Source organism: Rousettus aegyptiacus, unplaced genomic scaffold (assembly GCF_014176215.1).
Source record: "Rousettus aegyptiacus isolate mRouAeg1 unplaced genomic scaffold, mRouAeg1.p scaffold_m13_p_10, whole genome shotgun sequence".
Lineage (NCBI taxonomy): Eukaryota > Metazoa > Chordata > Mammalia > Chiroptera > Pteropodidae > Rousettus > Rousettus aegyptiacus.
In genome coordinates, this window is record NW_023416285.1 from 48,171,177 (window position 1) to 48,283,298 (window position 112,122).

General features: G+C 34.9%; 2 protein-coding genes across 2 annotated transcripts; one reads left to right on the forward strand and one right to left on the reverse strand.

Moving 5' to 3' along the window:
- Positions 1–36,394: 36,394 nt before the first annotated feature.
- Positions 36,395–93,460, reverse strand: MRPL1 (mitochondrial ribosomal protein L1). Its single transcript, XM_016154418.2, is given in 10 exon segments — positions 36,395–36,703; positions 38,543–38,624; positions 57,509–57,615; positions 68,620–68,731; positions 75,000–75,071; positions 76,403–76,486; positions 81,489–81,705; positions 81,707–81,745; positions 92,013–92,121; positions 93,330–93,460. Coding segments are annotated over 10 exon segments (972 nt in total). The 5' UTR covers positions 93,361–93,460; the 3' UTR covers positions 36,395–36,584.
- On the forward strand, positions 57,722–58,246 carry LOC118608569 (eukaryotic translation elongation factor 1 epsilon-1-like). Its single transcript, XM_036227343.1, has one exon. The coding sequence runs from the start codon at positions 57,722–57,724 to the stop codon at positions 58,244–58,246; it is 525 nt and encodes a 174-aa protein (XP_036083236.1).
- Positions 93,461–112,122: the final 18,662 nt, after the last annotated feature.

The following is a 112,122-nucleotide window of genomic DNA, read 5'->3' on the forward strand; positions in this document are numbered from 1 at the left end:
AACACAACCCCTTTTCTGACACCCTCCTTAAGAGCAGAAAGATCATCCACATCTACCTCTCCTGACCTTATGGAGCCCAATGCCCTTCACATCTGTTGAGTCTCTCCTCAAATACCCAACCTTCCTCATGAGGAAATCTTTGCTTCCTCCTTCGAAATTAACCCGAATGTCCTGATTCTGATCATTCTGCTGTGCTTATTCTTACAGCACAGGGAACCACACTTCACAAAGCACTCCGGTCTCTCCTTGCCTCCTCAGCACGGCTGACTCCATGACCCTGAGCCCTCCCAGCACAGGCTTTTGGAATTACTTTGAGGCTTCTGGCGATTGTAGCTTCATGAGGTGATTTTCTACCTCAAATCGTGAATGCGCCATAATGCTTTTTTTGTTTGTTTTGCTTTTTAAAAAATTTTTACTGCCTTTTTATCTTCAAAGCTACAGTTTAAGTCTCAGAAGTCTAAATCCAAAATCAGAATTTATCTAAATTTACAAATACACAGCCGACTTGAAACTACAAAATGATAGATGTCTCTTAAAAGCCTGTTTATAAACTATGTGTATCTATAGGTCAGCCCCTCCTTAGGGTCCTCCTTTGGCTCTGAATTCAGTTCTAAACACCTTTAGAAAGGGAACAGCCAACCCACACCTGTACACACAATTTAAAGCTCACTCACACACTAGTTCTTAGCTCACACATGGAATTTATTGGTCTGCTAACCTCTTTGAAAATTCAGATTGCAAAAGCAGCAGAAAGGATCCCCAGCCAAGATGTCCTTCTTTTTATAAGAACCTTGCATCAGCTGCACTTGTTGCTTAGGCCTTGATGACCCACTGTCCACAGAAACACTGTGAAGCTTTGTAAATATGAGTGTAGTTCAAAAGAAAACTTCAGGAATCCAAATTCTAAACCAGCCCCTGCTAGGTGCTATGACTGACCACCAGTAAGTAGCTTAATACTAGCCTCTGTTAACAGCATCGGTGGCCATAAATTACAGTGATTCATCAAAATCTAATTGCCTGAGATGGAAAGTGTTTGCCAGGGGTCGTGAGAGGCTAGAAATTTAAAAAAAAATTGTCTACTATCATGTGGAATGAAATAAGCCATTGCAGACTTCTAAGGACATAAACTCTCATGGTCTGGCCCAATGATTGACTCAGTCTTTGAATATTATTTTGCTACTGATACATGAACCAAAAACAAGTATAATATCTTAACAGTAACCAAAGATTGTGGGGGAACAGGGCAGGATGGGGAATAGGTTATGTTCAAAGGAGGAGCAGCTGGAGAAACAATTTTCAATAGCAATTATGGAAGCTCAAACCCAGCCAAAACGATGTCTTCCATGTCATCAAAAACAGTAACTAGCAACACAGAATTCTGTAGGCAGCAAAAATACGTGCCAGGAGTAAGAAAACGTAAAAACATTTTTAAACAGAGATTCACACCAGGCAGTTCTCACTGATGAGAATTCTAAAGGATGTACACTACAAACAGAAGAAAGATGACCCCAGATGCATGTTCTGAGATGTAAGAAAATAATGGAGAAAAGTAATAGTTCAATATGTAGGTACGTAAAAATGGTCACTGACAGTACCATGTAAAAATTATAAACATGTCCAGTGTTTTTAAAGGATACAAGACAGAATGTGAATGCAAAGAAATAATACGCATAAGTTTGGAGAAGTGAAAATGGACCTAAAGTATTAAAAATGCCTTGTATTGATCATTATCCATGAAGAGAGGGGAAAACAATAGTCCTTCCCAATATGCCAGGAATAGCTATGTCAAAAATAAACCAACAAGAAATGATCATAATCAAGTTCAGTTGACCTGAGAAATGCAAGCTTGATTTAATAAGAGCGAACGACGTATTCACAAATTTTTAAAAAATTATCATCTCAATACGTGGAAAATAAGCAGTAAGTAAAATTCAACACTCATTCTTGACAAAACTCAGATAACTGGTATTTTGAGGAAAATTCCTTAACATAACTGTGGCAGACAGACCCAAGGATGACCTGATAATGTCTGCCTATGGGTGTTCTCCCCTTTAACAATCTCTTTCCCTTGAGAGTGAGCAGGATTTGTCACTTGTCTGTAGCCATTAGAATATGACAGATGGAAAGGAATTTTGCAGATGTAATTAATTTAGTTCATTTTGAATTAAGCAAAATAATTATTCTAGGTGAGCCTGATGGAATTAGGTGAAAACCCTTAAAAGTAGCCCGAGCATTCCCTGGAGTGACAGATGCTCTTAGCTGACTTCATGAAGCAAGCAGCGGTATTGGGTGGGCCCACATGGCCAAGAGCTGGGAATGGCCTTGGCATAGACTCAGTGCTTGTGCCCTCCTCACCCAAAGCCATGTTAAATGCTGATGCCCAGTGTGATGGTAGTTAGAATTGGGCCTTTGGACCTCATCATAGGTCATGAGGATGAAGCCCTCAGAAATGGGAATAGTGCCCTTACAAAAGAGGATTGAGAGTGATCTCTTGCCTCTCTGCCATGTGGCATAGGAAGAAGACCAGATTTCATAAATTGGGAAGTGGGCCGTCACCATACACTTAGTCTACCACTGGCTTGATCTGAGGCCTCCTCAATGACAGAACTGTGAGAACTAGATTTTTGCTGTATATGAGTCTATACAATTTTGTTATAGCAGCTTGATAGGACTAAGATGAACCTCGTAGGAACTGCAGGCCACCTCTAGGACCTGAGGGCAGCCTTCAACGGAGAGCCGACTAATTACTAGAAAAGTAAATACATGGTCATGCAGTCATGAGGACATCGATTCTGCAAACAAACTAAATGATCTTCGAAGTAGATTCTTCCCCATTTGAGCCTCCAAATGACAATGCAGCCCAACCGACACCTTGACAGCAGCCTTGTGAGACCCTGAGCAAAGGACCCAGCTGAGCCATGTCCAAACTCCTGACCCACGAAGTTGTGACATAATGGGTGTGGTTTTAAGATGCTGATTTGGTGGGATTCTGTTACACAGCAATAGAAAACTAATACACTAATAAAGGACATCTGCTTTAACAAACAAACCCACTATTTACATAAGTAGAAAAATATACTGCTTCCCCTTTGCAATTTCAACAAGACATGGATACCCTCCATCCCTGCTAATATTCAATAACATTCTTGCAAAAAGAAAGAAAAACGAAATTAAAACTCTAGGAATTGGAAAGTGGGAAACAAAATCGTATAAATTATATGTATATACTGGTAAAATTCCAAAAGAAGCTGCAGATAAAACAATAGAGTCAGAAAGAATATTAGAGTTTAGCAAGATAGCTGAAATCAAGCTCAAAATGCAAAAGACCAATGTTATTTCTATAAGGTAGCAACACAGAGGAAATGAAATTCATTTTAAAATTAACATTTATAATAGGATAAAAAGTATCAAATAACAGGGACTAAACCTAAAAAAAATGGATACACTACCTGTATGGGAAATATTTTCAACATTGAGAGTTATTCAAATGGACTATTAAAATATTCATAGTTTGGAAAGCTCAATATTATAAATGACACTTGTCCGGTTTCTTTATAAATTCAATGCAATGCTGGTCAAAATCCTTGCTGTATATTTGTAGAGGTTGACAAGTTGATTTATAGGGCTCTTTCCTCTTTTGATCTTTCTCTTCCCAAACATGTCAGTTCAAAAGCATGGGGACAAAAACAGGGAGTTGTGGCGGCCCAGAGCGAGGTGTTGGAGCCTGGATGGAAAGAGGAGAAAGTGTGGGAGGGCCATGCTGCACAGTGTCTGAACTCAAGTCAGAGCATCCCTGAAAGGTGAATTACAGGGGATGACATATGAGAGACCATACAAGGCCGGGAGACATCCATACGCAGCGGCAGGGCAGCCCAGTGTGGGTTTTCAGAGCCCAGTATGGGTAAATCATCTGCAGAAGGGGTCCCCTGGCACTGGGTATCTGAGGATACAGTGGAGGGCACACACTGGGAGGGACAGCAGTGGTGGCAACCCAGGGGGAGGTGTGGGAATCAAAGTGGCAGTGAGGAACACACGTGCAAAGGGGCAGGGACAACAGAGCCTGGTTACATAAGAAGATTGAGCAAACAAGATACGGATGATGGAGGTAACTTACTATCAGAAAAGGGTGTTAATACTGAAATGGACAAACTAGAATGAGCCATGTGGGGGTTCAATTGCATTATTTGGTAAGAATTCATGGTTATCAATAGATTCCGACACAGAACTACAGATGAATGTGTGCATGTCTGTACGTGTGTGTTTGATGCACATTCAGCTCCCTGCTGTTCCCTGAGGGTGCCCCAGAGCAATGACAACCCCAATAGCAATATGCACGCCCACCAAACTTAGTGCTCCGGATCTTGGCTTCTGAATATCATTGCCCCCAAAAAGGTATTAGGGCATCCATGAAAAATGGGATTCTAGGGATGAGACAGAAAACTGCAAATAGAGCTTGGAACATCTTGTCCAGAGAGGAAGAAAGTGCACAGAGAATAATGGGGACACATCAAAAAGACATGAAGTTATCTAGAAATGGCTACCACTGGCCAAATCTGGGGCAATTTAAGCAGGAAAATAATCAGCTTTCCCTTCTGCCTTATTCGTTTGTTAGGCCTATTTGCTTTTATTTATTTATCGATGTAGAAGGAATGATAATATAAGATTATCGTCATTTGGTCACCATTATAATAATTAATTCAAGCAAGAATCATCAATGGATACTCATTCTATTGGGTTCAGTTTTTAAGGAGTAACCGAAAATGAAGAGCCTCAAGGCATATCCGTACAAGATATCTGTGAAATACAAAGGGTGATCTTAGTGTGCGTAAACCTGGCAGACACTCCTTAACCACATGATCGAGGTCAGCAATGCCAGTGATGGAACCAGGCACGGGCCTCCACATCTGCTGCACTGGGAAGAACTCAGCATCACTGTTGTGACACTTCAGCCCCAATGGCATAAGCTGAAGCTACTTGTGAGGAAATACCACGTAAATCTCAAATGAGAGAAAGTCTACAAAGCAACTGGCCTATACCCTTCCAAATATAAAGAAGACTCAAGAAATGTCCCAGACAAAAGAGACTAAAGAAACAGAACCTTGGACACAGCACATCACCTTGGATTTTCCTTGCCTATGAAGGGTGTTCTTGAGACAACCGGAAAAATCTGAAGAAGGTTCATGGATGAAATGGGAATACCGAACCAATGTTCACTTCCTAATTTTGACAATAATACTATAGTAATGTAAGATTTTCTTTTTTACTTAGGAAATATATACAAACCTAAAGCATCTATGAGTAAAGAGGTATCACGCCTATAACTTATAAAGGGTTCATATATAATATGTATATATTATATACCTATATTTATGTTTACCTAAAAAGAGAGAAGGGCAAAAGCATAAAGCAATTCTAGTAAAATGCTAACTTTTGAGGAATGGGATCCAGGAATTCTTTGTACTATTCTTGCAACTTTTCTATAAGTCTGAAATTGCTGATATATTCTATTTCTAAAAGAAAAATACATTTTTAAAAAATGATATTAACCAATTACGAACCATTGGATAAAATAAACCATGAATCCATACTTATAAATGAGTAAATAAATCAAAAGTTTGATGAGGAACAGAGATATTTAAATGTTCTCAAAGCACTTCCACATAAACACTAATTAAGCAATGAAAAGGGCCCATTACAGAGAGAAACCCAGCAGAAGCTCCCTTCAGTGGTCAAGGTTAACATCACCACTACTGGGTACGCCTGAAACTGATATAATGTTGTACGCCACTGGTCATTTAAACAATTTTTAAATATTAAACAAAGAAAAAGAAGACATTATTAATATTTGGACCTATCGAAAGGATAAGTCACAACACAGGGCCACTTCTGCGATATTCTTGCTAAAAATACATAATCTGTATGTTAAGGAAATGTCAGAAAAACCCACATTGAAGGACATTCTACATGACTGGAATTTACTCTTCAAAAACTTCAAGGTCAGGAAAGACTGAGGAACTGTCCCAGACTGCAGGAGACGAAGGGACACGACAACGACATGCAATCCATGGACTCGAGCAGGGTCTTTTGCTGTGAAAGATACTGTAGCCAAGGGGAAAGTCTTGAAAAAATGTGAAGAATAAATGATAAAATGTGTTAGTGTTAATTTTCTGACCGTGAAGGTGGTGTGGTAGCTAAGTGGAATGGGCTGACTTGAGGAAATGAACACTAAAGAAATCAAAGATGATGCCATCATGTCAGCAATTTACTCTTAAATGGTTCTATGGAAATATGTTCTGTACTAAAACTTGGAACATTTTTCTAATTTTAATACTGTTAACAAAAATAAATAATTGATCAATAAATAGAAAAGGTTAAAAGCCTCAGACTTCTTCCATGAGAATGAATCTATGAATCAGTGTTTAAAATTACAGATAATACATTTTATGGCACTATAACAATGATAAGACGTCCAAACATTGATGGCAACTACTGCCGCAGATATCAAAATGCTGTCTATGTAAATCTTGAGTTTCACAGACAATGATGAAAATACAAAAAAGCTGTCAATGTACACTCACTCCTAAAGTATTCATGACAACTTGGTTTTTGGGATTTTGTTTATTTTATTTTATTTTATTTTATTTATTTTATTATTCATGCCTACAGCACCTGGTCTCCCTAGGTGGTGTCCCATCCAACTACTAAACAAGCCTGGCCCTGCCTAGCTTCTGAGATCAGACATTGGGCTTGTTCAGGGTGGCATGGCTGCAGACCATGGACCATGGCCCCACTGGGGCACGAACCCAAGACCTTCTTCTGCGTGTAAAGTAGATATACTAACCGTTACACTATGAAACCATGTCCTGGTGTTGTTTAAACAGCTGGTATTTGAGTAGTCTGAGTATGTAAAACTGAATAGTGCTCGTTTTCATTCAAAAAATCTGCTGGAGTTGGTTAGATGCTAAAAAACATGGTTTAAAAATAGTATATAAATTTATATCTTCCACATTCGCTACAAAATTATTTTTTTACTAAAGGTTTTCACATATCATATGGTTAATGAGAAACAATCAAAGTGTTATATAAGCAGCCCAGTAATAAACTTTGACTATTTATCTTTTAGATCATATAATTTTTCTTCAAAATCTGTACATATTCTTGTGATGTTTTCAAAACTAGATCTTGATATAGACTTGACTCATCAGTAAAACGTAGAGGAGAAGGTCTATAAGATTCAGATTCAAATTCAGCAGCAGCTGGAATGAAAAAGAAAGAATTATATTCTTTATCTAAAATACAACTAAGTATGAATGTTAAGAATGAAACACATCTGTATATGACTACAGAACGCAATAAGAGGTTACTAGTATATATAATTTGCTCATGGTTGCACACTGAATTAATTGCTCTTGTGGCTAAGTGTCAGAGCTGGTGTTCTCATTCTTCATTCATTTCTTCAACAACCACGTGCTAAGGTGGTATGACAAGCACTAGAGATACAAGATGAAGACGAGACAGTCCACCACTCAGCAACCATATACCACCATAAACTGAAACAAACAGATAAACAGGCAATTTCCTTTCAGAGTCACATATACTATGACAAACCTAGAACTGGACACTATTGGAACACACAGAAGGAACATCCCAGTTTTGGGTCTATGTTATTGGCTTTTTGGTGGAGGTGATACCTAAGTTGATACCTGAAGGACAAGGAATAAGTATGCCAGATGAAGGGAAGGAAAGATGCAGACACAAGAGATGAGGAAAAACACCTGTGGAATTATAATTAGTCCAGTTTGTCGAGACGCTAGAGCAAAGGGGCAGAACAGAATAAGGAGCAAGAGAGAAGGCTGGCTTATTAGGCAAGAACTAAATTGATCTGGGTGTTTTTATTCCCGGCAAGGAAATTCGGAGTTTCTCTTCTTAGGGTAAAAGGTAAACCAAGGACAAAGTCAATGACTGGAGATGGAAATGTCACCCAACAGGGGACAGCTATAAGAAGTGTAATGGCTTGGCTAAGCATTACTAGATAGGCTTGATTAATGGGCCTTCTATCTCTAGCAAGAACATGAGGAGTTGAGGAAGCCTAGTGTCTGACAGTAGTTTCAGGGTGCAGGCTGACATTTCCACAGGGATGGCGGAGGAATGGAACGGGCGAGCCGGAAATAGAGATATATGGACCTCTGAGATTTTAATGATGAATAAATGAGGACCAAGTGTATTCTTCATCATGAATGTTTTTGCTTTTCCATGTTCATTCGCTACACATCAGTAAATATTTAATGTAGTATCTTTGATGCAAACATGGAAAAGGATGTCAGTTACTATTTACAGTTTATTACAAAAATCAATAATATCTACATTTAATCAATAGATTTTGGCAACATACCTTCTTTTAGTTCTCTAGTTATATTCTTTTCCAACTCATGCTGCACCTGAAATAAGTCAAATATTATTTTTAGTATTTAAGTTAAACAAGAGACATAATTGTAAGAATGACATACAGTGTATGAAATGTGGTCTTTAGATAATACTTTTAGAGACTAGTCCTAACTTGGGGACTTCATAGATACATACAAAAATAATCACATACATAAAATAAAATAAATTCCTACTATTTTAATTTTGATATAGAGAAACCATATATGTAATGCTATTTAGATTAATTTGATAAAAAAGTACAATTGCTACTGGTCTATTAAATAAATAATGTTAGAACTGTGATTTTTGATCTGATTAGTAAAAAGAAGTTTAAACAAGTCAAATCATATTTCACATCAAATGCATTAATTTGCAATTCTTAGAAAACTTGCCCTTTATGAAGGTTAAACAGTTTTGTTTTGTTTTGTTTTTTATTTTCATGGATTTTTCCTTAGAATGAGCTTTCAATTTCTGCACTCTTAAAAGGTAATATCTTAAGGTATGTTCTGGGCTACTAACCTTCAATACATAAAATGATGAAAGTGGTACTGCCACGCTATATGAAAATTCTTCTGGCGAAACCAAAAGCAAAACTATTTTGCTCTCTGTATTCTGGATTGTTTGAGGTCATAGAACCAATTAGCTGGCCAGGAAGGGGCACTAAGTCTTCCTACTGAGCCTAGAGTTCTATGCCAGCTACTTACTCATATTCAGAAAAAATACAATAATTTTTTAGTATAACTCTTATAAAACGCATATGAAAAACTTTGTCATGCAGCTCACTAATGTTTAGGCATGAGACACAAAATAATTGCTTTCTAACTACATTGTAAGCTTTAAATTCATGAATAAAAATTAACAGAAATTAATATGAAAACTCCTTGTAGCACCAGTCAATACGCTTAGTGGATAAAGCACACATTGTTTCAGCCACAAGACAGGAAACTTGAAGGAGAAAATGTTAAGTTCAACCAAACAAGCTGATCTTGAAGAAATTCTTCCTTAAAATGCCTTTTATTTTCCTCCAAGTAAAACTTGATTTACCAAATTCAATCAACAAATGAACCATCTATGTTGTGGGGTATCTACAGTAAACTTTAAAACACAAAACGGATTCCTCTTTACCATCTACCATATTTCTGTCCAAGCTCACGCCATCACCGCCCTGTAAGAGGACATTCCAGGCACTCTGTAGTGATGCTGGAGACCTGTCTCTGCATCCGGACAGAGCGCTGCTCTTTTCTCTCTGATTCAGCCTGGCACGACTCGGCAACCAATGCCTCACAAGGGAACTAGGCATCCCCTGGAACTACCACGTGAAGTGCAAATAAACTATTTTTCAGTTCATCTAGAAAGACTGAATCATAAACACCTCTTCCCTACCAAACAAATTAACTGAAGGAAAAATGTCCACGAAGCCTTCTCTCGCATGGCTTCCGCATGTACATACTCTTTCATCTTCACCTTCGTTATACGGCTTTCCTGGTAAGAGCTCATAAGAACATTCTAAGTATGCATCATGCTTAACCATTTACAGAAGTATTTGACATGTATTTTTGTTTTGTACCTAGTAGTCCGGTATCACTGCTTTGAAACACTTAGACCCTATTTGGCCGAAAGGCTGTTAAAAAATCCTTAGGTAGCTCTCCTGTGATTATGATGATGAAACCAAAAAATAAAAATACAAAACAAAACAAAAATAATAAATTGCAGCCTCTTTTAATACAGGTCTATGCTATTTTTCTCTGTATGAAGAAGACCACAGGGACACCATCTAACCATAAATCGATGTGCATTAATTGAAATGGATATTTTAGAAAGTGAAGTCAGGACTAAGGCAAGTGAGACAACCCCTTCGCACCTCGCATTAGATCTGCAACTAGTCAGACATCTATAACCCAACAAAGGTTCCCGCACTCCGTGCTCAGCACACCAGGACACCTGAAAGATCCACACATCAGTACGTGGGAAGGCGTGCACACTGGAATGTGCAGGAGAGTGGGGCGGGGAACTGCTGCTGCAGCTCCAGACACACAACGCTGAGCCTGCAGCCTGAGCAAAGGCAGCATTGGTGGAGGGGTCGGGGTGCTGCCCAAAACACAGCTTAGCAGAGGGTCAAAGGGACAGCAGTGGCATCCCCCGCCTCCCCAAGAACTGGGGTCACTCCCCAGCTGCAGCAGCCCTCCCATTACCAGGGAGACCAGCAGCAGCAGCAGCAGCACCAGCAGCAGAAACAAGTCTCCAGGCTCCAGGACAGAGCCCAGCTCTGCCAGTGGCCACAGAGAACCAGGGAGCAGCTCACAAGGCTCAGGAACCAGCTCCCCTCAGCCAGCCACGTCTCCCACCATCATGTGCTGTGGTTGCGCCCCGAGACCCTGGGGACCTGGAGGAAATTAAAAAAGCATTCCCTTCACCGTGCATCTCTCTCTCTATTTTTCTTCCTCTTAACCGATGAATACTGGGTAAGCCTCTCCCTGAGCAGGCTTACCCAGTATTCATCTTCTCCTGACTAAGCTTTCAGTTTGGGATCCATCCTATTTCTGAGCGTCATGCTTGTGTGAAGTTTACCCTATCCGCAAATGTGGACTTGACTCCTTGCTAAAGCAATTGGTTCCAATAAGCAAGTTTAGGCACACCAAAATGCTCCTGGCCATAGAAGTTAGGTCAAGAACAGGCCGAGATGACTTTTGACTTTCTCTCTAAGAAAGGGTCCAAAGGCCACCTACACACTTCCTCTCTTTCTGGATCTCATGTTATTCTGAGATGAGGCCTGAAAATGCTACAGTCATTTATCACCAGGAGGGAAATCAAAATTGAAATAATCTGAAACTATGAAAGGCAGAATTGCAAGATGAAAACAAACTTTTTAGATGAGACTGTTGAGCCTAACACCTGCCCTCCTCTAAATTTTCCAGGTACATGACTCAACGAACTCCTTTATTTGAATTCAGTTTTCTGTTACTGGACACTAAAAAAAAATTTAAAAGAAAAAGTTGGCATCATAAAGTTTTGTCTAGTATCTCTTAAGTACGTTCTTTATCTGCCTCCTCTCCCCTTTTCCAATTGTCATTGCCTATGTTCAAGCCTTATCATTTTTCTCCTTAATTTTACCATGTAGTACTTAGTAAGTTTCTTTGACTTTAATTTCTCTTCCATTCAATCTCTTGATTACACAGTCAACGGATGCTCATTTCAATATGGAAATCTGATCATTGTTCAGGACTCTTCATGAATTCCCATTGTACATAAGATGAAATTTAAATCCTCATATGCAGTGCCTTTCACAATCTGGGTCCTGCTTGTCTGTCCAGTCTTACCACTAACCATTCTTTCTGCCTCATCTCCTCCAACACATGTATATGAGGACACATTACATTCCTGAAATTCTGAATTACATGTAGTTTTTAAACATATATATCTCTCTTCTGTTTTGGTAACTGCTCATCTGCCATTTGTTGGAAATCTAGAATTTTTTTCTCACTTCATGTCTAATGGGTAAATTAGGACCTCAATGTTTGAATAAATAAATAAATAAATAAATAAATAAATAGCACAAATTAATGAATCAGATACAAAGATTGAAATCTTACTTGGATTATTGGATCTTCTACATGATAAACAGCAAATTAAAATAATAATCATTAGGAAGTTGACTAAGCCCTTCAGATGCCTTCTCTATGAGCCTTAGTTCCCAAGAGATATTTTTATAACTGTAACAAATATCGTTTTGTCTTTCTGTAGTACTTTCCTACTATCCCAGGATTATTTCTGCCAGGATTATTGCCTGATCTTGACCAAAGAAGCAGATATGTAATCCTGGACCAGTTTTTGTTCTCCTTTCTTTCTTTCTTTTCCTTCTAATAGGCCAGTATTTTTCTCACAAATATCTGATTCAAGCAGACATGCCCAGGACCTACCTGAGTAATCTGACAGAAACATACTTGATAACCATATCAATAACTATTTCATTACTACCGATTTGTACTTCTTAATCCTTTCACCTTTTTCATGCATTCTCACAACCCCCTCCTATCCAACAACCATCAGTTTGTTCTCTGCATCTATGAATCCATTTGTTTTGTTTGTTTGTTTTTTTAATTTGATCCTTCAATTCCACATATAAGTGAGATCATATGGAAGTTGTCTTTGTTTGACTTATTTCACTTAGCATAATACCTTCCAGGTCCATTCATATTGCTGCAAATGGTAAGATTTCATGCTTTTTTATGGCTGAGTAACATTGCACTGTATATTACCACCTCTTCTTTATCCAATTGCCTATTAATGGGCACTCAGGTTACTTCCGTATCTCGCCTATTGTAAATAATGTTGTAATAACATAGGGGTGGCATGTATCTTTTTGACTTACTGTTTTTGATTTCTTCAGATAAATACCTAGAAGTGGAATTGCTGGATCATAAAATAGTTTTATTTTTTATTTTTTTATGAACTTCCATATTGTTTTCCATAGTGCCTGCACCAATTTGCATTCCCAACAGTGCATTAGGGTTCCCTTTTCTCCACATCCTTGCCAGCACTTGTTTGTTGATTTATTGAGGATGGCCATTCTGATAGGTGTGAAGTGATATATTACTGTGGTTTTAATTTGGATTTCTCTGATGATTACTGACAATGAGCATCTTTTAACATCTACTGGCTATCTTATATCCTCTTTGGAGAAATATCTATTCAGGCCCTCTGCCTATATTTTAATTGGATTGTTAGCTTTTTTGGTTTTGAGTTACATGAGCTCTTTATAAATTTGGGTATTAACCCCTTATCAGAAGTATCATTGTTGATTATCTTCTCCCATTTAGTAGGTTGTCTTTTCATATTTTAATGTGGCTATTAAAAATTTTAATATTACATACATGACTTGAGTTTCTGGTTTGCATTACATTTCTATTGAATGGTGCTGAGTCAAAGGATTACTTTAAGCAAGCTTTACAAGATGATGAAGGCTTAAAACTTAGATGCAATTTCAGTGAAATAGACTTACGTAAGAAATATAAATAATTGGGATATTTAGGTCACACTGATGGTTTTATGAGAAAGGAAAAATGAGTGGCAAGAGTTAAGGATGGCTACTAGGTACCCAGCTTGGACAACTGAGTGGATACTAGTGATCTTCAGTGAAACAGGAAAGGACTGGAAGAAGCAGATTTAAGAGGAAGAAATAAAGTTCAATTTTAGATAATTGAATTTTATTCAAAATTCAATATTGAGTTGGAAAATTTGGGTAGACAGATACATATGTAGATGTGGAGTTCAGGAGACAGAGCTAGTGGATTTACATACTTGGGTGTCAATAGACTAAAAGTAGTATTTAAAGTCTTGGGTACAATAGAGAGTGTCCAGAGAGAGAAGAGGACTAAGGAACAACCTGTAGCAAATACGGACTTCATAGGGTATTATGCAAATACTAACATATAATGTTTTGAAGAATATTAATCCCACCAGATACAGCTAAGGGGGAAAAAAAAATCTTGTGGCCAAATGTTAGGAAAAATACTGCTCACTAGAGATTATAATATACACTAACATACTAATATATTAAAGGTTCTGAGAAGTCTGAAAGTGAAGAAATATCTTTAGTATTTTTATCATATTTGACTACAGAAACCTTCCTTCTCCCCCAATAATACTTGTTAATATCTTAAGAAACACACTCAAGGAACACACTTAGAGAAGAGTTTTTCAATAGTAATCCAATCCTTTAATAGGATAAAAGGTCAAAAAGAACATATCAAATGTATGACCTTTAAGTTATATTTATAAATAAATTACTTTTAATTTCTGTCAAATAGGTATATCTTCCATATCTAGGTTCCTTTATGCAAGTCTAAGCATATTTGGGGGAATTTTAATGCTTTTTACAATTTGAAGTGCTCAAATTAAAATAAATGCCAGATTGTCTATGAATAACTTACTCTCAATGCTTAAAAACTGTTTTAAGTTCATAACAAAGAAAAATTCTTGTTTAAGTTTGAATATGGGCTCTCTAATGATCTAATAAAAGATTATCTCATGAAAACATGGTTCGAAGGACAAAAATAATTTTTCAAGGCATCCATTAAAATTGAGAAGAGGCACAAGTTGGGTTTTTTTTTCTTATAAACTGCTTATTTAGTTGAAAAATGTGCAAGCTCCTAAAATTTACATTACTTATGGTGCTTTCAGTATGTTGATTCAGAAAATGAGTTGGATAATAACATGCCTTATAAGAAGCAGTAAATGGCATAATAATATTTCCCTTGGTTAGCAACTAATATGTTATTCACTATAAACACAATCTAAATTTCCATACTAACACACAGTATTAGAACATTTAACAATAGGAACTCCCAATTCCTGTAGTTAAGGGTCTAGGTATAAGAGCTAGGTGTTACATAAATAATAGCAGGCCATATCTAAACAAGAGATTAGACTGAAATTTTAAATTTTCTTTGGATTTAAGGTATCTTGAAATGTTATAGTTTTTAAAACCTGAATTATGGTTAGACGTTAACTCGGCTTATTGTGATCATTTCACAATATATACAAATACAGAATAATTATATCATACAGCTGAAACTAATATAATGTTGAATGTCAATTATACTTCAATTTTAAAAAACCCGAATCATGTCATCATTTTGTATTTATGTAGTATATTTTACATAAGCTGTTGAGTAAATTGGATCTTACTTTTCCTCAAGAAATTTCTACATGATAGATGACATACGGAAGGAAGGAAAAGCAATGGATATAAAATATGTGGTTCTTGGATTCATTAGCTGATTGATCTTAAGTAAATGCTTAACTTCACCAAGTCTCTATTAGTAAATTATTAATATCAGTCCTATCCACCTTAGAGAGTTGTTACAAGGACCAAAATAAAAAAAGATTTCACTCGAATATAAACTTCACAAAGTCATAAATTTTTGTCTTTTTGGTGTGTTTTTTGGCTTAATACCTAGAAGTGTACCTGGCTCATAGTAATCGCTCAGTGAGTGTCATGTAATGTTTTGAATATTATAGAGATGTATTGTGTTATACATAATGTATTGTTATTATTCACTAAGCTAGGAAAGGCAGAAATAAAAGCAGAGTGTAAGTGACCTGCTTAAGTTATTTCTTAAGTCGGAATGGAGTTAAGACTGGATTTTGAGGCCCAGACATTTTACTTATTTGGTCATTCAACAATTTTTTTGGAGTACATAGCATACTAAACATGGGGCTAGGTACTAGATATATAGTGGTAATGTACATATACACATATATGCATGAGAGTCAGACATAGGACATAGTTGTGCATTAACAGATGAACACAAAAATAAATTTCAATAAGTGCTGTAAAGGAAGAAGAGCATCTGATGAGAGGACAGCAATAAGTGAGGGTTCCCTAATTTACACTGAGGTTAAACATTTAAGTAAAATTTATCAATAAAAATCATTCATTCTTTTGACAAGACATATATATTTTTAGATAATGTTTATTCATTTTTATACATATCACTATTTATAGCTCTCACTAAATCAGAAGAAATTTATCAATATCATCTAGAATTAACCATCCAAGACAGATTAAAATAAAAATTTGGAAAAACAGTATTATTCACTCACCCCTGCATTTTAATTCTCACAACTAGAAGCTCAATGTTTGTTGACTTTGATATTAAAACTTGGCTGTGTCTCAAAATATGCCTTCAAAATTACATACTATCATTAAAGTAAACTTAGGCCATGCTTTACTTTTAGTAGGTACTCATAGGGTTTTGTTGTGTTGAATTTTATTTTTTTAGAATGTTGAGAGTTATCACTGATATACTCAAACATTATTTTCTCATGGGAACATTTATTTGTTAAAGATTAGTTTTCTCACTGAAAAAGAACTTTTTCCAAACTAAAGATATATAATGAAGACTCTAATTTATTATTCCTTTGAATCTACAATGAAGCTATTGAGATGATAAGTCTACCTGCTTTTAATGGTTAGTTTAGGCCTTTAATCTATGCAAAATTGCTTCCTAACTTGCAGGGAATAATGAAAGAAGAGCAAGAGTTGAAATCAAGCCTTTCTTTTTAAATTAACATAGAGAAAGGGAACATTGTGTTTGAGATTAAAGAGCAACTTTAATGATAAATATGGTATCTTAGCCTGACATGGTTGACAGCTAGAATTTTAAGGTCAGATATTGTCAGTTCTGAGTAACTTTTTGAAGATTTACAAACAATAATAAAGGCAAAAGCATTTCACCAAATACTTTAAGAAGAAAAACTAATCAAGCCTTTGTTGGGAAAAAATTAGATTTATATGACAAGACTAATGAAGTAGAAAAATAAATTTAAATACCAATTAGAAAAGGTGTGGCAGATTTTTTTTTAAATCTCTTTTAAGGGATAAGTTTTCAAAAACTTTCTGTTCAATGCAATAATTTGTTATTCTAAGAAGTTATAATTTACAGTCTTAAATTTTCCCCAGAATTTTAAATTTCTTTTAAAATCAACTTTATTGAGGTATACTTTATATAAAATAAAATGCACTCATTTTAAGCATATGGTCATTTATTCTATAACTCAGCATAAATATTCCTAAAAATCATAGTGCTATACAAATTGCCATAATAATAATAATAATAATAATAATAATAATAATAATAATAAAAGGGCCTAGGGAAAAACAGTCAAAGACTATGTCATTAACACAGAGAGAGACAAAAAATAATATTAACTAATAAAAAGGTAACACGCTTTAACGACCAACTAGTTTAACCAACTAGAACTAACAGACATTTATTAAACACTCTACCCAAAAGTATCGGAATACACATTCTTCTCAAGTGCACATAGAACATTCTCTAAGATAGATTAGATGCTAGGCTATAAAACAAACCTCAAAATTTAAAATGACTGAAATTATACAAAGTGTGTTCTCCAATTTGGTAAATTAAAAAAGATGTAGAAATTAAATAACACACTACTAAATAACCAATAGGTCAAAGAAGAAATTACATAGGAAATTGGAAAATTCTTTGAATGAAAATGAAAATACAACATACCAAAATTTATGGGACACAACTAAAACCATACTTAAAGAAAAAATTATAGTTTTAAATGCCTATCTTATAAAAGAAAAAAGATATCAAATCGATGACCTAAACTTCTACTCTAAGACACTAGCAAAAGAGGAGTAAATTAAATCTAAAGTGAGCAGAAGGGAAGATATAATAGATTAGAGTGATAATAAATCAAATAGAGAAAGAATGGAAAAACAATAGAGAAAATTAATAAAATAAAAACATGGTTCCTTGAAAAGATCAATAAAGTTGACTAGACTGTGCTTGAAAAGAAAAAAGAAGATTCAAATTACTAAAATCTGGAAGGAAAGAGGAAACATTACTACCAACCACAGAGAAAAGGATAATAAGAACAGATGAGTGGTTGCCAGAGGTGGTGGGTGGAATGGGCAAAATGAATGATGGTGGTCAAAAGGTATAAACTTCCAGTTATAAAATGAATAAGTCTTGGGACTGTAATGTACATCAATCACAGTGACTATAATTAACAGTACTATACTGTGTGTTTGAAAGTTGCTAAGAGAGTAGATCTTAAAAGTCATTATAAAAAAAATTATATCCATATGGTGATGGATGATAACCAAATTTATTGTAGTAATCATATCAGAATATAGACTATATCAAATTATTATGTTATATACCCAAAACTAATATAATGTTATATGTCAATTATATCTCATTTTTAAGAAGTCCCACAAAACAAAAAATCTCCAGTTTGCTCTTTGCAGAAATTGACAAGTTGATTCTATAATTTGTATAAAAATTTAAACAACCCCCAAATAGCCAAAGCAATCTTAAGAAAAAAGAACAAAGTTGGAGGAGTCACTTCCTGGTTGCAAAACTTACTACATAGTTACAGTAATCAGGACAGAGTGGTACTGGCAAAAGGATGCACATATAAGTCAATGGAATAGAATTAAGTTCAGAAATAAATGTTCACACTTACAGCCACTCAGTTTTCAGTAATGATGCCATAATAATTCAAAGGGAGAAAGAATAGTCTTTTCAATGAATAATGCTGAACCAACCAAATATCCATATGCAAAAGAATAAGTTGGACCCTTACCTCATACTATATAAATATTAAACTAAAAAATGGATCAAAGATTTAAATATAAGAGATACAACTATCAATGATCTTAGAAGAAAACATAGGCAAAATTTTCATGACTTTGGAATAAGCAAGGGTTTCTTAGATAAGATACCAAAAACACAAGCAACAAAAGGAAAAAAAATAAGTCAGACATCTCAAAAGTAAAACCTTTTGCGCTTCAAAAAATATTATCAATAAAGTAAAAAAACAACCTATGAAATGAGGAAAAAATTTTTCAAATCATACAAGGAACTCTTACCTACAATATATAAAAACCTCTTACAAGCCAATAAAAATACAAACAACCCAATTAAAAAACAGGCAAAGAATTTGAATGCACGTATCCAAAGAAGAAATATAAACATCCAGTAAGCACATTTTTAGCCATCGAAGAAATGCAAATCAAAATCACAATGAGATACCAATACACACCTACTAGGACAACTATTGTCAAAAAGACAGATAATAACAAGTGCTCATAAGGATGTGGAAAAATTAGAACCCTCACACACTGGTGGTAAGAACAGAATATGATGCAGCCACTTTGGAAAACAGCTTGGTATATCCTCCAAAGATTAAACATAGAGTTACCACTTGGCCCACCAATTCCACTGCCAGGTATATACTCAGGAGAAATAAAAACATTTGTTTACTCAAAAACTTGCACGTAAGTGTTTATAATAGCCAAATAATGGAAACAATCCAAATGTCCATCAACCGATAAATAAACAAAATGTGATTTAGTCATACAATAAAATATTACTCAGCAATAAAAATAAATGAAGTGCTGATACATCCTACATCATGGATGAACGTTAAAAATATTATGCTAAGTAAAAGAATCTAGTAACAAAAGACCACATATATCCAGAATAGGCCAATTTATAGAGATAGAAAGTAGTTCAGTGGTTTCCTAGAGCTGGGGCAGAGTACGCTGAGAAAATGAAGAATGACTAGGTAGTCTTCTTTTGGGAGTTATGAAAATGTTCTCAAATTTATTACAGTGATGGTTGCACAACTCTGAATTTAGTAAAAAAGTGTGTACACTTTAAATATGTGAGTCATATGGTATGTGAATTATATCTTAATAAAGCTGTTATAAATTTTTCAATTAAAAATACAATGCATAAACAGAGAAAAATCGATAAATCCAAAGCTGCTTTTTAAAAAAGATCAATAAAATGATAAACTTCAGCTTAGATAAAAAAAAAAAAACAGAGAAAACACAAGTTACTAGTGTAGAAATGAAAGAGGGGCGTCACCATAGATACTACAGACATTAAAAAGATAAAAAGAAATATTTTAAACATATTTATTGTAATAAATTTGACAACTTAGAAGAGATAGACCCATTCTTTGATAGCCAAATTTTATAAAACCAAAACTGTCACAGAAGGAAATATTTTTTTTTTAAATACCTGAATAGCACTATATCATTTGAATAAATGAATTAGTGATTTAAAATATTCCCACCAAAAGTACCATAGTTCCAGATGAATTTCCTGGTGAATTTCACCCAACATCTAAAGAAGATATAATACTTATCTTACAGAAAGTCTCAGAAAATAGCGAGAATACTTTGCAACTCATTTTGTGTCCAGGATTACCCTGATGCCAAAAGTAAAAGCCATTACAAGAAAAGAAAAATAAAGACCAGTGTCTCTCCTAAACCTTGCGGAAAGGTTCCTAATAAAATATTATCAAACCTAAAAAAGATAATGCATTATGACCAAGTGAGATTTGCCTCAGGAACAGAAGGATGGTTTAAAATTTGAAAAACAATCAATGTTAATTCACCATGTTAATAAACTAAAAAAGAAAATCTCTGTGGTTCTCTAAAAACATATGGAAAAAGTACTTGACAAAATTTAACACCTGTTACCAGAGATTGAGGATCCTCTCCCTGCATGTTGTCCAGGTTCTTGACATCTCAAACAAAGAACTGAGCAAGACACCGAAATACAGCAGAAAAAAAAAGCTTTATTAGAAGGGAAAGTACACTTCCAGACCTGAAAGCAAGCCTGAGCAAAAGAAGTGTGACTCAAAGGCCTAGTAACAAAGCCTTTGGGGTTTTTAGTGCTAGTTGATGTGAGTGGTTACTTTTCTTAAAGGAGTAGGCTTCCTTGATTGACAACTAAGATGGACAGGATTCAGTGATTCATCATTTGCTTTCTGTGCATGTTCGTTCCCAGAATTCAGTCTGTTATAATGATATTTATGAACTTCTGGGCATACGCATTATATTATAATGATGATATAATGAGGCTTAGGTAAATCGAAGATTGTTGAGGTTTTTATTGCACAGGTACGAGTGGCTAAAACTGGGACCCAATTTCTTTCTACATGTTACTTTAGCCCAAAAATGCCTTCTAGCTTGCTTAATTGTGCACAGATTAGGGCGAACCCCTTCTAGGATAGGAAGACATCAGTGTCTTTGCAGGCAGAACTGAAATCCCCTAACTCTTCTGCCTAATTCTTTTCTAAGAGCTATGAACCTCTTATTATTAGTATAAATGTTGAGGGACGGGAAGTCTCTCCTGTATCTGCTTCCTGCTGAGGAGGGCGTAGTCCCTGCCTATTGGGGTTTCATGGGGCTCTTTCCCTCTCTGCCTTAGGGCGGGGTCTTGAGTTTCCTGCCAAAGTGCCGCCTCAGTCCCTCAATGAGGGAAAAGAAGGTACAAACTTATTATTTAAATCATACATCTATTAATTTCTATTATCGATTTGCCTATTAAGCAAATAAAGGGAAACAGGCTTCATTAATACATTTCTTAAAGAGTAAAAAGACCTTGGCCTAAAGTTCCCTCCCCCCTCAAACTTAAAGGGCCCTGCCTGGCCATTTCTGCTAACAATGGGCCGATGGCCCTTATCAATAGCTAGAGGATCCGAGTCACCAGTTTCAGGACAATTATTGAGATTTGAGGGAGAGGGCCTTTTTCCCAAAGAAAGGAAGAAATCAAATTTAACTAGGTTTACTAGAAAATTAAGAACTCTGCAGATGTCCTGTTAAATTTCCTGCTAAAAGATTACGAATTTTACAAGCGATGTCCCGTATCACACCTATTCATGACAACTACAACAAACTTTCAGCAAATTAAGAAAAGAAAGGAATTCCTCAACCTAGAAGATTTGATATTGTTAATGTGCCAGTTCTCTCTAAATTAAAATATAGATTCAACAAAATGTCAATCAAAACCCTAGATCCCTATTTGTAGACATTGACTAGATGATTCAAAAATGTATATAGTAATAAATGACCTAAAAGAGCCAGAACACATTTTTTTTTAAGAATAAAGTTAAAAGGCTTACATTATCTGATTTCAAGACATCATAAATTACAGTTATCAGGACATTTTGGTATTATTATAAAGATAACAAATAGATCAATGGAACATATTAGAGTTTAAAAATAGACCCACACATATACATTAAGTAATTTTTGACCAAGGTGCCAAAGATGAGAGAATAGGTGGTCTTTTCAACAAATGGTACTGGATACCCACATGAAAAAGAATATATTTCGATCACTACACTGTGCAGAAAGCTTTATTTGAAATTAATCAGAAAGCTAAAAGTAAATACTAAAATTTATAAACTTATAGAAAAAATGTAATAATAGAAAACATAGAAAAAATTTGCAACTTTGGGAAAGGAAAAGATAGCTTAGGACAGAGAAAGCACTAACTATACAAGAAATAATATAAAACTGACTTTATAAAAATTATAAAAATCTGCTCTTTGAAAGACACAACTAAGAAAATGAAAAGTTGGTCCATAAATGGAATATTTGCCACACATATATTTGACAAAGGGCTTTACCAGATTATATAAAGTATTCTTACAAGTCAATAAGACAAACTCAATTTTTTTAAAGGGCAAAAGAGTTGAATAAACACTTTGTACTAATTACCAAATGACATATAAGAATGGCTAATTAGCATATGAAAAGCTCAACATTATTATTCACTATAGAGATGCAAATTAAAATCACAATGAGATACCACAACACACCCACTAGAATAACTAAAATTAAATCCAACTGTCTGAGGCTATGAAGCAATTTCAACTTTCAGACATTGCTGTGAGAATGTAAAATGGCACGACCATATTAGAGACCTATTTGGTTGTTTCTTAAGAAAGTTGTCACCATATTACCTAGAAGTTCCATTCTTTATCCAAGAGAAATAACAGGAAAAAACAAAAAACAAAAAACTTGTACATGAATAGAAGTTTTATTCATAAGAGCCCCAAACTAGAAACAACACAAATAACCATCGACAGGTAAATAGATATACATTTGTTATATTTGTACAATGAAATATATTTCGGCAATTAAAAAAAATAATCTATTGGTACGTGCAGCAACATGGCTGAATTTCACAGACATTATTCTAACTAAAGGAGGCCAAACATAAAACACACGCATCATAGCATATGAACCATTCATATGAAATTCTACATCAAGCAAAACTAGTGACAGAATGCAAATCTATTGTTGTTTGGTGCTAATGGCAGGAATTAGAACCAAGTGCACAAGTAAACTTTTGGGGATGATAGAAATGTTCTGTATTTTGATTTTCATCATGGTCACATGGGTATAAATTTTGTTCTGACTCAGTTCTACTACAATGCTTGTTTTCAAAAATATAAAATTTTTCTAAGACAATAGCAAAAACCTTTAATATAACTTTTTGGTTTTATGTGTGATTTCATCCACTAAAAAACACTAGATGAACACAGAGAACTACACCTAGCTGAAGTGAGCTATGTATATATACCTTACTAACCTTTGTGCTATTATTTTCATATATTTTACCTCAAACTGTTATAAACCCAAACACAGAGTATTATTACATTTGCTTTTAAAAGAGAATTTTTTTTTAAACAGAAATTATAAAATGAGAAAAGTATCTTTTGTATTTCTCACATATTTACCCTTTCTGGCATTCTTCATTCTACAGAACGGGGTTTGTATCTGGTCTAATTTTTTATTTAGTAGAAGAACTTCAACATTTCTTGTAATTCAGATATGGTGGAAATAAATTCTCTGTGCTTTTGTTAAAAAAAAAAGTCTTTATGTTGCTCTCATTTTTGGAAGGATATTTTCACTTGACATAGACTCCTAAATTAACCTTTAAAAAACATGTTAAAGTTATCACTCCATTCCTTTGGCATGCATGATTTCTGACAAGAAATTAGTAATTCTTAACTTGGTACCCTTGTATTTAATGTTTCTTTTTTCTCTCTGGGAGCTTTTAAGAATTTCATATTATCACTGGTTCTCAATAATTTGAATATATGCCTTAGAAAGGTTTTCCTTTTGATTACCCTGCTTGGAGTTTGTTGAGTTTCTTAAACAGAAATTACAGTTTTCATCTTGTCTGGAAAAAAACTTCTGGCTCCTCTCCTCTGTCCTTTTCAGGAACTCCAACTACGTATATGTTCGGTCACTTGGAATATCCCTCAGGTCACTGAGACTCTCTTCTTTTTATTATTGTTATGTTCTTTCTGTATCTCAATTTGGATAGCTTCTATTGCAGTATCTTCAAATTCATGCTTCTTGTCTTCTGCTGTGACTAATTAACTCTGAATTTTTCATTCAGATATTACATTTCTTACCTCTAAAGTTCCCTTTGCTTCTTTTAAATATCTTACATTTCTCTCCTCACTATGCCCATGTTTTCCATTATATACTCGAGCATATTTATAACAGTTGTTTTAAAGTGCTTGTCTGTGATTTCATTCATCTCTGTAATGTCTGAGTTGGTTTCTATTGATTGAGTTTCTTCCTTGCATTTTTCTTATTATTTGCACATCATAATTTTTATTGGGTGCCAGACATCATAAATAACATGTTCTTAAGATTTTGGAGTTTGTTTTCTTCATTTAAAGAATGTTGAATTTGGCAGGCAGTTACTGACCCTTTTGAGGTTTTTACACTTTGATAGTAGTGGTCTAGAACTGACTTTGCTCAAGAGCTCTTCTGCCTTATTCTAAGAGACAGCTCTGGGAAATCTACAGAATATCCAGTGTTTTCAATAAGGACTTGCCATCCTTGTAGTTGAAACTCAAATGTCTCTCAGCCATGTCTAAGTTCCAGGAATTGTTCAACTTAGAAGTTCCCCAGTAATGACTTTTCGTCTGGCCTGTGGTATTTCATTCTATGCCTGTGCACCCTTAGCACACGGCAAAAGACTCGGTGAAAACCTCCTGAAATTTCCTAGAGCTTCTCCGCATAGCTCCTACATTTTTGATGCCATGCTCCACAAACTGAAGGTGCCACAGCCTTCCCAAAGTCTGATCTGTGTCTTCTATACAGACTGCCATGCTTTACTGGATTTCCCCTCTCCTGTGTGTGACCTAGAAAGTGACTTCAAGCAGAATGCAGAGGCTTTTGTGGGACTCACCCCATTCACCTTCATCCACTCGGAGAACACACTCTTGTACTACATGTTTTCCAGTGTCATAAAACAGCTGCCTCAAATATTTTGCCCAGTTTTCTAGTTGTTTACAGGTAGAGGACAAGTCTGAAATAAGTTATTTCATTATGGACAGAAAATAAAAGCTAGAATTCTTTTAAATCTAGTTTAAGCTATTTATATGTTGAGGCTCACATATTGTCCTAATAGTTATAATAAAAGTTGATCACCACCTTAATTTATAAAGTTATTTCATTTATGTTACCAGGTCGATCTTCACAATACTATAATAAAGATGAACTTTTTAAAGATTATGTTATAGCCAAAAAGATTAAGGGTTATAAGGCAAGTGAATGCTCAAAGTAATTCACTTAGTAAAAATTGGAGTTGAGAATCTGGATTAGCAGAAATTACTAATGCTAAAGCTTATCTCCTGGCTTACTTTTCTTTAGATCTAGGGTTTCATCTATATCACCACTCTTTAATTTCCATCCTTCCCTCCTTCCTTCTTTATTCCCTAAGGTTTTAATAATCTTTTATCTTAGGTTTTAATCAGTTTTATCATATGAGCATGGCCAAAAATTTTAAAAGAAGTAACTTATTTTTTACCTTTCCACTTTGAAAATACTATTTGAAATTCACTCCCATAAGTTATTTTTAATCTGAATTTCAAGTTACAAGCTATTATCAATATTTATCATACCATAACGAATATACTCCAGAAGCACATAGACCTCTATAGGTCCTTCCCAATCCTTGAATCTGTCAGGATTTTTGCGTAGCCCTTATCTGTATCATTCTTCCTCCTCTTTCAAGTCATTTTCACTAATTCACTTTGACCTATAAAGCTGAAGCAACATTCTTAGAATTTTCCCTAGTCCAAATGAGAAAAAAATTGATTAAATATTAAAATAGGAAAACAGAAATTATAAAAGACTAAAGTTAAAGCCAGCTCCCCAGTTTTTGTGACTAAGTAATAGATTTAAATGATAGCTTTCTAAGAATGAGTCACATTTCTGTCAGTCTACTATAGAACCAACTAACAACAGCAATAGTTGAGAAATTTTTAAGACTTGTACCTTGAAGTATAGGATGAAAACTGTTTTAATCTTCCATCACTCTTATCAACAGTGTGACCATGTAGAACTCTATATTGAGGAGGCGGAAATTCTGAGATTACATAGAAATGAGTGAAAAAAGATTCTTCGATTCACACCATCTGTCATAATCTGTCTGGTGGGAGATAGGAATGATAGAAATAGAAGCCATGAATCTGCAGTCCCCATTCTAGGCCAAGGGTAGTACTTTTTGAAACTGCATAATATACTGGAAACAATCATTTAAAAATCTTATAGACTTAATTTTACCAAATACTGGGATTTAGATGTAAAGAGGGGGTAATGTTCAAAACAAATTTCTAGAGTCTGACAGTGTGCTCTTACATAGGCTAATCCAGACAAAATTAATCCCTCCCTCAGGAAGACTATAACTTGTTTGAGTCTCCTCCATCTCTTTTAGCTTTTTAAGAAAAAGTTTTTTATAAATCCCATAAAACTAGATCACCGTATGATTTTTTTTTTTTAACAGGTGTAAAACAGAGGCTTTAATTCAAACATCAAGAAACGTGCAAGGAGCTAGAAGGGTCCAAGGGAGTATGGGCAGGAGGAGCCAGAAAGGCTGTGGTCTGGACACCGAGAGGAAAGCAGGCACCAGCTCTCTCCTCGGAGAACTCTGATTCTTATGGCACCTATCAGTCTCTACCCAGACCACTGGCCCAGATTGAGGGAAAAGCCGCTATATTGCGTTTCTCGGGTGCTCCTCCTTCCTATAGGGTAGGAAGATATGAGGAGGAAGTAGTAGAAAAGGACAGGCCTGGGCTTGAGCAGGGAAGAGCCTACAAGAACCAGACTTGCAATGGTCTGAGAAGAAAACTAGGTAACTGACATGCCAGCACCTCATCACTCCTAGGTTTGGACAACCCAGCCTGGCCCTTGAGCATCCATCCTCAGAGCCAACTTTAATTAATGGGGAGTGATATCCTAAATTCTGTCTCCCCGATTAATGAAATTTTTTACATTTTTCAAAATTATTGGACAATGTCACATTCAGCAAAATGGTTAAAATGAAAAAGATAAACCAATTACTGACAAAAATATGGAGCATTTGGAACTCTTATACCCTGTTGGAAGTGTATATAGGTACAACTACTTTGGAAAACTGTTGAGCATCATGTACTATAAACAAACATATATCTAATTTATAATCCAGCAATTCCACTCTTAGGTATACATTGAACAGAAATGCATATGCATGTTCACCAAAAAAAAAAAGTAGACAAGAATGTTAATAAGTAACATTATTTGTAATAGCTCTGAAACTCCACTAGAAGAAATGTGTAAGAATGTTCACATCGACATTACTTGTAATACCCCATACCATAAAGCCCACATGTCCATCAATGGAATGGATAAATTGTGATACATTCGTACAATAAAATATTATACAGCAATGGGAATGAATATAAATATACACAATATTAATGAATTTCATCAACAAAATGTTGAATGAATGAACTCAGACTTCCCCCCAAAAATACATATGGTAATTGTTCCATTTACATTTATTTCAAAAAAGGCAAAATAAACATATGGCCTTAAAAATCATGATATGGTTACCCTAAATGGGAGTAGTTTTCAAGAGGCAAACGAAGGGACTTCCTGGGGTGCTGATGTTATCTATTTCTTGGTTTATGTGCTATGTACATATTTACTTCGAAAAACTCATCAAGCTGTTTACATTTCTGAATTTATGTTGTAAGTCAATGAAAATTTTCTTTAAAACTACTGTACGGTATAGAGTAGTGCTGGAACTCAAATCCTTATAGTATGACTCCAGGGTCTGTGATCTTAATCACAGTATGATTTTAGCAATCAACCTTAAAGTACTTGCTCTTACTTATGAGACATAACAATTACATTCATCAAAATAATGTATTAGAAGAAACCTACATGTCTGTCAATAGGGCACATCTGGTAACTACATCAGGGTATGTACATATTTTGGAGTACTATAAAGCATTCTTTAAAATGCAGTAGTCATAGAATAATGCTCCAGATATTGAGTAAAAAAATTAAATTGCAAATAATATATAATACTATTTTTCAAGATGAAAAAATTCCATATGCAGGTAGGAACATAATTTGTACGAGTATAAAAGATCTGCATGGAGCCACAATGGAGGCTAGGTGGGGGAACCACAGAAGTTTTGCTCTGTCTAATCAATCTTTTTACCATGGGAATCCGTTCATGTGTTTAATAGAATGAAATTGATATTTCTCCCTCTAAAAATAAACAAGCAACATTTTTTTTTGCACTTGAAGAATACTTACTATGTAAAAATACTTTTTAAACTAACAAAGTAAATATTTTGAGTTTAAAGAAATATCATTATTGATTTCACAGAAATCACAGGAGACATCGAATACATATTCAAGGAATGAATAGGTCTTAGAGACTTGTCAAGCCTCCTATCATTGCTACTATTTCTCCCTAAATATTCATCAGAAGTAGTGACCTGGCATAGTGAGCATCTATTGGTTTTGCCTGCCCAGCATCCAGAAGCCCCTTCTTTTGGTAAAGGCACTTCATTACCTTGGGAAATTTCTTCTACTCTGCTACATGTACTTTTGGTGAGATTATCAATTCTGCCTTCTCCTGAAGAAGGAGTGGGCGTGTAAATTAAACAAAGCCAAGCAGACTCTCTCCTCTTAGAAACTTGAGTGCGGTGACACCAGGTCGGAAAACGGAGCTGATTCACCTTGACAATAGATCTCTGGGGATACTTCCATTGATTCCTGCTACTTAGAACCCTTGAGCTGAGCTGCTTCCTACCCTTTTAAAGTACCATCTATTTGGCTTTTCCTTAGATTCCGTGAATCACCCTATATCCTTATAATACACCTCTTCTCTTGTTAAGTCAGTCAGCCAATTTCGGTTGACTGTATTTGAAGAACTAACTGATACAGCTGCATCTAAATGCATGCAATAAAAAGGCCATTACTACTTTGCAAGAGTCCATGGCACTTAAGTTTTGCTTAACTTTTAACCAAAATTTGCTTCTCTATAAAGTCCGCATTAGTCCTAGCTCATAGTATAAATATATTCTGACTTCTAAATGACACATTTAAAAATTACTATCATTTATCCCCAAATACTTTCTCAGCAAAAACACTCATTTTCTCATTTAAAGCATGTATGACTACTACAAACTCACTAGAATGGCTACAATAAAAAGGACAGAAAATTCTAAGTGTTGGCAAGGATGAGGAGAAACTGGAACCATCATGCATTGCTGGAGAGAATGTAAAATGGTACAGCCACTTTGGAAAGATGTTTATAAAATTTACATATTGATATAGTTTAGTCAATATTTTAAAATGGAATTTACAAAGTCACCTACTTTAATGTCATCCTAGACAATAATACCCATGAAATCATGGTCTTTATGTGCTACTTAACGTTTTCCTATAACACACTAAAGACCTATTAACTATTAATTTAAATGTGGCTTGTCATCAAAATTCATTTCCTGTGCCACTAATGATATATGTATTTCCTTTTGGGAAACACTAGGCTCCCCAAACGCTAGGTTTGGGAAACACTGTTTAACTTAAAAATGTATAAATTAATTCCATTAAAGCAATTACCAACTTAGAAAACAATAATATAAAGTCTTATGTAGGACATAATGAGATACAGAAATTATTAGACCTTTCATTTAGCAAACACTTAGAAATTGATTTTGGTTGACTTTTTTCAATTGAAAGTGACTAAATAGCAGGAGATATGGGAAACTTCAGAGACAAGATGTCTTCCTTCCTACACTATATCCAACATGATCATAACCATGTTATTTTGGTTAAAAAAAAAAAAGACATCTCCACATAGAGAGAGAAAAAAGGGAAGTATAACAAAATGTTAAGTGATTGTTAAGGAATTATAGGTCATTATTCTCTTTAAATTCTTCATTGTATTCTTTCTCTACTTGCCAAATTTATGTAACAGGCTTCTACTTTTTAAAATAAAACAATGCAGTAAAATTTTAATTCCTCTGGATACCTTCAAATCAAAATTGAATGTTATTTTAATCTATTATGAGTTAAATTTCTAATTTTATTTTTTTAAGTGAAAATACTAATTTCCTTTTATTTTTAAAAGTACTGTTATTTTATACAATCTTATGTGGCTAATTATGTTCCTATGTTCTAAAAGTTCTTAAAGCACTACAAATATTTTGTTTTGTTCATAATTATATGAAAAAATTAATCCAAAAAAAACCTTAAATGCTCTCAATGGTCAGAGTAGAATACAAAAAATCAAAGTTTCGAAAACTGGACCTACAATCTTCTTGTAATAATAGTCTAATTATTCTTAAAACTCTATAGGTTAAGTGATATGATATACAGGATTTGCTTTTAATTACTCTAGCAGAGATGAGGACTGGATAGAAGTAACTAGAATAACAGCATGATGTTGATAATTACTGAAACTTGGTGAGTAAATAGGTGTTATTTTATTTTTAAAATTTTTTGTATGTTTGAAAAATTCTATAAAAATTAAAACATAAAAAAAATTGCAGTATGCATTATTTTAGTGACACCTAAAGCAACTTCTGTAACATGCCCGAAATAGAAAAAAAAAAATTCACTTTAAAACAAAGCTCCACGTGGTCTATAAAGTATTTTTACTATTTTATTTGTATAGTCAAGTGAAGAAAATAATTATTTATCAATAAGTTGACTATTTTAAAATTGTATGAAAGGTTATTATTGCCACCTACTGGACACTGTGATTAACAACTTACTATATGAAGAAATCCACTACTGAATAGGTTCCCGTGTTCTACCCCAAGCATTTGTTCTTTAACAGAGATAATGCTAACACCATTAAATATATGTTTATATGTGTGTTTATATTATTAATGTTAATAACGTTGCCTTACATCACTTCTAACAGTGTGAAATGCCATCTGCAAAAGGTGTATCATAAAATTTGTTAGAAAGAACACTGGTGATCATCTTAAGTCCTTGTTTTACAGAAGATCCCAGATTTTGAATTGTTTTCCCATAGTTAGAACCCAGAATCTACATTATTTACACATAGGGATAAACCAGAAAGCTAGAAACTAGTCCTGGCTCTTAAATAGTTTTATCTATCATCTCAGTTGTTTAAAATCTTGACTTTTATTGCAAATTTTACATCTTTTATAAGTTGGGTAATTGAATATACCAATGATTCTCAACCCTAGTATATCAGAATTACCTGTTAAACTTTTAAATAAAGTGACACTGGTACCAAAGCCAGAGATGTTTTTATCCATCCATGTTTAAAAAAGCCATTAGCAGATACCAGCGGTTCTCAAAGTGTGGTCCCTGGACCAGTATCATCATCACTTGCAAACTTGTTAGAAATGTAAATTTTCAAGGTCCACCTCAGACTGCTGAGTGGAATCCAGCAGTTTGTGCTTGCAAGCCCTCCAGGTGATATGGATGCATACTAAATTCTGACAATCACTAGTATTTACTAAAAAATTTGTAAGTTTTTACTCTTTTAAATATAAGATTTAATTTACTGCTAAGAGGAAGAAAATAGTAATACAAAGGAGATTTACAGTAAGACTAATCTATACAATTCTACTACTTTTCCAGAAACAAATCATTATAAACACTTAGTTCTAGTTAGTCAATAGGAAGAATGCTCAAATGGAGGCAAGGAATGCTCTAAGAGCAAGAAATAAGTTCTTCATAGGCCAGTTATTGAGACCCTGGAATGTTCTTGCCCAGAGCAAGTTTTCCAATCATATTTCTTTGTTCTGGTTTATTCTGATCAAAAAGGCACCTTGAGCCATATCACACCTTTCAACCTAGAATGTCACTTCTAGAAATAGAAAGGAAAATAAATTATATCCAAAGATTTTTCTCTTAGGTGTTGTAAATAATGGAGGGGGAGGAGGACTTAAGCAAATTAAATGTTCCCAAATTGGGAAATGATTCCATTGAGCATCAACAGATGCAATATTGTTCAACCATTAAAATGATGCTTTTCATATGAAATTTTAATTACCATGGGGAAATGCCTTATAAGATCACGTGTATACATGTTCTTTCTCCCTGTCAACTGAAAAAAGACACTGGAAAGCATCAAAATATTAATGCTGGTTATCTATGAGTAGAATTAACAGCAATTTATAAAATATTAGCATTTCTAAAATTATCAATAATGAGTATACCTACTCTATTAATGAAAAGAAAATCTACAAATATAATAGAGCTTCTACTGTATGAGTTAGGATCTTCAAATATGATTAATTAGTAAGCTTTCAAAAGATGGCAGTTGGGAGAGATTCAAGATGGCATAGAAGATAAAGGCTGTTCATGCCTCCTCTAGCAACCACACTAAAATTATATAACAAAACTACAGAGCAACCAGTATAAAGGAGTCACCAGAGGTCTAGATGAACAGAAACCCTACAACTAGGTCACCTCATATAACAGGTCACCTCAAAACGGTAGGCAGGGCAGAGATGCCAAATGGCTAGTCCCACAACAGAGAGTAATGGTCAAGAATCAGCAGGGTTATCTTGGCTGCAGAGCTCCGTCCTCCACCTGAGGAGCGAAGGGTCCAGTCACACACTGGGCTCCCCAGCTCAGGGTTCCAGTGCTGGGAAGAGAAGGGCCTACAATCTTTGGCTGTGAAAACCAGCGGTGTGGCTGTGTGAGTCAGGGTACTGAGGGAACCATAGGCTTTCCTCTTAAAGGGCCCACACCCAGCCTTAGTCGTTGACAGACTACTCAAGGGGAACCAGGGACATATGGGAGACACTGAGCTGTTGGGCTTCAGGGAAAGGGATAGAGGGGTGGCTTGCTCCCGGACAGAGGTGCAAGCACAAGCCATTGTTCCTCTGTTGAGCCCTCCCCACTCCCAGTCTGCAGACACAGGCACCATCAACCTATATAACACAGGTTGCTCCACCCATGGGATTCCCTGAGACTCCACCTCTCCCAACTTGTGGGTCCATCTAAGCTGCTTCCAGTGATTTTATTCCATACAAATGGGCTGTCCTGGCTCCATCTGTGAACTTTCAGAAAATCTCTCAAAGGATTACAAACAAAAGCAGCAGCATTTGGCCTTGGCATGCCCTGTACTTCTTGCTGAGCAGCCCCAAACCCTGCACTAGTGGCAGCCTTGGTTTCGGACTTGTTCCCTTGAGCCACCTAAAAGACCAGCATAGGTGGCAACCACATGTAAATTGCTTGGTGTCTCTTACCAGGTGACCCTGTAGGTACACTGGCTGCAGCTGAACTTGGCCTGCAGCTAGGCCCCTCTCAGTTCTGTGCCAAGGAGCCCCATGGCACATCTACTACATAAAGTCACACTATGAAGATTGGGAGACTTAGGAGCCCTATCTAACACATAGAAACAGATAGAGGGAGGCAGTCAAAATGGGGAGACAAAGAAACATGTCCTACTTGAAAGAACAGAACAAAGCTTCAGAAAAAGAATTCACCAAAATAGAGACAAGCAATATGCCAAATGAAGAGTTTAAAACACTGGTTATAAAGATGCTCAACAAACTTAGGAGAGGAGTAGATGAACTCAGTAAGAACTTTAACAACAAGATAAAAAATATAAAAATGGAAATGGAAATTACAAAAGGGAACCAGTCAGAAATGAAGAATATCTGAGATGAAGAGTATATTAAAGAGAATCAACAGAGAGGAGGAAGCAGAGGATCAAATCACCAATATAGAGGATGGGGTAGCAGAGGATACCCAATCAGAACAGCAACAAGAGAAAAAGATCCAAAATAATGAAGATACAAAGCCCATGGGATAACATCAAATGTAACAAGATTCACATCATAGGGGTAACAGAAGGAGAAAAAAAAAAGCAGTTAAGTTGAAAATCTATTTGAAGATAATGATGGCAAACTTCCCTAACTTGGTGAAGGAAATAGACATATAACCCCAGGAAGCTCAGAGAATCCCAAAAAAGATGAACCCAAAGAGGCCCACACCAAGACATATCATTATTAAAATTCCAAAGGTTAAATACAAAAAGAGAATCTTAAAAACAGCAAGAGAAAAGCAATTAGTTACCTACATGGGAGCTCTCCTAAGAGTGGCAGCTGATTTCTCAAAAGAAACTGCAGGACAGAAAGGCTTGGCACAAAATATTCAACGTGATGAAAACCCAGGATCTATAAGCAAGATTGCTTTATCCAGCAAAGCTATCATTTAGAGTCAAAGGACAGATAAACAGCTTCCCAGACAAGACAAAGCTAAAGGAGTTCATCATCACCAAGCCAGCATTACAGGAAATGTCGGAGACTTCAAGAAGAAAAAATATGTTGCAAAAATATGAATAAAGAATGGCAATTACTACTTATCTATTAATAAGTACTTCAAGTGAAAAAGAATTAAGTGCTCAAATCAACAGAGAAAGTGGCTGAATGGATAAGAAAACAAGACCCTTACATATGCTGCCTACAAGAGACTCACTTCAGATTAAAAGTCACTCACAGACTAAAAGCAGGTGGGAAAAGATATTGCATAATGGACCTAACGGGTAGTGTGTTGAGTGGAGTAAGTCATGTAGAGGGAGAAAAATGCCATATGATTGCATGTTTATATAGAATCTAAAGAACAAAATGAACAAACAAACTAACTCAGATACAGAGAACCTTCTGAGGGTTACACAATTGGGGGGAGGTTGAAGGGGTCAGTGAAAAAGGGAGAGGGGATTAAGGTATACAAATTGGTAGCTACTGAGAGTCATGGAGATAGAAGTATAGCATAAGGAAAATAGCCAATAAATTGTAATAACTATGTATAGTGTTAGAGGGCACTAAATTTTGGGGGGCGATCACTTTGTGAGTTATGTAGATGTCTAATAACTATGTTGTACACCTGAAGCTAATATAGTATTGTATGCCAACTATAACTGAAAAATAAAAAATATATATTGTTATAAAAAAAAGACAGTAATTGTGGGAAACAAGTAGGTATCTTTTTCTCTCCATCTTGCTCTACTCTTTTCTCATCCCACTTCTTTCAACCCTTTTACTTCTACTTCATATCGGCTATGCCATAACCTCAAAATTAGATATTAAGAAAATGAAGTTTAATTATTCAATTTTTTAACATTTTAAAGTGTTCAGTTTAACAGTTTACCTCAGAATATATAAAAAGGAGGTAAAACAGTCTAATAGTTAAGAGAACAGACTTCAAAAACAAATCTAGCTTTGAATCTCAGTTTGCCATTTATGGGACCTCATACTGGTTTCAACTTCCTTTTCTGAAAGATGGGAATGACATCTTCCTCAACGCACTGCTGTGAGGATGAAAAGAAAGGATGCACATAAAGCATAAGATAGTAGTAGGCCTATAATGGAAGTTAACTGCTGTTACTGTTTTGTAGTTAATGTTACATTGTTTTTGGTAAATAGCCTTTCAATTTTAATTTTTCTATGTGAAAAAAGCATAGTGGGGTACAGTGGTCGTTCAGTCATTTGGACTTCCCAGATTACTAAAATTTCAAAAATAATTTGGAAGGCCTTTATGGAGCTATCAAAATATTCTTTACAAAGTGAGTGTTATTAAAACTCACCAACAAATTTATCAGCACTATTATTTCATGTAAGAAAAGGCAATTAAACATCCTCTAAAGAAGTGGGAGACAGTCTCAGAGTAAGGAAATCATTCCCAAGAAAGGACAGTTGGCAGTTGTTGTTATTATTATTATTATTATTATTATTATTATTATTATTATTATTACTTTGTCACATACCAGTAAAAACTAAAGGACCAATACTAATTTGGTAGCTAGCACTTGATGAAAGACACTAAACTTCTTAGCCTGATTCTTCATCCACAAATGAAGCTGTTCTATTCACCTCATGGCATGTTCATTCAATAAACACTAACCAAACCAATTATGTGCTATTAGCAGAGGAATTCAGAATCAAATGAGGTTAAGTATATGAAAACACTACACATAGTGCCTTGTATGTTGCAAAGCACTATAAAACTAAAAAATACAAATATTATAGATTGATTCCTAAGAGAAAAACAAAGATTTCCCACCCACTCATATTCTATATTTGTTATCACAAGTTACATACAGAATTTTTTAGAATGAACATTTTCCATAATTTTTCTTTTAAAAAGTCATATTTGTGATTTAGTTCATGACTCTGCCATTCTGTCTTATTAGGATTGAAGATGTGACTTTTTCCTCAGATGGTATGGCTCTCAATGGAAAGTTATTAAGCTAGAAATTGCTGCTATAATTACCAGCATGTTGAATCTGAACTATAAGGAAGAAGATTTAACAGGATATAAAATGTAGGCTCAGATAAAATTTTATTTTCTTATTTTTAAAAGTGTTGTAATATTTTTCAGTGTTAAAATTCACTTTTGAGTATGATGATCAAGAAATAACAAGATACCAAACATAGAAATTATACAGTTTTATAATTTTCTCTGTTGCTTCTTAATCCACTAAAAATAACTTCACAATACAACAATTTTAGGTAGCTTCTTTGTTGCTTTCTTTGGTTTCCACTTCTTTAGGCAACAATGGCTCGACCTTTAATAGCAAACCTTCACTAGTCGAACTTCGAAGAAAAGCTCGTACCACAAAAGGTCCTGGAAACAAAGACAAGAATCAACTTTCCACCTAATGCTGTGGATTCTGTGGCAGAAAACATGGTCAAGCTTTAAATCCTTTTTCTGAAATATGATGCAACCCTGGCAGAAATAAATCCAATGGTAGAAGATTTAGATTGAACTGTGCTATGTATAGATGCAAAGACCAATTCTGATTCAAATTCAGCTTATCGCCAGAAGAAAATCTTTGACCCACAGGACTAGACCTAAGAACATGAAAGGGACAAAGATGTAGCTAAGGCAGATGTCAACTACATTGGTCTAGATGGAGTATATAGGATGTCTAGTAAATGACACTGGTTTGGCTCTAGCCATAATGGATATAATAAAACTTCATGGGGAGACTCCAGCCAAATTTCTTGATGTTAGTGGTGGCACCACAGCCCATCAGTAACAGAAGCATTTAAGATTATCACTTTAGATAAAAAGGTACTGGCAATTCTGGTAAACATTTTTTTAGAGAAATCATGTGGTGTGTGCGGTGTAATGTTATTGCACAGGGTATAGTCATGGCAGTAAAGGATCTGGAAATTAAAATACCCATTATGGTATGGTTACAAGGTACACAAGTTGATGATGCTAAGGCACTGCTAACAGATAGTGGACTTGAAATTCTTGCTTGTGATGATTTGGTTGAAGCTGCTAAAATGGTTATAAAGGTCTGTGAAATAGTACCTTAGCCACGCAAGCCCAGGTGGATGTGAAATTTCAGTTGCCAAACGGATCTGAGAACCCAGTAGATGGCTGAAAGTGTTAAATGTGCTTTAAGTGTTAAAAATACAGTGTTCTGAATTATTATTGTTATTTTTCTCTTTAAGTGCGTGAAGACTGTAATTGCCACCTAATCACAAAAACTTTTCAAATCATTTGATCTGCATTTAATTCTATTGCTGAAAACAGACTATTTGTATAAAGAATGTGTAATGCAGTTATCTACTTTCTTTTATTGCAGCCTCTTCTTTTTCACTTCTACAGAATGTCACTTACAATATGCCAGTTTGTTATTGTTGGATATAACATTTTTCATTGATATGAGTCCTATGAATAAAGTATATATGAAGATAAAGCTTCACTCTTTCATGTTGAATATATATCTAATAACTAGCCTCATTAGAACAATGTATTAAAAATTTTATATAAGAAGTGTTTTCTTCAACACCAAATAACTAACGAAATATATCACTACCTATAAACAGAGCTTTCGACCACTCCCCAGAATATTCAAGTATTGCAGTGAAATAACTTGTTAATTATTTGAACATTGTTTTAATCATTACAAAATGATAACTGCAAGTCTTCAAGATCCTGTGGTATTAAGAAGAACCTATAGGTTTGTATCAAATAAAGGTATATTTACTAAGGACGTGGCAGACAAAATTAACAATTTCAATTTAAGTTAGTAACACCTCTCCATGTGGGAAAAAAAATAAGATTAAGAAAGCTAGTGCCAGTGACAAAGTGAATGGTCTGGCTTCACAATATCATTTCATAAATATAGTTTCTATTTAATGCCATTGTAAGTTTAGGCACCATAGTTACAATTCTCTTTAAAACTTTAGTTAATGGTAAAAATAATGTGGGAATTTACAAAGGTTTCAGGAAGTAAAATATTTCCTTAACGTTAAAAGAGGTCTCTCTAAACGACTATACTTGTAAATAAGGTAATTAGGAACCCTTCAGAGAATTCACTTTTATTTATTTAATCCCTGGAAATACTGTTGCTATTGTAGTTGCATATTAACTTGATTGTTTTCTTAATATTTTATATTTTAAAAGTATCACAGGGCTATAGGGAAGTCTACCCAGCAACTCACTTACCCAAATTCAGTGGTCTGTGCCTACAAACTTCATTGATGACTGCTTGCAAATTGGCAGTTATCTGGTCACTTGACATATCTAGCTGAAAAGAAAGGGTATATAACATTAATGATGTGAAAGTGAGAAGACAGTAAAAATTTTGGTAACTGTATCAGTATTTACTCTAGGCAGCATTCTCACATATTTAATTAATGTAAATTACCTATTAAGAGACCCTACTGTGAAAGAAAAACTTTCTATAACTCTTCTTTTAGAATGCTACATTTACATCTTTACATGGCAAGAGTTAATTACCTTACAGAACATATTACGGCAAAATATTTTGAAGTTGTTCCACTTGAGATTCCTTGATTTCCAAGTAATTTCCCCAAAGCATATCCTGGGTCAGAATATACTACACCTCACTTAATCCCTACCCTGAAGGAAGTAGCGATATTTTCTCTTGAAGTTATTTGTTGATTTACTTTTAAAGGAAACTTAGAAAATGTTTAGAAATTAATGCTTTCTAAATCTAAAATAAAACTACTTGACTACACACATTCAGACAACACATATCTAACACAGAGACATTTTTAGGATGTTATATTAACACACTAAATATGGAATAACAATTATCCTGCTAGTTAGCAAAAACTACAGTAAGTAAATATATATAGTGAATGAGACCTATTCATAAAACTCCTAAACCAAGCTCACAGCTTTGGAAAGTCCTTACGTTTATAATTCAAATTCAAACATGTTGCTATTCTTAAACATGCCAGTTAAAACCAGATATCACATTCCAATGTTTAGAGAATTTTGCACTTTGCCAAATGAATCAATTTCTTAAAATCCATATAAAATTTAAAACAGCACAACAGGCAAAATTCACACAGTGAGAGTTCAAGTTTAAACAAGATTCCTACTTTCAAATGACTCTGAGACCATTGTAAGAAATGTGCCCTGTTAACATAAAGAGAATTCCTCCTGAAAAAATTATTCTCATCATCGTCATTTATTCAACGCACTCTTGCGTGTAATGCAAAACCAAACCCTAAATGAGAAGGTTCGGCCATGATTGAAGGAATTTTTATTTTATGCCAATCTATAAGGAGTTCTGGGAGGGAAAAAATCAAGCAATGCTTAGTTCACCTCACTAAGTCCTCAGACTTTACAGACTTTAATTTGCATTGAAGTAAGAAGTACACTGCAGACAAGGCATCTTATATTTATTATGTTAAAAACAAAACAAAAAGCCAAGATATCAACATGTGTTCCTGTCTCCTTTCATCTCCTTCTTAATTCTTCAGTTTACCTCAAAGTGTCCTTTTTACTATTAACGGTAGTAACCATTACACATCTAATAAATTCCTCTACCTTCTGTTAAAGACCTATACTTACCTTAACTTTAGGATAGTAAAAGATACAAGAAAAAGATGTCCAACATATCTTTTTAACACATTAATCTATACTATTATACTATATACACTAAACTTACCAGGTTGTTGTAACTATTTTATACTTTGTGAAAACTTATATTGCCATTCCTACAGTAAGCTAAAATAACAACACAGCTTTAGAAATGGAAAACAATTACTTCCCCTGCAACTTTCATTGTTAGAATGACTTTAATCATTTAAGTTTTAAAATACATAATTTTAAAAATTATATTATCCAAATTATATTACCTCTACTCTTTACTATGAGTACTATGTCTTCGACTAAAGTTTAAAATGTGTATAGCCATAATATTTCATTTTACTTTTTCTTTAAGATATTGTGCAAAATTATGAAAAAAGTTATATATTTTATGGGCATAATTGACTACTTAATTGGCTGTGGATGACAAGCTAGCTATGCACACAAACAAAATGTATAGATGCATAAGAATTTGGGGGGGCAGATATTGATCTAAAGATAATTCATGAAAGCAGCATTTGCAAGTTGCTCTACCTATAACCTATATCTCAGTTACTCTGCATTTCCAATAGTGTTTTCCCATGCAAGAACTCTTTGTGGACTTATGAAGGCAAGGATGACCATTTTGAGGAGACAATGTTACCTGTTAGGTTCTCAACAGCAGAGCCTAAGACTTGGTACAGCAGGGGCAAAAACAAAAAAACAAAAAACAGGGATGGGCTGACCTTGAAGGGGATTTTGAATTATGTTAAACACCATATTTATGTGTGTGCACATGTATATTTGAATATATACTAGTCACAATACTATGTTTAGCTAAAGGGATTATCCACTACAGAAATAGTTATTCCTCATTCTGTAGCAGAGATATTTTCAGGAAGACTGCTTTAATAAATCCTACCTTCTGCTTAACATCCTTTATTATGTCAGATATAATACCTTATGCCGACTACATGGAAGACTTACCAAAGATATCAGAGTGGTGGTCACTGAATACAGGTGAACTCTATGTCTATTTCTTTGTTTGAATCATCACATTTTCCTCTTTCCATGTAATTCCTAACTTTTGTCTTCAATCACTTTCTACCATTATAGAAAACTAAAAACCAGGGGTTCTTAACCATTTTTGTCCCTTTGAGATTCAGATATATGCAGGGCAAATTGTAGTCATGAACATGTCTAAGGCAGTGATTCTTAAATGTTTTTCAGGTTATCAAACCTTATTCCAGAAAAATGCACACAGGCACACAAAAAAAATTTAGCCTACATCTTCGTGGATTCTCTGGTTAAAAGAAAGGGGAAGAGGGAACAAAGTTTCCTAAGCAAAGTGTGTCAGTTAAAAGAGATCCCTGGGGTACACTTTGAGAATTGCCAGTACAGAGGTAAGTCTGTTCAAATATTTTGGGGGACTAAGAGCTACAATGTAGAAAAAGGATTCAACTTAATATTTTTAGAAAGGACAGAACTAAACAAAAATAGCAAAGTATATATACATGATTATTAAACAACCGTATCTTCCTAACGTGGCTAGCTTGTCACTGTAAATGTACTGAAAGTCTCTAGATGACTGATCATCTCTAAATAAAAACTACAGATAGGACTACTATACTTTGGAAAAGCATTTGTTAGAACATCTGACCTCCAAAATCTCTTCTAAGTGCAATGTTCTAAGATGAAGTAAAGCCAAGCATATGGTTTCTGCAAATAGGCCAATACTCTTAATCCCCACGACTCCTAACAGTCTAAACCAAGAAAAGAAAGATAATCTGTGTGTCTCCTACATAACATTAGGAAAGTTAATAATTGATTAAGCAACTGTTTATTGGGTTTAACTCTTAGTCAAGCTCCATTCTAAGCATTACAGATACACTACCATTTATGTCTCCCAAGACGTAAACCATTTTATAGGTTCCTTTCCCAAGTTTCCCTCTCTCCCTGTTCTCCCCAGTATTTTCTGGTTCCCGGAGGCTTTTTGGCACTCTGCCCAAAAGATGGGGTTTTATTTACCTCATTTTGCCACTTACTTTGTGCAACTGTTCCTGTAGTAGGGTCCAACTGCCAGGAGGTCAGACACAGGGGAAAAAACAAAGGCAGCATGCACCACCTTCTTATGACCACAGATTCCTCAATCAGAAAGGAAGGCTCCCCTTACTCGAAGTTTTAGATATCTACATTCTCTGCACTCACTGCCACTGCTAGAAGCCATGGTCTCTACTTCTCAAGCCTAAAGTAGAGGGATTTCCTGGAGCTCCCCGCTGACTGCACTGATGTCTACTTCCTGGTTTCAGGCTATGCTGAGACCAGGACATCGGACAACATGGGAAAAACAGCAAACTCCCTGCCAGTTTAGTGGTACTTCAAATTCTGGTCTTTCTTATTTCACCTGCCACTATTTACTTTTCAAAGTCTTCAAATAGCTGCTTCATGTATTCTGTCTCGTCTTATAATAGCTGTATTTGTGGGAGAAATGTGGTGTCATGTGATTATACCATCTCATCTGGAACTGGAACTTCCCAAGCTTAGGTATTATGAATTTATATTTCAGAGCTGATAAACTTTTTCTGTAAAGGACCAGATAGTAAATGGTTTAGGCTTTGAGGGCCACATATAATTCCTGCAGCATATTCTTTTCTCTTTAAAAGACCATTCTAAGTTCACAGGTATAAAATAGACCATAGAGCTATTGTTTGTCAATTCCTATATTAGAATACATTATTTGTCTCCAAACATATAAAAATGCATGCAAAGACAAGCTGTAGAATGAGTTATGCTTTATATCACTTTAACAAATTAATATCTACCAAAACCTAAATGGAGGAAGGAGGGTGCTTTTAGACACAAGCAGCTTTCATCCTTGCTTATGATAAAGTTGTTTGGAAAATACTTAATTTTCTGTTTATATTTATTTAATAATTCATAATAGGGTCTAAAAGCTGTCTTATTTACTGTAAATACTATATTGGTGAGTATTATTTGTTTAGAAGTAACATTAATGAAAGTCATAAGGAATTATCTTTCATATCCATTCAATTTCTTCTCCAAGCATTTGGATAAAGACATAATTCTACAAAGCTATCATACTTATTACTGGTTTTTGAAGTAAAGCTAACAAAAGCAAGCTGTGTGTGCATAATACTGACAACTACTTATTAACAAATGGACTGGCAAACAAGAAAAAGCATATCAGCTTACTCTCCTTTTATATAATATGCCATTTTTATTTTTCATCTTTGTTATTCTGTTGATCAATGATCACTATGTCATTGCATAGGTAATGCAATTAACTGAAGAGAAAAATTAGCTGTTTCTGTCAAATGATGTGGTTCTTCTTATGCTCTTATTTATATCTAATAGAAGGGGAACTCACACTTTCAATTCCCCCAAATTCTGAGAAATGATCATCTGATTTCATGACAGTATAGGTAAGAACACTGGAAATAATAAATTATTTTTGGTTCTAATATTCCTACTGGTAAGAACATTTATAAAAATCTATCCAAAGGATATAACCTAAAATACAACAAGGATTATTCATCCTAATTAAATATATATTTTTCACAATAAAGCATCAAGTAAAATGCTGGTTCATATTAGATTCTGGATAAATGTTAGTTTCTCCTCTTTCTTAGTAGCATATTATTGGAGGGTTACAATCTACTGCCAAAATACTTCCTTTAATTTTAATGAGAACAAGTATAGAATTTGACTTTTACATTCTGCAGTTTACTTTCCTCTCTTCATAATTTCCTTGTCTATGTCACGGCATGCTGTAGTATACCAAAAATAATGTAGCCCCCAAAAAGTTAATCATCAACTAGAAGGGAGGAAAAGGAGAAGTGGCAGTGAACCATGAGCCAATGGGATGCTGTCTTTTAACCAACTATTGTTTGTACCTAATTGATTTAAGCAATATTCTTTGCTTGCTATTTTTTCAATTTATGGACCTAGTTCCTTCAAAATAATTCTTCAATTTCCATGTACTATATTATACACATCTTGTATGAACTCCAACATGTTCACTTTTCCTGTTCGAGCACGTTAATTAAAACTAAAGACTCTGATTTCAACATAAGATTTTATTATGTTTATTCCCTTGCCCTGAACTTGTTTATTTTTGTTATAATATACTTCATCTTTTATCAGCTGCCAGGTTGACAATATTCTTGCTACAAAACAATTCACTATTACACAAGCAAAGCACAGTGACACATGCCTATGAATGGACCATGAAGAAGAAAAAAAAGCACATCAAAGACTTTGACATTAAGTATGTCAAAGATCCAAATATATCTGAAACCCAGACAAGGAGCACTCGTTAAACCAGGTCTTGGCATGATCTGGCACAAACATAAATCTGAGCTGTCCTATCTTCTTTTTTCTTTGTAGAAAATGAGCTTAGGTTTGATTTCTCATTACTATTATTTGCAAGTCTTCAAAATCTGGATATTTTCATGATTTTAAAAGGGCTATCATTGTTTTTCATAATGAACTTACTGGTGGCACTAATTTGCAAATAATAATAATTCTATCAAATATGTTTTAAAAGTTTTAATGTAATAAATGAGTAATATGAATAAAATTATAGGAAAACATTTAAATATCTTTAGAGAACAAATTTATGTTAAAAACATTTTTATTATAAACAACTGATTTGTCATTAACTCAAGCAGCATTTACTTAGCAAAAATTTTTGATTAGATACTCTGTGTAATCAAAATTAAGTTGCATGTCACTGAAAAAAAAATTCTATGGTATTTACTTCCCACTAATTCATACTAATTTTCCCATAAATTTAATTATATTTTTCATGTCTTTCCAAATTGTAGGCAGGCATACAGGAAGGAAGGAATTGTAGAAAAGAGTGGGTGGCGGAAGGGGAGAAAAGAAAAAAGAGAAAAAGAAAAACTTCGAAGACCTATTAAAAGAAAAAAAAAGAAAGAGAAAAAGGGAGGGAGGGAAGAAGAAAAAGGAAAAGAGGAACCTGAAATCAAACATCAAAGACAAACTATAAATTGTAATAATTATTTTTAAATCATATCGAATAATTCTCATTAAAGTATCAGAAATGAACAAGAGATTAAAAGAGAGAGTAAAACCACCTTGAATGTTCAAATAGGAAAGAAAATATTGTCAGGCTGATCAAAAGCCTCATCAGTCGTCATCGTCGTCGTCGTCATCGTCGTCATCATCATCATCATCATCATGACGTATCATCATCATCATTTATCATCATCATCATCATCATCATGTATCATCACCATCATTTATCATCATCAACATTTATCATCATCATCATCATGTATCATCATCACCATTTATCATCATCATCATTTATCATCATCATCATCATCATCATCATGTATCATTTATCATCATCATCATGTATCATCATCATCATTTATCATCAGCATCATCATCATCATTTATCCTTGACTTAAGCGTCATCTAAAATACTCCAGACTAGAGGGTAAGGCCTGGCTGCCAGAGTTCTGGTAAGCAAGTTAGGGAAGAGGGATGGTGTGGGGGTTAGGGTGAGGGTGAAGAAAAAAAAGGATTTCTCAGCATACACAGTATTCACTTAATCTCCTCTCTGTTTTGAATTTTCTCAACTCCTGATCTCCTCCATTTTAGAAACCCTCTGTTTTAATCTTTCTGGCCTACTGCTGGCATGGTAAAGGACAGTTACCCATGAAGTATGTAGGAATCTTAAATAGTCTTCAACTAATCCTACCTATTTCAGAGGGCTCTTGCCCCATTCCCATATATACCACAGTCAAGAGGTATCTAGAGTCAGAACCTAACTAAGCCTTTTTAAAGATCCTGAAATTTAGATTGTAATTTTTTGGCTTTCTCTATTGCTGACTCAGGATTTGGTATTTTCTAATCAGTTACTACTGTATTCAATCTACTATCTTTACCTGGAAGTCTCAGAACACAGATTATTTTCAAGTGTCCATGAAACACTTGGAAAAAAAGAATATTATTCTTACACTATAGGCCAAAATGAAAGTGTCAATAAGTTTTTAAAAAGTAGAAATTACAAAGGATGCATTCATTCTTCAACCATAAGACAAAATAGAATATAATAAAAATTTAAACAAGCCAAAAAGGTTTCAAATTTTAAAATTCTTTCAAATGTGAATAAAAACCATGACCAAGTATTTATAAAATAATGACAAGAATATTAAATATCAAAACAAGAAATTCAAGGCAAATTCAGAAGTTAAACTCATTATCAAAAAAATAATGAAAACTCACAAATCTCATACAAAACTTAGAAAACCAGAAAATCAACAACCAAACCTCAGGGCACCAGGATAAAGAAAAAGAGAAAAATCAATAAATTGTAAAGAAAAAAGTAGCAATAAATAAATTATAAAACTTCTACTAAAAATGGTACTTTCAAAAGCATATACAGGAGAATGACCTATTCTTACTCTACGCATGTAAAAATATTTAGGGGTGAAGTGTTATGATGTCTGCAACTTAACTTTAAGTGGTTCAGAAAATAAAGAGTATCTAATATTTTCTCTAAGCAAAGTACTCTTATTAGTTTTTCTAAGCAAATGTAACAAAATTGGTAAATTTAGATGATAAATATAGAAGTGGTCACTGTACTATTTTTCAACTTTTCCATTCATTTAAGACTTTTCAAAATAAAAAACTGGGGAAAAGATATGCCATCAATGAGGAAATTTACAAACAGCAGCTTAACTAGAGGTAAGGCTTCATGAAGCAATAAATTCCAAGAAAATGTGTGATATTTCATTACTTTCTTACCTGAAATGTTATGAGTATAATTTAATTTCTTGTTAGATTTTCTTTTCAAAAGTGCTATGAACCCAAGAAGTCCCCAATGTTCTAAAATAAAATGAAGATAAAACATCAAGATTTCTGATTTTATGATTTTTCAAAAAATTTTTTCACTGGTCTTTTTAAAAAAATCCTCACTTGTGTGTACATGTATACTTGAAAAGAATTACTTTGAAGTGAAAAATTAAAAAAGAAACAGTTGATTGGAATATGGCAGGTCCTCACTAAATAGTCTTTTGAAAACCATACACTTGTTATATAAGGTATGGAAAATTCTACCAAGTTGCCGCACTAACAAAAAAAGCACTTATAAAGGGGCCAAAACTATAAAAAATAAAAGATCTGAAACTAAGACGATTTCATGGTACATTACAACCTTTTAAAGGTCCCATGTGTATTATAACACAAATCTTTCTTTTTATTCTGAAACTTTAACTTTATTAATCCCCAAAGATGTTTCAGTTAGAATTGATTTGAAAATCAAAGTCATTTCCCATGAAAACTATAAGACTTCTTACATATGTGAGAATCTATTGAACTAGGTTCGCACATAAAAGGTAGCTAGTTGCTACTTGAAATATACAAAACCATGGGTCTGATTTTATAGGCTCTTTTAGGAGTATATATAATAGGCCATAAGAGTCATATAATTTATTCTGGTATTACATACCATGATAGGTTAAACACACCAAATAAGCACTTTCCAAATTTTCCTTTAAACAACAGTTCATGTCTTCTTTTCTAGACAAATGCTTCCTATTATAAATTTTAATGTGCCATATTTTATACTTGCAGTAACTCTTTTCTTAGTGAAAAGTTTTATCCTTTAATCTCCACCACTTTCGGCAAATGAAACCTAACTGCAATGTATATTTGTTTTTTTAAAATATGTGAGGCAGTTAACATTAACAAAAATGAAATGACAGAACATTTTAGTTTTTGACAAATAGAAAAGAATTATGCGTGCCTCTGTAAAATGGTAAAGTCAATACTAATAGAAAATTAGAAATAACTTTTACCTTTCAATAAAGGATAAGTTAAAACCAATCAACAATGCAACTGGCTTAAAATTACACCTACAAGTGTTGTGGAAAAGCAGGCCGGAGGCTGAATATCTTAAATCACACAAGGAATATATCAGTGAGAAAAACAAAGCAGGTTCTGAGAGCCTCACAGATAACATAAACAGATTTGTGGTATGTTATAAAATACTAACAGGCACTCTTTGAAAATTACTTCAAAGTCTTTATTCTGCCAGGTTTATGCTATAATAACCTAGACATTGTTTAATTTTCTTGTGTAATGTTAAAATATGTACCTGACTAAGCATTCCTATAATAAACAGAGGACAAGATAATTCTGACTCTCATTTTGTAAAATTCCAGTAATTAAAATTTTCACTTTCAATATTGCTCCACAAGGATTGCTACAAAAGTTTAGTATAAATCAAAATTTGAAAAAATAAAACATTGAATTATTTTATATTACATATGTCTTTTAATAATTTCTAACTGATCTTCAATTGGCAGTAGCTTTTGTTGATTCATACATTTGTACATTTATTCATTTGACAATTATTTAGTGATCAACTACTATCTGCCAGGCACTATTCTACGAACTGGCAATAGAGCAATAAACAAAAGAAACAAAAATTTCCTTTTCTTTTCTTATTTTTGTGGTTTCTTGGTTCTTCCTCAGCTATGGCAAAACTTTGTCTCTCAAATCCATGCCCTCTTTTAAATAATTAAAGTTCTAGCTGAGCACATGGCCACATAGCTAGCACTACTTAGCACACAGCTAAGTTACGTGACTAACTCTGGACCATGGGATTGGGGCAGGACTGATGACGGCAATGGTTCACATTCTTGAAAGAAAGCTGCTTGCTCTCCAGTTCCTGTTGTCTCCTTCACACTGACTACAAGTCAGACATGGTATCAGCAAGATTCAACCACAAAAAATTAAAGACTCCAGAAGAGGCAAAAAAAAACAAAAGGAAAGGAACTTTGATCCCTGGTTAACTCTATGAAGCAGAATAGCCCTGAGCTGCCTACCAGTTCAAATTTGGGAGAAAAATAACCCTCTATCATGGGTAAGTCACTGTTATTTTGTCCCTTTAAAACACCTGAACTAATACAGATGTAAAGTAATCCATTCATCATCTTACATATTATTTTAAAATATAAATGACCCTTAATTTACCTGATTTATATTTTCAAACTCCTCCTAGAAGCCATCCTTGACCTACTCCGTGCTATGATGACATCTACCATTGCTTCTTTTCAGCAACTTCCTTATATCTTACATATGTATATTTCTATTATCACACTGATCATACTTCTCTACTATTTATTTCCATATGTGGCTCCTGTACTAGATATATCTTTATTTTTTTAAAAAAATTCTTATCCTTTTTTGTATTACATTGTACCTAGCACAGAGTCAGTACTTAATAAATATTTGTCATACAGAATTTACACACTAAGTTGGTTGTTCTCATTTTTTTTTTTTTTGTCAATTAAGTGAGGATAATTTTTAAAATATAAAGGATACAGGGAAAATCTTTAATACATCACGGGTAAGAACAAAATCAGTCCCAAACATTGGGTAGAAAAGGCTTTATTTTTCATAGTTAGCAGAAGCCAGACAACCTCACTGTTTGTGAACATTTCAATTTTACAAGCAGTCAACCTTCTATGACCATGGCTCTTGTCAATTCCATTTAGTAGACACTAGTAAACAGAGCATGTCATGGTAGAATTGAGTCAGACAGGGTCCATTGTAAAGGGAGTCATAGTAAAGGACCCCACAGATAAAAAAAAAAAAAAAAAAAAAAAAAAGGGGAGTGGTGATTAATCAGGTCAGGTCTAGTAATATGAGAAGAAAGGGATCAAGAATGGGGGGATAGATGAAGAAACTCAGAATCTTAAGAAGTGGAACAGAAGACTATACCCAAAGCAGAAAACATTGGTAATATTCATTGAAATTTTTAAGCTGCTAAAAGTGCACATGCACACAAACACACACACAACCAGTAATTTACCACCTAACAAATGGACAAAATGATTATATTTGACAATACCTAAAGCTGGTGAGTGTGTGAGGCATTGTAACCCACTATCGGATGAATTATAAATCAGTGCAAATAGAGAGTAATTCGGTAATAGTTATGTTAAAATTTTCAACATATATTCTATTTCTAGAAATGTACGTTATAGGTATACTTGGAAAATTGGCAATATATATTCATAAGAATGTCATTAAAGTATCATTTGTAATTGCATCAAACTAGACACAAACAAAATGCCCATCAAAAGGGAACTGATTTGTACATAATCTTTGTAACCATGAAAAAGAATGCGGCAGATCTCTTTGTATTTTTGAAGACATCGAGGCTATATTAAATAGAAAAGGTACAGAATATTGTATGTGGCATAATATTGTGTAATTAAATGAACTTCTAAAGGGTGTTTATGTTTATGCCTTAACATTTCTGGAAGAACAAAATAAAACTACTAATAGAAGTCTCATAAGAAAATAATTGCAGAGAGAAGGGCTTTAGTGTTTCCTTACATATTTTTGTAAACTGAACTTAACCTACTGCATATATTAATTTGCAAATTTTAAAATGTCAACAGAGTATCTAGGCAGCAGAGTTATGACTATTATATTGTTTTCTATATTATAAGCTCAGATAAATCATTTTAAAATCATTTAATAACTATTTGAAATTAAACTGCTATTTAGAATATATAAACTGGACAAGGTACATGTTATGGCTCCACTTCATATTTTGAGAATCTGTCTTATTTTCATTTGTATTTCATGGAAAGAGCCGTATTTTTTCTAAAAAGTTAGGGTCCAGTTGTAGAAATGTATTTCTTCTTCCTCATAAACTTTTATTCAGTTTTATGCTTTAAGATCTTTTCCTTAAATATGATCATTTAGCAACTTACTTTTATCCCAACCAACTTATTTTTTATGCCAAGAGAAAATAAATGATGACTATGTGATAGCAATATAAACTGAAAAATAAAATATTCCAATAACAAACTGCTCTGTCTGCGCAATGTTCAACATATCATCTGAATGACATTTTCACTGATATGAGCATTTGATCTGATAGTGTGTAGACATAACCAATTTCATGAATACATAAATTATAGGTACAAATGGTAGAAAAGATGAAAAAGGAAACTAATTTATCTGTAAGTACTGCTGACAAATGTTAGATACTGGCTTGCTATAAGAGCATTAGTACAGTTCTGATATACAGAGGCAATAGTACTAGTGGTTGAGTTCTCATACCCAAAATGCAAATTCTCAAGCCAGATAACTAAGAGAGATCAACTGATTGTATTTATCACTTTGATACAGAAGGAAAACGAGCTTAAACAACTCAAGATCAATTTCCTATCACATCAAAAGTAGAACTGGATCATGAAGCCGTCTGCAGTACAGATTCTTTGCAGATTCATAACAAGGGACATGAGGATGATTTAACTAAATAAGATAGTCTCTCCTATACAGGCAAATTAAAATGCAAAATTAATAAATTTTGTTCTACAAGACACCATCTTTCTAGGGGTCAGCAAACCTTATTAAATACTTTAGGCTGCATAGGCCACATATGATCTCTGTAGCAAATTCTTTTTTTACTTTTTACAACCATTTATTGTTGTAAAGACCATCCTTAGCTTATAGACTGCACAAAAATAGGCCACTATAGCCTATGAGCTGTAGTTTGTTGACCCTGCTCTACATAAGCTGCTCTACATACCCTGTTTGCATCCAAAATGAGGACGGTTGATGCTGTCGGTGAGTGCCCTTTCATCTGCACATTCATTCTAAATCCGATTCTTATACAGGTGGTAACAACAACAAACATCCTCAGTATTTCCAACTATATAAGAATAACATCACTCATAGTACTCTTGAATTTTTAAAGAAGCAATATTACTTTTCCTTGAAATCCTTTTTTAAAATCAGTTATCTGATAATTGTAACAAATATTTCTATAGAATAATTATACTGTGTTCGATACAACTGTAAAAAGTTTTTTATTACCTTTTAAACAACTTTATTGAGGTATTCTTGACATACTACACATTTTAAATAACTGTATAGGCATTTTTGAATATCATATTAATTACCATTTTCTAACTTAAAATTCAATGACTTTTAAGTTGCAACCATCACCAAAATCAGTTTTAAAACATCAACACCACAATATTATCCCTAATGTACACTGTTAATGCCTGTTTCCTCCTGCTCCTGACATAGGCAACTACTAATCTACTTTTTGTCTTTATGGTTTTGTCTTTTCTGGATATTTCATATAAACGGTATCATATAATATGTGATTTCTGCACCTGGTTTCTTTCACTAAGCACAATGTTTCTGAGGTTCATCCACATCATAGAATGTATCCACAGTTTGTTCCTTTTTGTTGCTAAATCGTGTCCCACAGGATATGCTGCACATTCTTAGAGTCAATTTATTAAGTTGACATATGTATATACTCATGAAACTATCACCAGTCAGAATAACACATCAGTCATCCCTAAAACTCCTTGTGCTCCTTTGTAATCCTTCCTTCCAACCTATGTCCCTAAGGCAAGTATTGGTCTGTCTTCTGTCACTATACATTACTTTGCATTTGCCAGAATTTTATTTAAATAGAATCATATAGTATGCACTCTTTTTTGTCTGGCTTCTTTCACTCAGCATAATTATTTTAAAATTCATCCATGTTAAAGCATGTATCAGTAGTTTCTTTTTATTACTAAAGCATATTCTATTGTGCAGATATAACAAAGTTTGTTTATACATTCACCTGTCACTGGACATGTGGAATGTTTCCAGTTTTTGGCTATTAATAATAAAACTAATATAAGCATTTGTTTACAAGTCTTTGTATGAAGACTTGTTTTCATTTCTCCTGGACGAATATCTAAAAGTGAAATGACAGGATTATATAAATAGATTTTAAACTTCTTAAACTGACAAACTGTTTGCCAAAGAGGTTGTATCATTTTATATTCCCATAGTAACGTATAAGCATTCTGGTCCCTCCACATCCTCACCGACAGTATGGTAGTCTTTTTAATTTTAGCCATTCCAATGGATATGTATGTAGTAATATCTCATTGTAATTTTAATTTGTATTTACTTAACAACTAATAATGCTGAGCATATTTCAATGTGTTTGTCATCTGTTTGCCATGTGTTTGTCACACCTTGGTGAGGTGTAATCAAATCTTTTGCTGATTTTTAAAACTGGGTTGTTGTATTATTGAGTTTTTAGAGTTCTTTATATATTGTGGATTTATTAGATATATGATTTGCAAATATTTTATCCCAGTCTGTGATTTATCTTTTCATTCTCTTCACATGTATCTTTTAAAAAACAAAGCTTTTTAATTTTATAAAGTGCAATTTATCTATTTGTGGATCATGTTTTTGGTGCCATATTTAAGAAATCATTCCCTAACACACGTTTTTCTTCCAGAAGTATTATAATTTTAGCCTTTATATTTAGTCTTCAATATATTTTGAGTTAATTATATATGGTGAGAAGTATAGGTCAAGGTTCATTTTATTACATGTAGATATCTAATTGTTCCAATACTATCTGTTGAAAAAAACTATCACTTCTCCATCTTCTCCATTAAAAATGCTTTTCCACATTGTTTTAAATCAGTTATTATATGTTTTGTCTTTTGTTACTTTTGGACTTGCTATTCCATCCTATTGATCATTTTCTCTCTTTTGACATCAATACTATGCTGTCTTAATTACTGAAATCAGTTATACCTCCAACTTTGTTCTCTGTTAAAGTTGTTTTGGCTATTCTAGATCCTTTGTATTTCCATATGATTTTAAATCAACTTGTCAATTACTACAAAAAAGCTAATAGGATTTTGACTGAAACTATAATAAGTTTATACATCACGTTGGGGACAACTGACATCTTAACAATATCGGGCTTACTGATCCATTAATATGTTACATTTCATCAATTATTGAGATCTTTGTTTCTCCCAACTATGTTTTGAAGTTTTCAGTGTATGGATCCTTCACATCTTTTGTTAGAATTATTTCTAAGTATTTCATATTTTCCAATATTACTACGAATAGCACTTACTTTTAAATTTTACTTTCTACAAAAGAAACCATCAATACGACAAAGAGGCAATGAACCAAATGGGAGAAAGTATTTGCAAACAACACCTCTGATAAGGGGCTAATATCTAAAATATACGAAGAACTCATGCAATCCCACAATAAAAAATAATAAACAATCCAATTAAAAAATGGGCAGAGGACCTGAACAGATACTTCTCCCAAGAAGACATACAAACAGCCAACAGACATATGAAAAGATGCTCAATTGCACTAGCTGCTGGGGAAATGCAAATCAAAACTACAATGAGATACCATCCCACACCTGTTAGAATGATTATCATCAATAGGGCAAGTGTTGGAGAGTTATGAGGAAACAGGAACCCTCATATACTGCTGGTGGGAATGTAAACTGCTACAGCCACTATGGAAAACAGTATGGAGGTTCTTCAAAAAACTAAGAATAGAATTATCATATAATCCAGCAACCTCTCTTTTTGATATCCACCCCAAAATTTTAAAACGTTTATTTATAAAGATATATGCGCCCCAATGCTCATTGCAACAATATTCACGAAGGCCAAGACATGAAAACAACCAAAGTCCTTCAATAGATGACTGGATGAAGATGTCATACATATGTACAATGGAATATTAGCCGTACTGCCATCTGCGGCAACATGGACAGATCTTGAGATAATTATGCTAAGTGAAATAAGAGTCAGAAAAAGTTAAGAGCCATATGATTTCACTCGTACATGGGATATAAAACTGAAAGCAACAAGTGAACATCACAAACAGACTCATGGACATGGACAACAGTTTAGTGGCTACCAAAGGGAAGTGGGGAGGTAGATAAAGGTAAAGGGGGTCAAATACATGGTGGGAAGGAAATTTAACTTTGGATGGTGAATATACAATGCAATACACATATGATGTATTATTAAATTGTACACTTGAAACCTATGTCACCCCAATAAATTTAATTAAAATGTTTAAATTTCTAATTGTGGATGTTATATAGAGCAAAATTGATTTTTATATATTGATCTTGTATCCTGCAATCTTACTTAACTCTTTCTTTTCTAGTAGCTAGATCACGTCACCAGTGAATAGTGATAGTTTTATTTCTTCCTTTTTAATCAGGATGGCTTTTTTTTTTTTTTTTGTCTTATTATACTACATAGAATCCCTAGATCAATGCTGAACAGAAGTGGTGAGAGTAGATATTTTTATCTTGTTCTTGATCTTAAAAGGAAAGCATTCAGTCTTTCGTCACTAAGTATAATGTCAGCTGTTGGTATTTCTTAGATGCCTGTTATCAGCTTGAGGACATCAACTTCTATCCCTAGTGTGCTGAAACTTTTTAATTAGAAATGAATGTTGATTTCTGTCAAATGTATTCTCTGTATCTACTGATATGATCACATGGCTTTTGATTTAGTTTGTTAATATGGTAAATTACAACGATTGGCTGTTACATGTGAAAGTAACCTTGCATTCCTAGGATAAACCCTACTTGGTCATGATGCTATCCTTTTTATATATTACTGTATTCTATTTGCTAAAATTCAGTTTATAATTTTAACATCTATGTTTATGAATGATATTGGATGGTCATTTTCTTTGTCTGGTTTTGATATCAAGGTAATGCTGATTGCTTTAGGTGGGAGGGTAAATCAGGTTCCTGTTACTCCATTTCAACCAAAAGTAGATGTCTATTTAATACTTATTATGTCATCTTATATACCACTTCCTGGCTTTAGGAAAGTACATATCATTATTAACTTCATTTTACATATAGGGAACATGGGGGAAAACTGAAGCTCAGAGAGAAAAGTGGTGCCATTGTAATCTGGAACCAGAATTTGAACCAGACATTATTAACCTAAAACCCATTATTATACTATAATATTTAAGCAGTATTCCAAAAGATTAATTTGTTTTTCATTAAGAAAAAGCATGTATCTAATAAAATTCCAAGTAGTCTGATCTGGAGCCCATGTCTTAATCACTATAGCATTTGTTGAAAAGAATGAATAAGATGACATGATTTTGTATACTCTGTGTCAGGATCTATATAAACTACTAACTGAATATACTGAAAACATTACTAAAGAAAAATAAAGATCCATCTAGAAAGAAAGAGTCATAAAGATATTTAACAAACCCAAAAACTCCAACCAAAACAGTAACAACAATAGCTGCTAACATTTAAAATATTTTTTAATCTTTAAAACCACATTGTGAAACAGATATTACTATATAAATTTTATAGATGAGGAAATTTGAGAGACAACAGCATTAAAAAACTTGTGTAAAGTTTGCCATTCAATAAGTAGCAGAACTGGTATTCAAATCCATGTCTCTACAGCTCCAGAATATTCTCTTAAAATCTGTATTTGCTTTTTTCTTGTTTGTTTGCTTTTTATATTACAATGCTGTCATCCCTAAGAAACAGGAAGCACTGCCAAGGGCCTTTTAGAAACGAGGACATTCCAACATTAGATTGCAGTAGAGCTCAGTGCCAAATGAACTGGAGCTGAGCTTTGACAGTAATGATGAAAATGAGAGGCTTCCCACTCTCTGACTGATTTAACCTGTTTTGACCCCTTTCTAAAGGAAGTTTTCCTTCCATAAATCTAGCTAAGCACCTTTTCTATATTTCTGATTATCTACAATGGACATAGCTCAATTAGTTTGGACTACTAATTCCTCTTAAAAGTAGGATGGAAGGAGGAATAAGAGCTATTCAAATAATTCCAGCCATGAAGCTGGATGATCTAAGGGTAAAGAGCCTGGATTCTTGAGGAGACTGCCAAGGTTCAAATATCCATTCTGCCTCCTACTAGCTATGAGACCTTGAGAAAAGTGTTTGACCTCTCTGGGCTTCCATGCCCTCATCTATAAAATGGGGATGATAATCTACCCCTCATTGGGTTAAGATTAAAAACAGAATATATGAAAATTGTTTAGAATAGGGCCTGGTATTTGGTAGGCAGTTTAAATTTTGGTATTAATATTGCCATTATTCCTATAGTTATTGCACAGGAAAAAGATTACATACATTAAATAGATATTTTAGAGATTCTTTAGTATAAAGAAAATATTAGCAAATAACTATATATTTAAAAACGCAGTACTATAAAAATCTGATATATTTATCTATATAGTTTGGAAATTGATTTCCAGCATATTCTGTACATAGGCAGTTTTTAAAACCAGGGATAACGAAAAATAATTCATAAAAATAAAGCAAATTCCTCAATCCATTAAAGTAGGATTAAATACCTACTATGGGGTCAGCACTGTACAGTGTTCTGTAAGTGATATGTAAGATCTAGACCTTACTTTCTATAAGCCTAAAATATTAGAGTAAAAATATCATACATAGATAATCAAATAAGGCAAAGTACAAATAAATGTCAGTGGGTGACACATAACTCAGAAGCAATTCTATATTACCATTAAAATTTATGAGGTCAACCAATAAAAAATTATCTATGTGTATAGTTAGTGTCACTTCTAATGCTAGTGATAAGAACAAATTCAAAGGACTGGTATATTATAAATTATTAATGAATCAGTTAAGCAAAAAAAGAGGGTTATTGAATAATTTCCACTGTAACTTACTGTTGCTATTTTTGTCTCGAGAAAATTCTCCCTTTCTTCATCTACCTTAATTTCATGTCCAGTTTTAAATAATTCAAGCATTTTGGGGATGTCATGGCCAATGGAATCTGGTAAGAAAAATAAAAAATCCAAAGTTATCACTCCATCTTAAAAAGTAGTAAAAATTACTGAACAAGAAAAGCATTCCTCTCGGCCGGGTGCTCACGCCAGAAGATGGTGGTGGCAGTGGCCACGGTGGAGCTGACACTGCTGGAGAAGTCCCTGGGGCTGAGTAAAGGAAACAAATACAGCATTCGGGGTGAGTATCAGGTTCCAGTTCTCCAAACAAAGAATGGTCCAAGTCTAACAGGACTGACTACCTCAGCAGTCAAGCAAGCATATACAGAATATTTGCTTGGGAGCACTACAGAAGAAAAAGTAATAGTTCAACAATGGTTAGAATACAGAGTAACTCAAGTAGATGGACACTCTAATAAAGATGATATCCGCATTCTGTTGAAGAATCTTAATTCACATCCTGAAGATAAAGTCAGCTTTACAGAATATAAATTTACCTCAGCAGATATCCTATTATACTATGAACTTCACTGCTTTATAGCCGACCTGAAAGTTCAAGAAAAGGAGAAATATCTTACTGTATCTCACTGGTTTTGTCACGTTCGGCATTATCCAGGCATCAGGCAACATCTGTCTAGTGTTGTCTTCATGGAGAACAGACTATATACTAGTTCCCACTAGGAGCCATCCATGTTCTACAGAAGAGTGATTTAAAATATTTTAAATGGAAAATGTATTCTGGACCAGAGGACTAATGTAAATTGATATGTGGTCTTTCTTTATTTGCTGAAATTGATAGAATTTTTAAAGTATAAGCTGTGTCTGAATATTTTATTTGTTCTTTAGTTGAAATTTGCAAATTTTAATGTAAAAATTCGACTGCTATCAAAACTTAAGATCAAGCTACAAATTACTTTGTTTTTATAGATGAAAGTTATTTTCATAAAAGTTACAAATCAGTGGCATAACTTAAAAAAGAAAAGCATTCATCCAATGTTAAGATACAGCAAATAAGTTGTGACAGAGAGACCTTATGGTGGCCACATTTCCTGATGTTCATACCCTCGTGTGATCCCCTCCCTTTGAATGTGGATAGGACCTGCAACATGCTCTATACAGAAACAGGAGGATTATGTGTACATGATTACATTACAAAAAAATTGCAATGGCCATCTAGGAGGAAACTCTTCCAACTGGCTCTAAAGAAGCAAACTGCAACATTTATGAAATACATATGAAGAGGGCCACAAGGCAAGAAACTACAGCCCTCAGTAGTTTAGTTAATTCTGCCAAAAAGCCACATGAATCTGGAAGCAAATCATTTCTTCCCCAATTAAGTCTCAGATGAGATCACAACCCTACCCGACACCTTGATTAGAGCTTTATAAGACCGTGAAGCAGAAAACCCAGCGCAGCCGTATACACATTCCTGACATACAGAAGCTGAGACAGTAAATGTGTATTGTTTTAAACCACTAAATTAGTGATAATGTTGTTGTGCAATAACAAATAACTAAGTATAAGCAATGATGCTGCTTATACTTTAGAAACTTGACAACAAATTAAAATAAAATTTATAAAATAATAGCTAACAGGGAGTCTTGAAATCTTTTAAGATCATTTTTCCTACCTTTGTGTGAAATTCATCTGACCTGACTTACCATAAAGAGAAGGAACCAGAAAAGTAGCAATATTTAGCAGTAGAAATAATATCACAGTGAATTATATAGCTCGTTACTGCACAAATAGTTACATGAAGCAAGCATGAAAAAAAGAGTTAAGAATTAATACTTAATTTTTTGGATACTAATGTCACTTTGTCCTCAATTAGGGTAGAAAAAAAGGATGCACTGAATACAGAAAAGAGAAAAATGTAATCAGGGTAAAAACTAAGAATTTTCAAAGGATAACGCAGGAGACTCCATACATAGCTACACTTTCCTAATGTTCATTCATTAACATTTCAACTCAAATTTAATACATAAAAATACATACTTTAATATTTCATACTACTATAACTTAACTTGAAACATTTTCAAATTTTACATAGATAATGTAAATTATTTGAAGGGTAAGAAACACAATAAGGAATGTACCAGTAAAGACACACCACTCCCAGTGTGTCTCCAACAATTCTTTCCATGATAAGTCAACGTGAAAATCTCATTATAAAGAAAGCACAGTATACTCTCAGCATTTATTACTTCTAAGGATCATCAAACCTGTTCAGTATGGCTCAGGAGCACTTTGGCGGTAAATGAAAGTAATTATCTATAAGGAGTTTACAATCTAATTGGGAGAAAAGGGACATGCAGAGGAAGAAACTACTGAAAAATACTAGTTTTTTAGAATCACATTTTGATGTAATTGAGTACTAAACAGTATGAGAGACAGTAACACAATAAATAGTAAGATGCTAATACAGTATTTCCCCCTTAACTGTTTAGCTTGCCATGGTTTCAGTTACCTTTGTTAGATATATGTATGCCAAGTATTCTTCCACAATCTATGGCTTATTTTCTATTTTTTTAAGGGTGTCTTCTCGTGAGAAAATTTTTGATAAAATCTAATTTAGCAACTTTTTCACGCTTTTTGTGTCCTAAGAAATATTTACCTATCACAAGGTCATAAAGACTTTCTCTTTAGCCCTTACGATTAGGTCTATGACCCATTTTGAATTAATTTTTGTGTTTCATGTGAGAAAAGGATACCTAGTTATTTCAGCAGCATTCATTAAAAAACCATTCTTTCTCCATATAACCTTGGTATCTTTATCGAAATCCAGTTGACCATGAGGTTTGGGTCCATTTATGAACTCTCAGTGTTTGATCTATATACATTTATTCTTGTGCCCTACCACACTGTCTTGATTACCACAGCTCTACAGTAAAGTCATCAATCAGACAATGAAATTTTGTTGGAAGAACTTTGTTCTTCCTTTTTAAAATCATTTCTCTATCCCAGGTGCTTTGTCTTCCCATTTAAATATTAGAATGAGCTTGTCAATTTCTTTAAAAAAATTTTTTAACCCTTCTGGGAGTTTTATTAGGATTGCATTAAATCTATAGAAAGATGTTGGAATAATTCCATCTTAACAATATTATACTTCAAATCCATAGCCATAATATATCCCTTTATTTATTTAGGTATTTCTTAAAACTTTCAGCAACATTTAGTACTTTTCTCTGAACAGGTCTTGTACAACTTTTGTTAAATGTATTCCCAACTATTTTTATTTGTTTTATTTTGTTCTTGTGAATGGAGCTGTTTTACAAATTTTATTTTGGTTGTCTATTGCTAATATATAAAAATTCACAGTTGTTTTATGTGTTGATCTTGTATCATGTAACCCTACTAAATTTACTTTTTAGAATTCATTTAGACTATCTTAGAATCATATCCTCTAGGAATAAAGGCTGTTTTTACTTCTTCCTTTCTAATATGTATGCCCTTTATTTCCCTGACTTGGTATAATGTTGAACATAAGGGATGAGACCAGAGATCTTTGTCTTGTTTCTGATCTTAGTTAGAAAGCAATCAGTCTTAATGGTCTCACCATTAAGAATATTAGCTCTTGATTTTTCATAGTCGTGCTTTGTCAACTTGAGAAAGTTCACTTCTATTACTGGTATTCTGAGAGTTCTTATCATGAATGGGCATTAGATTTTATCAAATGCTTTCCCTATATTTACTATGATGATATTAAGGTTTTGTTGATTATTCTGCTGACATGGCATATTACATTGATGTTCAGATCGACTTTGTATTCCTGGAATAAATTTCATTGGTTAAGGTTTACTAATCTTTATACACATACATACATACTGCTGGATTCAATTTGCTAATACTCTGTTAAGGATTTTTGCTTCAGTGCTCATGAGAGATATTGATCCGTAGTTTTCTTGTGATGTCCTTGTTGAGCTTTGATAGCAGAGTAATGCTGAGCTCATAAATGAGTTGGTAAGTGTTTCTTCCCCCACTAGTTTCTAAAAGAGGCTATAAAAAATTCATATTATTTCTGTCTTAAATGTGGGATAGAATTCACCGGGGAGAAGTCGTACGGCCTGGAACTTTTCATTGTCAGAAGTTGTAAATTACTAATACAATTTCTTTACTTGATACAGATCTATTTATATTTTCTATTTCTTCTGGACACTTTTGGTAATTTGTATCTTTCAAAGAATTTGCCCATTTCATATAAGTTGTCAACGTTCATTGGCATAAAGTTGTTCATAATACAGCCTTTATTATCTTTTGGTGTCTATGGGGTATGTACTGATGTCCCTGTCATTCCTAATCTTGATAAATTTTGTTCTCTCCTTTTTTTAAAATCAGGCTAGCTGAAGTTTTATCAATTTTATTGGTCTTTTCAGAGAATCAGTTTTCCTTTCATTGCTTTTTTGTGTTATTCGTCCTTTTACTAGTTCATTGATTTCTGCTCTGATATTTATTGTCTTCCTTCTACTTACTTTGGGTTTAATTTGCTTTTTTTCTGAGTTCTTAAGGTAAAAGCTTAGAACAATAATTATAAAACTTTCTTTTTTAATTTAGCCTCTAAAACTATAAATTTCCCTCTGCAGATTACAATGTGCAAATTATTGCTTTAACACCATCCTACATGTGTTGTGTTTTCATTGTCACTTAGTACAAAACATTTTCTAATTTTTCTTGTGATTTCTTCTTTAATCTATCAGAAATGAGTTGTTTAATCTTAATGTATTTGGAGATTTTTCATATGTCTTTTGGTTACTGATTTCTGATTTAACTGTGATTAGAGTATGAAATCATACTCTGTATGATTTCAATCCTTTTCAATTTATTAAGACTTGCCTTATAACCCAGCAAATGGTCTAATCTAGTAAATGTTCCATGTATACTTAAATAGTGCATATCGGACAACACTTCTTGTTAGGTGAAGTGTTCTGTAGATATCGATTAAGCCGAGTAGGTTGATAGTACTACTGTTCAAGTCTTTTACATCTTTACTGATATTCTACGGGCATGTTCTATCAGTTAGTGGTAGAAGAATATTAAAATTTCTAACTATACTTGATGATTAGTCTATTTCTCCTTTCGATTCTATCAGTTTTTGCTTCACATATTTTGTGGCTCTCTTTTTGGGTGAGCATGTCTTTTTATTATTATAGGATATTCACCTTTTTCTCTAGTAAATTCCTTATCTTAAAAGTCTATTTTGTCTGGTATAAATACAGCCAATCCAACTTTCTAATGCTTACTGTACTCATGGTGTATCTTAATTCTTCATTTTACTTTCAGCTTATTTGTGTTAGAATATAAAATGTGTCTCCTGCAGATAGTATTTAATTGGATTGCTTTTTCACTGTCTTATGATCTCTATCTTTTGGTTTAAGTATTTATTCAATTTCCAACTAACCTAACTATTGATACAGCTGAATTTAGGTCTTTATTTTAATATGTATTTTCTATTTGTCGCATCTCATTTGTTCCTCTGTTCTTCCTTTACTTCCTTCTTTTGTTTTAAACAAAAAGTTTTTAGTATATCATTTTTATTCCTCTATTTAGTTTGAAACTATATTTGTTTTTGTGTTTTTTACTTGCCCTAGAGATTACAATGTGCACATTTATTTATCAAAACTTACTTCATCTTAATACTGACTTGCTTCCAGGGAAACAATAAGTTTGTGCCAGCCTACCTCTATTTTCCCTACCTTACCTCATGATATTGTTATCATGCCCAAACCTTCTTCATCTCCTTTATCTCTATCTTTAAAACAGTATTCACTGGACCACTCAAGACAAAAATTAGGGAAACATTCTAGATTGCTCCCTTTCCCTTACCTCAACAGCTAATCAATAACTCCTTTTAATTCTACCCTATCCCACAACAGCCTTTCTCTCCTCGGTCATCAGTGCCACTCCTCAGATTCTGTCCTTATTCATCTTTTACCTAGCCCACTACATTAGTCTCTTCACTGGTCTCTGTTCTGAACATTTCATCATTCTCAACTCGCCACTCTATCACTTATACAAGCTCCTGCATATAATCCTTCTAATAAGCAAATCTTATATCATTCTTCTGAGCAATAATTTTCAATCCCTTCTCATCTGCATAGAGGATAATACCTAACCTCCATGGCATGGCACACAAAGCCCTCCATGATATGGCCCACTGCCTATCACTGTCTAGCCCCACTGCCCACCACTATCTGATAAAACTATGTACCAAATGATAGAAAGCTGTTTATAAATTCCTGAACACAACTAGCTCTCTCATACTTTTGTGCATTAGCACAGGCCATTTCCTCTACCTGGAATGTTCTCCCCTTGCACGTCAGGGGGGGAGAAAAAAAAAAAAAAGCCTATTCATGTTTAAATGCTCAACTGCTACTTTCTTCATATAATCTAATTCTACAAAGTAATTCCTCATTCCTCTAAGTACTTTGTACCTCTCCCACTGGTATACTTTCTGCATTTTAATACAGCAGTTTGTTCTCATTTCTCTCACCTCTCAATTTTTATTTCCTTAAAGATGGGAACTATTTTTTCTTCTTTCAATCCTCAGTATTAACTGTAGGCATAGTAGGCATGCAATAATTGTCTGCTTATTTAATAAATGAATTATGAAGGTAAAAAGGAAATATGAAGACATAAAAAAGAATGAGGTCTCCTACAGTAATTACAGAGCATGAACAGTTACTTTAAGAATTGTAGGAAATCAATAATAATAGAGGCTCATATATATTATAAACTTGTTATGTACCCAGTCTATGCTAAGCTCTTGCATACGTTATTACAAAAACACTATTGGAAGCATGAAGCTCATTTTGTAGATGAATAAACAGAGGCACGAAAATGTTAAAAAATTTGTTCAAGGCCACAGTGTGACAAAGCTAAGACTAAGAGAGGTATGTATCTATATTAACCACTATTCTATTGTTTTTCTCTATAACCCAATATTAATTTTCACTGCTATTTCTAGGGCTTTGCTATCCCTACTGCTATGTAATTACTCTCCTCTTTGCTCTATGCTATTTCGTTATACTTTTCTTTTTCTTCCTTCTGTTCCCTTTCTCTTCCTCTAAGTCCCTCCATTCAATTACCATAATGAACATAACCTGTATTAAACTATACTGTTGGGTACTTCACCCTGCTATATCTTCTCTTTTCTTCTTTGCTAGGGAATAATACAGGGAAGAAGTAGAATAATAGAAGCCAGGTAAGACAAAGAAGGAATAGTGAGAACGGAGGTAAGTTAAGATTATACGGTGTAAAAGAACGTTTCAAGAAATGAAGAAAACTAAGGACAGATCTTTAAATGCAGCAAACAAAAGGTCAGTGATATTACTAAGAAGCAACATTTTAGCTGAATATGAGAGAGAATGATGTAAGGAAGAAAAACACTTGGTAAGGAAATGAAGACAGCCAATCACTAAAGACCACTTGTTGAAAAACTTGGTATGAAACAACAAAAAAGACTAAGATTGTAGCTAAAAAGGATAGCTGAATTGAAAGGACATTTTGGGGGTATGTGTTTTGTTTCCAGTTTATTTGTTCAACTAGAGAAATCTGAGCACGATTAAATGCTCAGTTGAACCAGTTTGTCTACTGCAGAAAATGAAACTGTTAGCTGTTAGCTCTGAGACAGTAAAGATCTTGCCTGCCTTGCTCACAGCCATCACAATTCAGGCTTAGTACAAAACAGATACTCAATACATACAATTATTCTAATATATATAAAAAAAAATCTATAAATTGAAGATAGTCAACTCTTTAGCTGCAGCAATTTCTATCTTCTACCAACTGAATGCTACACTAAATGTGCATTCACTGTACGAATATTTGTATAGCACCTACTATGTGCAGGTACTAGTCCAGGCACAGAAGAATACAGTAGTGGACAAAATCAAAAAAAAAAAAAAATGTCCTTACTCTAATAGAAGAACTGAATACACACCCACGAATAAAAAATGTAAGATCCCAAAAGTGGTAAGCCCTAAAAAGAATGTAAAAATACAATAATGAGATAATGTGATAATTGGAAGTGGCAGGTAATATTTTATATAAGATGGTCATGGAAGGCCTTTCTGTTAGGTGATATTTGAATGGAAAAGTAGCCAGAAAAATAAGCAAAGAGCATTACAAATAGGACAATGCGTCCAAAGACCTGAGAAGGAAAATGTGTATGAAGAAGGGCAAGGAGGCCACTATGGCTGAAATAAAAGAAATGAAGGAAAGAGTAACGAAACCAGCTGTATAATTATCTATAATAATTATATCCACACCTAATCATCATTAGAATATTTCACACAACAATAGTTTTTAAACTAATACACAAGGGGTAAAAATTAAGAAAAATTTCAAATTGATTACCTTGTAAAAATTCCATTTCAGCATTTTTCTTTATATAACTAGAGTTCTAACAATTTCAATAATGCAAGCAATGCGCTGAAGTACAGCATATCAGTCTATGAGTTAAAATTATTTCCTATTAGAGTTCAATAAAGTTATATCCACTACTCTCAAATATGACACAACACCAAGTTCCTCACAAAAAGCAGTGTCCTACTCAGCAGATGTGAATGCTCTTTGGACAGGTCTGCCAGAGTATTCTTTTAACAAGACTCCAACTGGAGCACTGATGCTCAATTCTAAGAGACGTGTATTAAGAAAATAAATACACATTAGTGGATCCAATTTCCTAATCATGTCTCTTTCCCATCTGCCAATAATTTAGCATGGTTTAAAAGACTTCAACTGTTTACATCTATGCTAACAGAAACCTGATTCCATTAAGTCAAGATATTTTTCACAGTAGTAATTTTTAAGTAAATGCATAATAATATATAAGATTAAGAATAAATAAAATATCAACAAAATCTATCTATATTAGAGATGAAAGAATTTCAGAGGACACATATTTTGGGGGGGGGAAGCTAGTTTACAAGCAAAATGAAACCAAATTTCTTCTAAGAATTTTATAAAGCAAGTTTTAAATGTCTTTTTTTCTTGAAATAAAAAATACTAAGAAAACAAGCCAAATATGCATTTGAAAAAAGAGAATTTGCCTACAGTTACATAAGCAATTAAAATAAAAAAATCAAACAAATGAAGCTGCAGCATTAAACATGCTGCAAAAAACGTGAACATTCAATCCAGCCAGGATGGTTTCACCCACTCCCATTAGTAAAACAAAATATAAGACAAAATGGGAAACTAATGTGCTCAGCTGCAGGGGCTTGTTTGTTGGTTTTTAAATTTCATCCATTTGCTCAAAATGTAATTTCTATTTTACCCTAAAGTCTCTTGTTGGATATAAAGGGAATCAAATGTTCCTAAACAAGAACCTGAATAAGCTCTGAAAATGCATAATACAAGCTTCATTTGTTCTAATGCACATCTGGTGTATCCTGTTTTAACGTTTTTGACAGGTTAATCATTTGTCTTCATGTTTAAAGAACACAAATGTTTTGCTAGTGCTGTTAAACAGATCATGTAGAGGTGAAAAGAAAAAGGTAGAACAGAGAGGTCTGCCTGTTTTTTTCAAGATGCTTTGTTAAGCAAAAGGTGGGGACATACCTAGGTAACTTGACCCCAGTGTTTGGAAGGTATAATTCATTATAAAAGTAAAACTAGAGAAAGCCATTAATACAAATAAACATTTTAAAGGGAAATTTTTCTTATTGGAAACAAAGAAGTTATTTGAAAACCTTTCAGACTAAAAACAACAATGCCAAATTTTGAGATGAAAATGGTAAAACGAACAAACAAACAAACAAACAACAACAACAAAACCCTCAATGCTACAGAAAATAGAGGCCAAAAGGGTTACTCAGAGAATGGATAAAGAAGCAAAGGTGACAAAATTAACTTCTGTGAGAAACTAGTTCAGCATGCAAAGCAAAGAGGTAGCTGAATACAGATATATTCAGTATTTGGTTTCATTTTAATTGACTATTTTTAGTATAGTTCGGTTGTGTTAAACTTGATTTTAATTAGAAAAAAATTATGAGAAATATTTTCATCAAATTGAACTGTAACTTGTGCTTAATTTTTAAAATAAATTTCAATTTCAGGTCTTACTTAGAAAAGACTATAAAGTCTGATTCCATGATAGCAAATACTATATTGTAATGGAAATCCCTAGTAAAAAGTTTTAAATAGTCTGAGATCTAATAAGGATGTGTTGTTCAATGCAGGCTACCAAAAATAAACAAATAAAACTCTAGAACAACAAAAGAATTGGAGAGTACATATGAAATTGCTTTAACTACAGAACATGATCTATGATTCAGATAAGTGTTAGTAACTACCATTTATGAAGAATATTAGCAGGATTTTTCAGCTCAGCTAGAGTTGAAATGTGAAGCCCAATCTACTAAAACATTTTAAATAAATCTGTTCTGTTTACACCCTAAAATTTTATTTGCAATAACACCTATCAATAGCAAATATCCAGAATCACCTACAAGAAACCATTATGACTTCATATATATGTTGAATGCTGACATAAATGAGCATAAACATTATCGATAAAGACATATAAAACAGTATAATGGCAATGTACCTAGTAGGTAATACATTCCATTAATTTCAAGCTAGAATAGAGCCTGAATATAAAGTATTATACAGTAACTAGGTTTTCAAATTATATTAGATTACCAATATCAGTTTCAAAGGAAAAAAAATCAAATATATATGTTCTTACATAACACAAAACTCAAGGAGCAGGACATATTTTTTCTACATGTATATTAACAATTTCGTTTTCTAACTAAACATATATATTATAAAGTTTTTGATACCATATTGAAATATAGAAAGAATTCTCCCCTTTAAGATAAGCTAGCAGGTACAAAATGGTCATGGGGAGGTAAAGTACAACATAAGGAATAAAGTCAGTAACACTGTAATAACTAGGTATGGTGCCAAGTGGGCACTAGACTTATTAGGGGGATCATTTCATAAATTATATAAAAGTCTAACCATTATGCTGTACACATGAAACTAATAAAATACTCAATGCAAACTGTAATTTTAAAAACAACAAATTAAAGATAAGAATTCTCTCTTACTTCGAGTAAATTTTGGAAATTTTTTTTTCAGCTTCTTCTTTAATGGATTAAGCTCGGGCATTATTTCTGGAACAGCTACATAATAGTCTGATTGAATTTCGTCATCCAAAATCTGAAAATCAGGGAAAAGATACAAAAAGCTTTATCCTTCTGAAAGAAAATACAGTATAATGCAATCATTTCCCTTATAATTTAGAAAACAGACATTAGGCATAAATCTTTAATTCAAATACAAGGATCATATGAATACATTTACCAATTATGAAAACCTCTGGCAGCAAAACATTTTCTGATCTTTTTCTTTCTAAAAAAACCACATCCACTTAAAAATATATATTTAATAGTTTTACTTCTTCCATGGGGTTATGTTAGGCAAAAGTATTATAAGCTAGAACATAAAATTGATGTGTATGTGGCTCAAAATCCCACAAAGCTGTATTCCTATGTCCATTAAAAATAAACATGCTGAAAATTTTGCAAGAGATATGTAAAATTAATAACCACTAGCTGCCAAATTAGTAGCAAATGCAATGCCTTCCTAAATTTAGAACACTGAAAGAACTGAATCTATAATTATTTTCACAAAGAACTGAAACTAAAATTCTCAAAATAATGAACTGTAAAAGTTCACTTATAGTTAGTTTACTTTACAGACTTTAATTCCATTCTGAGAACAAAGAGAATACCAATTTTTAAAGACATTTTAAATTAATTCAGGCAAGCACCCAAAATAATTACACTACTACAATATACTCCATTTAAAAATTTAGTTGATTATAAAATAAAAGAGCTTTGTAGAACAATATTGCCTGGGCAAAACATATTTTACAATGATTCTTTTTGCTTACCACAATATATATCATTCAAAGCCTTGTTTCGGGAAACCTAAAAACTTTAACTCTGGCCAAATTAGGCTGTGATTCTGGAATTTTATCTTCCTGTTACTATTCTTTCATACAAATTCTTTACTCTTTAGATAACAAAATGTTCCACTTAACAATAACAACTTGCATTATATGAGCACTTACCGCATGCCAAGCATTTAGCTAAATATTTTACATGGTTTAGGTTTATTCAGTTTTTATAATAATTTTGTAAAAACAAAATTATTTTAAAATCCCTCAGAAGCAAGCATACTTGTAACAGTTTGAAATAAAGGAAAATGAATTTAGTAAATAAATATCTCACCTAAGAAATGACTAAAAGTTCAGTAAATTTATCCTATCTCCACCTATTACACACACTAAGTAAAACAGTATTTAATTAAAAAAATACAAGAATGTGTTGAAAAAAATTGCAGCCAAGATACTATTTATAAAACTGTATTGAATTTACCTCATAATCTGAATACCTTCTAAAAATAACATGGATGAGTATTAAAAGATACCAGGGAGTAACTTGCAATAATATACTGGTTATGATGCTTTATATAGGCAACATTTCCCCCTCTATTAATAGATCATTCCTGGGGAACCTAAAGAGAAATTCTGTACCTGTAGTATTCTATTTACCAAACAATTTCAAAATGTACTTGGTTTCTTTATTTGGGTAACTTTTAAAATTTGTCTTATTTAATGAATTTAGCACTGCAGAACACTTTCTGCTTCTTTACCATTACTTTCTTGAGAAGTAACTCCTGAACATTTAAAGAGTGAAGGTATCTATTTAAACTCCATTGTTGCCATGACAGCTCTACAACTCTTACATCTACAGGAAGAAAACAGATGAAATGCAGTACACAAGTTTAATAAGAATAGTATTCTGATTGCAGAGACCAAGTGTAGGTCCCAGGCCTAGCTGGTCCCAGGTCTGGCTAGGAAAAGGACCCTAGATTTAGAATGTTACATTAGTGTGGTAGGGTGCCTAAGCCTAAAATATGTAAACATAATTCAGCTTATGGTATCACACATATGTGGCTGAAAGTCACTATTGTACTGATATGTGTAGAGCCATGTGGTCCCCTGGGGAGCAGAAGAGGAGTAGAAGGGGAGCAGAAGTGCATGCAATATTACACTCCCCACAATAGAACTGCACTCCCTGCAACAGAACTGCGCTCCCCACAATAAAGTTGGTGCCTGCCATTTCATTCTCATGTCAGCCTCTTGTGCATTCTTCCAACTGAGTGTCTCACCATCAAGACCTTCCCTTCTCAATCAGCTGTCTGCTGACACTTGGTGTAGTTCGCTGGATAACAAGGTGAGTACAGCCCTCAGTACTCCAGATGGTCCCAGGTGAAAGAGACCTGGGTGGCGGACATGTAGCCCCCTGCCTCCCAGTGGTATTCCGTGGCCGCACATCTGGCTATGTGGACACCCCCGGAGGACTGGGATGAAGTGAAGCCTCGTCCAGAGGATATCTGGAAAGCCCTGGATATGCTGAAGCCAAATGTCCCGACTGGAGGCAGGGTGTTGGGTGGCCTGGTGTTGGGCGGTGGTACGGCAGGCCAGCCTGGAGGTTCAGGATCAGGCTCAGAAGGTACAGCAGCTACAACGCCAAGACAAAGCTCTGGCAAAGCAGCTGGCGGCAGCAGAACATATGCTGCAGGGTCCTGACGGGTCACTGCCATCATCTGGGTCTGGGAGCCTACTGGTGGTACCGCAGCAAGTGCAGCTGGTGATACGGCAGCAGGCTGAAGTGGAACAGCCATTGGCCCCTGGCGGGAAGCTGAGGGTGCAAGCTGATGGCGTCACCCCCCGAAGAATAAAAAGCAAACCACCTTGATTCAGTACATCCCCGCCAAACTCCGGGACCTTACAAAATGGGTACAGCAGAGAGCTAGTGAGATGGTTCTAGGGTGGCTGCTGTGGCTGTGGGATGACGGGGCCAAAGGGACTGAATTATCTCTGGAAGAGATGACTCAGCTGGCCTCTGTAACAGTGATACTGTCTCTCAGGCAGCGCCTCCAGAATGTGGCGCATAAGGCATGAGGAGCAGGCAATCACTCCCTGGTTAACTGGCTCATGTCTTCTGCCCAGACATGTGGGCCGACCCAGGGGAACAGCCAGAGACAGTGAGCAGATGGACCATGTACTTAGATCTGGCCCAGATAATTCAAGAAATGGGCACGCGACGGATGGTGTTTTGCGCCCAGTATATAAGCTCTGATGAAGAGGTATTTACAACCCATATAAAGGACTTGATTTTAACTTTTGGCCCCATGGCGGCACTGCTGGCCCCTTATGTGAATAGGCGGATCCACGAGGTGACTTCCACTATGGCTAGGTTGGGGGATGTGGAAGTGAAACACAAGGAGCATTCCACCCAAGTGCACGCCCTACTGCCTGCAGCACTCCCAGATCAGCCAGGGCATGGACAGAGGTGTGGCCAAAAAGCAAGTGCAGAGCAGCGCCCAGGCCGTAGAGCGAGCTGCAGGCAAATGTAGTTTGATCTTCTCGCAGCAGGGGTCGCTGCATAAAAGATTGAGCAGCAACCTAATGAAGTGCTGCTGGCGCAGTGGAATCAGCTGCGCCCTGACTAGCAATTCACTCCTATTCCCGGGAAAGCCAAACCTATGAGGTACGGCTGGCTGATTAGGCTGGCTGATTATCTCTCTGATTAGGGACTCAGCCAGGGCACCCGGTTGACGGGGGAGCCGGCTGACCTGAGGCTGCGGGAGCTAAATAAGGTTACACTGCCCCTGTGTGTTGCCGTGCCGAACATCACGTACATCATGGACTGGTTGTCACAAGAACTTAGACGATACCATTACGTAGTGGACTTGGCAAGTGCCTTTTTCTCTAGCCCTACCTTGTACCATGGTCTCGTGGCTCAAGATTTAGCCAAGTGGAAACAACCGCCCGAAGTGCACTTGTATCATTACATTGATGATATAATGGTAATCCCTGATTCTCTTACAGAGCTAGAAGGAGCTGTAACCAGGCTGCAAGAAGTTTTCACCAACTGTGGTTGGGCAGTCAACAAGGACAAGGTCCAGTTACCTAGGTTCTCTGTCAAATTCTTGGGAGTTTTCTGGTTGGATAAGACAAAAGTAATGCCAGAGGCAGTGATTGATAAGATACAGGCATATTCCCGACCTGAGACTATGAAATAGCTCTAAACCTATTTGGGACTGCTGGAGTTTTAGAGAGTGTTTATCTTCCATTTGGCCTTCTTGATGCAACCCCTGCACTGTCTAGCACGATGGGGTGCCCAATGGGATTGGACTCCCAATATGAAGGAGGCCTTTAAGGCTACAAAGCAAGCTGTAGTACAAGCCCAAACTCTATGCGTAGTAGATCCAGCCGTCACATTACTGCTTACAGTGCAGGCGGATGATAAAGGTTTGGGATGGGGCTTGTGGCAAAAGCACAGTTCCTGCTGGTCCCAAATGTGGAAAAGCGCAGAAGCACGGTATTTTCTGACAGAGAAGCAACTGGCTGCCACGTATGCAGCCCTTCTGGCCAATGAGGCCATCACTGTCCCTAATCTCATAACCATACCATCCACATACCTTGAGGAGGGGTGGCTGTGGTCTTAAGGAAGACTCCCTGTACAGGAATTGCACAGACCCTACACTGTCCAAGTGGAGGGATGTACCTGGAGCGGCAGGCACAGTTCTCTGCGAGCCTCTGGTAAGGTCAACTGTACCTCCTATTGGGACCAGTGCAGTTCCAATCAGAGCTCTTGGCGGAAGTTGCTGAGATGGGAGACATATGGAGTCCCTATGTAAAGAATTGGACTCCCATCCCTGAGGATGCCTGGTACACAGATGGCTTGTAGCATGAAATGATGGGAGCTATCGTTGACATGGGCACAAGCACAAGTTGCCATGTCACAATGCCCCTGGTGTGCTGAGCAGCACCCAGAGAGATGGAGGGTAAAGAGAACCCTGGGGGATGATCCCTGTGGTGCTAAGCCACTTCAGGAATGTCAAGTAGATTGTGGACTCAAGGTGGCACCCTCCAGGCCAGATCCTGTGTGTGACCCTGTAGGGATGGAGTGTAGGTTCCAGGCCTGGCAGGTCCCAGGTCTGGCTGTGATCCAGGCTTGCGGCTAGGAATAGCAGCCCTGATTTAAAATGTTACATTAGTGTAGCAGGGCACTTGTGCTTAAACTATGTAAACTTAGGGTATCACGCATGTGTGGCTAAATGCCACTATTGTGCTCTGATATATGTAGAGCCATGTGGTCTCCTGAGGAATAAAAGGGGAGCACAAGAAGTGCATACAATACGGCGCTCCCCGCAATAGAACTGCGCTCCCCACAATAAAGTTGGTGCCCGCTGTTTCATTCTGTCGGCCTCTTATGTATTCTTCCAAATGGGCGTCTCTCCATTGAAACCTTCCCTTCTCAATCAGCTCGGTGCCGACACCAAGCTGTACTCTCAAATTCCAAAGAATTTGTAGTACTGTTTATTTTTATAATTAAAATAATTTTATCAAGATTCATGATACATCAGAAAGAACTGGATACCATTCTCTAATTCTGACCTAGAATCTGTATGAAAGCATACTCTCTTAATAGTCTCCATTAGTTCTGCTCCCAAAATTCATTCTGGAGATACTACTTAAAAATCCAGAATCCACAACAAATTTAGAGTACCACTATGGTAGGAAAAAATATAACTTCCCCCAAATGAAAATCTTGATATGGGACAAAAGATAAGTTTTCAAATCACTTTTTCCTGTTCTAAAAAAAAAAAAAAGTACTTCATAGTCTAAATGATTAAATTTGGAAAAGATTTTAGAGAATGTTAAGAAAAATGTTTTGTATTTTCAGAAATAATTCCCAAAATTCAACAGACATGCCTCTTCTTCCACCTATTAAAAAAAAAAAAAAAATGTCGTCCTGTTTCAAATGAGCTCCACAAATTCTTTGTTATTTTTTCAAAGCAGGCTACATAATAATTTGTTGCCTCCATGCTGAACCTATGCCACTCTGAACTGAGGGGAGGGAGGTAAAAAGGTGGGGTATGAAAAGAATAACCAAAAGTACTGTATTACAGAGGTCAGATACTATCGTTTGTGATCTATTAATCACACTTTTTACTCCAAAAAGACAAAACAAATATTTGATCTTTAAAACATGAATAGAGATACCTATGTGTGCTACTTTTTGGATTTTATTTTAAATCTCACATTCAAAACCATTAGGACTCATGTTGCCCCTTCCAGTCAACCCACAAAACTCTCATAAACATTTAGAAACGAATTTAAAAAACACTATAAGTCAAGTATAATTAACATCAGACAGTTTGGATAGTTTTTTTAGTTTCATTTTGATACGCGAAAGAATAAGAAATTTTTCCCGTGTTCTACTATAAAACTCTACTAACCAACTCTCAAAAGATATGAGCATATTGGTTATGGTCCACATAATAAATCAATAGATGTCAAACAGAGCAATTTCTATAACTAATGAATATGTAAACAACTTTTTACCTTCTGAATCAGATTAGTTCCTCCTGCAAATGCAGCTCCATTTTCTTCTGCTATTTTAATTTCTGAGGCATTCTACCAAAATATAATAGTTTGAACATCAATCTTTAAATAAATTCAGTCTACTTTCAAGTATTTTGGCAGAAATAATATTACAGTTCAAAATAAAAAGTGTGGTTTTTACTTTTAACTGAAAATGCATCGTCTACGGCCATGCCAACCTGAACAAGCCTGATCCCATCTGATTTTGAAAGCTAAGCAGGGTTGGGCCTGATTAGTACCTGGATGGGAGACCACCTAAGAAAATCAGGTCCTCTAGGAGTAAAAAATAAAAAATAAGGGATTGTAAGCTGACGAGATTCTTGCAATCTGTGAGGTAAAATAAGGGTTGCCTCGCCTAAATAAGTAAATTAAACAAATAAACAAACAAATAAATAAATAAATAAGAAAATGTATCAATTTTCAATTAGAAGTATCAGAAAAATTGCATTCAGAACAAGTTTAGCTGGTAGGTGATTGAGGTGTTTATTGTAACATGAGGAAATGGCATTGTTACATCAAAATGGCATTCAGAACATACCAAATGGTTCAACCTAATTTTCAATGTCATTAAAACAACATCTTCCAAAACTAAAAGTTTAAGATATATTTAGTTTTGCTAACTTAAATGGAAACATTTTATCAAACCAATCTGGAAAAGAATTTTTAATTTAAGAAAGAATAGAACCAAAATTAATTCTGTTGTCTGACAACTCAGAAGAATAATACATAGTATTAGTTATTTTCTTTATGTTCCATTTATACCATTTGGTTTTACTGTGAAATATATCACTCTCATAGTTATTCAAGTTTTGTGGCATTCCAACAGCTATATTCTCTACTTTTCTAGAAAAAAAAGTAAAAATTTCTTCCTTGAAAGTGAAGTACATGGAGAAGAATCAAAATACTTTACAAAACAAATTCGTAAACACATTATAAACAAATGTTATTGTTACCATATTTGTTATAGCCTTGACTTTGACTTTCCAGACTAAATATTTTTAAAACTGTGCTTCAAACCATTAAGTAGATGCTTTGTTTTAAAATAATTTTACTATTGTTGTGTGAGGGAGAGGAGTATAAGCAGGAAGCAGGAGCTCGTAGGATAAATTCTATGCTTCAGTTTCTTGTGAGAAATAATGTGGTAGATTACTAATGATGGAGTTAATGTTCTAGTTTAGCTCTTTCTCACACTAATGACATAACCTCAAATGAGTCATCTTACTGCTTTGAGCTACCAATGGGAAAAATAAGACTAGGTGAATGCTAGAATTTTCTCTAACTCTACTCATTCAGTTATTCTAATCATTGATTAATGTGACATGTAAAAAATTAAATGATAGAAAAAGTTGATAAAGTTTACTCACCCCTGTAAATACAGCAACTTTATTGATTTCTGAAGTAAATGGGTATGGAAAACTAAGAACACTGGCAAATGGCTCCACTTTTTTCTAAATACACAATAGAAAAATAATTATGAAAAGTTCATTCATCTTGTCTGTATCTCTCCCATCTATAAGTAACAGAAATGACATGTTGTTTTTAATATTTTATTTCTACTACATGTCTTCTCATTAATCCAGAACTATTCACTGATTACAATTTAAGGCATAAGAAACTATATTTCTTTTGTAAGAAACCATAATGAAAATCTAAATCTCTTTCTAGCTTCATACTCCCATGGCACCTGGCTTCTATCTTTCCATCATTCGTCACAGTCTCAAATATATTAAAAGATGTGTTTGCATATTTCTATCCTCCCCAGCACCTAGTACAATGCTTTCCATATAACAGATGCCAATAAATGTTTGTTTGCCATACTGAATTAAATTCAAAAGAAATTAAAATAACATATTTTTTTAACGCCATCAAGGAGGACATGAATGCAACTGTGCACACTGAACAATAGACAATATCCAACTGATCTGCTCAGTAGGTTCCCCTTAATCTCCATCTTTGCCTCTAAACAACAGAATGCCAAGCCCAAAGGGCTCTTCTTCTGAGTAAGTCTATTTTGAAACAACCTAAACCACTTTCAGATGTATCTGGGAAGTCAACTGAAAAATCCAAAATAAACAGTGGTATGCATTTGAGGCACCCTAATTAGGTTGGAGATTCTCCAGGGCCTCAGAACTATTTTGTTCAGTCATTTGGTCAAGGCCCTGTATAGGTCTGTGACTAGGAGGTTTAGAAAGAATTCACATGGAAACAAGTTCTAGGTCTAATTTTGGTGTAGTCTTAAGATGTGGAAGTAAAAGAAAAGGGGTTGTTCCCTAACTAAAATTTTATTTTTAGAAAAACTTTAAGTAAAGATAACCTCCTGAGGACTTTTTTTTAGGCAAGAAGGCACAAACTCTTAAGTACACTTTATATCAGACATGCAACTCAGCTTTATTTACTGGCATTCCTTCGCCCTAACATGTCACAACTACTTTCAGTAAATTTCTCAATGGCAAGCAATCATAATAATAGCATCCCCTGGGGAATACTGGCTTGTTGTGCAAGCCCTCTATAAAAAAAAAAAAAAAAAAAAAAAAATCTTAGGAAGACAACAGTACCCTTTAATGTTATTAGTTTATCAGTGGCTTCCATTTATGAAATGAAACTTATGGTCCTACAGACTTCTTTATGAACTACTTTAATGGTTGACTAGAAAATAATCATCTTAGATACATTTTTTAAAATAAATGAACTTATAGTAACACTGATATAAAATAAAATTACAACAGGACTAAGAAATGAGACGTATCTGGTTCTAATTCTAACGCTATTCCTACTCTGAACTTGAGCAAGTTACTTCATATTTGGTGTCTTAGGTTCTTCTGACATTATTATAGGATTAAATAAGAAAATGCATGCAAAGCATTTAGTGTTTTGGCTGGTACATGAAAAAGTTTCCAGTAGATGTTTATTATTATTAAACACCTACCAAGTCCTTTACATGTATTATCTCATTTAATCTTTGCTATTACCATATGAACTAAACATTTTATCTCCCTTATAAAGAGATGAAAAAATAGATCTGAAGAGGTTAAACTAGAAGTCCAAGGTCATAAAGCAAATTAGTGGTGACATCAGGATTCTGGCCTGTACTTGTAATCTGACTCCAGGGCCCATGCTCTTTAGCAGTGCTGTACCGCCTCCTCCTACATGCTCAATTTTATTGTTATTGTTGAGGTCATTTCATTATATTCAAAAACTTTGCCTTCTATTCTAACCAAAAAGACATCTTCAGAATAAAATTAAAATATTTCCAGGAAAATGAGATTTTTTAAGTGAGAAACTTATAAAATTTAGAGCTACATTGACCTGGATTCTAATCTAGTGTTGTTCCTACTTTTAGAACTGTATAAACAAACATCTTCCACGGAACTGCAATATATAAAAAGATAAAGCAAAGAGGTTCCGGTTGAAGAGAGGGGCTTGCCCTCGCCTGTGCAAACTTAGTCTCAAGTCAGGACTTTAAGGAAACATCTGAAGGCCACTGAGCTAATCCAAAACCCTCACTTAGAGAGAAGAAACATAACACCCAAGCAGTTTAAAAACTTTTTCAAAGTTACAGTAATGCCTCAATTAACTTTAATACTATTTTTGTTGCAAATTGATTGGGAGTTGCCTGAAGTCTAGCTAAACAGAAGTCCTACAACTGGGCACAACCAAAGAGGCCACCTTAAGACCGCTAGGAGGTACAGAGATGTGAAACTGGGCTGGTTGCACACCGCGTGTGGCAGTTAAAAATTAGAAGGAATATCTTAACTTCAGAGATCGCTCTAGAGAAGCAAGGAGCCCTACCCCTACACCAGGCTCCCCAGCGCAGGGTTCCAGTTCCAGGAAGAGAAATCCCCACAATTTCTGACTACGAAAACCGGTGGAGAGTGTGGCTAAGTGAGAGGGAGGGAGGCTGGAGTCCCGGGAGTTCCTCATAAAGGGTCCATGCATGAACCTACTTGCTGGTGGACTCCTGTGCTCTGAGCTCTAGTGATGGGGCAGCAGCTTGAAAGATGGCAGGGACACCCAAAGAGGAACCAAAATGTCTGGCTTCAGGGCAAGGGCTGGAGGGGCAGCTTTCTCTCAGACAAAAGTGCTGGCAGAATCCATTGTTTCTTGGTTGACTCCCAGAGTGAAGAGTCAGGCAGCCCCCATATCTGAGTCCTGTCTAACTCCAGTTGCATGGCCCTGGTGATTTTCTGAGATATCACCCCAACCCACCCAACTCGCAGCCCATCCGAGCCACTGACGTTGGCTTTTTTTATACACATGGCCCGTCTTGGCTCATACTGTGTATTTTCCTAAAACTTTTCAAAGGTTCACAAAACCTAAACTAGCAGTATCTGGCCTCAGTATACCCATTGCTTTTCTCATACCTCTGGCTGAGTGGCCTCAAGCCAGCACTAGCAGAAACCTGCCTCGGTTCAGGGATCAGCCTCTCAAAGCACCTCCAAGTCTAGCACAGATGGCAGCCATCTGCAGATTGCTTGAGGACTCTTGCTAGGTGGCCCCAGGCAGAGAACAGGCTGTAGCTGGAACCTGTCCCAGGAGGTCCCAGGCCAACACACCTAGTAGTTGCCTTCAGACTGAACTGGAGCACCAACGAGGACTACATCCAAGGACGACAAACCCAAAGGGTTCTAGAGCCCTGCTAAAGTGAATCCAGCTCCATTGGGTCAGCCCCTCACAGCCAATCAGCCCAACGACAACATGAGGGCACACACAACCCATACAAGAGATGCACCTAAAGCACACAGCCCAGGTGACCAGGAAAGACTGTGCCACTGGGCCCCAAAGAACCTACTACATAAGGCCACTTACTAAGACAGGAATTGAAAACCTGTTTGAAGAAAGGAGGACTGAAAACTTCCCTAATCTGGCAATGGAAATAGACATACGAGCCCAGGAAGCACAGAGAGTCCCAAATAAGATGAACCAAAGAGCCCAGCACCAAGACACATCATCATTAAAATGTTAAAGACAAAGAGAAATCTTAAAGGCAGCATGAGAAAAGCAATTAGCTATCTCTAAGGGAGATCTCATAAGACTGTCAGCTTATTTCTCAACAAAAACCTTGCAGACCAGAGGAACTGGCAGGAAATATAAGAAGTGCTGAAAAGCAATAACCTACAACCAAGATTGCTCTACACAGCAAAGCTATTATTTAGAATCAAAGAAGAGATAAAGACCTTCTCAGAAAGAAAAAGCAAAAGTTCATCACCACCAAACCAATATTACGGGAAAAGTTACAGAGACTTATTTTAAAAGAAGAAAACAGATCAAAAATATAAATAATAAAATGGCAATAACTATAAATCTAACATCAATTACTTTAAATGTAAGTGGATCAAATGCTTCAATCAAAAGATAGGGTGGTGAATGGATAAGAAAACAAGACCCTTATATATGTTGCCTACAACAGACTCACTTCAAATCAAAAGACACACACAGACTGAAAGTAAAGGGATAGAAAAAAAGTATTTCATGAAAATGGAACTAAACAACAACAAAAAAGCTGGGGTAGCAATACTTACACCAGGCATAACAGACTTTAAAACAAAGATCATAGCAAGAGACAAAGAAGAACCCAGTGTTCCCACTTCTGGGTATTTATCAGAACAAACTCAAAGTACTACTTTGAAAAGACATGTGAATCCATATGTTCATTGCAGCATTATTTACAATAGCCAAGATATGGGGGCAACCTGGGTGTCTAGCAATGGATGAACAGATAAGGAACAGATGGTATATATACACAATGGAATATGACTCAGTCATAAAAAAGAATGAAATCTTGCTATCTGCAACAACACAGATAGACCCAGATGGCATTATACTGAGTAGATAAGTCAAAGAAAGACAAATGCCCTATGATTTCACTTACATGTGGAATCTAAAGAAAATAAACAAATAAAACAAATTCATAGATACAGAAAACATTTTTATGCCAGATGGGAGGAGGGCTGGGTGTGAATGAAAAAGGAGAAGGCATTAATAAATAGAAAATGGCTGTTATAAAATAGTCATGAGGATATAAAGTAAGCATAAGGAATATAGTAAATAATATTTTAATAACTATGTACAGTATCACATGGGTACTAGATTTACCAGGGTAATCACTTCAAAATTTATATAAATGTTGTATAAATCACCACACTGGACACTAATATAATATTGTATGCCAACTATAATTTAAAAAAATTTATAATTATTTTAAAAAAAGAAAAAATGTATAACAGTGATTTTTCTGGTAATAAGAGATACATGTTCATCAACTATGCAGAGTATGTTTAACATTATATTTTATATTTGGAAAAGTTAAAAAACAAACATTTTTATGCTAAAGTCCAGAAAGAGCACCAGATTTTCTCAATATTATTATAGGAGGTAAGAATTTAAAAAAATTAACAAATAGCAATTCAAACTGCCAGTGTTCACAAATTTATTTTAATTGAGTCTACATACCTTCTTTCCCAGTGCTATATCCAATGTCAAATCAAGATAAACACCTTGCTTTGGATTTGTAAAGTCCAGAATCTGAAATTTCTTAAGTAAGTGAATAGCCTTCTTCACCTCATATATCTGCCTTGGATATAGGCGTTTTAAGTAAACATCATCCTCAGGTTCACCTTCCATAAAGGGATATGACTTTATTTTTTCTATCTCATCTTTTTTGTCTACATACTTTTTCTTTGGCACCTTTTTTTGTTTTCTTTGCAGGCCTTGAAAAAAAATAAATTCAAGATCAGTTATCTCAATATATAATCCAAAAGACTTTAAAAAGCCAATGTACAGAAGACAGAAAAAATAACAAAAGATAGTTTATTTTAATTCAAAAGCATGGAATGCTTTATAGTTTTTCTAGTTTAACAAATATTAAGTGAACTTTTATACTATTTGCAGTTGATGCAAAGTTCTGCTCTCCAGAAATTTAAGAGGAGTACAGGAATAGATATGCAAACAGGTAATTTCAATATAATTTGTTAAGTACTATGAGAGTGTTATTGGGGAGGTAGAATGAACATTTAACCCAGCCTAGTTGGCTAAGAAGAGGTACTGGAAGAGATCACCCAAAGGGAGTTCTTAAACAATAAAGAAGAATTAATCCAGGTATATTACCCCAGAGAAATGAAAACACATGACTACACAAAAACTTGTACACAATGTTCATAACAGCATTACTGATCATAGTCAAAAAGTAAAAAGAACCCAGATACCCATCAACTGATGAATGGATACATAAAATATGGTCAATCCAAAAAATGGCATATTAATCGGCGATGAAAAGGAATGAAGCATTGATACCTGCTACAGTAGGTATAAACCTTAAAAACATTAAGCTAAGTAAAAGAAGTCATAAAACACCACATACTGTATGAGTCCATGTATACAAAATATCAAGAATGGGAAAATCAACAAAGATGAAAGTAGAGTTAGTGGTTATCTAGGACTGCGGGAAGGAGATTAGAGAAACGAAGAGTGACTGCCAATGGGCATGGGTTTTGGGGGGGTAAATAATAAAAATGTTCAAAACTGACTGTTGGTGATACTTGCATAATTCTATGAATATACTAAAAACCACTGAACTGTACACTTTAAATGGGCAAATTATATATGTAAATTACATCTCAAAAGGCTATTACTAAAACAAAAAACAAAAAAACAAAAACAGCATTAGCCAGGCTAAGAAACAACGTAATAAAAGTACTGAAGCATTAAATAGAATGGCACACAAAGGGAGCATATTACAAGTTCTAACTGACTAGAGGAGGGGTTGGCAAACTTTTTCTGTAAAGGACTAGATAGCAAATATTTTATGATCTCTTATCTCAAAAACTCGGCTCTGCTGCTGTAGGTGAAAGCAGCCATAGACAATATTTTTTAAAAAAATGAATATAGCTGTGTTCCAATAAAACTTTATTTATGAACACTGATTTAAATTTTACAATTTTCACATGTTACAAAACATGTTCTTTATTTTTTTCCCAATCATTTAAGAATGTAAAAATCATTCTTAGCTGATGAACCACTGGCCATATTTTGCTGACTCTTGAACTAAAGAGTAAAGCAATAGACAGGAAACAGCAGATGAGGTTGATGAATCCAGATCACAGAGGGCATCCTCTAGAGACAATTAGATGCCAATGAACAGGAGTGACATCTGTATTTCAAGTAGAGTATTCCAGCTGCAATATAAGGGATGGATTTGAAGGAAACTAGATTGGAGACAATTAAGAGTCTATTCTCTTTCTTCTCAAATAGATATGAAAGCCTGAACCAGAACCGTGAATGTAATAGGCTGGAGAAAAGGAGAGCTTAGAAAGATATTTACAAGGTAAATATTAAATATAGGTAAAGGGGACAGAGAAGACTCTAGAATACTTCTTAGGTTTCTGGCTTGTGCCTCTCAGCATAGAGTAGTAACATTAACTAGGACCAGAAATAAAGAAAGCAAAAGAGAGATGTAGTCAGAGATGAGTTCATTTTGGGGTAATATAGAGTTTGAGTGTGGGGTTAGTTGCATCATTGGCCCCAATTCTTTATCCTCTGTTAACCTGAAAATAAAAGACCTATGTGAGAAGCAACAAGCATTTATTTGAGATCCAAACAGCTATCCTGGAAATACTGACCCATGAAGAAACCCAAATAATGTTCCAATTAGAAGGTAAAAACAAGAGGTATTCATGAGAAAGGGAAGGGGAACAATTACATCAATTAAATCATTAACGATATCAATAGAAGTAACTAGGGAGGAAGCAAAAGAACTAAAGTGTTAAATCACAGCTATATTCAGAGACTGCAATATGCTGATCAGCCCTGTGGCCATACCATGAGGAAACCTGCAAAACAAAGGAAGATTTCTCCTGAGATTGCTACCATTTACCCACACCAGGAGGGAAAACAGGAAAACAGAGTCTTTAAGTCATGCCCTACACAAAATAAAATCATTCATTCCCTCTGGCTAAAACCATGGGGAACTTATGGATCAAAGGATGGGAACTGCCAGCTGGCCTTTCTGCTACATATTATCATCCTTTCTCACTGTATGCCAGTATCAAAGGAAAATGGGTAAACAAAGTCTTTAAACTATAATTAACAGAAACTAAAATAATATATAAACTCAATTCCTCGAACACTTGGGGTCCCTCTCAGTGTTTTTTTTTTTTTTTCTCTCTGTTCTTCTGTCTCTCTCTCTGTCCCTCTGAATTTTTCTCAGGCTCTCTTACTCTCTACCTCTGAGGAGACCACTGTCTATTGAGGGGTGTTACCCGCCCCTCTAATATATTTTCTTTTGTCTCTAACTCTGGCATGCATTTGAATTCTTTCTTGTGCTCAGCCAAGTACCCTCTCTCTCAGTGCAGAGCTTTAGCTTCCCCCAACTCAGAGAAATTTGCCCTGCCCTGCACAGGAAGGAAGGCATTTCTGTAGGTGCAGATAAGCTAATACAGTGATGCTAATGCTAAAGAATGTTTTTAATTTTCAGTCACAGTCTGCTTTCTTGTTAACTTTGCAAACAGTTGTTTGGGATACAAGGTTGCTTTAGGCCCAGTCCAAAGGTTATTTTACCCAGCTTTAACATTCCAAAGATTTGAGGAGTAAGACCTGCAAGGCAGTTCCTCTGGGATAGCAGCTCCCACTCTATTAAAGTAGCTCCATTTATATTATATTTTTACACCTCTTTCTCCATTCAAATCCCTTTGCTAAATGACTTTGCACTGCCTTCCATTTAAAGAAGTGAAGTTTATTTCCAAACACCCTGATTTGGCCATGCGACTACTTTGGCCAATAGAATAAAGCAAAAGTGAGTTTCTCTGCTCTAAGCTTAGGCCATAAGAAGCTTCATCTGTTTCCACTTGTACATTTGCATTTCTGCCATTTTCATAAGAACATGCCTGAGCTAGCCCAAAGATGGGAGGATGAGAAATGTGAAACAGAGCTGCCCCCACAGAGCCCCAGGCTATATCAGACAATTCTCTCCAGACCTGCCTAATCAGATTGGAAGCATGCCCAGCCAAGGTCATTAGAGACACCCATCCAAACCTATCTTAGATCAGCCGACCCGAAGATGTGTGGGTTATATGGCAAAAGCTAACAAGGTGCTTGTAAAATATCGAAGAAAATATGTTCAACAAGTGATTGCAATTGAGTTTGAAGCTAAGAAGACAGAATTAGAGGTGATAGATTTTCTCGGCATTTATTCAAATCACACCTACAATCTTTTAACCATAAACGTTTTAAACTAGCAAAATAATATTCTATAAAGATGTTTGAGTTCTATGGTAGGCAGAATAATGCTTCCCAAAGATGTTCTATCTACATGTCAGAAAAGACTTTGCAGATGTGATTGAGGTTAAAGAGACCTAAGATGGGGAGAGTATCTTGAAATACCCAGGTAGGCCCAATCTAATGAAACAAAAATCCTTGAAAGCAGAGAAACCCTCCCCTTTCCCACTTGCATCTGACAGAGATGAGAAAAGACAGGAGAAACTCTAGCATAAAAAAAAAAAAAATTAATTTGCTGCTCTTGGCTTTGAAGATGGAGGAAGGTGGGGCGCAGGGGGGAAGAAGGGGCTACAAACCAAGGAATGTAGGTGGCCTCTCAAAGATGAGGCAAGAAAACAGATTCTCCCCCGAGGCTCTAAAACAAAATCAAGCCCTTCTGACATCTTGATTTTAGCCTAGTGAAATCTTGTCAGACTTCTGATCAACAAAACTATAAGATAAACTTGTGTTGTTTTAAGCCACAAAGTTTGTGGTAAATTTTATGGCAGCAACAGAAAGCTAATATGTAGGCTTATAAAATTTACATGAAAGAAATGGATGACAGTAAAATTAAAAAAAAAAAAAAGTACCTCAAAAACTAATCCAAAATATAATTCTATTCTGTTTTAGCACTCAATGTATCCTCATTACCACAACTACTAAGAGTATCCTCCCAACTAATGAGCAATTCAACAGAATAGCAGATAATGCTCATGCTTATTTTTAACAGGGCACAGGTGTCCTTCTGGGCTGATGACAATAAATCTAAGCAGGTGCCCAATTGGATGGATACAATAAGCCTCAACAGCTATGTAGGAAGTATTCCGCGAAGTCCTGAAATCTTCCAAACTGGAGAAATCACATTTTTACTTTATATTTAGTAAAAGAGAAGTGAGGCCAATAGAAGGAACCTAGAGAGCCTGTTTTAGTAATAAACTCTCCAACTAAAATAAACAAAATGAATATGTCTTAGCTGTAACCTACAGATTTACTTTACATAAATGCTGATTTCACCTCTAAATTTTTAATCATAGCTGGACCTGTCCATTTAATTTGCAGTTAATATGAAAGTCCCAGAAGCTGGAAAAAAAATTAACTTAATAAAAATTTTCAAAACCCAATAAAAGTCTGATACATATAGAGACTGAGTTGGGTATACAATAGTTTACTCATTTGTACTTTGGACCTTGTTTCACAAAATATCTGAGGTGATTCAGTGAAAATATTTTTAAGTTAAAAATGGAATACTACTTTAGTTTCAAAAAAAAGTAACATCATTACAACACAGATCAAATAGGACTCTAAGGAAAACACTTTCTTCCAAATAAAAAAAAAAAAAACTGCAGTTGAACAAATTTATCAATAATAATAAATTTCATAGACCCCTGCCTGTTTTCCATGGCCCTCCAAAAAATGTCTATCTTTATTTATAAGAATCACAACCAGAAGAACTTTGTTGTTCGTGCAAATTTATCAATAATAATAAATTTATCAATAATAATAAATTTCATAGACCCCTGCCTGTTTTCCATGGCCCTCCAAAAAATGTCTATCTTTATTTATAAGAATCACAACCAGAAGAACTTTGTTGTTCGTGCAATTACTTAGGGCCCTATCAGGAGAGCTCAAATACTATGATTCTCAGAGCATAAACTAAATTATACTAGAAAGGTTTTTGGGAAGGTTACAGAGAAATATCTAGCAGTCTAAATCTAAGCGAACAGAATTTAGGTGGTTACCTCGACAACTAAACCACACAGATTAAGTGAGTAATAAGAGACTGTACTCAGGTAATAACTTTTACCCTGCCTGAAAGCATGAAAGGAAAAATATTTCATGGTTATTTCCAAATAATTCCATGGTCTTACACTGAACAGTGTAAGAAAAAATCAGTGCTATAATACAGCTCACTTTAAGAACTCTGAAGATCTGTGTGACTCCAGAGATCCAAGTCGTCCTTTGAATACTAAAGAATCTTTTACACTGAAGAATGGAGGAGGAGGGGGTGGCAGGAATACAGCCTCTGTCAAATTAAACTAAAGAGAAAAATGCCTAGGACATGCAACTATTAATAGAATGTAAATGTCTGGAATTCTTATTTCTCAGTGTAAATCACATGAATAAATTCACTAATATTTCGATGCCGGTTTATTCATTAAACTAAATACAAGTTCTGCTTCAACTTACAATATAAAAGTTGACAGAATAAAACTCAGTTAATAACAATACAAATAAATTAAAATTTAAAAAAACAAAAGCTGGAAAGAGTTTTAACAATGACAAAGAGTCAGATAAAAATCACAACTTTTCTTGAACCCATCACATAGCTGAAATAGCAAGGCAACCAAGTAGCCTGAACGTCAAGGAGAGTCAGCCCATACTCCCTACCCCCACATGCATACACCAGGACAGTCTCACCAGTAGCAGAGTATGAGAGGAAGGCAAGCAGATAAGAAAAAAAAAAAAAAAAAAATCAACTAAAATTTTAGGGCTAGTGAGACAGTATAAACCCCCTGGGGGAGGCAAACATAAGGGGAGTTCATAGTCAGTTCATAGGCCCTTTCCACAGACCTTTACCAGATTTTCCTCAGAAAGACTGGAGCAGGCCATGAGACAAGAAAGCCTCCCTAAGGGAACAGGCATGGAGGAGATAAGCTATGCTGCCAGAAAGGCATGTAAAGATGAAACCCTCTAGGGCACAGGTAAACACTCATTGTATATAGGGGAAAGAAAGAAGAAAAAATACCACTAAGACTTCTATAGTTAGGGGTAGGGCAGGAAACAAAAAGTTGGGAAAGATTCTAGACATTCTTGAACAAGACTTGCTATATATACATACCATGGGGAGATGGGACAGAAAATCTGAGAAAATCCCATCCCCGAAGTCCAGCCGCACTGAACCTACTTAAGACGAAGACTGGATTTAGGAAACAGAGAATCCCTCTCACACCTATCACCAACCTAACAAGCACTGAGTAATAAGCAACAACAGTCTACTGCTATTAGGGGAATATGGAGAGAGACACCCCCACTCTTAGGCGCAGTGCGCAGGCAAGGCAGCTGAAAACGATGGTTCCCTGAAACTGATCAGGAACTAGGAACACAGAGAAAAACCTTCCAACAACCCAGCCCCCTCCCTAAGCACAAGGTGACAGTACAGAAACTTAAAGCTGATAGTAACCATAGCAATGACAAAACCAAAACTTAACTCAACTGACTGATTTAACCCAAGGCTCTGAGAGAAGAGGCATGCACATTTCCAGGCCTAAATACTAAGTACTTCGGTCTCTCCTTTTCTACACAAAATGTGTGGCAGTCAACAAAAGAAAACTGAGACACTTGAAGAAAAAGAATCTATTGTCAAGAGAGAAACAGAACCAGAGTCAGAGATGACATGGTGGCCTTTTTATGAGGATCTGCCAATGACAAACCATGAGTGTATATATATGTATATATGGAGGAGTGAGGACATTCAGAATGACAAGAGAGCGAAAAGCAAGCACAAAAAATTAGCCACGAAACAACCATTTTTTTAATATACTATGAAGTCAGTAGATTAAAAAATTAAAACCACAACTAGAATTATGAATACTATGATTCTCATCAAGCTACTCAATAACTCTCATTGTCCGACATGAAAAAAATTGCTAATAATTTTTCATATTTTTTCAAAAGTATGAGTATTTTTTATGCTATACTTTTTTAGGTGAGTGAAATCATTTTAAAGGTGTTCTAGAATAGAATATGGAGCAGATATAAAATGAAAAATTTCTACAGGATAAAAGAAAACATTTAAAGATAAAAGTCTTAAAATAATATCTTTAATAAACAAATACTTCAACAAAGCAGAAAGGAAAAAAAAAACAGCCCAATAGAAAATAGTCAGAAGATATAAATTAGAAACACACAGAAGAAGCACAAAAGATTGACAATATCGAGGGCTGTTAAAAATGTGAAAACTGGGCACTCTCACCTCTGCTGAGTGGGGATATAAACTATTACAACCAATACTTCTCCAACAACAACTTCTGTGAACAGTAAAAAATTCAGGTACTATTCATACTCAAAGAAGACTCCTTTCTAGTTACATTTCTGCCACCTCCCTCTTCATCCTATATGCAAGTCATATCAGACTGTATTACATCCACATTATTTACTTTCAAGCCTCTATACCACTGAAACATCTTTCTCTCAATTCCCCTGCAAAATTCTATCTATCTTTCAAAATCCAGCTCAAATACGTCTGCCCCACTCTCCTCCAGGTAAAACTGGCATTTCATCTATAATCCCATAGCACTTGATCCATTCCTCTACAATAAGAGTTAAAACATAAAGTTATTTCAGAAATGTGCCAATTTATAATATATAAAGAGCTACTACTAATCAACAAAAAAGGACTAGGACATGAGCAGAAAATTCACAGTAAAGAAAACATAAACCACTCTTAAATATAGGAAAAGATATATAACTTTAGTAATAATAAAAACAGAAATAGAAATCCAATCATGATACCATTTATTACCTATCAAATTTGGAAAAAAATCAAAAATTTTGACTATACTGTATATGTGAAAATAAGCATCTAATAATACTTGCTGGTAAGGACATAAATTGGCAAGATCTCTATGAAGGCAATTTGTATTGCCTATCAAAATGATAAATGCACACTCAAGTCTCTTGACTCAACAATTCTATTTCTTAGAATTTATACTACAAAAATATTCATAATATTTCACAAGATCTATGTACATGATTATTCATGCAGGACCATTTCTAATAGCAAAAAAATAGAAAAGCTAAATGTGCATCGATAGAATGGTTCAAAATTATGGTAAATTCACACAATAAAATATTACACCCATGTTCATTGCAGCATTATTTACAATAGCCAAGTCTAAGTATCAATTGTTGGATAAATGTATAAAGAAACTGTTGTATATACACAATTAAATATTATTTAGCCATATAAAAAGAAATTTGCCATTTGGAGCAAGATAGATGAATCTTAAGGGCATTATACTTAGTGAAATAAGTTAGAGAAAGACAAATATCATGATCTCACTAATATGTGGAATCTAAAAAATAAAAAAGTTCATAGATACAGAGATTAGTGGTTGCCAGAGGCACAGGGTGAGGGGTAGGCAAAATGGATGAAGGGGGTCAATAGGTATAAACTTCCAGTTATAAAATAATTAAGTAATGAGGATGTAATAAACGGCATAGTGACTACAGTTACAATAGTGCATCATATATTTGAAAATTGCTAAGAGAGTAAATATTAAAACTTTTTATTTCAAGAAAAAACTTGTAACTCTGTATGGTGATGGATGTTAACTAGCCTTATTGTGGTGGCCATTTCACAATACATATACTATGCTGTATACCTGAAACTAATATAATGTTGTATGTCAACTACACCTCAATTTAAGAAAAAAGATGACAAGATAATTCAATCTGAAACAACCTCCAAGATATGTGGTTAAGTTAAAAGCAAGCAAGATACAGAACAGGGATAGAAAACTATTTTCCTCTACTCACGAAAATTCTGACACCAAATGCATGGGTTTTTTCCCCACACCATCCACTTCTCTGACATCAGCTGGGTGTCCTACAACTCAATACAATTCTGATCCTATCTACCTGGCTTTAATATCAGATATCACAAGTTAAGGGCTCAGTCCCACAAGACTGTCCCCATTTCAGGTGGCAATCACAAGCCCGGCTGTCCAGTACTTCTGGACAATGGGCTATAAATCAAGGAGTCTCACAATCCCAAAACTTCATAATCTGCTAGAACAGCTCACAGAACTAAGAGAAACACTCCTTTAACCTTTACCAGTTTATTATACAAAAAAAGGATATGATAAAGGATACAGGTGAATAGCCAGATGAGGCGCTAGCTATACAGGGCGAGGTCCAGAAGTGTCTGGTGCACAGGAGCTTCTGTCCCCCATGGGTTTGGGAGGACCACCATTGTGGCACGTTGTTTGTGTTCACCAACCCAGAAGCTCTCCAAACCCAACAGTTCAGGGATTTTTATGGAAGCTTCACCTTGTAGGCATGACCAATAATGAACACAATCTCTATCCCCTCTCCCCTCCCTGGAGGATGGGAAGTGGGGCTAAAAGTTCCAAACTTCTAATCATGGCTTGGTCTTTCTGGTAAACAGCCCCAATCCAAAAGCCCACCAAGAGTTGCTTCATTAGTAAAAAGGTGCTCCTATCACCAAGAAATAAAGGTTTTTGGAGCTCTATATCAGGAAGCAGATCCAAGACCGAAAATTAGAACAAAAGATGCTCCTAGCATCTCTATCATTCATGAGATTTACAAGGGTTTTAGGAGCTCTGTGTCAGGAACTGAGCAGAAGTCAATATAAATATTCCTTATTAAGTCACGAAATCCTAGCTCCAACAGTAACTAGCTCGGTGACCTTGGGCAAGTTATATAATCTAGCCATGCCTTGCTTTTGTCTCTAAAAGAGAGCATAATAACAATAGCTTCTACATAAGGTTCCTGTAGGAATTAAATTCGTTATTGAACATTAGCGTTCAACAAATGTTTAGTATTATTATAATAAGTCATATATTGAATTTAGGGCTATAAAGTCAAAGAAGCAGAGATAAACTTTTACAACTATACGTCCCTGTATTTATAGAACCAAGCATATTTTCTAATCAAATTTTTAAATAATTACAAATGAAATAACTAAAAAAAAAAAGTACTTACTTTGTAGCAGCAGCAAAATGTCTGTTGGACACCTGAACACATACAGAGCAAGGATAAAGTGTCTGATTAGCTATCTTGGAGAGACTATGCCTTTGATGCTGTATCAAGACTTGAAAGAAAAAAACATGTAAAATGTTAATATTAAATAATCATTACTTCCATAATTTTTACATTCTTAATCAGTGTTTTCCAAAACAAAAATATTCAATATTTTGTGATTCTTAACCATTCTTTGAAAAGTATAATAACGGATGCTCCACTTCTTGAAACTAAAGTCAAGTAAATAGATATAATTGAACAATTTTGTCTTCACTTACTTTTAATATAGTTCAGGCTCAGAATACGTTAGCTCTATTATTACAGACTATGTATATGTATCCATAAACTTTTAAATAATATAAATTTTATTCATTTTAATAGACAATACATTCAGAAAGTTAGTTGTCCAAGATACTTCTGAAGGATAAAAATAAAATGTAGGGAATTGCCTTACCGGAGATCAAGACTTACAAAGCTACGGTAATTAAGACACTTTAGTACTGGCACAAATATAGAAAGACAGACTTATAAAACGATATACGGCCTAACAACAGATTCATGTACATATGGATATTTGAAATACATAAAATGGAGATTATGCTGTATGTTGTCCCCATCTAAAACCTACCTTATTTAAATAATAGTACATATCGCTGTGCTTCAAAAACACAAAACAAAAATTTTTAAAAGGACTGTACCAAAAAAAGGATGTCAATCTAGTCTTTAATTGGACCTTATTACGTGCTGAAAAGAGTTGCTACCAATAAGTAGGACAGAATCAGTCGCCAAATGACAACTGTTGATCCAAATTAGACCACCTGCAACGTTGTGGTACTCCGAAAGCACCAACGAAGCATTCTGCAAACGATGAAGTTGACAGTTGTGAGCCACACAAATATACCACGTTGGTCTTATCAGAATTCACTTAACGTATCAAATGCCTTTTCCCGCCCCCAGCCCATACCCCTAGTATCGGAGACCGAGCCTCGCCCTTGCCTCTGTCCCTACCGGTGGCTGGAGGGGTGTCAATGTACCTCTAACTCCTACACCCACTTCCCCCTAGGGTGGACGGCTCCAAAAAGGAGTGAAACTGCTGATATGGTCGCTTTTCAGTAGCAATGACCTTCTGGAGAAACTAGAGCCCAGAAAGAGGAGGGTTTTCCAGCCCCCCAGTGCAGACCCGTGCCTAGGCAGGTCCGCCTTGCACTCTGCTGCAACAGGAGGCTCCGCGCCAGAAGTCTTTTTCTCGCCACAAACCCAGATGGCCCATTGCTTTACCTCTACCGAGGTATCTGACGGCCGCCGCCATGTTTACTGTTCCGGATTGTGTTTACAATATTGGTCCTACGCGTCAGTTTGGAAGAGGTTTTGAAAGGGTTCCCTTCCGGAACTGGCGGAGGGGGAAAGGATTAGAAGAAGCAAGAAGAAAGGGGCGGGAACCAAATCCGGCTTTCATGCTGTGGGGGAGGGCGCAGGGCGCCGGGGCCCCGGAGCGATGTTCCCATCAGTCCTCCGAGGGGTCCAGGACTCTGTGTTTCGTGCTTCCGGTACGACAGCTTAAACACCTTCAAGGAAATCTGTTTTTCCTGGGGAATAGAGACTGGCGATGCCTTATTTAATCTTTTTTTTTTTTAATTCTGCAATTGTACTCAGAACATTCATTTTAATAGATTGTGAGAATACCCAAGAAAGCAAGGAAAACAGAAAATCTGAAGAATCTCACAAGCTTCCACCGCCACATTTCTAGCCTTGTAAAGTCTTAAACATTCGCCAGGCCTTACGCTACCACCCAAGGTGGGTATCCGCGTCACTAACAAACTTTCTTTTAACTCAGCCCAAGATCAGCAGGGCTTTAAATTAATTTTAACCTTAATGAGCTCTACATAGTGCCCCTGCTGGCAAACTGTGCCGTTAGGATCAACTGAATAATAGTACTTTACAAATTTATGTAACACTTCTAGTTTTAAAATGGCAGATCGGAGACCTACGCACAGGTTATTCTGACTGAAAAATAAAAAAAAAAAATCTGCATCCTGTCCGTTACGTCACAGCTGTCAGTACGGTCTGTCTAATACAAATCTAGTCAGATTATCTCACTTACCAGTCTAAATAAAACCGGTTGGTGACTAACTCTGATGCTGGATTCTAGCCTCTACCTACCTTTCCAGCTTCAATAACCCTGTCAACATTCCCCCCACTCCCCTCCTCCACACTCACACATGGTTTCTCATCCCCACCATGCTGTTCATTCTGTCCCCTCTGTTTGGAATATCTTGTACCACATATCCTAGGTAACTTTAAGATTTCAGCTCAGACCTCACTCCCTGATAAACCTCCTTCCTTCCTTCCTTTCCAGGCTGAGTTATGGCCATCTCTTTGTGATTTTGTGCAGTACCCAGGGCTTATATCTGTTTTTTTGTTTTTAAGCAGTTTTATTGAGATATAATTCACATACCATACAATTCGCCAATCTAAATTATACAATTCAGTGGTTTTCGTTTATTCACAGAATTGCACTACTATCACCACAATATAATCTTTTTCCCACCAGCATGAGCTCTTTGGGTAAAGAAATCATCTTATTCATTTTTGTAACCTCAGCCCATACTACAGCACCTGGCACATAGTAGTCCTTCGATAAATGTTTGTTGAATAAATAAATTTATATATATGCATGAATAGTGACTCAATTAGAATAGCAGGCCCTCAAATTAACTTGCTTCCACGAAGCTGCCCAAGGAAGTTGGACTGGACCACAGGAAATTCACAAATGTTTTATTTCATATTTATATACTGTACACATGAAGAGCAAGATTTCTAATTTATTGTCCTGTCTCGTTAACACCTAAACAGTTACCTCAGATGTTCCACATCTATTTCTGACTGTTACACAAAAAAAATTCAAACTTGAATTTATAACTTTCTTCCTTTTCTTTTTCTTTCCCTTCCTTCTTTTCGCATATATATGAGTGCCTGCCATGTGTTAAACAGTGTGATTGGCAATGCATAGACATGGTGAATAAAACCAAAACAACCATTGCTCTCATGATACTTAAAAATGAATTTCATTTGAAGATAAATGCCAGAATTGGAGCAAGTTCAAATCCATTTAGACAAAAACACCAAAATTAGAGATTCCAGTCTTTACACTCTACATCCCTGCCTTTCCATAGCTAGACTCAATTGGCCTCCATCGGTGTATTTTTTTTTATGTCTTTTGTTAAAACAAGAGAATTTAAATGTCAAGTATTGGAACTCAGGGTAACTTGTAGTATGCTTAGACTAGTAGCCTTGTTAAAGCAATGTCCTGTAAACATGCAACTTACCTGATGGCCCGCTTTGAGCACCAGCAGTTGATGGCATTAGTCAGGTGAGAGTCCAGTTATCAATATACAAAAATATATAAAGAGGTTATTCAGCTTGAGACATAAGAACTACAAAAATCCACTCTGAAACGAGAACTCCAAGCTCTGAATATTTAATACATAATGATGGTCTCACTGAAAAGAGGCTGTAGAGCATTCTGATAAAGCAGTGGTGCTCTTAAGGTAAACTTCTGGATTTGTGTCACCTAGGGCAAGTTACTATACCTCTCTAGGTCTCAGTTTTCTCATCTATGATACGGGGTTAATAATGAGATAATTTACTGAAGTACTTACTATAGTATCTTGCACAGAGTAAACACTTATTAAATGTTAAATGTCTTCATTCGTAAGGAACCAGTGAGAACTTTTAACCAGAGAGGAAAAATGAATAAGCTATTCTAGTATACCTTCTAATATCTGCTTATTTCTTAATATATATGCTACTCTTGTTGCCACATGCTTTATATCAGAACCTTAATTAGTATTTTCAGAAAATATTTAGCTTGAGTTTATGCATTTCCTCAAAGTTCACTTTAAACACAACTTTTCCCAGTTGATTTCTAGGAAGGCTTGTACTCTCCAGGAGTTGTGGCCACATGCCAGCTGCCTGGCTGCTCAGCTGAGAGAAGCTTCTAAATATTTGCCTAGCCCCGTAGTTCTCTTGATCTGTGTTTTCTGCCTTCCTCAACCATCTGCCAGTTGATCTGGAAGCTTTGTTACAAGAAGAGTCACTTCCCATTTGAGGTTCAAGTTGAAAATGGGTTTTCTTATTGGACAAAAATAAGGAACTCCATGACATTTCCTACTTCAGTAGTGTGTATCAGAATCACTCAGAAGGCTTGTTAAAACTCAAATTGCTGGCTTCCATCCTCCAGAACTTCTGATCCAGTAGACCCTGGACAGGCCTGTGAATTTGCATTAATAATCAACTCTCAGCTGATGCTGATGTACTGGTCCAGAGATAACACTTTAAAAGCCACTCCCAACATAATAACATAAAACATCTGCATCCATACCTACCATTAGCTTGGGGAGGAGTCATTTTGTTTAACAATTTAATGCTTCATATAAATAGGCAATAAGAACATGAATTTCCCCAAATGGTATGTCTCTAGGAACAGAATCTACCCACTCTTATCCTCTCCTCTATACAGAAACTGCTATTCCATACCTAGAATTCAGCTCCAAAATTTTTCAGATGTCAGCTAGGCTAATTTCCAGGGTCTACCTGTCTTTCTCTCTGGATTTTACCCACTCCTAGATTTCCTTCCCTCCTAGTACTTACTTTAGACTCAGATTATTTTTTCATAAAGAAATGACTAAAATAATTTCTTAGTCTCAAGGTTGAAAGTTTGGCGAGGAATTGGAACTCATTTTGTCTGTCCTTCTCCCCCATATATGGAAACTTCTCTATCCAAAAACTCCTTGGAGACTATTTTAATTCCAGGTGGAATTAGGAGATTTAGAACTGCCCAGTAGAATTGCTGGTAAATGTTTAATAAATGGCTCCCAGTACAACAGAAATGAATTTGTAGCATTTGCCCATCTCCACAGTGTAAATATTCACACAATAGCCGGTTTCAAACTACCAAACATGAAATCAACTAACACAAAATTTCTGACAGTGAAACATTTGGTTCTCACATGGCTACAGCATACTACTAGAAGTTTTCCGGTAAAAGCCTTTGGTAACTTTTAGAAGGCCTAAAACAAATCAATTCATCCTAGAGCTCAACTTCTCAAACTTCATTGTGAATACAAATCACATGGGAATCTTATTAAAGTGTAGATTCTAATTTAGTAGGTCTGTGTGGAGCCTGAGATTCTGATTCTAACAGGCTCCTAAATGATGTTGATGCTACTGGTCCATGTGCCACACTTTGAGTAGCAGAATTCTGGAACATATCCTAGAGCAAAATTCATATTTTTATCATTAGTCACAAACCAGAACCTTTCGAATAGGCTCTCTTTCTTCCTAATACATGGAATAAATTTAAGTGGATCCCCAAATTTCTGGGTATAGCCTCTGTGACCTCCAACTTTCAGTGGAGATACTAGAAATAGCAATAATTTCCTGCCCCACCCACATCTGCTTCTGGTAGAAACTTCCTTCCCCCCATAAATAAAATTTCCCAGCCATCCAACCCAAGGAAAGTCTATCCATTCTGTAGCAGTGATCTGGGCATGAAAATAAAAGCCGGGCCAATCGTTCTCATGAAACTGAAATTGGGAAAATGAAAAGACTGGAAAAAGAAAAAAGAAAGACATTTTCTTTGTTGGAGGAGGATTCAAGACGTAAGGTCATGGAGTAGATTCGAGGCTAGAGAAGAAAGGCAAGCTGAAATTATTAGTGAACAGAAATGACGCATGAGTAGAGTTCTATTAAGCCAGTTTCAAGAATAGAATGGAGCGAGGATGCCGAGAAAAGCAGAGAGATCACAAAGAAAGAAATCGAGCAGCCTCCGAGAGGAAGATAGAAAATGTTGCCTCAATTCCTGTTACAGTTTCCGTTAAGTCTGCTGTATCACTGCCCCTTGTGAGATCCCTATCTACCATATCTACCCCTACAATTAACCCCTGTTTTCTTGAGCTAGCACCAGTGAATTTCTATATCTTCTAAACAAACAAAAACTAATAAAACACTGAACTCTAGTTATTCTGGTCATAATGCATGAATTGGCAGCACTCTGCTAGAATGAGTAGTAAATAAAGCCCTAATCATGGAGACCTAGTTTGAAGAGCTTTTGAAGGTCTTTTATGTACCTGATGTATAAACTCTCTCGATAATTCTGTTTAAATTGTTAGTGACAAACTCTTAAATATTCTGTAAGGTAGTTCATTCCATTTTGGACAACTCTAATTGTCAAAGTTGTTCCATACAGTATTAAAGCCGAAATCATCTTCCATGTAACTTGGACCTAATTGAAGCCTTTGGATCATTTCCACATGGCAAACTTCCTGTTATTGACAAGAGCTATCATGCCTCTTGGCTGAGTATGTCCATATCTTTATGCACCCCACAGTTGTTCCCTTCTGTGGTGATGGAAACTTCTCATCTTCCTAGGAACCTTACCAAGGATACACTTTACATTACCTATATCGCTCTTAAAATGTAATCCCTAAACTAAAACAAAAAATAAATAAATAACTCTAGAGGAGAAAGGAATAGAACTTTTCCTGGGAAAATTAATGCAACCTAGAATTGCAGTAACTTCTTTGGCACTTCTAATGACTTTATTTAGTACTTTATGATTCCCTTGCTTATCCTCAATACTTCTTCATTTATTATGAAAAGCATACCAAAAGTGCTTTTAAACTAAACTAAAAGATAAAGTTCTTTTGATGAATTTCTAGCTTTATTTTTATATTCTAGAATAGCGCTCTCCAATACTAATATAATGTAAGTCACATATGTACTTTTAAGTTTTTTAGTAGCTACATTAAAAAGCAAAAAGAAATGAGTAAAATTAATTTTAAGAATTTATTCAACTCTATATCCATGATAGTATCAGTTCAACATGTAATATAAAAAATTACTGAAATATTTTAATTTTTATACTAAATTTTTGAAATGTGATAAATGTTTCATACTTAGAGCACATCACAGTTAGGACTACCTACATTTAGAATGCCCAACAGCTACATTTGGCTACCATATTAGACAGCATGATTTTAGAATAATAATAATAGACAATATATACTGTGTGCCAGATACTTTTCTTAGGAGTTTATATACTTTAAATATTCACAATAACTCTATGGAATAAGCACTAATTATTCTCATTTTACAGAAGAAGTAACAGAGGCACTAAAGTAACTTGCCCAGTTGATAAGTAGTTGAATTGGGATTTGAACCCAAGATGCCTGGCTACAGAGGCTGTGTTCTTAACCACTGTTACACAAATGTCATACTTCATGCTGGATAGATACCATGCTAAGCACTGCACATATAGTATCTTGCTTAATTCCCATATTATAGATGAAGAAACTGAGGATCCAAAAAGAGACTTGCCTAAGGCTACAAGACCAGTTTTAAAGCCTAACATCAAAGCCAGTGTATTTTACCAGTGTACCCTCCTCCTGCTTTACTGCCACCCTTAAACTCTGGTGTTTATAAAAACACACATCCATGACTCAATATTATTGATGCCAGTATTTTAAATTAGAAAATGGCCAGATAATATCAAAGTGTGTGGGAGAAGGTAAATAACATGTAAATACACATACATTATTTTTTGATCTTCAAAGCCAAGCGTGTAAATCACATGCACCAACAAAACACTAATTAGAGTTAATTTTTATATCTCTAATGCATGAAGAGGTAAAACTTGTTTGAAATATTTATCTAAAATGTGGAAATGCATTTTTAAAAAATGTTATAGCTCTGAGAAAAGTAACAATACCAACAAAGCAATTCTAAGGAAGATGTTTTATATTTTTAGAAGAGTGTGCACAACTCACAAGAAAAGGCTGTAAGTAATTGAAAGGATGTGACTCTCTTCCTCCCTTCCTCCCTTTTGTACTGTGTGGCTTTCTTGTTTGTAGCTTTAGGAATGAACTTGACATTTTTGTTGTAGACCTTTCAGATCCTGTCTTTATTTCAGACTAGCTCAAATTGAGGCTGAGTTCCTCACCAACCTCCAGCCTTAGGGGTTAATAAGTTCTGTCTCTGTCTCCAGACATCTTTTTACTGCTTCAGGAAATGAACCCTACATTTTCAGGGAATCTTAGAAACTGTTTCTTCATCATTTTTATCTGAAAAATATTGAGTCCAAATACTCCACTATTCACCCATGTATATAGTAGCAGCTCATCTTTGTCTAAATTGTTTTAGTCCACTTAATAATTTTCCTATTGCTACTGGATTAGCATTTTTCTTTTTCCCATAGTTATCAAGTGGTAAAGGTAGGGAATGGAGGGAGAGATGGGGAGAAGAGACTCAGAGTGGAGGGGCCTTTAGTAATCAAGAGGCGGGCGGGACAAGTCAGAATTTGCAGGCACCGCCAACCCCAGCAAGGCTATGTCCTCACTTAGTGACTCAGTTTTTCCACCTGAAAATAGGAATGACAACATTTTTGTGGCACTTGATTCTCCATTGCAGTTCCTCAGCTTCAGTGACATTTTATTAATTTATGCTAAACAACTATGGATAATTGTTAAGGTTAATTTTTAATAGATAAGTAAAAGATGCTTTTTTGGCTCCTCTGGGAGAGATGACAGAGCTCTAACCTAAGCAAAAACAAAAACCAAGCAAACAAACAAAAAAAAATGTCGAAGAAGAGGAGATAACTGGCATCCTGATCCATCAGGAAAAATAGATCGTATTTAGAAAAATCAATAGATTTCTCCAAATGTCAAAGGAAAATAATAATTGTTGGGCATAGAAAAAAGGATAGAACTGTTACTAACTACAATTTCTTTCAACTGTAATAATCTAGGGTCTAAGATATATACTGTAATTGCTTATCTTTCCTTAGTTTGTAGTATCACAGATGGTATTATAAAAAAGATTAAAGAAGACAATTTAGGTGATACAGACAGAAACTTTAACACTTCATGAAAGCAGTCTCCTTTACAAAACCGCAAAATGAGACAGGAGGCAGGAAGCTTTTATAAGATAAAGGATAAAGAACAAGAAAAAAAGAAAAAAGAAAATATTCAATTGGCGGGGCCACATAGTCAACCTTGTTTTGTAGGAGAAGGCCCTGAGTTGGCTTGGCATTGAGTATTGGCTGGCTAGTTAGACATACTGTGCTTCCGGTCTAGCTGAGCATTTATTGGGACAGGAAGATACCTAAGTTTCAGTTTGCTGCTGTGGCACCCCCGGCAAGAGCAGCTCCATCTTGGACCTAGAAATTTATTTCAGAAATGTAAAACAGGTAATTCTGCAAGAAAACACAAGAATGCATCATTCTTTTAAACCCTCTCTAGATCAAAGGTTCAGAGGGTTAGGGAGAGTAAGATGCCTAGTTCTCAAGCCTCTGCTCTAGAAAGAAGGCTGACGCCCTCCGTGGTTGACAGTGAGGGTGGGGATTCTTGCAGTGTTACCACAACTCACCATTGATACAGCTCACAGACCAGATTCAGGAAGTAGTGGCTGTGTAACAGGAGGGCTCCATTTAACCGATGCTGTGTGCACCCTGAGATTTGGATACAAGTTGGACATGTCTCTGCATAGCTCTGAGGAGCAGTTATCCTAAGGGAGGTGAGAGCATTTAACTGATCAATGTGAAATGGAAGACAATTTTGAGTGTGTTCCTCAGGACCCTACTTCTGCCTAGTGCCTTCCAGGGCTGAGTGTTAGCACCTGGGGAGGGAAGCCAAAGGAAAATATGTAAAAGAGACATGTCACTAAAACCTCTGAAAGACCTGCGAGCACTAGACTTTTTGTTTATTGGAACCAGGTAATAAAGAGGACATGAGAGAAATTCTTGAATGCAACATGTTACAGCGAGACAAGGCTGGAACAGAGATAACTTCAATGGCTTTAGCATCTTTTTTAACAGAAAAAAAAAAGTAACCAAAAGCAGCAGGAGAACAAAAAGGGGCTGATGCCATGCGGCAGCAAATACATTTGGAAACACTCATAGAAACACCCTCTTGATACGACTAGTACATCCATCCAGAGACTGGGAACACTTTAGGGTAGTGTACAGCCAATAATTAATGATGGAATCCTAATGGCAGAGAAATACTGAGATTCTAGTTCACTGTTGTTCTGGAAAACACCAGGTATATGGGAAGAGCCATCTGAGAATTAAGACAAGCAATTATTGTGTTTTGTTTTGTTTTGTTTTAACAATAATATGGCCTGATTATGAAGTTTGTTATCTCTTACTTAATGTTCAATTTTCCTAAATTTCTTTGGCCAAGATTACCAGGTTTTTTTCCTAATACCTTTTTATAAAAAACTCGATTCCAGTTTATGAATTAAAACATGACACACTTTACCCTATACCTTCACCTACTATTAATAGAGTTAATATGAAACAATTTAGTAGTATAGAAGGAAACTATCTTTTACAAAACTGTTCTGTACTTTTCGTGTTGCCATAAATCCACCTGCTACAAAAGTGCTTCATTATCTTTACTCATTTTTTCCTAGTTTTTTTTCTCCTTGCTATAATCTGGTAAATTACTGGCAATTCCTTATTTTAAAAAATTACTGTACTAATTATACTACATTTGCCACCGACCATATCCATTCTTCACCCTGGTCCACCCTGCTATGTGTACCCTCGGAGAATGACCCTTTTAAACTGTACCACTCAGGCTCTCTTGCCCTCTGGCTTCTCATTGGGTTTAGTGGAGGAAAGCTCCTACAAGAGAGAGAGTGCAGGAAGAAAGAGAGGCCGGGGAATTGTCCTGCTTCCTCTTGTCTGGCTGTGGTCTCTGAGGTGGCTCATTTCTCCAGGGCTACCTCTTCATCCAGGCAGCCCCATTTCCATAGCTCCAGCTCTCACTTGGTTCTGGTAAGACCACATCTCCCCTTGTTACTTCAGGCCTGTGTACATTGTAAACACGCACCCTTGCTGCTGGTTGCACCCTTTCCACACCTCTATCAAGTGTCCTCTTTTCAAACTCCCTTCAGCTAAATTCTGAATTTGTCATCTGTTTCCTGCCGGGCCCCTGACTAATACAGACACCTAGTCAATATATTGCTAGGTCAGACTTTAACTGAAGGGGTGAGATAAACAAAAAGAATTACATATGTTGGGGAAAAAATTTTAACACTATGCAAATAGTAATAATTTCCATAGTTCAAAGGAAATGCAGGCAGGAAGTCAAACCATTCACAGCAGGTCCTTTTATGGTTGTCTTTAGGTCCAAGTCTTCCTGTAAAAATATCACCTTCATTGTACTTCTAATGTGCAATGCTACACATTCAATCTTTGCTGAAACCCCTTCCATATATCAAACAAATGGCCTTACTCCATGATTTACAACCCTTCCAACATAATACATATCCAATATTTGGAGTTGTTTAGTCAAGAATAAGAGACTCCAACAAGACAGTTCATTTCTCTCTGTCAGCACTCTGCAAGGACTATAGAGCCATCCTGAAGGCACTGCAGTCAGGTCCTCTTTAAATTTCTCCCAAGTATAAGCTGTAAAAATGCCTCTTTGTTATTTCATCTTTCTAACAGATAATTATTAGATCTCACACACACACACACACACACACACACACACACACCTCCTAAAGAGAAATATGAATTCTCAGACAATATCCTTTGTTAATACAGTATTAGTCCACAAATATTTTTTTTAATTAAACTGACAACTAATTAAACTAAAAATCTAGATTTCTTTCTTCTTTCGAAAGTAATCAGCAAACCAAGCCATACTATGCCCATATTTCTACTTGACCGTGCCCTATTGGAATTGAACAGACATTGCACTTTTTAGATGGGGTGTCATCTCCCCATGCACCACAATCATCATCACTCTGTATTTCCTCTCTAGGCATTTCACTCATTTCAGTGTCTTCTTAGGCCCTGCAAACACTTGAATTTGCAAACACTGCTCCTACTTCTTTTTAAATTATGTCCTCTGGAGTCTGTCAGAGTAAGAAATAGACCTGTTGCTAAAGGATAAACCTCTTAATGGTGGTTCCATTATCAAAAATACTAGGATAAAACTTTGAAATTACCATTTGCAAGTGTCCCACTAAAATCTTGGATAAGATCCATTTGCCTTTCATATTTTAGGCGATTCTCCAGGGGTCTTTCCATCTCAACCTTGATGTTTAATAATTATGTATATAATTTCCTATTTTTTTTTTATAATTGGGTGGATGTTTTGCATCCTGATGCTGTCTTTTTCCATTTTATATACTTTGTAACACATTAGAAACTTTAGTCAAATTGGTTGAGGTAAACTAGCTCTCAGTAAATTAGTCTAACATCACTCAATTATGCTTTTTAAATGAATGAATTACTAAAAGTTTTTTCATTTGATTCTTGTAGTGTGTTTTGTTCAGTTTAAGTTATATGCTGCAGAATCTAATACGGTGCTAGCTGAGAGATTTTTTATCCCCAGTTGAGAATTCTTTGAAGCCTGTCTACTACCATTCCAACCCGTTATTGAATCTTGACCTGCTGCATTACATATGAAAGTATAATGGAACATTTAACTTATTAAGTAGGTATTGTACTGAGATTGTAATGTGCTAAATGGAAATTCCATTGCCAAGAAAAACTTTATGCATATTTTGAAAGTGCTAAAACTTTTAAGACTTAGTGCACTGGAGCATCCCACAGTGCCCATTTAAACTTTGCCATGTCTAGTCACTGCTAGCTTAAAAATAATGATAAAGAAAATATGGTCCTGTTTCATTTGTAATAAACACCTTATTAACCATTTTCCATGTAATCAATTAACCAAATTAACTGAACCTTTCGGTGTCTTGATAAAAACATTGACTCCTATAGCACCTTGAAATCTTAGCTAGTAATCTGTTTTGTAGTCTGCCCACCAATTCTCCCTCTAGTAGAGTTTTATACTCCAGAGTTCATCGTTTTCATGAATCGAAGTAAAACATTGAATTGTTATATTTACAAAAGTGTTTTCTCATAAAAGAAAAGATCGAATTTGATATTAAAAACAACAGAATAGTCTTTTCAACAAATGATGCTGGGACAATTAAACATGTATATGCAGAAAAAAATGAACCTTGACATGTGCCTTACACCTTACAGAAATTAACTCAAAATGGATCATAGACCTAATTGTAAAACGCAAAATAAGAAGAAACTTCTAGAAGAAAACATAGGAGAAAATCTAGGTAACCTTGAGTTCTGCAATAAGGTATTTGATATAACACCAAGAGCACAATCCATGAAAGAAAAATTGATAAATTGGACTTTATTAAAATTAAAAATGTGTGTTCTATGAAAGATGTTACTAGAATGAGACAAGCTACAGTCTGGGAGAAAACATTTGCAAGCCACATATCTGATAGATGAAATATCCAAAATATATAAAGAACTCAACTAGTATTGATAATGATAAAATGAATATTTTTGTTCAAAAATTTTCCAAGTTATTGACCTTTTGAAAAAGAGTTTGAGGAGGACAATCACTAGGCCAGAGAACATAAACTATTTATCACATTCACCTTAACTTTTAAAAAGTGGTAATATTTTATTTTTGTGATAAAATTATTCTGTTAAATCCAAATGAGATATAAAATTTAAAAAATAAAAATTCAAATGAGGCAAAGGAAGTAAAGTAAGAACAAGGAACATTGAAAAGGAAATGAAGATACATGAATAGATAGTAAATTAAAAGCAGAAATAGGATATAGAAACTAAAAAATAATTTTTTAATAACTAATCCTTCTATAATGCTTACGGCATGCCTGGTACCATTCTAGGCACTTCATTTATATAAACTCATTCTATGATGACCCTATGAGGTGAGAACTGTTATTTTATGCCCATTTTATAGATAAAGAGATTGAGGCATAGTGTGGTTTAAAAAAAACTTTCCCAAAGTCACACAACTAGCACGTGAAAAAGTGACTTTTGAACACAAGTTTTGGCTTCCGCCCATACTCAAATATTATACTATACTGTCATTTAAATCAATGAGCATTCCTGAAATGTCTCCTATACACAAGGCATTATATTGGACATAACAAGAAAAATAACAGTTTTGCTCACAAGAAATTCATGTTGGGGGAGAACCCTGCAGCTACTTTACTTTGGGAACAAATAAGAGAAAGACTATGCCCAGGTGTAAAGTAAAAGTTGAGATTTCATTAGTGTCTTGAAGAATCTGTAAGTATGGAAACTGGTAAAGTTGTAAAAACCACTCAAAGGTGGCTAAATTTTAGGTACATTGGTCATTAACAGCCCTGATCATTAAGTAAATAAGCATTGGGAGAATTGGCTTCAAGGCTAATTTATTTTAGTTAACAGATTTTAGGCAACTGTTTTTGTTTTTATTTGTTTGTTTAGAAGGATTGGGTTTATATGAAATCCTAATGAGCAGCCACTATGAAAACAAGTGAGAAGTTGAGAATACTGAGGTGAATATCTCTGCCCTAGGGCTTTGGGTCAGAATCACCAAAAGGGCTTGTTAAAACACACGATAGCCCGACTCTCAGACTTTCCAATTCACTAAATCTAGGTTGTGACCAGAGAATTTCTGTCTCTAACAAATTCCCAGGTGATGGCTTGATGCTGATGCTAGTGCCCTAGAGGAATCACATACTGGGAAGGATATTGGTACTTGGGAGGCCTTCAGAGTTGAGTTTGTAATGGACAGCCTTATGGGCAGGGGATTTTGGGTGGGGGTTGGCGTTTCCAAAAGCAGGGACTGACAGAGAAGATTCTGTGAAAGCCAGTAGTTTAGGAGGTTGGGAAGTAGAAAAGACTTGCAGGAGACCCAGCAGAAATAGGCTAGAGCTTGACCGATCACTGCAATCCTTGGGGACTGAAGAATTTTAACAAAGACAAGGGAGTAACAGTAATTGTTTCATCACAAAACTACTCTGACCCTCATAAAAGTTAGTGATAACCTGCTGCATTCTTTAAAAAATAGAAAAATATAACTTAATAATGCAACAGTACTAAAAACAATTATTTTTAAATGATCTTTTCCCAAACAAAAGTCTGGAAGTGGGCTGCATCTTTAGCACAGAGGGATTTCTATTAGACATATTTTTTTTTTTACTGAAAATTCAAGGCAAGTTTATTTAATGCTATAACAATATTTAAATGAAAGCATTTCAATTTCTTCTTCATTTCTGGTTTTAACTAACTACCTATAAGGTGAATATAGTTGATTTTTCTAGATAGATTTTGACATTGAAAATACTGCCTAAGCCCAAGGGGTAGGAATTTTCATTACTTAGGTTTACTTTGCTGTTTAGTATAATGTTATCAAGCAGGATTTGTTTCATGTTAAGAATCAAAAGAACATTGTAGATGGATATTAATAACACCTCAAATGTATTTAAATTTTAGTGGGGAATTAGAGCTAGCACAATAATAATGTGCATATACCAGTGATTATACCGAAACCTTAATGAGGATAAATGTTTGAAAGAGGCAGATAAAGCTAAGAACAAGTTTGGAATAGGGAAGGGGAAAAAAACCCATTTAAAGAACATTCATGTTTTAAATAGAACTATGAAACAAGAGATATTTTGTACCTAATAGTCAAAAGCTGTAAATCAGAATTGGTATCAGCCTACCACCTGTACCGTTGCTTAGACTGGAATAGGTTCCAGGCATAAATGGCTCTCCCATCAATAGTGGAGTGTGTTCTAAGAGCTGAATACCACAAAGGAAAACTTACTTTCCACAGCAGGTTATAAATGCAAATGTGAATGCCTAATTCACATGAACAATAGACGGAAGGAAAAAATGCTGTTCAAAACACAAAAGATGAAGAGAGGTAAATATCCATAGACAAAAACTTTAATAAAAATTCATGTGAACATCAAATGAAGTGTGTGTGGGTTGGGGAGAATCATTTCTACATAGAAACAAGTTTCTCTTTACAGCAACTAGCTTAATTCCAAAAAACTATGGGAAGACTCAATAAAAATGTAATAAGGGGGAGGGGATGGGAACAGATTTAGTAAAAGCTGACCTACTGCCAAAATCTTAATTTCTCTTTCTTTTTTCAAAGTATACCTATAAATATCAATTTTTTTTCACTAAGAACTATTTTGTCAGCTTTAAAATGTGAAATTCAATAAAATATAGCAAAGAAATCTCAGTATTTCAGACCTGTTTAAACTTTGTTCATTTTCTCTCTCCTCCTCCCCCCCACCCCCCGCCCCACCCCCAGGCGTATAATTAAGAGAAGTTATCTTTTGGCACTGGAGAAGAAATGTGAGTTAGCACTTTTAAAGACTGCAAATGCAAAGTCTTGCTAATGGTGATCATAACATTCACTATACATTGGTTATAAACCAAGATGCTAAACTGTACCAGTAGTAGCAGACATTTCTTATCTGGCATAGTCTTGCATCTTTTCCTGTCAAGCATTTACTACAACGAATGACCTACTTATTTACTGCCATGGAAAGAAAGCATTGCAAGACCTTTTTGTTCTGGGAAGACAAGAGGGCTCAGGGGGCCAAACAGCAGTCTGGGGAGACAATGTCAATGAACCCTAACCTGTCTTTGCCATGCCTTGCCTTTGGGATATTAAGCAAAGCATTTATTCAACTATTCATTCATTCGTTTAATCACTCCCTTCGAATGCAAAGGGAACACCACAGTAGTTGTAAGGAAAAACTAAATAATACAAAAGAGTTTTGCCAACATAAAATACTTTATTTAATAATTTCTTTAGACTTTGAAATATCATATATAACTTATTCATTAAATTGGATTTCGATTATATAAACTATTCCCTGAAAATAAGTAAGGGAGTTTTAAAGATAACTTTTAGCGATATTATACAATCTCTTTGGTTTCAGAGCTGAACTGGTATGCTATTTTAAAAGTTACTCTGATTTCAAAATAGAATAGGATTAAAAAGTTTATTTAATGTATTCATTCAGAAAATATTTAATAATCACTATGTGCCACATATATAGTCTATCCCTTGAAAAATTAGGCAAACATAGGTCCCTGGATACAATAAAATAATGAAATAGTGGTGAAGGAAGAGAAATGAATGAAAATAATTTTCTTCAAAATGATCATAAATGTAAGCCATATTGGTAAACTATACTTTAGAAAGTAGAGAATAATTTTTTCAGCCTGAAAACATATCCATTGCCTAAAATGTCTGGGTGACAACCATATCTTCAGTTTTGGATTGTTAAGATAACATATTAACACGTTAAAAAATTTTTTAATAACAAAAGTAATACAAATAATTTCAAAGAGCATAAAGTAAAAATGGAAATCTCTCTCCAGTAATCACATTCCTCAGGAGTAACCACTGTTAACATGTTTATTCATCCAGATTTTTTTCCCAATGTGCTAAATTACAATAGGTGACCCAAGAAAATAGAAATTTCCAAAGTACTGGGAAATTTGACAGTCAGACCTCTTCTATAATTGATGAGAGAGCAAGAGAATCTTAAGTTACCCAAAGATTGCCAACAGTGTACTGTCAACATTGGATGCCTTTCCCAGTTGATTAGTGTTCTGTTATGTGTCCTTGCCACACTAGTGTATGAGTAGCAAGGTACAGAGAAGTAAGAGTTTAAAACATCAAAAACAATCACAGTATCAAAATTTGGTCATCATTTTTCACAGGGCTTTTAGTCACCCTGTTAATAATTCCTAGACTTGAACTTCATGACACCACATATTGGATATTTCCAGCAGAGAGGCCTGTAACATGCCCCCTTTCCCAGCTAGTACTCTCATTCTACTGATGTCTGAAAGACCCTCAGAATTCTGGCCAAGCATGCATGCGAAAAACAAGCTAATAGTTATTTCTTCAAGGTGTATTTTTAAATGCTTGCTTTATGTCAATGAAAATATATGAATAAATACACTGAGAAGATATTAAGGCCAACATTCTCATTTTATAGATAAGAAAATTGAGGTCCAAGAGGTGAAAAGATTTTTTCCAAAATTACACAGCTGGCTGGTTAAGCAAAGTCAACATTGGACGTGGGTCTGTATCCAGGTTAGGAGACTACAGCAGGGAAAGAAGCTTCTAGGAGATGTAAGCTCTCCAAGAAAATAGAACAAAATTTGAAAAAAAAAAAAAAAGATAATATTTAAAGATAAACATACAAAATATAGCATGATTAAGTACTTAACAAATCTTTATGACTATCAAGAAATTATTATTGAGTGTTGAAAAATAGAGCAATGTACAAGAATCACCAAAAGCAAGATTTACAAGTTAGTCTCCTTTCTGAGTAAAACACTCTATATATCCCATGTAAACTGCTCATAAGATGTTTTAGATCAAAAGACTTTCCAACAGCCAGAACAAAGCCCAGTGCAAAATTCTAGGAGTTCATGAAAGGCCTCCTGCATTTATTAAGCATTTTGGATCAGGCTCTTTTCTCAATTATATGAAGGATTAAATTGATGCTGACATATTTCCATTCTAATACTCTCTTTATGCCACATCTCAGTCTGCAAATGTATAATCTTAGAGATAAAATTTATGATAGAATAAGAGCTGATAGAGATTTTAATCCACATCTTAAATGACCTTACTGAATTTTCTTACCTGATTTTGACATTGTTGTACTCCCTGAGTGACAAACATCCAATTCACAAATACCCAGGGTATAAAAATAGGCTATTAGACAACTAATTTAAAAATAAACTTGTAGAAAGAAAAAAAATTGTTAATTGGGGTCTGGTCTTAATGTAAAAGGCATAGGAAAGAAACCAATTTTTAAAATTTGCTAATTTTAAGTTTGTCTTTCAGTATGGCAGGCTTATGAGACTTATGTACTTATGAGATTTAGGAGACTTAGTCTTATGTGACTTAGACATATGTGAAACTAGTGAAGATTTTTGTAGGAAATACATTATAAAATCTTTCATTTTTACTTCATTTTTAGTTTGTCATGTCCATCTAAATCCTGCCATTTGTGACAACATGGATGGACCTCAAGGGCATTATACTAAGTGAAATAAGTCAGAAAGAGAAAGACAAATGCCATATTATCTCACTAATATGTGGACTCCAAGAAGAAAAAAAATAAGCTTATAAATACAGAGAATAGATTGGAAGTTGCCAGAGGCAAATGGCGAAATGGATGGAGGTGGTCAAAATGTATAAACTTCCACTTATAAAATAAATAAGTTCTGAGGATGTAATATACAGTATGGTGATTATAGTTGTATATTGTATATTTGAAAGTTGCAAAGAGAGTAGATTTTAAAAGTTCTCATTATAGGAAAAGAAAAATATGTAACCGTGTGATGATGGATGTTAACTAAACTTATTGTGGTGATCATCTCCCAATATATACATACATTGAATCATTATGTTATATGCCTAAAACTAATGTAATGTTACATGTCAATTATATCTCAATAAAAGAAAAAAAACCCTGATGATTTCTATTTGTTTACCTTGACTTCAGGAAATTGTAGCTTTCCCATGTTGTTTCACTAAGATAAATATGACAAAACTTCATTTGAATAAAGAATCATTGTCGTATTCATTTAGCAATATAATAGCTCCTTAACTCCTCAATAATTGGTGTTAATTGACACAGAGGGTTGGGTAAGTGTTCTAGTTTGAATGCAATCTTTGAAACAGAACTCATTAGAGAGCTTTCTAGACTCAGCGAAACTATTTGGATCTATAGAGCCCATCTCCTGGATGTCTCCATCTTCTTCAAGCCGCACCATCTGTATTAGTTGTTGCTAATTTCTGGATTCTACACAGTGAAAAGTTTTGTCCTACTAGATAAACATGTAAATAATCTATACTAATTTTCTACATAAGGGTTTAGTGAACAATATTTCCACGATAAAGGTTGTAGTTCAAAAATTTCAAGAAATAATGTATAACAAGAAGGGGTACAAGGATCATGTCCTAAAGGTAAAAATGCCTGAATTTGAGACCTAGATCTGCCAGACATAAGCAGATCTTGTGAATTTGGAGATGTCATTTGGCATCTCTGAGTTTTCTTATCTGCTAAAAATAATAGTCATTATATAACTCTGATTTCCTCAAAACAATCTTGTAAGGATCCAATGAGCTGATTATACATCAGAAAATTTTGTAAACATAAAGTGCTATAC

Bases quoted from the DNA above. Each gene is read 5' to 3' on its own strand.
- LOC118608569 (XM_036227343.1), top strand. From the start codon at position 57,722: ATGGTGGTGGCAGTGGCCACGGTGGAGCTGACACTGCTGGAGAAGTCC.